At 44.0% G+C, this 133,007-nt stretch overlaps 3 protein-coding genes and 1 long non-coding RNA gene across 5 annotated transcripts; all 4 read right to left on the bottom strand.

The window, feature by feature from the left end:
- Nucleotides 1-7,114: 7,114 nt before the first annotated feature.
- LOC109874230 (interleukin-1 beta) lies at nt 7,115-11,110 on the bottom strand. The gene is made up of 6 exons (XM_020466055.2): nt 10,829-11,110; nt 10,004-10,055; nt 9,521-9,743; nt 9,058-9,243; nt 8,761-8,900; nt 7,115-8,586 (listed from the first exon to the last, which is right to left on the bottom strand). The coding sequence occupies exons 2-6, from the start codon at nt 10,040-10,042 to the stop codon at nt 8,374-8,376; spliced, it is 801 nt and encodes a 266-aa protein (XP_020321644.1). The 5' UTR covers nt 10,043-10,055; nt 10,829-11,110; the 3' UTR covers nt 7,115-8,373.
- Nucleotides 11,111-29,806: 18,696 nt separating this feature from the next.
- LOC109873948 (metal transporter CNNM3-like) lies at nt 29,807-61,692 on the bottom strand. Of its 2 annotated transcripts, XM_031809613.1 has the most exons (13): nt 60,943-61,681; nt 60,480-60,674; nt 59,787-59,926; nt 59,389-59,565; nt 58,912-59,069; nt 58,593-58,736; nt 57,808-57,966; nt 56,829-56,998; nt 54,049-54,145; nt 41,401-41,531; nt 41,192-41,321; nt 39,265-39,333; nt 29,807-33,269 (listed from the first exon to the last, which is right to left on the bottom strand). In XM_031809613.1, exons 1-12 carry the CDS (start codon nt 61,654-61,656, stop codon nt 39,284-39,286), a joined length of 2,265 nt encoding a protein of 754 aa, XP_031665473.1. In that variant the 5' UTR covers nt 61,657-61,681; the 3' UTR covers nt 29,807-33,269; nt 39,265-39,283. The 2 variants fall into 2 exon arrangements, with proteins under 2 accessions (XP_031665473.1, XP_020321238.1); XM_020465649.2 differs by lacking the exon at nt 39,265-39,333 and having other exon boundaries at nt 60,943-61,692.
- Nucleotides 61,693-62,717: 1,025 nt separating this feature from the next.
- On the bottom strand, nt 62,718-106,713 carry LOC109873538 (metal transporter CNNM4). The gene is made up of 7 exons (XM_031809612.1): nt 105,258-106,713; nt 97,645-97,788; nt 89,706-89,843; nt 89,238-89,407; nt 74,103-74,199; nt 67,519-67,694; nt 62,718-67,000 (listed from the first exon to the last, which is right to left on the bottom strand). The coding sequence occupies exons 1-7, from the start codon at nt 106,669-106,671 to the stop codon at nt 66,386-66,388; spliced, it is 2,754 nt and encodes a 917-aa protein (XP_031665472.1). The 5' UTR covers nt 106,672-106,713; the 3' UTR covers nt 62,718-66,385.
- A 9,994-nt stretch (nt 106,714-116,707) lies between these two features.
- Nucleotides 116,708-121,070, bottom strand: LOC116358319 (uncharacterized). Its single transcript, XR_004206210.1, has 3 exons — nt 120,906-121,070; nt 117,433-117,653; nt 116,708-117,210 (listed from the first exon to the last, which is right to left on the bottom strand). It is a non-coding gene; the product is annotated as an uncharacterized LOC116358319 (long non-coding RNA).
- Nucleotides 121,071-133,007: the final 11,937 nt, after the last annotated feature.

Here is a 133,007-nt window from a genome sequence, read left to right as displayed (position 1 = left end):
TATCTTCCTGTCTCTCTCTGTCTCTCTCTTCCTGTCTCTCACAGCATATCTATCTCTCTCTCTGGGTTCAGTGCATATCTCTCTGTGTGTTCAGTGTCTAATGGTAACACAGCATCTCTCTCTCTCTTTCTCTCTCTCTCTATCTCTCTCTGTGTGTTCAGTATGTAATTGTAACACAGCATCTCTCTCTGTGTGTTCAGTGTGTAATTGTAACACAGCATCTCTCTCTCTCTCTCTCTCTTCCTGTCTCTCTCTCTTCCTGTCTCTCTCTCTTCCTGTCTCTCTCTCTCTCTCTCTCTCTCTCTCTCTCTCTCTCGCTCTCTGTGTTCAGTGTCTAATAGTAACACAGCATCTCTCTCTCTTTCTCTCACTCTTTCTCTCTCTCTCTCGCTGTGTGTTCAGTGTCTAGTGCAGGGATAGGCATCCCTGGTCCTGGAATGCCGAAGAAACCACATCGGAAAAAGTGTTAAGCAATTTAGGTCCAGAAAACTGATTTTCACCAAGTCAAACGAATGTGTTGGAGGTTTCCCGATGCTTGTATCTAAACCAAAGTAGATCATTTAAAGATTGTTCTATACATCAGTTGGGGTCTCTATAAGCTTCAATATGAGGTCCTAAACCTAACATGAAGTGCATCCTTGTAGTCAAAATATTTGCCAATGGCCATGGGGTAAGTTGAGCCAATGGTTGAGCCAATGACAAGTTGAGCCAATGGTTGAGTCAATGACAAGTTGAGCCAATGGTTGAGCCAATGACAAGTTGAGCCAATGACAAGTTGAGCCAATGACAAGTTGAGCCAATGGTTGAGCCAATGACAAGTTGAGCCAATGACAAGTTGAGCCAATGGTTGAGCCAATGACAAGTTGAGCCAATGGTTGAGCCAATGACAAGTTGAGCCAATGGTTGAGCCAATGACAAGTTGAGCCAATGGTTGAGCCAATGACAAGTTGAGCCAATGGTTGAGCCAATGACAAGTTGAGCCAATGGTTGAGCCAATGACAAGTTGAGCCAATGACAAGTTGAGCCAATGGTTGAGCCAATGACAAGTTGAGCCAATGGTTGAGCCAATGGTTGAGCCAATGACAAGTTGAGCCAAGTGCTTTCTTCATAGGCAAGGCTTATCGCAGGGCCTGGCACATGTTAAAAGTGTTTAAGTACAAAGTGTTTGTTAGGTGTTTAAAGATGCTTAAAGTGATTAAATTGACAAAATAGAGATTGTGTTTAATTGTATCTGGGAACTCTCCCATCTCTCTCTGCAGATCCTCTCCAGCTCTGTCAGGTTGGATGGGGAGCGTTGCTGCACATCTATCTTCAGGTCTCTCCAGAGATGTCAAATCAAATCAAATGTATTTGTCACATACACATGGTTATCAAGTGTTAATGCAAGTGTAGCGAAATGTTTGTGCTTCTAGTTCTGACCATGCAGTAATATCTAACAAGTAATATAACCTAACAATTTCACAACAACTACCTTATACACACAAGTGTAAAGGAATAAATACGAATATGTACATAACAATATATAAATGAGTGATGGCCAAACGGCATAGGCAAGATGCAGTAGATGGTATAGAGTACAGTATATACATATGAGATGAGTAATGTAGGGTATGTAAACATTATATAATATAAAGTGGCTAGTGATAAATGATTACATCAATTTTTCCATTATTAAAGTGGCTGGAGTTGAGTCAGTATGTTGGCAGTAGCCACTCAATGTTAGTGGTGGCTGTTTCAACAGTCTGATAGCCTTGAGATAGAAGCTGTTTTTCAGTCTCTCCGTCCTAGCTTTGATGCACCTGTACTGACCTCGCCTTCTGGATGATAGCGGGGTGAACAGGCAGTGGCTGATTTTTATGGCCTTCCTGTGTCATCGGGTGGTGTAGGTGTCCTGGAGGGCAGGTAGTTTGCCCCCGGTGATGCGTTGTGCAGACCTCACTACCCTCTGGAGAGCCTTACGGTTACGGGCGGAGCAGTTGCCGTACCAGGCGGTGATACAGCCCGACATGATGCTCTCGATTGTGCATCTGTAAAAGTTTGTGAATGTTTTCGGTGACAAGCCGAATTTCTTCAGCCTCCTGAGGTTCAAGAGGCTCTGCTGCACCTTCTTCACCACACTGTCTGTGTGGATGGACCATTTCAGTTTGTCTGTGATGTTTACGCCGAGGAACTTAAAACTCTCCACTCTCTCCACTACTGTCCCGTCAATGTAGATAGGGGGCTGCTCCCTCTGCTGTTTCCTGAAGTCCACGATCATCTCCTTTGTTTTGTTGACATTGAGTGTGAGGTTATTTTCCTGACACCACACTCCGAGGGCCTTCACCTCCTCCCTGTAGGCCGTCTCGTCGTTGTTGTTAATCAAGCCTAACACTGTAGTGTCGTCTGCAAACTTGATGATTGAGTTGGAGGCGTGCATGGCCACGCAGTCGTGGGTGAACAGGGAGTACAGGAGAGGGCTGAGAACGCACCCTTGTGGGGCCCCATTGTTGAGGATCAGCGGGGTGGAGATGTTGTTACCTACCCTCACCACCTGGAGGCGGCCTGTCAGGAAGTCCAGGACCCAGCTGCACAGGGAGGGGTCGAGACCCATGGTCTCGAGCTTAATGACGAGTTTGGAGGGTACTATGGTGTTAAATGCTGAGCTGTAATCGATGAACAGTATTCTTACATAGATATTCCTCTTGTCCAGATGGGTTAGGGCAGTGTGCTGTGTGATGGCGATTGCGTCATCTGTGGACCTATTTGGGCGGTAAGCAAATTGGAGTGGGTCTAGGCTGTCAGGTAGGGTGGAGGTGATATGGTCCTTGACTAGTCTCTCAAAGCACTTCATGATGACGGAAGTGAGTGCTACGGGCGGTAGTATTTTAGCTCAGTTACCTTAGCTTTCTTGGGAACAGGGACAATGGTGGCCATCTTGAAGCATGTGGGAACAGCAGACTGGGATAGGGATTGATTGAATATGACCGTAAACACAGCAGCCAGCTGGTCTGCGCATGCTCTGAGGACGCGGCTGGGGATGCCGTCTGGGCCTGCAGCCTTGCGAGGGTTAACACGTTTAAATGTTTTACTCACGTTTGCTACAGTGAAGGAGAGCCCTCAGGTTTTGGTAGCGGGCCATGTCAGTGGCACTGTATTGCCCTCAAGTGAGCAAAAACGTTGTTTAGTCTGTCTGGGAGCAAGATATGGTGGTCTGCGACAGGGCTGGTTATTCTTTTGTAATCCGTGACTGTAGACCCTGCCACATACCTCTCGTGTCTGAGCCATTGAATTGCGACTCCACTTTGTCTCTGTACTGACGCTTAGCTTGTTTGATTGCTTTGCGGAGGGAATAGCTACACTGTTTCTATTCGGTCATGTTTCCGGTCCCCTTGCCCGTTCAGTTTCACAGGAATGCTGCCATCAATACGCGGGTTCTGGTTGGGGAATGTTTTAATAGACGCTGTGGGTACAACATCACCGATGCACTTGTGAATAAACTCGCACACCGAATCAGTGTATTCGGCAATGTTGTTGTTCGCCGCAATTAAGAACATATCCCAGTCCACGTGATCGAAGCAATCTTGAAGCATGGAATCCGATTGGTCGGACCAGCGTTGAACAGACCTGAGCGGGGGAGCTTCCTGTTTTAGTTTCTGTCTATAGGCTGGGAGCAACAAAATGGAGTCGTGGTCAGCTTTTCCGAAGTCTCGTTAATCATAAGGCATACACCCCCGCCCTTCTTCTTACGAGAGAGATGCTTGTTTCTGTCAGCGCGGTGTGATCAGGTGGCGGTACCGACTCAGAAAGAAAGAAAGTCTTGAGTGAGCCATGTTTCCGTGAAACAAAGAACGTTACAGTCTCGGATATCTCTCTGGAAGGCTACCCTTGCTCGGATCTCGTCTACCTTGTCAAGAGACAGGACATTGGCGAGTAGTATGCTCGGTAGCGGTGTGCGATGTGCCCGTCTACTGAGTCTGACCAGAAGGCCACTCCGTCTGCCCCTTCTTCTACAGCGTCGTTGTTTTGGGTCGCCGGCTGGGATCCGACCCATTGTCCTGGGTGGTGGGCCAAACAGAGGATCCGCGTCGGGAAAGTCGTATTCTTGGTTGTAATGTTGGTGAGTTGACGTTGCTCTTATATCCAATAGTTCCTCCAGACTGTATGTAATAAAACCTAAGATTACCTGGGGTAACAATGTAAGAAATAACCCAGAAAAAAGAAATACTGCATAGTTTCCTAGGAATGCGAAGCGAGGCGGCCATCTCTGTCGGTGCCGAAAGTTAATAGATGTTAGTTTGGGTTCAAGTCGAGGCTCTGGCTGGGCTACTCAAGGACATTCAGAGACTTGTCCCAAAGCCACTCCTGCATTGTCTTGGCTGTGTGCTTAGGGTCATTGTCCTGTTGGAAGGTGAACCTGAGCGCTCTGGAGCCGGTTTTCATCAAGGATCTCTCTGTACTTTGTTCTGTTCATCTTTCCCTCGATCCTGACTAGTCTCGCAGTTCCTGCCTTGAAAAACATCGCCTCAGCATGATGCTGCCACCACCATGCTTCACAGTAATGATGGTGCCAGGTTTCCTCCAGAAACTTGGCATTCAGTCCAAAGAGTTCAATATTGGTTTCATCTGACCAGAGAAGCTTGTTTTTCAGGGTCTGAAACTCCTTTAGGTGCCTTTAGACAAACTCCAAGCGGACTGTCATGTGCCTTTTACTGAGGAGTGGCTTCCGTCTGGCCACTCTACTTTAAAGGCCTAATTGGTGGAGTGCTGCAGAGATGGTTATCATTTTGGAATGTTCTCCCATCTCCACAGAGGAATTCTGGAGCTCTGTCAGAGTAACCAGTGGGTTCTTGTTCACCTCCCTGGACAAGGCCCTTCTCCCCCAATTACTCAGTCTGGCCGGGCGGCCAGATCCAGTAAAGAGTCTTGGTGGTTCCAAACTTCCTCCATTTAAGAATGTTGGAGGTCACTGTGTTCTTGGGGACCTTTAATGCCCCAGACATTTTCTGATACCCTTCCCCAGATCTGTGCCTCGACACAATCCTGTCTCGGCACTATACAGACAATTCATTCAACCTCTCACGGCTTGGGTTTTGCTCTGACATGCACTGTCAACTCTGGGACCTTATATAGACAGGTGTGTGCCTTTCCAAATCATGTCCAATCAATTGAATTTACCACAGGTGGACTCCAATCAAGTTGTAGGAACATCTCAAGGATGAAAATGGAAACAGGACACACCTGAGCTCAATTTCAAGTCTCATAGCAAAGCGTCTGAATATACACTGCTCAAAAAAATAAAGGGACCACTAAAATAATACATCCTAGATCTGAATGAATGAAATATTCTTATTAAATACTTTTTTCTTTACATAGCTGAATGTGCTGACAACAAAATCACACAAAAATTATCAATGGAAATCAAATTTATCAACCCCATGGAGGTCTGGATTTGGAGTCACACTCAAAATTAAAGTGGAAAACCACACTACAGGCTGATCCAACTTTGATGTAATGTCCTTAAAACAAGTCAAAAAGAGGCTCAGTAGTGTGTGTGGCCTCCACGTGCCTGTATGACCTCCCTACAACACCTGGGCATGCTCCTGATGAGGTGGCGGATGGTCTCCTGAGGGATCTCCTCCCAGACCTGGACTATAGCATCCGCCAACTCCTGGACAGTCTGTGGTGCAACGTGGTGTTGGTGGATGGAGCGAGACATGATGTCCCAGATGTGCTCAATTAGATTCAGGTCTGGGGAACAGGCGGGCCAGTCCATAGCATCAATGCCTTTCTCTTGCAGGAACTGCTGACACACTCATTAGGAGGAACCCAGGGCCAACCGCACCAGCATATGGTCTCACAAGGGGTCTGAGGATCTCATCTCGGTACCTAATGGCAGTCAGGCTACCTCTGGCGAGCACATGGAGGGCTGTGCGGCCCCCCAAAGAAATGCCACCCCACACCGTGACTGACCCACCGCCAAACCGGTCATGCTGGAGGATGTTGCAGGCAGCAGAATGTTCTCCACAGCGTCTCCAGACTCTGTCACGTCTGTCACATGTGCTCAGTTTGAACCTGCTTTCATCTGTGAAGAGCACAGGGCGCTAGTTGCGAATTTGCCAATCTTGGTGTACTCTGGCAAATGCCAAACGTCCTGCACGGTGTTGGGCAACCCCCACCTGTGGACGTCGGGCCCTCATACCACCCTCATGGAGTCTGTTTCTGACCATTTGAGCAGACACATGCACATTTGTGGCCTGCTGGAGGTCATTTTGCAGAGCTTTGGCAGTGCTCCTCCTTGCACAAAGGCAGAGGTAGCGGTCCTGCTGCTGGGTTTTTGCCCTCCTACGGCCTCCTCCACGTCTCCTGATGTTTTGGCCTGTCTCCTGGTAGCGCCTCCATGCTCTGGACATTACGCTGACAGACACAGCAAACCTTCTTGCCACAGCTCGCATTGATGTCCCATCCTGGATGAGCTGCACTACCTGAGCCACTTGTGTGGGTTGTAGACTCCATCTCATGCTACAACTAGAGTGAAAGCACCGCCAGCATTCAAAAGTGACCAAAACATCAGCCAGGAAGCATAGGAACTGAGAAGTGGTCTGTGGTCACCACCTGCAGAACCACTCCTTTATTGGGGGTGTCTTGCTTAATTGCCTATAATTTCCACCTGTTGTCTATTCCATTTGCACAACAGCATGTGACATTTATTGTCAATCAGTGTTACTTCCTAAGTGGACAGTTTGTTTTCACAGAAGTGTGATTGACTTGGAGTTACATTGTGTTGTTTACGTGTTACCTTTTATTTTTTTGAGCAGTGTACTTATGTAATTTCAGTTTTTTAGTTGTTTTAGCTTAGTCATGATGGGGTATGTGTAGATTGATGAGGGAAAAAAATAATTGAACCAATTTTAGAATAAGGCGGTAACATACCAAATGTGGACAAAGTCAATGGGTCCGAATACTTTCCAAATGCTGTATGTAGATATCTCTATCAGAAAGAACAGTACATTTCCCTTGACGGAGTGATGCTGAATGCAACCAAGATTCTCACCTTACCCCACTCTCCCCTGCCTTAGGTAGACCGTCCATCCGCATGTCTCTGTTCTGCTCTCACATCTCCACAACAACTTCCAAATGCATTGAATAAAGTCACTTTATTTCCAACATACAGTAAAATACATCATATAACCATTGAAATGTTAAAACATCCAAAGTTTGGACCCATCTACTAAGTCACAGGGTTTTTCTTGATTTCGACAATGTAGAATATAGTGAAGACATCAAAACTATGAAATAACATGGAACCATGTAGTAACCAAAGAAACGTGTTAAACAAATCACATCCAAACTTTTGAATGGTACTGTACATTTTGAAGAATTGAAAAACAACAATATTGGCGCTAAAAGACATTGTGTGTTACATATTAGTTGATGTTAGCAGTTTATGTATAATGTTAGCTTATGAGATAAAAATTAAGTTAATCGTAGTATTAGAAAAGTGATGATTGACTTGCATTCTTATAGAAAAAACTAAATAGCACTAAAAGGCACAGTTTCAATGTCGAGAAATACCTCAAATAAAAATGACATCTGTAATGTTAGACAATGAAAAGTAATGATTCACGTTCTAATAGGAAATACAAAAATTAAATCTCTTCACTAATTTGAAGCGGATAATTCAGTCAGATTACAGAGAGACATACAAAAATGACTTGTATCCAAGACCGTACAGGAAGTAGAAAAAATAAATAAGAACTGCTTAGAAAACTATTAACGATTCTACTCTTTTCTACTGTAATGTATGAATTGTATACTTAGCACTGTAGCCATAAGATAAAGAATTCAATATGAATTTACTTGTTTTTTTAAATGTAACACTTTGAACATTTACATCTGTGGCTAAAACATTGTCTTCTTGATACTGTTACTATCCTACAGAGCAAGCAGTTCTAACTGGGCCTTCGCTGAAAGAGTAAAAGAAAAACTCCCCCAAATAATTATAATTTGCTATTTGTTTCATTAGCCCATTTTTGATATAGTCCCCAAAACATTTTTATGTCAGCAATAAAGTTTATAACCTTCAAAATACGGAAATACTGCCAGTATCAATAATGGACACTTCTGAGGTAAAACACAATACTTCAGAAGAGAGAATAAACACAGTGCCATCTGCTGGTCAAGCTCCCTCACTGCAACCAAACCACTTTCAATAAACATTGGAAGGAGTTAGTTACCACACAATGTAACGCTGTTTAAGTTTGAGAAAAGCAGAGCTCTATCAATTCAACATTCAACTCCTCTACAATATCAGTCAGTCTATCTTCTCAGATTCACCCCGCACTCGCTCTCTGGTTGTACGTGGCACATACACTAAGGGGGACAGATTGTGTGTGTTTAGTGTTTGACCATGAAGTTGATGAGCTTTCTGGCGTCCTGTTTCTGACACATCTGTATGGGCTGGCTTGGCTCCAGTGAGGTGCTGATGAACCAGCCGGGGTACATGGCCGACTCGAAGGTGGTCAGGGAGAAGCCAGTGGTACTCTTGTAGAAGAGGAAGCGAACCGTTTTTTCCTGAGCTCCGATGGTTGTTAACTGGTCCTCACAGCGCTGAGAGAGAGAAAGAGAGAGAGCGAGAGAGAGCGAGTGAGAGAAAGAGAGAGAGCGGGGAGGAGAAAAGGATTAGGATGATGCGGTGAGGTAAGTGTGTGTGGGTTTGAGTGATAAATGTGAGTGAGTACCTGCATGTGACTGAGTAAGAGAGGGAGTAAGTGAGAGACCGACCTCCAACTGTAGGACAGGAGTTGCGCTGTCTTCCTGCTTGGAGCAGGAGAGGTTCCATTGGTCTATCCTTAAGACAACTGGCAGGGCCTGATTGGTGGTGATGGTGCTGGCATTACTATACTTGGAGAGGTTGAACCTCGCTGAGAATGAGAGAGACAGAGTTAAAGGGCATCTTCACTATTTTTTGTCATTTTTAACACTCATCTATGATGTTGCCGATTTTGGTAAAGGCTGCCAAAAACAAAGCTTACAGAATGTTTGCAATGTGCCTGCGATGTAGTTTGGCAGTTAGCCTACCTCTCCGGTTGTTGCCTCCCTGGATTGTGACGGCCTTCAGCTCCATGGTTCTGTGGCAGTACACCAGGCTCTTCTGGTGATGGTCACACAGGCTATACTGCTGGGGACTGCCAATCTGCTCGAAGGTCCCCTTTACCTTTTTGGTCACCACTCCCATTGGCTCCTGGATCGAGACCATCACACACTCTACACAGAGGAAGAAGGGGCCAGTGGAGGGGGAAAACAGAAGGGGGGGGGGGTAGGGAGAAAGGGTGGAGACACAGGAAAAGGACCGTCAATCAAATTCATTGTTTAGGGAACTGGACCTAAAATAACTGAAAAGCAGTACAGTATAATCAAAGAGTATAGAGTCCAGGATTAAGAGTCAATTTCATTCATATTTTGAGGAAAATGTGGAAATTGAATTTCAGTTTAGTTCCAGAATTAACCAAATTGAAATGAAACGGCACGGCAGCCTAGGCACCTTCCACCAGGTTATCAATGAGGATGCTGCAAAACTGCTTGTCGGTGCACTCCATGTCCAGGGGAGTGTGTGTGGAGTCGGACTTCTGGATGGGGTTTTTCATCCTATGCAGCGCAATCACCAGGTGAGCCACCTGTCTCATGCCTCCCCGATGCTGTAGGATAACCTCCAAGTCCAGGCTCAGGTCCGCTTGCAGCCCACAGCGCTCCATCTCTGGTCCACTCTACACACATACAAGTAATCAGAATGAGAGTCCATGTAGAAGAAAAAAAATAACTACATTTTTTCTTCTTCTGTTGAACAAGCCACCACCACCACAAGTGCACGCAATTTAATATCAAAGAGTACCTTATTGGTCCTCTTTATGTAAAAACACACTCAACCTATGTTGGTGATGCTCCGTCTAAAGTCTTACAACTGGTGTACCCTAATCATTGTGGCGCTTGACATTCTTCTTTATGCAAGGTTAACAAAACGTTTTACCTTCGCATCAGGCAGGCGGTATTCGGTATCAAACTCCATACTCGAACATGCGCTGCAGAGAAATTAAAACTAAAGATGTTAGCATAAAATGCCGTCTTCCTATTCAAGCTCAGATAAACACGTTTTTTTTGTCTATAGGTGGGTCTAACCATTTCTAAAAACGTTTAAAAAATAACCAGACAAGCTAGGTTTGTGAAAACTGCATGTACACCAGCAAATTGAAAACAGGCAATCTGCCGTTCAAGCAATAACACAGCTGAGGTATGTGGCTGGAGAAATGGAACCACCCTCAAATTCATAGACCGAGCTATGGATGCAAGGACTGACATGTTATCAAAATTATATATTGAACCCTGCTTTGAGGCTATACCGTGTTTGTTTACAAACAATGGAGTAAAACAAGCTATACTTTGGGTTCTGAATCTCGCGAGGCAGTTATATTCTGCAACATTTCATTTAAAAGTCAAAACATGTAGCAAACTCAAATTTCCCTTTTTAGGTAATGATTTATTTGTGTCATCTTCAATTAGGATATTTTACTGTAGGCTATATATATTTACCGGAAGGGTAATAAATAAACTCAAACAAAAAACAGTGTAAGAACGGCAATTGATACAGTATTCCTCAGAAATCAATTCAGACAACTTCGATTTAGCTGAGAGCGTCAGCTAAATCGAAGTCCATGATTCTGAGAGAAAATGAGAACAAAAATCACTGTCATTTGAGATTACCATAAAATACTTTACATGAATTGTATTGTATTGTATATTTTTTTTAAGTAAAATAAAAATAAAAAAGTAAAGTACGTTTTTCTAAATACATCACCTTTAGAGAGAGTTTATATGCTGGAAGAGTTGTCTGTCGTACTTGAAGTGTGAAACTGGTGTATAACGTGCCAAGACACACGCTTTTTAAATCGGCGGTTTACGAGAGCATCATGACAAAAAAATGTATAAATAATGACTCGTTCTAATTTGTAGATCAGTCAGTCATTCAAAATTTCCCCATGATACATTGCGGGTTTGATCCTCTCGAACACGGCCAGAAACGACCGGTGTAGAGAACAGGCGAAACTACCGCACTTCCGCTGAACGTGGTCGAAAAAGTAAACGCACTTTTAGAGTTTATCCAAGCGGGTTCCGGTTTGGAAGCACGATTTCGACTTTTCGAACAGTCTACTTCCGTACTGCAGTTTAATTGACGTTCGGCCCAGAAAGACCATTTCAACAGATTGCCACATCCTTTGTGCACTAAACATCCATTGAATTGTACCAATAATTGTCACTTACCACGTTTCCATCTACAGTTTTTATGTGAGTAAAATCATACTCCATAAAAATAAATGAATGCAGTCAGATTCTTTTGTGTGAGTAAAATTAATTCTGCGAGAAATGGTGGTGGAAACACCTTTATGCTCAAATATTGATATAATAACCATCATATCTAAGTAATCTTGGAGTCCTGTGGCGGTATTGTGTGTGGTCCTCCCACTATGACTTTGGAAACCATGCAGTTTATTAGGCTAGAGATTGACATTTACATTTTAGTCATTTAGCAAATGCTCTTATTCAGAGCAATTAGGGTGAAGTACCTTGCTTAAGAGCACATCAACATATTTTTCACCTCGTCAGCTAGGAGATTTGAACCAGTGATCTTCTGGTTACTGGCCCCATGCTTTTAACCGCTAGGCTACCTAGGCCAGTTGAGAACAAATAATCATTTACAACTGTGACCTAGCCAAGATAAAACAAAGCAGTGCGACAAAAACAGCAACACAGAGTTACACATGAACAAACACACAGTCAATAAAACAATAGAAAATCTATGTGCAGTTGAAGTCGGAAGTTTACATACACTTAGGTTGGAGTCATTAAAACTAGTTTTTCAACCACTCCACACATTTCTTGTTAACAAACTATAGTTTCGGCAAGTCAGTTAGGACATCTACTTTGTGCATGAAACAAGTCCTTTTTCCAACAATTGTTTACAGACAGATTATTTCACTTATAATTCACTGTATCACAATTTCAGTGGGTCAGAAGTTCACATACACTAAGTTGACTGTGCCTTTAAACAGCTTGGAAAATTCCAGAAAATGATGTCATGGCTTTACAAGCTTCTGATAGGCTAATTGACATCATTTGAATCAATTGGAGGTGTACCTGTGGATGTATTTCAAAGCCTACCTTCAAACTCGGCGTCTCTTTGCTTGACATCATGGGAAAATTAAATGAAATCAGCCAAGACCTCCGAATTTTTTTTGTTGTTGACCTCCACAAGTCTGGTTCATCCTTTGGAGCAATTTCCAATTGCCTGAAGGTACCACGTTCATCTGTACAAACAATAGTACGCACGTATAAACACCATGGGACCACGCAGCCGTCATACCGCTCAGGAAGGAGGCGCATTTTGTCTCCTAGAGATGAACGTACTTTGGTGCGAAAAGTGCAAATCAATCCCAGAACAACAGCAAAGGACCTTGAAAATGCTGGAGGAAACAGGTATAAAAGTATCAATATCCACAGTAAAACGAGTCCTATATCAACATAACCTGAAAGGCCACTCAGCAAGGAGGAAGCCACTGCTCCAACACTGCCATAAAAAAGCCAGACTACGGTTTGCAACTGCACGTAAGGACAAAGATCGTACATCTCAAGACATCAGTCAGGAAGTTAAAGCTTGGTCGCAAATGGGTCTTCCAAATGGACAATGACCCCAAGCATACTTCCAAAGTTGTGGTGAAATGGCTAAAGGACAACAAAGTCCTAAGGCTTTGAAGTCAAGGTATTGGAGTGGCCATCACAAAGCCGTGACCTCAATCCTATAGAACATTTGTGGGCATAACTGAAAAGGCGTGTGCGAGCAAGGAGGCCTACAAACCTGACTCAGTTACACCAGCTCTGTCAGGAGGAATGGGCCAACATTCACCCAACTTATTGTGGGAAGCTTGTGGAAGGCTACCCGAAAACGTTTGACCCAAGTTAAACAATTTAAAGGCAATGCTACCAAATATTGATCCACCATCCAAAGTAATATTAATACCTTCACCATGCTCAAATGCATGTTCAATGTCTGCTTTTTTTATTTTGACCCGTAGGTGCCCTTCTTTGTGAAGCGTTGGAAAGCCTCCCTGGTCTATATAGTTGAATCTGTGTTTGAAATGTACTGCTCGACTGAGGGACCTTACTGATAATGTGTGGGGTACATTATCAGTTACTCCTGAACTTATTTAGGCATAACCAGTGGCAGAAAAAGTATCCAATTGTGATACTTGAGTAAAAGTATAGATACCTTAATAGAAAATGACTCCAGTAAAAGTCACTCAGTAAAATACTACTTGAGTAAAAGTATAGATGTATTTGGTTCTAAATATACTTAAGTATCAAAAGTAAAAGTATAAAAGCAAGCAGATGGCACTATTTTCTTGTTTTTTAATTTACTGTTAGCCAGGAGCACACTCCAACACTCAGACATCATTTATAAATTATGCATTTGTGTTTAGTGAGTTCACCAGATCAGAGGCAGTAGGGATGACCACGTGTTCTCTTGATAAGTGAATGAATTGGACCATTTTCCTGTCAGCTAAGCATTCAAAATGTACTTTTGGGTGTCAGGGTAAATGTATGGGGTAAAAAGTACATTATTTTCTTTAGGAATGTAGTGAAGTAAAAGTAAAAGTGGTAAAGTACAGATACCCAAATAAAACTACTTAAGTTGTACTTTAAAGAATATTTACTCCAGTACTGGCGATAACAAAGGGGTTGCATACTCATTGACCCAAGACATTTCAGCTTTGCATTTTTTATTAATTTGTAAAAATGTCAAAAAACCTATTTCCACTTTGACATTATGGGGTATTATGGATAGGCCAGTGACCAAATAATTGCAATTTAAATCAATTCTAAATTCAGGTTGTAAACAACAGAATGTGGAAAAAGTCCAAGGGGGTGAGTACTTTCTGAAGGCACTGTAGATGTTCATTGTTTCTTTTGAAAAAAAAAAAAAAGATTTACAAAGGAATAGTTTCACCATATTAAAACGAGAGTTCAGTCACGTGGCAGGGTTGACCTTAAAATGAGGGATAGACGTAAAGGAATAGCTAATCAGGAAAAATTATAATTTCAGAAATCACTTTTAGTCCAGGGGATAGGTGAAATAATTGTTCCATTTTATGTTTGTAATGATTTCACCCATTTTTTTATTTTTTTATATTTTTTAACCCCAAATCCAAATGAAATTCTGTTTGACTGTAGTCTGTACTTCCCAGACTGCCTGTAATCTTTAAAATGTTCCTTAAGGTATCTTGTAATATTGTACCAAGTTCAACACTTGTACCATAAAGTGGAACGATCTCAAGCATATTTGGTTCTTATCAACTGGATTATTTGTCAAAGCAACAAAACAAGTAGGGCTTTTACAACGATGGCAAAACTTGAGGTTAAAATGCATAGTAGAGATATGAGGAAATTAAATTAGGGAAATTCAGATGGCAAAAGAAAAAGGGGAAATAGCTGTTCAGCTGCTTTCTGATTCAATACTGAGAGAGAGAGAGTAATGTTCCTGAGCGATTATGTGTGTGTGTGTGTGTGCGTGCTTCTCGCTAATGTCACTGTATGGGTTATCGTTGGCAGGATGTTGGGGGGGCGGTTTGGGGAGCTCGGGGCGAGTAAAAACATTACACAGAAGATTGTGGTGAGAAGAGGAAAACTAACTACAAGTACCCACATGTAAACAACGCAGAATGATTCTCAATCGTGTGGTTTAGGGTTATGGCTATACCATTGCAGTTTGGCCTAGGTCAGAACTTTCCAACCCTGTTGCTGTAGAGCTACCTTCCTGTAAATTTTTGCTGAAACCCTAATCTAGCGCACCTAATTCTAATAATTATCTGGTTGATAAATTGAATCAGGTTAGTTAGAACTGAGGTTGGATCAAAACCTACAGGAGGGTAGATGTCCAGGAACAGGGTAACAGCGCCCTGGCCTAAATAAACACAAGTACAGTTGAAGTCGAAAGTTTACATACACTTAGGTTGGAGTCATTAAAACTCGTTTTTCAACCACTCCACAATAAATTTAAAAAAAACTTGTTCTCCCCAATTTCGTGGTCTCCAATTGTTTTTAGTAGCTACTATCTTGTCTCATTGCTACAACTCCCATACGGGCTCGGGAGAGATGAAGGTTGAAAGTCATGCGTCCTCCGATACACAACCCAACCAAGCCGCACTGCTTCATAACACAGCGCGCATCCAACCCGGAAGCCAGCCGCACCAATGTGTCGGAGCACCTGGCAACCTTGGTTAGCGTGCACCCGCCACCGGCTGGTCATCACTGGTGCGCGATGAGAAAAGGATATCCCAACCGGCCAAGCCCTCCATAACCCAGACGACGCTAGGCCAATTGTGCGTCGCCCCACGGATCTCCCGGTCGCGGCCGGTTACGACAGAGCCAATACTGAGAGAAAGAGTACGTGTGTGTGTGTGTATGTGCGAATTATTGCAAATAAACAGTACAGGTGAAAGAATACAAGAGAAATTACACAGTAATTATAATACAAATAATAATGCATAGATTGAGTGAGGAGCATGCAAGATCATTTCAATACTCAAAAACATCTAATACTCAGTTCCCAATACATACTCTGTCCCAACCGACCCCTGGTATAACTGATGTGCAGAGTAATAGGGGATAGAAGCATAAAAGGCCACCAGTCAAAGGCATCAAAGTACATTGAAGGAAACAGAGTTACTGACAAGGGAAGAAAAAACAACCACATTTCTGTAGTGCAGTACAGCGCCCTTAACCACTGCTCCACCCGGGAGGCCCCACTCCACACATTTCCGTAGTGCAGTACAGCGCCCTTAACCACTGCGCCACCCGGGAGGCCCCACTCCACACATTTCCGTAGTGCAGTACAGCGCCCTTAACCACTGCGCCACCCGGGAGGCCCCACTCCACACATTTCCGTAGTGCAGTACAGCGCCCTTAACCACTGCGCCACCCGGGAGGCCCCACTCCACACATTTCCGTAGTGCAGTACAGCGCCCTTAACCACTGCGCCACCCGGGAGGCCCCACTCCACACATTTCCGTAGTGCAGTACAGCGCCCTTAACCACTGCTCCACCCGGGAGGCCCCACTCCACACATTTCCGTAGTGCAGTACAGCGCCCTTAACCACTGCTCCACCCGGGAGGCCCCACTCCACACATTTCCGTAGTGCAGTACAGCGCCCTTAACCACTGCGCCACCCGGGAGGCCCCACTCCACACATTTCCGTAGTGCAGTACAGCGCCCTTAACCACTGCGCCACCCGGGAGGCCCCACTCCACACATTTCCGTAGTGCAGTACAGCGCCCTTAACCACTGCGCCACCCGGGAGGCCCCACTCCACACATTTCCGTAGTGCAGTACAGCGCCCTTAACCACTGCGCCACCCGGGAGGCCCCACTCCACACATTTCCGTAGTGCAGTACAGCGCCCTTAACCACTGCGCCACCCGGGAGGCCCCACTCCACACATTTCCGTAGTGCAGTACAGCGCCCTTAACCACTGCTCCACCCGGGAGGCCCCACTCCACACATTTCCGTAGTGCAGTACAGCGCCCTTAACCACTGCTCCACCCGGGAGGCCCCACTCCACACATTTCCGTAGTGCAGTACAGCGCCCTTAACCACTGCGCCACCCGGGAGGCCCCACTCCACACATTTCCGTAGTGCAGTACAGCGCCCTTAACCACTGCGCCACCCGGGAGGCCCCACTCCACACATTTCCGTAGTGCAGTACAGCGCCCTTAACCACTGCTCCACCCGGGAGGCCCCACTCCACACAAAAAGTATGGTTACAGTGTGTTCTATCAGACCAGAGGTAAATGGAAAGTAAGGCTGGTTGTGTAACGTGTGTTTCATCACCTCTGTGGAGCGTACTCTTACCACCAAGGGAATTCCACTGACAGGAAAAGTATAGTGCACAGTGTGTGTGTACATGCAAGCCACTACGACATTGCACTCCCCCACACCTCTCTCTTATTCTTGTATTGAGGCCAAACCAATGTGGGACTTTCCTTTTCGTCACCAGAGACACGTGTTGCTCATTGTATCGTCAAAAACATGGTCTGCTTTTTCCCAGAAAAATATTGAACTTGAACTTGTTTTGGAACTAAAAAGTGAAAAAATAGAGAATTTATAGAAGTGAAAATTACACTGAAAGTACTCTACAATGTAGATGGAGTATCAGTTTCATTGTCTCAAGTCTCGAAACCATTTCAGTTGGGCCTACATGTACAGTACACTGACACACACACCAAATCAGGGACAACAACATGTCCTCTTAGGGGAAGTTAAGCACTTGATCATGACTCTCAGTTCTATCACATTACACATACAGTGCCTTTAGAAAGTATTCACACACCTTGATAGGAGAAAACTGAAGATGGATCAACAACAGCGATCTACAATACTAACAAAACATGTGACAAAGCACTTCACCTTCTATCCTGAATACAAAGTGTTATGTTTGGGGCATCTACAATAGAACACATTACTGAGAACCACTCTCCATATTTTCAAGCATAGTGGTGTCAGCATCATGTTATGGGTATGGTTGCAATCGTTAATGAGTTACGGATAAAAAATAAACAGAAGGGAGAAAATCCTAGAAGAAAACCTGGTTCAGTCTGCTTTCCACCAGACACTGGGAGATGAATTCACCTTTCAGCAGGACAATAACATAAAACACCAAATCTACACTGGAATGTCAATTTGACAATGCTTGAAGAACTTTGTATTATTTTCTATCAGCAAATGTTGCATAATCCAGGTGTGGAAAGCTCTTAGAGACTTACCCAGAAAGACTCACAGCTGTAATCGGTGCCAAAGGTGCTTCAGCACGTAAATGAGTGTTTTCATGTTTTCACTTTGTCATTATGGGAAAATTGTGTGTAGATGTGCGAGAGAAGAAAATGTATTGAATCCATTTTGAATTCCGGCTGTAACACAACAACTGTGGAATAAGTACTTTCTGTAGCCATTGGACAAAGTTTTGTTAAGAGCCCAGATAATCAGCCTGAACATGAACATGCATCGCTTGTGGTACGGTTTTGGAAGCATAAGGACCTTGTCTTTCATGTCAGCGAGAAACAATTTTTATAAGACAAAATGTTAAACGGACACACCTTTTATGGGGTTAGAGTTAGTGTTCCCACACGGTCATATCTCCATGTTACAACGCATGTTTACGGAAGATGGAGGGACCACCTGTGCTAATTAGCTGACATTTTTAACCTCTCTCTGTCGGAGTCTGTAATACCAACATGTTTCAAGCAGACCACCATAGTGCCTATGCCCAAGAACACTATGGTAACCTGCCTAAATGACTACCGACCCGTATCACTCAAGTCTGTAGCCATGAAATGCTTTGAAAGGCTCACATCGACACCACTATCCCAGAAACCATAGACCCACTCCAATTTGCATACCGCACCAACAGATCCACAGATATTGCAATCTCTATTGCACTCCACACTGCCCTTTGACACCTGGACAAAAACAACACCTATGTGAGAATGCTATTCATTGACTACAGCTCAGCGTTCAACACCATAGTGCTCTCAAAGCTCATCACTAAACTAAGGACTCTGGGAATAAACATCTCACTCTGCAACTGTATCATGGATTTTCCTGATGGGCCGCCCGCAGCTGGTAAGGGTAGGTAACAACACATCCGCCACGCTGGTCCTCAACATGGGGGCCCCTCAGGGGTGCGTGCTCAGTCCCCTCCTGCACTCCCTGTTCACTCATGACGGCACGGCCAGGCACGACTCCAACACCATCATTAAGCTTGCCGGTGACACAACAGTGGTAGGCCTGATCACTGACAACGATGAGACAGCCTATAGGGAGGAGGTCAGAGACCTGACCGTGTGGTGCCAGGACAACAACCTCTCCCTCAACGTGATCAAGACAAAGGAGATGATTGTGGACTACAGGAAAAGGAGGACCGAGCACGCCCTAATTCTCATCGACGGGGTTGTAGTGGAGCAGGTTGAGAGCTTCAAGTTCCTTGGCGTCCACATCACCAACAAACTAACATGGTCCAAGCACACCAATACAGTTGTGTGAGGGCACAGCAAAACCTATTCCCCCTCAGGAGACTGAGAAAGATTTGGCATGGGTCCTCAGACCCTCAAATGGTTTTACAGTACATCACCGTCCAAGCTTCCTGCCCTCCAGGACCTCTATACCAGGCGGTGTCAGAGGAAGGCCATAAAAATGGTCAAAGACTCCAGCCATCCTAGTCAAAGACTGTTCTCTCTGCTACCGCACGGCAAGCGATACCGGAGCGCCAAGTCTAGGTCCAAGAGGTTTCTAAACAGCTTCTACCCCCAAGCCATTAGACTCCTGAACAGCTAATCAAATGGCTACCTAGACTGTTTGCATTGCCCCCCCCCCCCCCTTCTACACTGCTGCTACTCTGTTATTATCTATGCATAGTCACTTTACTCTACCTACATGTACATATTACCTCGACATCGGTGACCCCGCACATGGACTATTTTTTTTATATAACTGATAGGTGAGAATTGTCTGTCAATTGAATGATTATAATATTCCGCCCTGAAACATATAATTAGGGTAAAACAATATGTCTTTATGGTATTTTAAACACAGACTGTCTGAGCTCGGTGCCGACCTGACTAGAGATTTGGGAGAGAACGGGGAGTATGTCTCAAGGACAAGGTCACCATCTCTGTTGGCTGGGAAGTGAGACAGACAGTGTAGCAGGACAAGGTCACTATCTCTGTCGGCTGGGAAGTGAGACAGACAGTGTAGCAGGACAAGGTCACTATCTCTGTCGGCTGGGAAGTGAGACAGACAGTGTGTGCGTAGCAGGACATGTGTGTACATATGTTTGTGTGTATGTGTGTGCGTATGTTTGTGTGTATGTGTGGGCGTATGTGTGGGCGTATGTTTGTGTGTATGTTTGTGTGTATGTGTGTGCGTATGTTTGTGTGTATGTGTGGGCGTATGTTTGTGTGTATGTGTGTGCGTATGTTTGTGTGTATGAGTGGGCGTGAGAAGTCAGTATAAATTAAATGATTTGTATTCTTGACTTCAGAACGTTCCGTGAATAAACCTTTTTGACCATTTAGCTGGGCCTCCGTCTGTTTCATTGGACCAGGATCTTACAAATTCTGATTTGCAGACTGAGTAGTATAACTAAATTGGGTGATGTATCTGGAGAACATAATTCTCCTATCAATAGCCCCGCTATTGTAATTTACTGCTGCTCTTTAATTATTTGTATACTTATCTCTTACTTTTGTTGGTATTTTCCTTAAAACTGCATAAGGGTTTGTAAGCATTTCACTCTCAGGTCTACAACTGTTGATTTGTAGCGAAATGCTTGTGCTTCTAGCTCCGACAGTGCAGTAATATCTAACAAGTAATATCTATCAAATTACACAACATATACCCAAAACACACAAATCTAAATTGGAATGAATGAACCTATATGCATATGGACGAGCGATGTCAGAGCGGAACAGACTAAGATACAGTAGAATAATATAGAAAACAGGAAATACATGTGAGATGAAAAATGCAAGATATGTAAACATTATTAAGTGAAAGAGATACAGTAGAATAGGATAGAAAGCAGTATATACATATGAGATGAGTAATGCCAGATATGTAAACATTTTTAAAGTTGCCAGTGTTCCATTCCTTAAAGTGGCCAGTGATTTCTCATCTATACCAATAGGCAGCAGCCTCTAATGTGCTAGTGATGGCTGTTTAACAGTCTGATGGCCTTGAGATAGAAGCTGTTTTTTAGTCTCTCTGTCCCAGCTTTGATGCACCTGTACTGACCTCGCTTCTGGATGGTTGATGTCCTTGATGATCTTTTTGGCCTTCCTGTGACATCTGGTGCTGTAGGTGTCCTGGAGAGCGGGTAGTTTGCCCCCGGTAATGAGTTGGGCAGACCGCACCACCCTCTGGAGAGCCTTGCGGTTGCGGGTGGTGCAGTTGCCATACCAGGCGGTGATACAGCCCGACAGGATGCGCTCAATTGTGCATCTGTAAAGGTTTGTGAGGGTTTTAGGTGACAAGCCAAATGTATTTAGCCTCCTGAGTTTGACTCTGTTGCGGATTTTTCACCACACTGTCTGTACAGGTGGTCCATTTCAGTTTATCACTGATGTGTACGCCAAGGAACTTGAAACCTTCCACCTCCTCCACTGCGGTCCCGTCGATGTAGATAAGGGGGGGGGGGGGGTTGTTTGAGTGAGGTTGTTTACCAGAGCCCTCACCTCCTCCCTGTAGGCTGTCTCGTCATCATTGGTAATCAAACCAACTGCTGTTGTGTCGTCTGCAACTTGATGATTGAGTTGGAGGCGTGCTTGGCCACGCAGTAATGGGTGAACAGGGAGTACAGGATGGGGATGAGCACGCACCCTTGTGTTAAGGATCAGCTTGTAGGGCACCTGTGTTGAGAATCGGCGAAGTGAAGGTGTTGTTTCTTACCGTCACCACCTGGGGTTGGCCCGTCAGGAAGTCCAGGGCCAAGTTGCACAGGGTGAGGTTCAGACCCAGGGCCTCAAGCGTCATGATGAGCTTGGAGGGTACTATGGTGTTGAATGCTGAGCTATAGTCAATGAACAGCATTCTTACATAGGTATTCCTCTTGTCCAGATGGGATAGGGCAGTGTGCAGAGTGATGGCGATTGCATCATCTGGGGATCTATTTGGCAGGTAAGAATATTGGAGTGGGTCTAAGGTGGAAGGTAAGGTAGAGGTGATATGATCCTTGACTAGTCTCGCAATGCACTTCATGATGACGGAGGTGAGTGCTATGGGGCAATAGTCATTTAGTTCAGTTACCTTTGCCTTCTTGGGTACAGGAACAATGGTGGCCATCTTGAAGCATGTGGGGACAGCAGACTGGGATCAGCCAGCTGATCTGCGCATGCTCTGAGGACGCGGCTAGTGATGCCGTCTGGGCCGGCAGCCTGAGGGTTAACACGTTTAAATGTTTTACTCAAGTCGGCCACGGAGAAGGAGAGCCCACAGTCCTTGATAGCAGGCCATGTCGGTGGCACTGTGTTATCCTCAAAGTGTGTGAAGAAAGTGTTTAGTCTGTCCGGAAGCAAGGCCTTGGTCTCGGCGACATGGCTGATTTTCCTTTTGTAGTCCGTGACTGTCTGTAGTCCCTGCCATATACGTCTCACGTCCGAGCCTTTGAATTGAGACTCCACTTTATCTCTATACTGACGTGTAGCTTCTTGATTGCCTTGCGGCGTGAATAACTACACTGTTTATATTCTGCCATATTACCAGTCGCTTTGCAGTGGTTAAATGGAGGTGGTTTTCACTTTCAGTTTCGCAGGTTACTTTTCCATTGTTCTTCAACTGCAGTGTATAATAGAACATGTTATATCTTTGAGTCTATACTTTCATGTAAAAAACACAATTTTAAGTTTTGCTACATAAGACCGAATGGAGGCAGTCGGTCACAGGCAGTGAAGTAATGTCACACTCCAGGTTTTTCAATCTCTACTTCCTGTTGTCCAGCAATGTTGTAACTTCTTTTTTTAGACAAGGGGGTGCTCAATCTGCACAAAAGATCAATCATGGTTTTCAGATTGATTTCCATGACATACAGTGTTTCCCATGACATAAGTATTCACACCCCTTGACTTTTTCCACATTGTGTTGTGTTACAAAGTGCGATTAAAATGGATTTAATTGTAATTTTTGGTCAACGTGAAAGTGGAAGAAAAATTCTATCATTTAGAAAAACAAATGGAAAATAAAACACCATCTTGATTTGATAGGTATTCAACCCCCTGAGACGATACATGTCAGAAACACAGTGATTACAGACAGCTGTGAGTCTTTTTGGGTAAGTCTCAAAGAGATTTGCACAGCTGGATTGTACAATATTTGCCCATTATAATTTTTTAATTCTTCAAGCTCTGTCATTACTTAACATCCATTTAATTATTGCCATAGCTTTTCAAGACGATTTAAGTCAAAACTGTAACGAAGCCACTCAGGAACATTCAATGTTGTCTTGGTAAGCAAAGCCAGTGTAGATTTGGTCTTGTGTTTTAAGTTATTTTCATGCTGAAAGGTTAATTAGTCTCTCAGTGTCTGTTGGAAAGAAGTCTGAACCAGGTTTTCCTTTAGGATTTTGCCTGTTGTCACACCCTGATCTGTTTCACCTGTCTTGTGCTTGTCTCCACCCCCCACCAGGTGTCACACCCTGATCTGTTTCACCTGTCTTGTGCTTGTCTCCACGCCCCACCAGGTGTCACACCCTGATCTGTTTCACCAGTCTTGTGCTTGTCTCCACCCCCCACCAGGTGTTCAGGAGTCTAATGGCTTGGGGGTAGAAGTTGTTTAGAAACCTCTTGGACCTAGACTTGGCGCTCCGGTACCGCTTGCCATGCGGTAGCAGAGAGAACAATCTATGACAAGTCTGTTCCCTCGTTTGGCCTCGGTTTTTCCCTCATCTCTGAAGAATCCTGGAAGTCCCTGACGCATACACTCCCGAAAGAATCCGAAGGTACAAGTTCCCTCGGGAATCGAGGACTGTCAACTCGTCTCCTCCAGCGCCCGCGCAACTGGGCAAGGCTAGATTATCCCCTGAGGAACTGTTATTGTTAAAGTGACTGTTAAACTTTGGGACATTACATATCCACCTGTCCAATAAAAATCCCAGGCCCATCAGTATGTACGAGTACACTGGTGGGCAATAGAGGGAGTCTCCCATCTCCCTTTACTCGTATTCCTCTCCCATGCTATCCTGGATGACTGGTCTAAATCTCTCCGGGTGCTCCTGGACTCTAGGGCCGATGAGAGTTTTATGGACACTGCCCTGGAGTCGGAGCTGAGTATATCCACACAACCCCACTGTATCGACTACCAGGGCCTCAATGACATCACGGTAAAGAACCGTTACCCGCTAACACTCCTCTCCTCTGCGTATTTTTCGAAGTTGGACCTTTGGAACGCCTACAATCTGGTTCGGATACAGGAAAGAGATGAATGGAAAACGGCCTTTAACACCGTTAGCACTACAAGTATCTGGGGATGCCATTCGGATTGACCAATGCTCCTGCAGTGTTCCAGGCTCTGGTCAATGATGTGCTCTGTGACATGTTGAACCGATTCGTGTTCATTTACCTGGATGACATCCTTGTCTTTTCCCGTTCTTTTCAGGAGCATGTCCTACAACGCCTCCTGGAGAACCAGTTGTTTGTCAAAGCTGAGAAGTGTCAATTCCATCGTTCCACTATCTCCTTTCTGGTATATGTCATTGCAGCGGGGAACATTCAGATGGATCCAGGTGAGAGCAGTGGTTGATTGATCAACCCATGACCAGAGTGCAGCTGCAACGTTTTCACAGACTTTTTGCACATTTCTACAGCTGCTTTATTCGGGTCTACAACACCCTGGCTTCCCCCCTCTCTGTTCTCGCCTCTCCCAAGGTTCTGTTCACATGGTCCCCAGCTGCTGCTCGGTCGTTTTCAGACCTGAAGCATCGGTTCACCGAAATTCACTACTCGATTGAGGGACCTTACAGGTAATTGTATGTGTGGGGCAGTGGTTAAAAACTTTAAAGAATCACGTTAACCACTATTATTGAACACAGAATGAGTCCATGCAAATTATTTTGTGATTTGTTAAGCACATTTTTACTCCTGAACGTATTTAGGCCATAACAAAAAGGTTGAAAACTCATTGGCTCAAGACGTTTCAGCTTTACATTGTCTTTCTTTCACACGTTCTGTTATAGTCACAGCCGTGATTTAACCAGTTTTAGAAACGTCAGAGTGTTTTCTATCCACACATACTAATCATATGCATATACTATATTCCTGGCATGAGTAGCAGGGCGCTGAAATGTTGCGCGATTTTTAACAGAATGTTCGAAAAAGTAGGGGGTAGGATCAACAGGTTAAGGTGCTCTTAAAGCTTTTCACTATCATTCTTTATATAATTGATATTTGCTTCTTCTTTTTGTTCAGTTTAGTCATATGATTTCTAAAATTTACAGTACGTTTGCCAATCGGCTGTGCAGCCAGACTGATTTGCCATTCCTTTTGCCTCATCCCTCTCAATCATACATGTTTTAAATTCCTCATCGATCCATGGGGATTTTAACCTGTTTTTACAGCCATTTCCTTAATGGGTGCATGCTTATTAGCAACTGGAGTGAGCAATTTCATAAATGTGTCAAGTGCAGCGTCTGGTTGCTCCTCATTACACACCACAGACCAGCAAATATTCTTTATATCTTCTACAAAGAATCACTACAACACTTATTGTATGACCTCTTACACAATATACGAGGCAAAGCTTTTGGAACTTTGGTTTTCCTAGATATGGCTGCTATAATATGATCACTACATCCGATGGATTTTGATAGTTCTTTATAGCAGATTTCTGCAGCATTTATAAACATGTGATCAATACATGTTGATGAGTTCATTCCTGTGCTGTTTGTAACTACCCTGGTAGGTTGACTGATAATCTGAACCAGGTTGCAGGCACTGGTTACAGTTTGAAGCTTTTCTTGAGTGGGCAGCTTGATAAAAGTCAGTCAATATTTGGAAAGGCACACACCTGTCTATATAAGGTCCAACAGTTGACAGTGTATGTCAGAGCAAAGACCAAGCCATGAGGTTGAAGGAAATGTCCCTAGAGCTCAGAGACAGGATTGTGTCGATGCACAGGTCTGGGGAAGGATACAAAAAACATTTCTGCAGCATTGAAGGTCCCCAAGAACACAGTGGCCTCCATCATTCTTAAATGGATGAAGTTTGGAACCACCAAGACTCTACCAGATCTGGTCGCCTGGCCAAACTGAGCAGTTGGGGGAGAAGGGCTTTGGTCAGAGAGGTGACCAAGAACCTGATGGTCATTCTGACAGAGCTCCAGAGTTCCTCTGTGGAGATGGGAAAACCTTTCAGAAGGACAACCATCTCCGCCGCACTCAACCAAACAGGCCTTTATGGTAGAGTGGCCAGACGGAAGCCACTCCTCATGCCAACAGTCAAGCATGGTGGTAGTAGTGTGATGGTTTGGGGATGTTTGCTGCCTCAGGACCTGGACGACCTGCCATCATTGAAGGAGCCATAAATTCTGCTCTGTATCAGAGAATGTAAGGCCATCCGTTCATGATGTGAAACGAAAGTGCAGCTGGGTCATGCAGCAAGGCAATGATCCAAAACACACAAGCTAGTCTACATCAGAATGGCTAAAAAGCAAAAAACAAATCAAGATTTGGAATGGTCCAGACCTACATCCAATTGAGATGTTGTGGCAGGACCTGAAACGAGCAGTTTAAACTCCAAAACCCCACAAATGTCTCAGTTCTGCATGGAAGAGTGGGCCAAAATTCCCCCACAGCGATGATCAACAACTACCGAAAGCGGTAGTTGCAGACAGTCTTTGCCAACTATCCAACTGTTGCAGACAGTCTTTGCAGCTAAAGGTGGCACAACCAGTTAACAAATGTAAGGGGGCAATTGGGTGTTTTTCACACAGGTGCATTGGGTTTGTTTATTAAATAAATGAAATAAGTATCAGATGTGTTATTTGCTCACTCAGGTTCCCTTGAACTAATATTGGGTTTTGGTTGAAGATCTGTTGCAAAAATAGAGAAAATCAGAAAAGGGGGCTTTCACAGCACTGTATATGTGATGTTATTAGTCTATAACGTTGATGTGTGTCTAAGGCTGCATCTTTTTTTGCACTAATTTGATGTGAAAACACCTGGTGATTGTTCAAAAGACCAATTAGTGGAAAAATAATATCAGATGTTACCTCACCAACTGCTCTCGCAGGTGCGGCATGCTTTTGGCTCCCTCTAGTGTCAACCAGATGTAGGCTACCACACCAAAGACCGCTCTCAGAATAATAATAATGCACCATAGAGTGCATTATTATCTATAACTCTCAACTCTGGACCTCAAAGCCAGTCGTATGGTTGTATTTTTTTATTTCCCTCTAATCAGGGACTGATTTAGACCTGGGACACCAGGCAGATGCAATTAATTGTATTTAAACAAGGCAAGTCAGTTAAGAACAAATTCTTATTTACAATGATGGCCCACCGGGGAACAGTGGGTTAGCTGCCTTGTTCAGGGGCAGAACAATAGATTTTGACCTTGTCAGCTCAGGGATTCGATCCAGCAACCTTTCAGTTACTGGCCCAACGCTCTAACCACTAGGCTACCTGCCGCCCCGGTAGAACAGGTAGAACATAAAACCAACAGGCTCTGGACCTCATAGGGTAAGAGTTGATGACCCCTGGATCTATAACGTCAATGTTAGTGAGTTGAACCAAACAGTATTCGGAGAATGTGGATGATGCACTATGGGCCAGGTGTTCAGAGGAATATGTCTAACATATGATCAACTCCGAAACCTGTCTACATCTGCCTTCAAAGAAATACGGGTGGAAAACTAGTGGTCTGTTCACACGGTTCACAGGAGACGCTGCAAAGACGTTACGGCAGAAAGGAAGCCATTCCATTGGATGTTGTCCGCGTATGGTTGCAATGTGCAACTAAACCAAAGGCTTCCTTCCTGGTGTAGACCCTGATAAAGGCGGCCGCTTCCCAACCGAAACAGTTCGGAACAGTTTCAGAATATGCAAGTAAGCACTACCGGTGCTGACTGGTCATCAGGCCCCCAGCCCCAAGCACTACCGGTGCTGACTGGTCATCAGGCCCCCAGCCCCAAGCACTACCGGTGCTGACTGGTCATCAGGCCCCCAGCCCCAAGCACTACCGGTGCTGACTGGTCATCAGGCCCCCAGCCCCAAGCACTACCGGTGCTGACTGGTCATCAGGCCCCCAGCCCCAAGCACTACCGGTGCTGACTGGTCATCAAGCCCCCAGCCCCAAGCACTACCGGTGCTGACTGGTCATCAGGCCCCCAGCCCCAAGCACTAAAATCAAATCAAATCAAATTTATTTATATAGCCCTTCGTACATCAGCTGATATCTCAAAGTGCTGTACAGAAACCCAGCCTAAAACCCCAAACAGCAAGCAATGCAGGTGGAGAAGCACGGTGGCTAGGAAAAACTCCCTAGAAAGGCCAATACCTAGGAAGAAACCTAGAGAGGAACCAGGCTATGTGGGGTGGCCAGTCATCTTCTGGCTGTGCCGGGTGGAGATTATAACAGAACATGGTCAAGATGTTCAATGTTCACTACCGGTGCTGACTGGTCATCAGGCCCCCAGCCCCAAGCACTACCGGTGCTGACTGGTCATCAGGCCCCCAGCCCCAAGCACTACCGGTGCTGACTGGTCATCAGGCCCCAAGCACTACCGGTGCTGACTGGTCATCAGGCCCCAAGCACTACCGGTGCTGACTGGTCATCAGGCCCCCAGCCCCAAGCACTACCGGTGCTGACTGGTCATCAGGCCCCCAGCCCCAAGCACTACCGGTGCTGACTGGTCATCAGGCCCCAAGCACTACCGGTGCTGACTGGTCATCAGGCCCCAAGCACTACCGGTGCTGACTGGTCATCAGGCCCCCAGCCCCAGGCACTACCGGTGCTGACTGGTCATCAGGCCCCCAGCCCCAAGCACTACCGGTGCTGACTGGTCATCAGGCCCCCAGCCCCAAGCACTACCGTTGCTGACTGGTCATCAGGCCCCCAGCCCCAAGCACTACCGGTGCTGACTGGTCATCAGGCCCCCAGCCCCAAGCACTACCGGTGCTGACTGGTCATCAGGCCCCCAGCCCCAAGCACTACAGGGTGCTGACTGGTCATCAGGCCCCCAGCCCCAAGCACTACCGGTGCTGACTGGTCATCAGGCCCCCAGCCCCAAGCACTACCGGTGCTGACTGGTCATCAGGCCCCCAGCCCCAAGCACTACCGGTGCTGACTGGTCATCAGGCCCCCAGCCCCAAGCACTACCGGTGCTGACTGGTCATCAGGCCCCCAGCCCCAAGCACTACCGGTGCTGACTGGTCATCAGGCCCCCAGCACTACCGGTGCTGACTGGTCATCAGGCCCCCAGCCCATCTCCCGCACTGAGCTGCAGGGAAGAAATAATCTCCATGCATGACCTGGGAAGCTCTATCCTGGGCCCACCAATATCTACTCCACTGGCTTGCTCCTACAGAGCAGCAGGGGCGGCAGGGTAGCCTAGTGGTTAGAGCGTTGGACTAGTAACCGGAAGGTTGTAAGTTCAAACCCCCGAGCTGACAAGGTACAAATCTGTCGTTCTACCCCTGTTAACCCACTGTTCCCAGGCCGTCATTGAAAATAAGAATTTGTTCTTAACTGACTTGCCTGGTTAAATAAAGGTAAAATAAATAAATAAAAAGGTGTGAGAAGAGGGGAGAAAAGAGTTGCAGACTCAGCCCTTGACACGTCACTCGCAAAGACATGCAAATGATTGAAAAAAAAGCCACCAGCTTCTACCAGAGGTAAATAAATACAAATCATTTCAGACTCTCCTTTACTCTGATCCTCTTTCCTCTCTTCTGTTGTCATTTTTCCTCCTCTCATCATGAACACTGCTCTCCAGACACTCCTAACTCCCCCCACTTCTCGCCGCCTAAACCCGAAATGAGGGAGTAAAGCTGCTTTCTAACTAAGAAACAAATCAGGTAGAGGAGGCTGGTGAGAGGAGAATGTTATCAAACATATGGAAACTACACATTTGACTCCGTTCCATTGATTCCCTTCCAGCAATTACAATGAGCCCATCCTCCTATAGCTCCTCCCACCAGCCTCTTCTGAAATCAGGGTAAAAAAAATACAAAACTAAAAGACAGATGTATACCAGGTCTGGGTTTATTACTAAGAAACAGCAGATATTGAAAGATTTCAATGCAATGTTCCCTGCAGCCACAACTCAGCATTCCAGATAAAAATTGGGAAAGAATCTATACAAACAAAACCTGGAGAGAAAGTAGACCTGGTCTGGCCTTTATCGTCATGGTAACAGTATTATACATATGTACCTGAAAACTGAGATTAAAACTACAAGCTTAAAATCTACATCCTTGATTCATATTCTTTCTATACGTATGTATATAATATACAGTTCTCTACATCATCAACAAACAAAATAATTATCCAGATCAGTATAAGTAGCACAAGTAATGATGACCTTTTTTACAATATACATTCAGTCTTTGATACAATATGAATGGACTTGATACAAAACAATTGTTAAAACAGCTCAACTTTGAATCAAACGGTGAATCACTTAATTAGCATATGTACGTAATTAGTGCCTTAGGAAAGTATTCAGACCCCTTGACCTTTTCCACATTGTTACAGCCTTATTCTAAAATGTATTAAATAGTTCCCTCCACCCTCAATCTACACACGATACTCCATAATGACAAAGCAAAAACAGACATTTTTGCTCATTTATTTCAAATAAAAAAACTTTAATATTTACACAAGTATTCAGACCCTTCACTCAGTACTTTGTTGAAGCACCTTTGGCAGTGATTACATCGAGTTTTCTTGGGTATGACACTACAAGCTTGTATTTTGGGAGTTTCTCCCATTCTTCTCTGCAGATCCTCTCAAGTTCTGTCAGGTTGGATGGGGAGCATTGCTCCTCAGCTATTTTCAGGTCTCCCCAGAGATGTTCGATGGGGTTCAAGTCCGGGTTCTGGCTGGGTCATTCAAGGACGTTGAGACTTGTCCCGAAGCCACTCCTGCATTGTCTTGGCTGTGTGCTTTGGGCCATTGTCCTGTTGGAAGGTGAACCTTCGCCCCCCCAGTCTGAGGTCCTGAGCTCTCTGGAGCATCAAGTTTCCATCAAGGAACGCTCTGTTCATCTTACCTCGATTCTGACTAGTCTCCCAGTTCCTGCCACTGAAAAATCTCCCCCCAGCATGATGCTGCCACCACTACGCTTCACCATAGGGATGGTGTCAGGTTTCCTCCAGATGTGAAGCTTGGCATTCAGGCAAAAATTTTCAATCTTGGTTTCATCAGACCAGAGAATCTTGTTTCTCATGGTCTGAGAGTCTTTAGGTGCCTTTTGGCAAACTCCAAGAGGGCTGTCATGTGCCTTTTACTGAGGAGTGGCTTCCGTCTAGCCACTCTGCCATAAAGGCCTGATTGGTGGAGTGCTGCAAAGATGGTTATCATTCTGGAAGGTTCTCCCATCTCCACAGAGGAACTCTAGAGCGCTGTCAGAGTGACCAGCAGGTTCTTGGTCACCTCCCTGACCATTGCACTTCTCTCCTGCTCAATTTGGCCGGATGGCCAGCTCTAGGAAGAGTCTTGGTGGTTCCAAACTTCTTCCATTTAAGAAGGATGGAGTTCACGGTGTTCTTGGGGGATCTTCAATGCTGCAGAAATGTGTTGGTACCCTTCCCCAGATCTGTGCCGACACAATCCTGTCTTGGAGCTCTACGGACAATTCCTTTGACCTCATGGAATGGTTTTATCTCTGACATGCACTGTCAACTCTGGGACCTTATATTGACAGGTGTGTGCCTTTCCAAATCATGTCCAATCAATTGAATTTACCACAGGTGGACTCCAATCAAGTTGTAGAAACATCTCAATGATTATCAATGGAAACAGGATGCACCTGAGCTCAATCTCGAGTCTCATAGCAAAGGGTCTGAATACTTATGTAAATAAGGTACTGTTTTGTTTGAATAAATTGATTTGTCATTGTGTGTAGATTGCTAATGATTTTTTTTATTGTTAAAGTAGATAAACAAAAACGAGACCCTCCCTCAGAAGGACTGAGGCAAACAAGATGGCCGGCCCATAACATGACCGCTGGGAAACACTGTGTCATGTTCATTAGGCACCAAACAGAAGAACACGACTGAAACAGGGTTGGACTACCCGAACTTGTCCAATAAGAAATGATTGTTTTTCATTTTCCATTGCAAAACATTTTGCTATGGTCTGCACTGTGCACTCTGATCCACTCCAAAGACTCGTACCCCCTCTTTGTTTGATATTTGCAGATCAGAATGACAAAGTCTAGGTGGAGTCGCCACCTTTTAGTTAGATCAAGAAAAGGGTAGACGGCTATAGGCCAGGGGGAGGCATTAGGGGAAGGCCCAAGGGGTTGATTCTGGACCAGGCCGTTCTCTAGGTTTCCAGTCTCGACAGTGGGTAACACAGATGTGTTCCCTGCACACATGGGTAGGTACGCTGCAACATGGGAAATTGAGTTTCCTGAAGGAGTCTGTAAGACTGAATACTGACGGACAATACACATATGGCCAGCCAAACAACAGACACACACTCCCACACCTGGACACAGAAGTGATGTGGAATGTTAATGGAACTCAACCTACTGGGCTATCAAGGATGATAAAAAATCAACAAGGTGCTTTAGATATGACACAAACACACACACAAACTACGGCAACTTCATGAATCTTGTTGGCCACACAAAAAGAATGCATGAAAGCAGAGTGGGTCAGGGTAATCTGCCTCTCTCACGTAATCTGCCTCGCTCATCACAGCTCAGACCTAAAGCTAAACGTCTGACTGTGCAAAGGAATAGGCATCGAATCAGCTCTCTTAAAGGGATAGTTCACCGAAAATGTTAAAATACGAAAATGTTCAAATAGATATTTATTAAATGTTGGGCGATCTATCACTAACTAAAGAAAAAATACAATCATTAGGCAGCAATAAGTACTGCATTGAATGGTATAAACAACAAAAACAAGCAATATTTGGCTCTACATACAAATATACGTCTGAAATGTGGGAGTGTATAAAGTGAAATGGACGTATACATCAACGACTAAAGCAAATCACCACACTTTAGTGCAAATCAACTGGTTTTTACCACCCTCTGTCTAATGCTTGGATGGACGGGTTTTGACAATCCGCGCACACCCACAGGAGGTTAAGGTGAGTCGCTTTGGCACACTGATAATAAATGAAGGAACAGGCAATGTAACATTTAGGAAAGGAGGCTGAATTACAACAGGGAGGAGACACACACACACACACACAGGTATGCATACACACGCACAATAGTCATGGCTGATTCAATGCGAAACATAATGAATGAGAAGTACAGCTGAGGATGGTGCAGCAGCGACACACACGCTCACACTAGCCAGGTTCAATCACTGCATTTCAGAGATAAACACATTAAGTCTACTCCTAAAAAACAGTCGCATGTGACTGTCGGTTGGTCGTCTGAGTAACACACGTCGTTCTGAGGGAGAAAACCGCATTACCCATGAGCCTCCTCTTCTGTGGAACTCTCCTGGGATTTACTGCCACCTGTAGAACCCAGCCAATGAGAGAGAGGAGGAGGGCATGAGTGGGGAGATGACATCACAATGGCACCGGTGAAACAAATCACAATGCATTTAGTCTTTACCTCCTGTGGGTGTACTGTATACACAGCAGATGAAGGAGAAGAGTGGGAAAAGAGCGACATACATACGCAGTAGAGAGGGATGAGATAGGGCAGGCAGAAAAGGACAGAAATATGGGACAATAGAGAGTATGAGGAAACAAATGGGCTTTCCATGCACTCTCATTCACCCGGACCTGATTGCTTTCATTTCACCTTTATTTAACCAGGGAGGCCAGTTGAGAACACCTTTATTTAACCAGGTAGGCCAGTTGAGAACACCTTTATTTAACCAGGTAGGCTAGTTGAGAACACCTTTATTTAACCAGGTAGGCTAGTTGAGAACAAGTTCTCATTTACAACTGCGACCTGGCCAAGATAAAGCAAAGCGACAAAAAAACAGAGTTTTAACACAAAAGTACAGTCTATAACACAATAGAAAAATCTATATACAGTGTGTGCAAATGGAGTAAGGAGGTAAGGCAAAAAATAGGCCATAGTAGAGAAGTAATTACAATTTAGCAAATTAACACTGGAGTGATAGATGTGCAGATGATGATGTGCAAGTAGAAATACTGGTGTGCAAAAGAGCAAAAAAAAAGTCAATAAAAACAGTATGGGGATGAGGTAGTTGGATGGGCTATTTACAGATGGGCTATGTACAGCTGCAGCGATCGGTTAGCTGCTCAGATAGCTGATGCTTGAAGTTAGTGAGGGAGAAATAAGTCTCCAACTTCAGCGATTTTTGAAATTCGTTCCAGTCATTGGCAGCAGAGAACTGGAAGGAAAGGCGGCCAAAAGGAGGAATTGGCTTTGGGGATGACCAGTGAGATATACCTGCTGGAGCGCGTGCTACGGGTGGGTGTTGCTATGGTGACCAGTGAGCTGAAATAAGGCGGCACTTTACCTAGCAAAGACTTATAGATGACCTGGAGCCAGTGGGTTTGGCGACGAATATGTAGCGCGGGCCAGCCAACGAGAGCGTACAGGTCGCAGTGGTGGGTAGTATATGTGGCTTTGGTGACAAAATGGATGGCACTGTGATAGACTGCATCCAGTTTGCTGAGTACAGTGTTGGGGGCTATTTTGTAAATGACATCATTTCGGTAGGATAGTCCGTTTTACGAGGGTATGTTTGGCAGCGTGAGTGAAGGAGGCTTTGTTGTGAAATAGGAAGCCGATTCTAGATTTCATTTTGGATTGGAGATGCTTAATATGAGTCTGGAAGGAGAGTTTACAGTCTAGCCAGACACCTAGGTATTTGTAGTTGTCCACATACTCTAAGTCAGAACCGTCCAGAGTAGTGATGCTAGTCGGGCGGGTAGCGATCGGTTGAAGAGCATGCATTTAGTTTTACTAGCATTTAAAGGCATTTGGAGGCCACGGAAGAAGTGTTGTATGGCATTGAAGCTCGTTTGGAGGTTTGTTAACACAGTGTCCAAAGAAGGGCCAGATGTATACAGTATGGTGTCGTCTGCGTAGAGGTGGATCAAGGAATCACACGCAGCAAAAGCGACATTGATATATACAGAGAAAAGAGCAGGCCTGAGAATTGAACCCTGTGGCACCCCCATAGAGACTGCCAGAGGTCCAGACAACAGGCCCTCCAATTTGACACACTGAACTCTATCTGAGAAGTAGTTGGTAAACCAGGCAGTCATTTGAAAAAACCAATGCTTGTAATCTCATGATTATATCTATCTGTGTGATACAAATAAAGGGCAAGTATTGAGAGGAAATAGTCTAAAGAAACTCTTCCATCTGAGAAGGTTCCACTCAGTAAGCGTTATTCTAGTGTCTGAGAAGGATCTGCCAAAGAGACAAACCTTTCTTAAGGTTTCAGACTTGAAATCGGCACGCTCAATCTTCCCATAAACCATTAATTGATGTCAATGGGAGACTTCCGTGAACATTCAAGTGTAGTGTGTGGATCTCAAGTCTGAATAAAGCCCTTAATGACTGACTGTAAAGAAAATGCCTAGACTGTTTAATTCTCTCTCTCAATGCCTTGGTAACCTTTCAGAGAGAGAGAGTGTGTGTGTACGATTGATGTCATGCTACTGAGAAGACCAAAGCTGTGTTCAAATACCCATACTAACATTCTGTATACTACATCATTAATGAGTATATACACTGCTCCAAAAAATAAAGGGAACACTTAAACAAAACAATGTAACTCCGAGTCAATCACACTTCTGTGAAATCAAACTGTCCACTTAGGAAGCAACACTGATTGACAATACATTTCACATGCTGCAAATGGAATAGACAACAGGTGGAAATTCTAGGCAATTAGCAAGACACCCCCAACAAAGGAGTGGTTCTGCAGGTGGCAACCACAGACCACTTCTCAGTTCCTATGCTTCCTGGCTGATGTTTTGGTCACTTTTGAATGCTGCCGGTGCTTTCACTCTAGTGGTAGCATGAGACGGAGTCTACAACCCACACAAGTGGCTCAGGTAGTGCAGCTCATCCAGGATGGCACATCAATGCGAGCTGTGGCAAGAAGGTTTGCTGTGTCTGTCAGGGTAGTGTCCAGAGCATGGAGGCGCTACCAGGAGACAGGCCAGTACATCAGGAGATGTGGAGGAGGCCGTAGGAGGGCAACAACCCAGCAGCAGGACTGCTACCTCCACCTTTGTGCAAGGAGGATCAGGAGGAGCACTGCCAGAGCCCTGCAAAATGACCTCCAGCAGGCCACAAATGTGCATGTGTCTGCTCAAACGGTCAGAAACAGACTCCATGAGGGTGGTATGAGGTCCCGACGTCCACAGGTGGGGGTTGGGCTTACAGCCCAACACCGTGCAGGACGTTTGGCATTTGCCAGAGAACACCAAGATTGGCAAATTTGCCACTGGCGCCCTGTGCTCTTCACAGATGAAAGCAGGTTCACACTGAGCACGTGACAGACGTGACAGAGTCTGGAGACGCCGTGGAGAACGTTCTGCTGCCTGCAACATCCTCCAGCATGACCGGTTTGGCGGTGGGTCAGTCATGGTGTGAGGTAACGCCAGAGGTAGCCTGACTGCCATTAGGTACCGAGATGAGATCCTCAGACCCCTTGTGAGACCATATGCTGGTGCGGTTGACCCTGGGTTCCTCCTAATGCAAGACAATGCTAGACCTCATGTGGCTGGAGTGTGTCAGCAGTTCCTGCAAAAGGAAGGCATTGATGCTATGGACTGGCCCGCCCGTTCCCCAGACCTGAATCCAATTGAGCACATCTGGCACATCATGTCTCGCTCCATCCACCAACGCCACGTTGCACCACAGACTGTCCAGGAGTTGGCGGATGCTTTAGTCCAGGTCTGGGAGGAGATCCCTCAGGAGACCATCCGCCATCTCGTCAGGAGCATGCCCAGGCGTTGTAGGGAGGTCATACAGGCACGTGGAGGCCACACACACTACTGAGCCTCATTTTGACTTGTTTTAAGGACATTACATCAAAGTTGGATCAGTCTGTAGTGGGGTTTTCCACTTTAATTTTGAGTGTGACTCCAAATCCAGACCTCCATGGGTTGATACATTTGATTTCCATTGATCATTGTTGTGTGATTTTGTTGTCAGCACATTCAACTACGTAAAGAAAAAAGTATTTAATAAGAATATTTCATTCATTCAGATCTAGGATGTGTTATTTTAGTGTTCCCTTTATTTTTTTGAGCAGTGTATTATGAGTTCATTTTAGTATACTGTAAATGAACGGTATCATTTCAGTTGAGCATACTAGCGCTTCGCCTGTCTACCGGAAGTTGATGGTGTTGCTATGCAACCTCTTGACAGCTTGTTAGCACAACAAATTAATAGCTAGTCATTTTATGATTTCGGGTGTGTTTGTCAATTCAATTTGGAGTGCCAGAGAGCGGTCAATTCGTAAAATCAGAGCATTTTGCTCTCGGAGAGTTCAGAGTCACTCTGGCCAAGGAGTAGGGTTGATCTGAGCATTCTGACCTTACAACGGCAGTCAAGCACCCAAGCTAACAATCTAACACGACCATCGGTCCCAGGCATGGTCTTCGTGATACGGCCCACCGGCCAGGAGGCTCGAGGCAGCTGAGGGTCCACCATCATTACTACTTGGCCAATTTCCAGGCTGGCCATTTCTCTCCACCATTTCCCTCTGTGCTGTAGACTTGGTAGGTAATCCTGAATGAATCGGGCCCAGAAATGGTCAGCTAAGATCTGGCTGTGTCGCCAACGAGGTTGGTATCAGCATACATGACTTGAGGAAGTGACGCATCTTGGCGTCCCATCAAGAGCATATTCGGTGTAACCGGATCGGGGTCAGCGATGTCTGCAGAGAGATATCCCAAGGGTTTGGAGTTCAGAATCCCTTCCACCTCTCTCAGGACGGTCCTCAAGACAGTTTCAGTGACAGTTTGGTCCCCCAGGACGACTCGTAAGGCCATCTTTACAGATTTGATCTCTCTCCTCCAAAATGATGAGCTCCTGGAGGGTTACATTTTAATGAGATTTGTTGGTCCATCAGCTGATCTTGGAGGCTGGGTTCCATGGCTTGGAAAGCTTCCTACAACCTGGCTTCTCCGGCCTTGAAGTTTGTACCTCTGTCAGCCAGGATCTCGTAGGGTTTCGCCGGTCGGGAGATAAACCGCCGTAGGGCCATGAGGAAGGCTTCCGTATCCAAACTCTCCAGTAGGTCCAGGTGGACACATCTGGTTGTCAAACACTTGAAGAGAATGCCCCAGCGCTTTTCCACTCGACAACTAGCTTGATCATCAAGGGGCCAAAGCAATCTACTCTAGGGTGGTTTAAGGAGGCGCAAGCGAGCAGGGGGTAAATCTGCCATTTTGGGCACTGTGGCTCCGGCCCGCCATCTCTGACATTCTACGCAGGCGTATTGGTGCTTACGAATGACTCCTCGTCCTCCAAGTATCCAGTACTTCCGCCTCATCTCCCCATAGACCCTCTCTGGCCCTGGGTGGAGAAGCCTCTCATCCTAACTCTTGATGAGGAGCCTGGTAAGAGGGTGTCTGGAGTCAAGGATAATTGGGTGGATAGCATCGGGGTCCAAAACATCTGCTTGGCCAGCCTCCCTCCGACTCCGATCACTCCAAGGATTTGATCATAGTCTGGGGCGAGAGAGAGAAGACGGCTCTCCTTAGCAACTTCCCTACCGGCTTTCAGAGCTTTTAGCTCCTCAGGGAAGAACACCTCACTCTGACCATTTTACTCACCCTAGCAGAGGTGGTTAGGCTGTTTTCACGTAATCCAGATCATTGGTAACTGTGCTGCTGGCAACAATTTAATGACTCTTTGTTTGGCAACATTTACGGACACTACCCATATTCAACAGGTGTTGAGCGTTCGTAAATTCACCAGTTATTTTGCACTCTGGCACACTCTGAAATCGGAGTCGATAGCCAGAATTAACAATGTCCATTGAGAACACACTTAGCTAAGAATGGTGTGAATAATCAAGTCAATAAACATTGGGCAGTTAGTTAGCATATAGTTATACTGCCTGGCAAGTTTGATGTATTAGCCAACTAACGTTAGGTAACTAGTTGCAGTATTGCTTTGCGCAATACAGGATAGCTAACAAATTGTCAGCCAAATGTGTAATGTAACTTATTTGAAAAGTAATTTCTTTATTAGATTGCTTGAACTAATTATGATGAATGTTAAGCAATGAATTTGTAACCACTTCGCAATTTTCTTCAAATCTGAAAATTTGAAGCCACGCCCATTTTCTGAAGAATTGCATTATGGGCCCTAAAAGCACAGAAATAGTGTCTACTGCTTGTATCCTTAGTATATTGGAAAATTTAGTACGACATCCAGTAACTTTTGGCATACTAACTATATCCATACTATGACCAACAAGCATACTACATACTCATTTTCCGCCACAAATAGTACAGTTAGTATGAGTATTCGAACACAGCTCATGACTCTTACCTCATGCACACAGAAAACACTAACAGTAGTTGTCAATGTTGTCAAAGAAAGAAAAGTTTGCAGGGAACTCTGGAGTGGCCAGAGGAAAGGGGAGTGGCCAGAGGACAGGGGAGTGGCCAGAGGACAGGGGAGTGGCCAGAGGACAGGGGAGAAAAGGAAGAGAAAAAAGAGAGAAGTCTTAGTTCACCCAAAGAGCGTACACAGTAAAGGTTATACATGAGATACGTAACAACAAATATTATCATAATTCAATCTTCAGTTATGTATGTCATCATTCTAGCCTATGGTGTTAGTATATGGGGGTCTGGGGAGGTGTGTGTGTGGTGTACAGTATGTATGTACAGTTGAAGTCGGAAGTTTACATACACTTAGGTTGGAGTGATTAAAACTCATTTTCCAACCACTCCACACATTTCTTGTTAACAAACTATAGTTTTGGCAAGTCGGTTAGGACAGCTACTTTGTGCATGACACAAGTCATTTTTCCAACAATTGTTTACAGACAGATTATTTCACTTAGAATTCACCGTATCACAATTCCAGTGGGTCAGAAGTTCACAACTACTAAGTTGACTGTGCCTTTAAACAGCTTGGAAAAGTCCAGAAAATGATGTCATGGCTTTAGAAGCTTCTGATAGGCTAATTGACATCATTTGAGTCAATCGGAGGTGTACCTGTGGATGTACTTCAACCTACAAACTCAGTGCCTCTTTGCTTGACAACATGGAAAAATCAAAAGAAATCAGCCAAGACCTCAGAAAAAAATGTAGACCTCCACAAGTCTAGTTCATCCTTGGGAGAAATTCCCAAATGCCTGAAGGTTCTATGTTCATCTGTACAAACAATAGTACGCAAGTATAACACCATGGGACCACGCTGCCGTCATACCGCTCAGGAAGGAGACACGTTCTGTCTCCTAGAGATGAACGTACTTTGGTGCGAAATGTGCAAATCAATCCCAGAACAACAGCAAAGGATTTTGTGAAGATGCTGGAGGAAACAGGTACAAAAGTATCTATATCCGCAGTAAAACGAGTCCTATATCGACATATACCTGAAAGGCCACTCAGCAAGGAAGAAGCCACTGTTCCAAAACCGCCATAAAAAAGCCAGAGTTTGCAACTGTATATGGGGACAAAGATTGTACTTTTTGGATAAATGTCCTCTGGTCTGATGAAACAAAAATAAAGCTGTTTGGACATTGTGACCATCGTTATGTTTGGAGGAAAAAGGGGGAGGCTTGCAAGCTGAAGGTCATGTTGTGGGGGTGCTTTGCTGCAGGAGGGTCTGGTGCACTTCACAAAATAGATGGCATCATGAGGCAGGAAAATGATGTGGATTTATTGAATCAACATCTCAAGACATCAGTCAGGAAGTTAAAGCTTGGTTGCAAATGGGTAATCCAAATTGACAATGACCACAAGCATACTTCAAAAGTTGTGGCAAAATGGCTTAAGGACAACAAAGTCAAGGTATTGGAGTGGTCATCACAAAGCCCTGACCTCAATCCTATAGAACATTTGTGGGCAGAACTGAAAATACATGTGTGAGCAAGGAGGCCAACAAACCTGACTCAGTTACACCAGCTCTGTCAGGAGGAATGGGCCAACATTCGCCCAACTTATTGTGGGAAGCTTGTGGAAGGCTACCTGAAACGTTTGACCCAAGTTAAACAATTTAAAGGCAATGCTACCAAATACTAGTTGAGTCTATGTAAACTTCTGACCCACTGGGAATGTGATGAAAGAAATAAAAGCTGAAATAAATCACTCTACTATTATTCTGACATTTCACATTATTAAAATAAAAGTAGTGATCCTAACAGACCTAAAACAGGGAATTTGTACGAAGATTAAATGTCAGGAATTGTGAAAAACTGAGTTTAAATGTAAACTTCCGACTTCAATTGTATGTCTATGTGACCTACCTTGCGTGGTGATGTTCCTCTCGTTGAGCAGCTTGGTCTGACTGTTAGGCAGGATCTTGATTTCAGAAGGGTCTGGGCTCTGGCCAACACGTGACGCCATCAGAGCATTCAGGTACTGCATGCGAGTCACCTGGCAGAGGGAGGGCACTGTGAGTCTGACACACACACACACGACACTCACACGTATTCTAACACAGACACACCCTCACCCGTATGAGCTGCAGGTCAGTGAGGGCACGGACGGTGTAGTCAGGACAGTAGCTGGACGAGCTGGTGGCATCTCTCAACTCAAACGGATCCCTGGGAGAACGACGCTGGGTCGACACTGGAGACTGGTGCACTGGACACACATACAAGTGCATCAAACAAACGTACACACACACACACACACACACTGACGGTGGTGTTGCACTGAAGTTCACAGGAATCTCAAGGGACACAACACCTGTGTCAGCTCATTGAAATACAGCCTCACAACACCTGTGTCAACTCACTGAAATACAGCCTCACAACACCTGTGTCAACTCACTGAAATACAGCCTCACAACACCTGTGTCAACTCACTGAAATACAGCCTCACAACACCTGTGTCAGCTCATTGAAATACAGCCTCACAACACCTGTGTCAGCTCATTGAAATACAGCCTCACAACACCTGTGTCAACTCACTGAAATACAGCCTCACAACACCTGTGTCAGCTCATTTTGTGCTTCCCTATCAAACTGTGCCACCACATTGAAATACAGCCTCATATGACACTAACTTTGCGTTATGTAATCAAATATAAAAAAACAACAGAATGCAACATGCAACACTGGTAGCCTGGAACTCGAGATAAAAGCCCTAGCTAGCGAATGTTGTGGTGTGATACATCAGAAACAATAGAATGCAACATGCAACACTGGTAGCCTGGAACTCGAGATAAAAGCCCTAGCTAGCGAATGTTGTGGTGTGATACATCAGAAACAATAGAATGCAACATGCAACACTGGTAGCCTGGAACTCGAGATAAAAGCCCTAGCTAGCGAATGTTGTGGTGTGATACATCAGAAACAATAGAATGCAACATGCAACACTGGTAGCCTGGAACTCGAGATAAAAGCCCTAGCTAGCGAATGTTGTGGTGTGATACATCAGAAACAATAGAATGCAACATGCAACACTGGTAGCCTGGAACTCGAGATAAAAGCCCTAGCTAGCGAATGTTGTGGTGTGATACATCAGAAACAATAGAATGCAACATGCAACACTGGTAGCCTGGAACTCGAGATAAAAGCCCTAGCTAGCGAATGTTGTGGTGTGATACATCAGAAACAATAGAATGCAACATGCAACACTGGTAGCCTGGAACTCAAGATAAAAGCCCTAGCTAGCGAATGTTGTGATGTGATACATCAGAAACAATAGAATGCAACATGCAACACTGGTAGCCTGGAACTCAAGATAAAAGCACCTAGCTAGCGAATGTTGTGGTGTGATACATCAGAAACAATAGAATGCAACATGCAACACTGGTAGCCTGGAACTCAAGATAAAAGCCCTAGCTAGCGTGTGGTGTGATACATCAGAGGGCTGTGTTCATTAGGCATGAAACGGAAGAAAATGTACCCCCCCCCCCCAAAAAAAACACTCATTATTGTTTTCCATTGTGAAACGTTAATTATTTTTTTATTCCGTTGAGACCCCTATGTGACGTTAAAGGATGTGGATTGTCGTTCAAGTGCCGTCTGTAAATCCAAATGTTGTAACCGCCACGCTAGACTTGCCATCATCTTGCTGCTTCTACGATCTGGAAATGTGCAATCTAAATCAGGTCCTGACATTTTTACCCCTGCCACATTAAGTAGTCAGAGTGGCCTGAAGTTTCTGCATATGAATGTAAGAGGTATTCTGCCGAAGTATGATTTTGTGAAAATATGGATTAAAACGGCCGTCCCTGACGTATTTATGCTTTCTGAAACTGGGTAAAAAATATATATTTACAGACATAAATATTGGTATAAATGGTTACAATGTTTTTTCATGTAGATGGTAAATCTAAGGGTGGTGGTGTTGCTGTATACGCAAGTTCTCAGCGGTCGATCTGACTTCTGTTATTAAAACTAAGCAATTTGAATATTTGTCTTTGAACCTAAACCTCGGCTCATCTTTAAATATTGTTGTATCTTGTTGTTATTGACCTCCATCTGCTACTGTTGGCTCTCTGGATTGTATTTTTAGAACTGTGATCACAGCATGTCAACTCTGAGTTTGTCTTGATGGGTGATCTGAATCAGGATTGGTTAACCAGCCATGACTAAGCATTTTTGGCTACGGAATGTGTGGTCGACCAGCTTCATTATTGCAACAACTAAATCGATGTTAAATGAAGATGATTGTTTGAAGAAATGACAAATTCTCTCTCAGTATACATGAATTTCCACTACATTTTTGGCAACGAGGAGAAGATCTGCAACTTCACCTGTTGACCACTCCTGAAGATCTGTGTAAACTGGGCACAGGGGTACAGGGGATCCGAAATTGGGATCTCAGGGAAACCGCACCCATGATAGAGCAGCTGGACCCGCCTAAGATCTGAGAGGAAGTGGACGCGGGTGGATGCCAGATACCAAAATTAGTACTGAGAGAGGTAGGCTTAGACAATCTATCAATAAGTGATGAAAATGTAAAAATAAGAAGCCCTGTTGAGGGTATGCTCAGAGCGAGGTCTTCCTTAAGAGGGTCACAGCTGAGGTAACTAGCAGGACTGAGTTGAGTTGATAAGAATGTTCTTAAGTGAGTTATCCTCAGACATGTGTGTTAAATTAGCCAGTTGCGGGTAACCAAAAGTCCATATTCGTGGTACTGGGTTGATCAGGACCGGTGAGGGTAATGTGTAGAGCGAGGAACTAGAGCGCGAGTGAACTTGCGAGTGAACTCGGCTTGGTGAAGCTCATTGAACGAGGGACTAGAGTGCAGGTGATGCCTTACGAGGGCATCTGGCTTGGTGAAGTTCAAATTATAACATGGAATGTTTTGATAAATGAGGTAAACAAGTATGCCCTTACTATCGTTAGATGTTATTGCGAGTGTTTTGATATTCCTGGTACTTGGATTGGATTTTTGGGACCGTGTTACATTGTTAGATAGGAGACATGGGTACTCTGTAGGTAGATTTTCAGATTTGGATAGACATAAAATAATCTATTCCACAGTAGGCAATATCCCCGGGTGGATACAACACCCCGTTTTGGGACCACTAATATTTTGATGAAGGACAGGTTTCCCTGTTCATATAGACAGGGTTTGAAATCTAAAAACAGCGCTAATCGGTTTTTCCTCGTCTGTCTCATCCCCCTGTGTGTCCTGTGTTCGTGAGTGTGATATGAGAGTGTGGAAATAAGTGTTCATTTGGAGTTTAGATAATAAGTTATAGAAAGTCTAGAGTCTTGTTGATGATATGTGTGGAGCATTATTCCCATTAACAGCCGGGCAGCGTCCAGGAAACTAAAGTTCTACCTTAATGCTTAACGTGAGGACCTAAGATTTCCTATGTTATACATGGAAATGTGTATAATAAGCTGATTTTCAAAAATCCCACAGCATTATAATTGGGTTATTTGTGGGATTTACTTGTCATTTCGATAGGCATTGGTTCTATCTTACTGACTCAAATCTGGGTTTGATTGCAATTCAACTATTGCCAAGTTTTTCTTAGATATAGCAAGTGTTCGTTATAAGATGTAAACTGAACGTTTTAGCAGCTTGTTTAGATCAAATTGAAAGGATAATTTATTCAACATGAATAGAGGGACTATTTCGAGGTAGTAATTTTGTGTGTTGCATACTGAGAATGGGGTCGTATTTGAATCACTGAATCATCACTGAATCAAATATTAATAATATGGATATGAACTGAATATATGCTTGTCAACAACAGCCAGTGTTTGTTTTATTACCTGTAGCCTAATCTGACGGACTGTTACCTAAATCTAATGCATTCAAATAATAGCTGATTGGCAATTGCGATAGAGCTGTGATCATGATAAAACAAGGCTATAACAGCAATGGATCGAAGTTGTGGGTAGTTAGAGGCTGTAGTATTGAGCCCATCGAAATGTGTCTTTTCCTGAAGAATTGTCTGACGTATTTTATACATTTGGCTCATTACAGGTTAATCTTAAAATCATAGACATTTAATAAGTGTAAAGCAGAGGTTGGTATTACAAATATAGATGAATATTGTTGGGATAGACCACAACGTAAACATTGCCTTCTAGTAAGGAGAGAATAATCGTGTTTTGGTTTATTTTATATTATAACCTTACGATGGGTGACAGTGACATTGATGTGTTGACAGGACGTGAGTGGTACATGTTATTAGTGTTTTTTTTGGGATAGCACCTAATAATGCCATATTTTAGTAATTTGAAGAAGCCGAGGTTTCAATACTAGGTTACATTAGGCTGAAGAAATTCGGCTTGTCACCAAAAGCACTCACAAACTTCTACAGATGCACAATCGAGAGCATCCTGGCGGGCTGTATCACCGCCTGGTATGGCAACTACACCGCCCTCAACCGTAAGGCTCTCCAGAGGGTAGTGAGGTCTGCACGACGCATCACCGGGGGCAAACTACCTGCCCTCCAGGACACCTACACCACCCGATGCTACAGGAAGGCCATAAAGATCATCAAGAACATCAACCACCCGAGCCACTGCCTGTTCACCCCGCTGTCATCCAGAAGGCGAGGTCAGTACAGGTGCATCAAAGCTGGGACCGAGAGACTGAAAAACAGCTTCTATCTCAAGGCCATCAGACTGTTAAACAGCCACCACTAACATTGAGTGGCTGCTGCCAACACACTGTCAATGACACTGACTCAACTCCAGCCACTTTAATAATGGGAATTGATGGGAAATGATGTAAATATATCACTAGCCACTTTAAACAATGCTACCTTATATAAATGTTACTTACCCTACATTATTCATCTCATATGCATACGTATATACTGTACTCGATATCATCTACTGTATCTTGCCTATGCTGCTCTGTACCATCACTCATTCATATTTCGCTACACTCGCATTAACATCTGCTAACCATGTGTATGTGACAAATACAATTTGATTTGATTTGACATTATTGCGATTGAAATAGATTAGCTGCGGTTGAAGGCGAGCAGGCTGTAAGGGAAGCATTGGGACATTTGGGACATTTGGAGCAGAGGTATGAGAAATGTTCTTTGACAGTTTCTGATTATTGTTGCTCGGTTTTAGAGTTTGGGTAACAGCTGTGAATTGGAGCAGGAAGGTAATGTCATTTTAAACAGTCATCTGTTTCCATTACGTGGAACAGTGGCAGGTATTTCAAGTCAATGTTTTAATATTGAACTGCTGACAGCACCAACTAATTCAACAGGTTAAAATGATAAGATTACCAGAAAGGGGCTCTCTGATTGTTTACCATAAGGTGTCTATTCCACTTAACTTCTCTAGGGTAGGGGGCAGCATTCAGAATTTTGGATGAAAAGCATGCCCAAATTAAAAGGTCTGCTACTCGGGCCCAGAATATATGATATGCATATAACTGGTAGATTTGGATAGAAAACACTCTAAAGTTTCCAAAACTGTTAAAATAGTGTCTGAGTTTAACAGAACTGATTTCAGGAAGTTTGTTGTTGTTGGTTTTGTAGTTTTCTATTCAATACCATTACAGTATCCATTGACTCAGGACTCAATTTGCAGTTCCTATGCCTTCCACTAGACGTCAACCGTCTTTAGAAATGGTTTCAGGCTTGTATTCTGATAAATGAGGGAGTAAGACCAGTCTGAATAAGTGGACCCTGACATGTCACATATCTTTTTCATGCGCAACCCTGGGAGAGTGCATTTCTTGTTTACCTTTTATATAGGACGTTATTGTCCGGTTGAAATATTATAGATCATTTAGGCTAAAAAACAACCTGAGGATTGAATATAAACATCGTTTGACATGTTTCTATGAACTTTACGGATACAATTTAGATTTTGTGTCTGCCTGTTTTGACTGCGTTTGAGCCTGAAGAAAATTCACAAGAAGTGAATCTTTAAACCTATGTAAAATATGTTTTGTTTTCTGAATTTTTATAATGAGTATTTCTGTATTTGAATTTGGCGCTCTGCAATCTCACTGGATGTTGGCCAGATGGGACGCTAGCGTCCCACATACCCTAGAGAGGTTAACGGAACACTATTATCTGATGTGTTTTGAGTAGGATTTTTTTCCTGAAGGAAGTCCACTACAGTATGTATGTTACAGGAGCTCCCACATTAAATAAGTCCTGGCAAATTGTTTGTTTTTACCTTACATTATGAATATTTGTTAGTGTTTTTAATGCTTTGTCTGATTTATTGTGAGTGGTCCATTTCATTTGGTTTAGTGGGTTTTTCACAGGTTAGAGCCAAGTTATTTTAAAAGGGGCACAAATGTAATTTTTGAAGTTTTTATTTTCTGAGTTAATTGAACGCGTTAATTATTTTATAAGAAATGTACTGTATAAACTTACTGTAATCTGGAATATGAAATGTATTACTGTTTTTAAATAATTGATCAAATAGAGAAAGAAACACTTATTTGAAGGGTTTGAATGAGATTTGACCTCTGTCCTGACTTTCTAGTGTGGTTTGATCACCCTCACTGGAAAGCCCGAGAGACGTTGGGTGATGATTTAACTTTTCATGGCTGGGGGGCAGTATTGAGCAGCTTGGATGAATAAGGTGCCTAAAGTAAACGGTCTGCTCCTCAGTCTCAGTTTCTAATATATGCATTTTATTAGTATTGGATAGAAAACACTCTAAAGTTTCTAAAACTGTTTGAATGATGTCTGTGAGTATAACAGAACTCATATGGCAGGCAAAATCCTGAGTTGAAATCAAAACAGGAAGTCAGAAATCTGAACTTTGTATGTATTCACCAGAGTCCCCAATGAAATCCCCTTGAGATATTAATGATGTTGCACTGCAAATGGCGGGACACTAATCCGGAACTGGGGTTCCACTAGATGTCAACCATCAATAGAAATTATAATGAGACTTTATTGATGTTGTGGGAGTGAATGATAGCAGAATCAGTCAGGTGTCTGGCAGTCAGCCATTTTCTGATCATGTTTATTCCTCGTGGTAGTCACTTGTGGTCCATTGCTCATGAAGATAAGAAGGAGTACTCCGGTTGGAACTTTATTTAAGCTATATGTTAAAAATATCCTAATGAATGATTCTGTCCTTAGTTTGAAATGTTTCTTCGACCGGTAATAATCACCTTTGAAGTTTTTGTCAAACGAAGGTATTTGGACATAAATAACAGATATTTTCGAACAGAACAAACATTTATTGTGGACCTGGGATTCCAGGAGGGCTTTCTGATGTAGATCATCAAAGGTAAGGGAATATTTATCATGTAATTTCTTGTTTATGTTGACGCCATCTTTGCGGCTGTGGTGTTTCTGAACGCTGTCTCAGATTATTGCATGGGTTTCTTAAAAAAAAAAAAAGACACAGCGGTTGCCTTAAGGAGAGGTATATCTATAATTCCATGTGTATAACTTGTATTATCATATTACATTTATGATGAGTATTTATGTTGAATCAACATGGCTATGCACAATCACTGGATGTTTTGGAACTAGTGAATGTAACGCGCCAATGTAAACTCAGATTCTCTGATATAAATATGAACTTTATCAAACAAAACATGCATGTATTGTGTAACATGAGGTCCTATGAGTGTCATCTGATGAAGATTATCAAAGGTTAGTGATTAATTTGATCTCTATTTGTGCTTTTTCTCTCTCTCTTTGGCTGGCAAAATTGGCTGTGTATTTTAGTGAGTTGTTGGTGACCTAACATAATCGTTTGTGGTGCTTTCCCCGTAAATCCTATTTGAAATCGGACACTGTGGTGGGATTAACAACAAGACTACCTTGAAAACGATATAAAATACATGTAACGTTTGAGGAATTTTAATTATGAGATTTCTGTTCTTTTAAATATGGCACCCTGTACTTTCACTGGACGTTGTTATATCGCTCCCAGTAACGGGATCTCAGCCATAAGAAGTTAAAGGTCATATGTAATACTGATTTGAAGGAAATGTGTAATACTGATAATTATGTAGTATAAATTAATAGTTCTGTGATTCGGACCACGAGAGAAGGATATACCTGTCTCTAGTCTATTTTACTATGAGCACATTTTTTTCTTTATGGAGTTAAAAGGTAGTAATTATAATTTGATTTGCAGTGTTGTTTTTACACATTAATCACGTTGGGAGTCATGTGTGTAAACTTCAATCCAAAAACCCTCAGAGGACTGGTAATTCCCCCATTTTGACACCTCGAGTGATATGTAAAAGTGCATTGAGGGATATGTAGCAGTGTATTGAGTGATATGTAGCAGTGTATCGAGTGATATGTAGCAGTGTATCGAGTGATGTCTGAAGGAGTGGATTGTTGTGTTGTTTGTTTCTATACAAATCTCACCAGATTGGGTCTGCTGAATGATCGAGATTACTCCCTAAATTCCTGATCCTGTGACTCGGCGATGAGGTCGACAGTGTGATAGGGGAGTATAAGCCAAGTTGAAAAATGGTTTCAACATTATTGAAACCATTTATTTTCTTTGACATTTGTCTTAGAACTTTGCATTGAGAATATTGGTAGTAGTAATAATTTGTCATACAGAAAATATTTTGTTTGGTTTCTTGAATTTGTCTGGATTTCTTGAACCGGAAATGCCTAATTTTGTTCTGATCTGTCCTCTCTCTCAATGGTATCTAGATGCATGGAAGGGACAATTTGACCAAACGGCGTGGACCTCAAAACCCCCTCTAACCGTCTGAAGAAAGTTCAATAGGGCCCTGTCCTGCACCATTTCTATCGAGAGACCTGAGTCCGAGCCAGCAACCTGTACACAGCATCCAATCCAAGATATCAACTGCTTTTCTCTCTCGGGAGTGCGACAGGAGTCCACGTGGAGTGAGCATGGAGAGAGATCAGATCCAAAACGTCTCTCATGTTGCTTGTAATACTGGTTGGCAAATGGACAAGACATAATAGGCATTAGTGGTGGGGCTCAGGTCAGACAGTCTGTCTGAGAAAATTTGATTATTCCTTAGACATTGAAATTGGGACATTATCATGGCCATCCACTTTGAACTGTGAAGCTCTCTGAAGAAGACAACGAAGAAACGGAAGAAGATTGAGTGCCGGGGAAAGGGGTGTGGTTGGTCAACTGTGCCTGTAATTGATTTAGACGGGTCTAAAATGGTTTATTTTGGGGTATCAGGTTGATTGAGGTCAACACACTGCTAAATGTATAGAAATATAGGTGAAGCATGCATTGAGATACTGATCTGTGATGAGAAAGTTAATGTGACACACATACAGACACATGCATACATTGTGATATTGTTGTATGGTGGTATTATATATTTTGTATCGTAGATATGTAGTGGTGTAATAATGTTATATGATGTATTGTTTTATCTTTTGTTTTATGTGTAATGTAAGTGCCTTAATGTGTTTGTACCCCAGGAAGAGTAGTTGCTGCCTCGGCAGCAGCTAATGGGGATCCATAATAAACCCCAGGAAGAGTAGTTGCTGCCTTGGCAGCAGCTAATGGGGATCCATAATAAACCCCAGGAAGAGTAGTTGCTGCCTCGGCAGCAGCTAATGGGGATCCATAATAAACCCCAGGAAGAGTAGTTGCTGCCTTGGCAGCAGCTAATGGGGATCCATAATAAACCCCAGGAAGAGTAGTTGCTGCCTCGGCAGCAGCTAATGGGGATCCCTAATAAATACAAAATCAAAATGCTATGCAATACCTACAATCTCACTCAAATTGTCAACACTAACTAGGTTGAATATAAAGTGAAATCCTCTTTGATTAATTTGATCTTAACCAATACTCCTCATCGTATTAATGCTTCTGGTATTTTTGCAAATGACATTAGTGATCACTGTGCTATTGCCACGTGTCATTACGATAAAAAACTGAAAGCAGTTTGATATTCAATTTTTTTTTTTACATGATATATTTAGCATTGAACGGAATTTAATTGAATGAATCCCCGATGTTGATTTATCCGTTTCTTCCACAACGCATTCCAGAATGTATGCAAATAGGCCCCTTTAAAGGATTAAGGTCAGAGAGAACCCTTGGTTTACTGATGAACTTACTAAAATCATAAGGGAACTAAATGCTATGTGGGTTAAAGCAAGAGAGTCTGGTTCAGCGGATGATTGGATGGCTTTTAAACGTCTTTGAAATCTGGGTGTGGCTATGACCTGAAAACTGAAAGCAGACCACAATAACCACTCCAAATTATTATGATTTTTAAAAATGTTTACCCCTTTTTCTCCCCAATTTCGTGGTATCCAATTGCTGTTTTTTTAGTAGCTACTATCTTGTCTCATCGCTACAACTCCTGTACGGGCTCGGGAGAGACGAAGGTTGAAAGTCATGCGTCCTCCGATACACAACCCAACCAAGCCGCACTGCTTCTTAACACAGTGCGCATCCAACCCGGAAGCCAGCCGCACCATTGTGTCGGAGGAAACACCGTGCACCTGGCAACCTTGGTTAGTGCGCACTGCGTCCGGCCCGCCACAGGAGTCGCTGGTGCGTGTTGAGACAATGATATCAGGTTGACTGAGGTCAACACACTGCTAAATGTATAGAAATGTCAGTGAAGAATGCATTGAGATACTGATACCCCAAGCCAAGCCCTCCCTAACCCGGATGACGCTAAGCCAATTGTGCGTCGCCCCACGGACCTCCCAGTCGCAGCCGGTTACGACAGAGCCTGAGCACGAACCCAGAGTCTCTGGTGGCACAGCTGGCGCTGCAGTACAGCGCCCTTAACCACTGCACCACCCAGGAGGCCTTCACTCCAAATGTTTGCATGTAGTGAAAGGTTTGGAGTGCAAAAAAGATACACAGCTTCCTAAACAATTGTTGGTAGACACAGATTGTAACTGAGAGAACCTCTATACTGAAAGCCTTAAATCAAAATGTTCTAGATGCAGGCAGTTTATTTGAAAAGGTTACAGGTCTAAATGAGCCCGCTAGGAATTTACCCGACACCCCTGTGCACTCCTTCGCCAGGTTATCCATCTCTGTTTCAGAAGTACGCCCTGAAAGATATTAATAGAAAGAAATCCCCATAGCCCTGATGATCTAGACCTCCTACACCTAGCTGCAGACATCATCACTCCCCACTTAAGATGTATTTTTAACCTCACGCTTGATGTTCAGGAAATCCTGAAGTTACTGAAATCTGCTTTTGTACTGCCTCGCCTGTAAGGTGGAGATCCTTCGCTACTAGACAACTATCGACCCATATCAAAATTGTCTGTACTTTCTAAGGTACTGGAGTCCTTAGTTTGTAGGCAGCTGAAGGCCTACCTCCATTAAAACATCTTAAATAGAATGCAATCAGGTTTTAGGTCTGGCCACAGCACTGTTTCAGCAACATTGAAGGTTTTACATGACATCCACTGTGCTCTTGATAAGAAGTTACAGTGTGTGTGTCTTTATTGAAGGCATTTTACACCGTGGACCATGCTGTGTTGGTGCAAAAGTTAAGATGTTGTGGAATTACTGGTCATGCTCTAGATTGGTTTATAAACTACCTATCAAATCGTACACAATGTGTAATGGTGGATGGTTGTAAATCTGAGGTGTTCCGCAAGGTTCTATTTTGGGCCCACTGTTGTTCATTTTGTATATCAACAACATTGGGGATCTTATTGAAACAGCGGATGTTCATTTTTATGCAGATAATACTGTTCTTTATTCAAGTTGTAGCAGTTCATCTTCAGCTTTTGAAAATGCCCAAAGAGCATTTAACGCCATACAACAGAATCTGTATGATTTGTGCCGCTGGTTATGAATTTGGGTAAAACAAAATGCACGGTATTTAATTAATCATGTCATTGCTACATTGTACGGACATACTATAGAGCAAGTCAAAGTGTACAAATATTTAGGAGTGTGGGTGGATGACAAGCTGAGCTTCACTGTTCACATGGAGAACTTGATAAGGAAGCTCAAGCTGAGAATAGGTTTTTCATTACCGGCATAAGGATAGTTTTTTTCTCTGGTGGCCAGGAAGGAGCTGGTACGATGTACGTTACGTTAGATTGTATATAGGCCTCAGCCACTACCCTGAGAGCACTTGATTCAGTATATCATGCAGCCCTCAGGTTCATTACCAATCAAAAACATCCAACACATCATTGTGATCTCTACAGCACCTTTGCGTAAGCTTAAACAATGGTCTACACTGATTTAGGAGGCCATACTGGGTAAAATGCCACTTTCGCTCTGTTAAAAGTAATAATAATGAGGTCAGTAAATAAATATCAATTACAATCCCATTCTCATTAGCTTTTAACAGTACCAAGAATTAGAACAGGTCATGGTAGAAATAGTGTTAGTTACTCAGCTCCGTGGTCCTGGAATTCTCTCCTGAACATTTAAAAAGGTCACTTTGGTGGAGTTTAAACTCGGTCGATTTAAATATCATAGAAGAGTGTAATTGTCTTTAGGACAGCTGTTTCTTCACATAATATGTCATTGTTGTACTGAACGTGTGTCTATAGTTGTGTATAGTAGTAGTCGTGTAGTTGTGTTCAATGTTGTGGTAGTAAGTTGTTTTTTCCTGAAAATTTGTTCCCCCTGCTGCTGTTGGACCAGGTCTCTCTTGAAAAAGAGATTTTCTCTCAATGAGAAAAATCTGCATTATATAAAGATGAAATGAAAATAATACTAAATGAGCTCGACCCAGGTAATGGTAGTGAGGTATGTGTGTGTCCTGCAGTACAGTGGCTTACCTGAGGTTGGCAATGTGAGTGCAGACACACCGTAGTATGTGAACGCTCCGTTCTCAAACTTCAAGCCCTCTTTACCGATCTCCACCTCCACACGGCCCTACAGAGATAGTCAGTTAAAGTAAAACACATGCATGTGCCAACACACAACACATTCGTCTGTAGTAACACACACACACACACACTGACCTGTAGTAGCAGTATGAAGTAGTCTACAGGGTGGTTGTGTGTGTAGAGGTAGTGGTCACACACACACACACACACACACACACACACTGGCCTGTAGTAGCAGTATGAAGTAGTCTACAGGGTGGTTGTGTGTGTAGAGGTAGTGGTCACACACACACTGACCTGTAGTAGCAGTATGAAGTAGTCTACAGGGTGGTTGTGTGTGTAGAGGTAGTGGTCACACACACACTGACCTGTAGTAGCAGTATGAAGTAGTCTACAGGGTGGTTGTGTGTGTAGAGGTAGTGGTCACACACACACTGACCTGTAGTAGCAGTATGAAGAAGTCTACAGGGTGGTTGTGTGTGTAGAGGTAGTGGTCACACACACACACACACACACTGACCTGTAGTAGCAGTATGAAGTAGTCTACAGGGTGGTTGTGTGTGTAGAGGTAGTGGTCACACACACACACACACACACACACACACTGACCTGTAGTAGCAGTATGAAGTAGTCTACAGGGTGGTTGTGTGTGTAGAGGTAGTGGTCACACACACACTGACCTGTAGTAGCAGTATGAAGAAGTCTACAGGGTGGTTGTGTGTGTAGAGGTAGTGGTCACACACACACACACACACACTGACCTGTAGTAGCAGTATGAAGTAGTCTACAGGGTGGTTGTGTGTGTAGAGGTAGTGGTCACACACACACACACACACACACACACACACACACACACAAACACACACACACACTGACCTGTAGTAGCAGTATGAAGTAGTCTACAGGGTGGTTGTGTGTGTAGAGGTAGTGGTCACACACACACACACACACACACTGACCTGTAGTAGCAGTATGAGGTAGTCTACAGGGTGGTTGTGTGTGTAGAGATAGTGGTCACACACACATACTGACCTGTAGTAGCAGTATGAAGTAGTCTACAGGGTGGTTGTGTGTGTAGAGGTAGTGGTCACACACACACACACACAGACCTGTAGTAGCAGTATGAAGTAGTCTACGGGGTGGTTGTGTGTGTAGAGGTAGTGGTCACACACACACTGACCTGTAGTAGCAGTATGAAGTATTCTACGGGGTGGTTGTGTGTGTAGAGGTAGTGGTCACACACACTGACCTGTAGTAGCAGTATGAAGTAGTCTACGGGGTGGTTGTGTGTGTAGAGATAGTGGTCACACACACTGACCTGTAGTAGCAGTATGAAGTAGTCTACGGGGTGGTTGTGTGTGTAGAGATAGTGGTCACACACACTGACCTGTAGTAGCAGTATGAAGAAGTCTACAGGGTGGTTGTGTATGTAGAGGTAGTGGTCACACAAACACACTGACCTGTAGTAGCAGTATGAAGTAGTCTACGGGGTGGTTGTGTGTGTAGAGATAGTGGTCACACACACTGACCTGTAGTAGCAGTATGAAGAAGTCTACAGGGTGGTTGTGTATGTAGAGGTAGTGGTCACACACACACTGACCTGTAGTAGCAGTATGAAGTAGTCTACAGGGTGGTTGTGTGTGTAGAGGTAGTGGTCACACACACACTGACCTGTAGTAGCAGTATGAAGTAGTCTACAGGGTGGTTGTGTGTGTAGAGGTAGTGGTCACACACACACACACACACACACACACTGACCTGTAGTAGCAGTATGAAGTAGTCTACAGGGTGGTTGTGTGTGTAGAGGTAGTGGTCACACACACACTGACCTGTAGTAGCAGTATGAAGAAGTCTACAGGGTGGTTGTGTGTGTAGAGGTAGTGGTCACACACACACACACACACACTGACCTGTAGTAGCAGTATGAAGTAGTCTACAGGGTGGTTGTGTGTGTAGAGGTAGTGGTCACACACACACACACACACACACACACACACACACACTGACCTGTAGTAGCAGTATGAAGTAGTCTACAGGGTGGTTGTGTGTGTAGAGGTAGTGGTCACACACACACACACACACACTGACCTGTAGTAGCAGTATGAGGTAGTCTACAGGGTGGTTGTGTGTGTAGAGATAGTGGTCACACACACATACTGACCTGTAGTAGCAGTATGAAGTAGTCTACAGGGTGGTTGTGTGTGTAGAGGTAGTGGTCACACACACACACACACAGACCTGTAGTAGCAGTATGAAGTAGTCTACGGGGTGGTTGTGTGTGTAGAGGTAGTGGTCACACACACACTGACCTGTAGTAGCAGTATGAAGTATTCTACGGGGTGGTTGTGTGTGTAGAGGTAGTGGTCACACACACTGACCTGTAGTAGCAGTATGAAGTAGTCTACGGGGTGGTTGTGTGTGTAGAGATAGTGGTCACACACACTGACCTGTAGTAGCAGTATGAAGTAGTCTACGGGGTGGTTGTGTGTGTAGAGATAGTGGTCACACACACTGACCTGTAGTAGCAGTATGAAGAAGTCTACAGGGTGGTTGTGTATGTAGAGGTAGTGGTCACACAAACACACTGACCTGTAGTAGCAGTATGAAGTAGTCTACGGGGTGGTTGTGTGTGTAGAGATAGTGGTCACACACACTGACCTGTAGTAGCAGTATGAAGAAGTCTACAGGGTGGTTGTGTATGTAGAGGTAGTGGTCACACACACACTGACCTGTAGTAGCAGTATGAAGTAGTCTACGGGGTGGTTGCGTGTGTAAAGGTAGTGGTCTGCGCTCAGGCGGTTGGAGGGGTCAAAGTGGACTTCCTGGTTGACACTGGGGTGACGCAGCAGGTGGAACAACACCTTCTCTGACACACGGGCCAGGCTGAAGTGTTCTACTTCTGTGAGGAGACACACACAGTTACAGGAGAGGACACACACACACTGGAACAGCATCTTCTTAGGACCTTTCCAAGAAACACACATTGTCATTGCTTTGCACAAGCGTGTTGCCAAATACACAGGTCTGTGTTGCTTTCGTTACCCAATACATTTGTGTAGGGCTGGGGCAAAAGCCTGTACACCTCGCAACTATCCAGGAGCAGGTTTGGCGATCCCGGGCCTATGGTTTCATCAATTGTAATGTGATTCTACATTCTGTTCTGTTTTAAGTCCAAACCTTATGGGCTTAAGATGGCGCCATGTCAAGCAACTGAAGAGGACAGAAATGTCAAACAACAGAGACCCACATCCAAAGTCTACGTCCTACAACGCACACAGATTAACTATGCCTGTTGAATATCCATTCCTGCATATTTTCCACTGTGAGTATTTAGCTTGTGTTTCCATGGACTTCCATTAGATCATTACTAGTGGTGTTAACAGGGAGCAACTTTGGTTTTAGAAGTGAGGGGACATTATTGAATCATTTTTTACCAGTCAGATAAACACTCCAAACAGCCTACCCGACCGTTTGGAGGTGTCCGCATGGTCCTAAAGCACACAGTTGCCTGGTTTTGTATCACATTCCAATTCCAATGATAAGTAGGACTAAACCCGACCCCAGTGAAAGTTACACTGTCACGGTCCTGGTAAACCACTGACTGAGTGGGAAGGCTGGATACATGAGAAGTGTGGGTGTCTCATTTCATTTACTCATTTACTCATTTTAAGGAGTCTTTCCAACGCATGGACACACATGTACTCCCACCTCTGGACAGGAAGCGGTGTGTGGCCAGCAGTAGCTGGGGAGAGGTGCGGATCTTGGGTTCACCCTCGGGAAGTTTGAACAGAGAGAATTCTTCGTGGACGCTGCGAGGCTCCAGGGAAATCTCCAGAGGGGCCAGAGGACGCTTCACCTTCATGTCGACTACAGAAAGACAGGGTGGAGGGAGAGGGGTTAGAGGACAGGAGGACAGGAAGAAGGGAGGGAGAGGGGTTAGAGGACAGGAGGGAGGGAGGGGTTAGAGGACAGGAGGGAGGGAGGCAGGTTAGGGGACAGGAGGGAGGGAGGGGGGTTAGGGGACAGGAGGGAGGGAGGGAGGGGGGTTAGGGGACAGGAGGGAGGGAGGGAGGGGGGTTAGGGGACAGGAGGGAGGGAGGGAGGGGGGTTAGGGGACAGGAGGGAGGGAGGGAGGGGGGTTAGGGGACAGGAGGGAGGGAGGGAGGGGGGTTAGGGGACAGGAGGGAGGGAGGGAGGGAGAGGGGTTAGGGGACAGGAGGGAGGGAGGGAGAGGGGTTAGGGGACAGGAGGGAGGGAGAGGGATTAGGGGACAGGAGGGAGGGAGAGGGATTAGGGGACAGGAGGACAGAGAGGGCAAGAGAGGAGGGATATAAATTGTAGGAAGATAGAAGGAAATTCTAGCAATCATACTAAATTCAAAATGCTGTCCTCTTACCCAGTAACCCATTACACAAACACATACGCTCTCTGTATCTCATTCATTCCCATACACACACTCTTACATTCTCACACACAAAATCTATTCATCTTACTGTATCCGTCAGACTCATCCAGGATCTCTGATTTGATGATCTCCTCGATGACGTCCTCCAAGGTGACCAATCCCAGAACCTCATAAAAGGGGTCTCCCTCCCCCTCATTGTTCACCTTCTGAACGATGGCCAGGGCTGAGTTTCCTGGAGAGAGGGGTAAAAGGTCAGGAGAGCTGGGCCCATCAAAGGTGAATTCATAAGCAGATCACAACTTTGGTTGTTCACAAGGCAGGCCTACGTAGGTCGCATTAAAGAAATGACTGACTTCATTGGCTATTTTTCTAAAACTATCACCACACGTGCACGTGCACAGTCTCACCTTTCTTGAACTCCTCCAGCATGGCGTCCAGTTTGGTGTCGTTGAAGACAAAGTGCAGAGGGTGGTTGTAGAACTTGGTGATAGTTGTCATGGGAGTACAGTCATCAGGGTCGACCAGAGCCAGGTCCTTCACGTACAGTATCTCTACGATGTTGGACCTGGGTAAATTACATTAGATACCTGTTAGTGTGTGACTGCATCAGGGGAGAATGACTGCCCCCCCCCCCATTGAAAACACAGAAGTTCAAGGCCGTCCGCATTTAAGCAGTAAACGGGATCCCCCATTATAGTGAATGGACAAATGGCAATCTTCATGGTCAATCTGTGTAAATATATATATATTTTTTTTATACCAATGGCAACCATTATTGCTTATGCTAGACGAGATGTGTGTCACGTGATCGATAGCTTTGTCCATTCATAGAACCAGTCATTGGTGTGTGTGTGGCCCTTTAAGTGCGTGTCAGATCTTCCCACCTCTCCTCTTCGTAGATTGGGACACGCGTGTATCCACTCTGCATGATCTCGGACATGGTGGAGAAGTCCAGCACAGCGGCAGAAGACAGCATGAAACAGTCCTTGAGCGGAGTCAGGATGTCCTCCACGGTCTTGCTGCGCAGCGCACCGCGGCTAAACTCCTCCTTCACAAACTCACTGGAATCACAACAGCAATGACAATGGATGGATTACATGGATTCATTTACAGGGCCTTCAAAATAACACCCAGAGGAAGGAGATCAGGTTAATGATAGGCTGGAACAAAAGCCTGCGCCCGTTGGCCACCCCATTCATAGAGCAGTGTGTGCCACCCATGAACACAACACACACGGCCATCTGTATGTGTGTGTGTGTGTGTGTGTGTGTGTGTGAGGTACCTGTAGGGGTCGTTGACATTGGTGCGTATCATCTCCATGGCCCTCTCCCTCACGCCGCAGGTGCTGATGTCACGCCTCAGTGCCAGATCCAGCACCAGGCCCAGTGGGCACGACAGTGGGCACGTCAGCACCATACACACCTGGTAGTTAGAGAAAGGAGGAGCCTGTTCAATGAGATTGTATTAAGAAAAAGCATGATAAAGGATCCTAGAAGCCACCCGTCCAAGCAGCAACACCTCTCCTCAGGGATCCCCGGACATGTTGTAGCCCTGAAATAGCTCACCTCAGTCACCTAGTCAAGAGACGTGTTCCCCTGCTCAGACACGCATGAACCAACGGTCCAGTGCCACATCACTGACTGTGCCGTCGGGCACTAGATTGCTATAACACATGATGTGGTTAGCTGATACGTAAAACACCTATCCAGGAGTTGTAAGATCCGGCATGTGTCGGTCTGAGCGGAGGAACACAACCAAAGGCTTGGCTGAGTTGACAAGTTGAATCTGGAACTGATAAAATACATGTAGCGGCTAGGGGTCCCCAAGGAAAGGTATGAGAACCACTGCATTAAGGGCATGCAACAGAACAGGCCTTCAATTGGAAAACAAAAAGGTAGTCCCTCCCTGTCTGTTTCCTTCTGGTTGGTGCCCAATGAACACAACCCTGGCTTTTTACAAATGTCTCCATACAGACCTGTGCCAGCCAGGTGAGGCCTGGGGCCAGCTGGAAGCCGTAGCCGGAACACACTATGTGTGGAACCAGCTCTGACACCAGGAAGATGAGGAACCCACTGGTGAAGACGGCGGGCGCTACGGAACCCACGGCCCGGTAGAGCAGCACACCTAGAACCGAATGGCCCAGAGCGCACAGGAATAGCAGGGAACACACCTAGAACCGAGAGTGGAGAGATGTCATATATCTGAATATTATTGAGGGTAGTGCAGGGGTCTCCGGTCCTGGAGAGCTACTGGGTATGCATGCAGGCTTTTGTTCCAATCTAGACACCAGCTGATCATCTGAAACAGGTGTGTTAGTGCTGGGATGGAACAAAAGCCTGCATGCATACCCAGAACCCTGGCTCTACAGGACTGGTGAAAGTTGGAGACCCCCCAAATCCTGGTGTTTAACTGTGTGTGTGTGTACACTAGGGACCCACCAGGAAGTTGCCCCTTCTCCGGATGGGCTCGAGGCGCTTGGCGGCCCGTTTGTCTTCCTCAGAGCCGCAGCTGTGCAGGACATAGAGCTCCAGAGGGTCCAGCCACAGCAGGCTGAGGTTCACAGTCCTCAGCACCCCACACACCAGGATCAGCAGCACAATCAGCACCGCCACACCCCACAGAGGGATGTAGTCCGCTGGGAGACCATTTTCGTTGTTGATCCGCAGCCTGTCCGGTCCCACTGACACCCAACTCCCGCTCTTCAGCACACACAGGTGGTAGGTCGGGTTGGCATCATCCCCTGCAGCGAGAGACATAATGCTCTTGTCCCGCACCTTTACCTCTATCAGCCCGCTGTACTCCTCGTCCGCCGTGACCTCCCCGGTGACCTGGAAGGCGGAGGTGTCACGGCGGGTCTCCTGCCCACACGGGTCGGCTGCATCCCCCACCGCCCCGGCCTCTCCCAGTCTAGCCCCAGCGAACGCCACCCACGGCCAGGTACCATTCAGATCCGAGCCGAACAGCCGGAGCTTGAAACTGGCCCCTTGCGGCGCAGAGATGATCCTCTCCTTCATATACACCCGGCCTTCTGGGTCCTCCAGTCGCAACCCCAGAACGTGCGGGGCTTGCTGGCTGCAGGCGCCGTCCCCGATCCTCCCGCAGAGCAACAATATCATCAACAAGAACCGTAGGTCTGCCAAGCTGGCCACCATATTGGAATTGGGCAGCTGGGCTCTGCGCGAATCATGTGACTGCTTCCCTCTCGCAGCTGCCCGCCCACGGAGGCTCTGCGAGCCACACAGCGCTCAGAGAACAACTGGCTCCCATTTGACGCCATTTTGGGGAGAAAGGACATTGGTTTAGTGTCATCCGCTGCTCTCGTTCAGAGCCACAATGGACGCACTTTCCTCGCAAACTAAACCCACCTTCTCAGAAATTAACCAATGAGAGTCCATGGCTGATGACATCCAATGGGTGCAGGGAAAATGAGTATCGTGCCACGCCCATCTTTGTTTGAGAGTCTTGAAAACAAGTCACAATTAAAGGGTCTTCGTCAATATTCCTTGACGCATAGAGATTACTTAGGCAGCCTAACGACTATGTAACCAACCATTTGACGGGCTTTTTTGGTTTTCCTTCGTTTGATGGACATTGTTATCATCTGCTTTGTTCTGTGCATTGAAAACACAGATCCAGGATCAGTTTACCCTCCCTCCCTAAATCCTAACCTCAACTATTCTGGGGAGGGAGCACACAATTTACACAGACCAGCACCTACTAGGGACAAAGTCATCATTCTCTGTGCACAGACAGCTCCTTCTGATACATAGCCATGTACTTTGGGATACATTCACAAGAGAATCGTAAAGAGTCTGGGTCAGTTAAAACATGGTTACTGATGAAGGAGTCCTGTGAAGCACCTGTCACTGAGCCAAACTCTGTAGTTACCATGTAACCCAGATGAACACGCAGCATGGACATAACAGTGGACGACTTCTACTGCGCCTGCATACTTTGTACCCAACAAACTGAACTAGATCACTTTGTGCTGTTGTGAAGTTATGCACCACAGAGCATTTTTTGTTTACCTTTTGTTACTTAGCCTACTTTGTCACATAGCTCCACTGTTTGCCAACAGTCACTAATCTTTGTGACCTACTGTTGACATTGCAATTGTGGGAAAACCTCATCTGTTTTTGTACATTTGACTCAACTAAAACGAGAAAAACAGTGAACAACGACAGTCAAATAAAAAGAGCACAGGAGACAGTAGTTTACGTAGAGAAATATAACTCAGGTTTATTAACCCCGTGTTGACTTCTTCACAGCTCCCTCCAAAGTCATTATAAAACAGTATGTACACTTTGCTTTAAGTTCTACAACCCCGGGGGTCAGATGAAGTGACAGGCATTTACTCTTCAATCAACATCTGGGGCCGACACTGGACTAGTGTGCTTATCACTGTCTGAGTAACCCGTATTAGACTGTAGTGTTTATAATCATTGAACTCATTCTAATTCCACGCACAAAAACATCCTTGGAGGACAGTGTTCTATTCTATTCCATTGTAGGGTTCTGGTTCCCAAGCACCCAGTCTAGCAGTATGGCACCAGCCTGAACCCAGATCTGTTTGTGCCATCTCCTATATAGTAGTTGGCGGAGAGCCCAAACAGATCTGGGACCAGGCTAGTATGGCACCCCTTTGTCTACGCAGTGGAAAAGCTGTCCCTGGTCTGAGAATACAGCACCAGAACTCTTAAACCCTCCTCGTTTAGGTCGAATAATCACACTGGGGCTGAGCTAACACAGCAGAGCAGAGCCTGGCTGCCAGTTAAGGCTTGCCCTCCCGCCAGGAACCACCCGCCAGCTAGAAGGATCTGGACATTAAAAAGAGCTTATAAGACTGTTCAGACCAGCAGGCAAGGAATGTCAATATAACATGACCGGCGGGAGAGGAGGGAAGAGAGGAGAAGGGAAGAAGTGGGGGTGTGAGGGGAGAGAAGCTGGGGAAGAGGGTAAGGAAAGTAGCAGAGTAGGGAGGAAGAGGAGAGGAAAGAAGAGTGGAAAAGGAAAAGAGGAGTGCTAGTGAAGGGCAAGGTAGTTCGGTCTAGCCAGACATAACAGAAGCTAACAGCTACATTAACACAGCGCTACCATAAATCATGGTGAGAATGCTACTCCATGCTATTTCAATGGGGGGGAAAAATGAATTTGAGAGAAAGGGTAGAAATGTTCTTTGAGGTCAAAACAGAGCAATAATTTTATTGCTAATACAATATCTTCGAAGTAAAATGACTCGGTGGAAGGAGATAAAAGTTCTTATATCCGGTAAGTATTCTCACAGAGGTTACTTTATACATGTGTTCCATATAGGCATCCCCCCCTCTCACTCCCATCACATATAATATAGTAGACAAATGCCAATGTCTTCACAATATACAGTAGTATTCACAGTAACATAGTACAAGCAGGAAATACATAAATCTCTTCCTCCGTCCCAGTAACCCGTTGACAGACAAAACGAAAGTTTCACATGAGAGAGCAGAACAAAAAGGACAGAATATTATTACTTTTCAAATAAATAAAACAACGCTTTCATAATGTGACCGTTCTCAGTAGACTAGGACCTTCGCAGCCAACCAGTGGCTAGACTGGGAACTAGACCAGTGGTGTAACGGAACCAGTAAGGCCCAATGCTATGAAGTGACCTATGTGAACCAGCAGTCAGGTCTAGGGTTTTTGTGTGTAGTAGTGTGTAAGGCTGCACCAACCATAGACTTAGAAATCCTAGAATGGACGACCCCATTCGATACCCTGTACTGAGGGTGCGTGTGTCCGTTCTATTCATTCCAATTCTAAGGAGGGGATATACTCTTAAAACTCAGGTAGGAACTCATCCCTGTGGAACAGACCTTACAGAAATTCTTTGGAATAAATACTGGGTTCTCTCTGGTTGTTCTAAAGTGATTTTCTTACCAGAGGTAAGTATTTACTTAGAAATACATTCTTTTCCTTCAGGTCGACCGTTGCTCGAGTTACTTCATAATATATTTCTAGGGATCGAGATGGGTAGATGATAGCAGCATTATGTGTCTGGTCTGCCCTCCACCCAGACAGAATGCATGGTGAGGGAAACACATGTAGTCATCTCTAAGACCGCACAGCAGTGCACAGTGCGTGTAACAGCTTCATTTATACACACAATAAATCCGACATCAGATTGAATCTGAAGGGTCAATTGTGGATCCCCTGTTTTTGGAATGTCTTTTTGGGTTACCTACAATGTAAATGGTAAGGGAACATTGTGGTGGAGATGGCGTGCCTTTTTTCATGTCATTAGAAGTGGCAACAACCCCTCACTGATTGTATCATCACACAGTAAAACTCAATTCTAAACTCCACTGTGACATCACACACAAACTCGGAACTCAACTCCATTGTGGCATCACAAAGTGGAATTTTAACTCCACAGTGACATCACCCCTGAAAACAGTGACTTCTATATTCCATTGTGACATCACTCAATAACACTCCAAAGCAACCAATCATGTTAAACCACAGCGTCTCATTATGTGAAATTATACAAGCAGGAAAATGAGTTAGTATTGTAGTTGAATTGAGCTCTGTTCACAAATAGGAAGCTGAGCTAGTATCATAGTGAAATTATACAATAATACAAAAATAAAGAGGGGCTAGTATCATAGTTGAATTGAGCTCTGTTCAGTTAGGTGTGTTTGAGAGTTTGTAGGTTCTGGGGGAGTTGGTTGCAGTACAGTAGAAAAGTCTCTGTTCAGGAGTATCAGTCACAGTACATGGAGTTTTGAAAGTCTTCAACAAAAGAAAAACAATCTATACAATATAAAACATTGACATCAAATAAATCTCAAAATACATTAAAAAGTCATCTGTAATGCAAAATAAATATATTCATATTTAAATAATTAATCATATAATATACTTCACATCTCTGGTTAGGTGGGTTCATGGTAAACAAACCCAGCTGTCAGTCAATCAGCCAGCCAACTCCTCCCCTCCAGCAGCCCCGCCCTCCACCCCAGCCTGATAGGCCTGACAGGCCTGACAGGGTCAAGTGGTCATAAACTTTCCGAAATGAGAGACAGCTCAGGAGGTACACACACAAACCGCTACACTCCTGTCAAGCCCGTGTCAACAGGCCCCAAACTCAACAATCCCGTAATACAAACGTTTTTTGGAAATTGCCATATTTGGAAGAAAGAACAGACACCACAAAAAAAACCACAAAAAAAAAACCAAGATTCTAGAAATCCCTCCTGAGAATGTTCCATTTGTATTGGAGGGGGGTGAGGGGGGGTGTTGAATGTAATTTCCATGGAAACGGAGCATGTGGGAGGGGAGTGGTACAGAAAGTGTTTTAGAGAACACAGGTGCGTCTAGATGAGAGTTCACAGTGAACACTAAGCTAAAATGCATGAATCTCTAAATATCGCTACATTTCTCTTTAAAAACATATTTGCTGTCACTACAGGTCATATTTCTATATTTATTTATACTGACAACCGAAGTGCAGAGAATCAACACATATTATAAACATGCTATACATGGTGGTCTATCTCCCCCTCCTCCCCACCAACAAAGCTGATCCCAGACTGTGCCTGCAGCCACCGTAAAACTGTCAAACACACATTGCATACACACGCACTGAACCGTATGACAGAGACAAGCTGCATCACACACAAGGACCTCTGCACAAGTGTGTAACGCACCTTTGTTGCCCATCACGCCCTCTCTTCACCCCATCTTGAGAGGTAGGTGGGCGGATAGGACAGAGACATGAGTGTTCCCACAATGCACCTTAGAATCTTCCAGTACTCCAGTCCACGGCCAACAAAACTTGTGTGTATTCATTTTTTTACAAATCTTAACAACCCCCCCCCCCCCTCCCCCCCACAGGGGTTGTTGTCAGATGGTGCTCTCTGTGTGTGCGTGGCTGATGGTGTGCACGTGTGTGTGCATGTGTTGGTGTGTGTGAGGGTGTTGTGTGTGTGTTTGTGGGTAGCTGGGCCTGCGAGTGCCGCTTACGCAGTTTTGCGGCTGCTCAGACAGCAGAGAGGTCTTCTCACCCGGACCATTCTCCCCCCCTGGCTTCACGGAAGAGGGGGATTTGGGGGGGAGAGAGGTGCAGGGAAGAGGTGGGTGGGGGAGAGAGGAGGTGGAGGGCGGAGGCGGGTGAGTGGTGCGTGCACCCGAGGAGGCAGGAGGAGGTGTTTGAGGAAGAGGGGTGCCTTTGGTGGGAGGAGGGGTGGATTGGGGCAGGGCCGGGCGGGGGTTGACTTGAGTGGGGGTGGTGGTTTGGGGTAAGGGGGTACGGCTGGTGGGAGGGGGGGTGGGATGGGGGAGAGCAAGGGGGCGCTTGAAAGGTGTGGTGGCCAGGGGGAGGGGGGTGCGGGGAGGGGCTGGTGGGGTGATGGGGAGCGCAGAGGTGCTGTCCAGACGGGGGTGGCTGCCCTCGGGGGACTGGGGGGTGCTGTCCAGCCTCGACGCCAGCAGACCATTCTGGTACTGAGAACGAGTGATCTGAGGGAGAGGAAAGAGCGTGTTAGGAAGAGAGAGGAGAGGAAAAACCAGGATATGAGAGAGACAGCAAAGCGTGCTTTGAGAGAGTATGGCGTCATGGTATAAGAGGTAATGAACAGCCAATCATCATCACAGGGACAACCTCAGAGATGTAACGCTCCCTCTACTTTAACAGTGTTTACGTGTGCTTACCCTCCACTACACTGTTGGCCATTCAGTTGGGCTGGTAAAAAGGCTTCTCAGCAGAGCTGAATAGTGGGATGAAATGTCTGGGCTAATTTCTGAAATATTTCAGGTCACCGTTTCATTACATGGGTCCGTCTTAGATGATTGTAAACAAAAATTTGGCGACTGGCAGCGTCACTCTGGCGAGAGAGTTTGTCACCTTAACGGCTTACAATTTCTGCAGCACAGGCATTTGAAAAGTCACTTTTTAACCAGCACAACTGTAGAAATATGAAGTAGTTTCCATTTCCATGGCACTGGCAGGGGTTAGAGGTTAAAGGTGAGTGTGTTACCTTGACATATTGCAGGTCAGTGAGAGCCCGTACGTAGAAGTCTGGTGTGTACTGGCAGGCGGTGAGCTGCGTGTTGCTGGCAGTTACTGAGGCGCTTTCTCCGGAAGCGCCACGCTCAGTGCAGCTTAGCGACGCAGAGCGGTTCAGACCGCTCGCGTGAGTAGGAGAACGGAACTCTGAGATACGGAGAGGGAGAGACAGGGTGAGCTGGAGATAACCCACACACATCAAGTACACAAACACGCACATTCCCACGGGCACACACAGTACATAAACACACACGTGCACATTCAGGCACACACAGAACAGTGAATTAGAGCAAACAACATGAAAAGAGAATGAGATTGTCCATTGATGGGGTAGACAGTAGGAGGATATGATTGTAGTGAGAGCAGCCAGAGCAACATAAACAGCATTTGGCACGGCTGACAGCAACGACAGAGACATTAAGTTGATGAGAAACACTACAGCATGGTTTGGATCACTAGATGGATAGTGGCGGTTAGTGAACATTGCAACACGTGCTGTCACACCTACAGTGCCAAGAAAACGTGGACAAATAACATGATGATGCTTTTATTTCAGAAGCCAAGTTATGCAACACCCAACGCCCCTGTGTGAAAAAGCAGTTGCTCCATCTTACAATCTCAGGCACTGGGTTTGAAGTGAAAGTGCAGCAAGACAACGATCAAAATCACACACGCATGTCTGCATCAGAATGGCTGAAAAGCAATATTTTGTTTTGGAATGAACTAGTCAAAAGTCCAGACCGAGCCACCGTTTGCACACTCTTGGCATTCTCTCAACCAGCTTCATGAGGTCGACACCTCGAATGCATGTGTCCAAACTTTTGACTGGTACTGGAGGCGTGAGACTGATCGGCAACTCCAGGAAGCGTTTGGTTGCAGCCATTGTAGATAAAGATGGCACAAACAGTTCACCGAGTGTAAGGGTGCAAAAACTTTTCACACAGCGGCATTGGGTGTCACATAAGTTTGTTAATTAAAGAAATTAAACAAGTATCACCATTTTGTGTTATTTGTTCACTCAGGTTCCCTTTATCTAAAATTTGGTTTTGGTTGAAGGTCTGATAGCAATCAGCGTCAAAAATGTTAAAATCGAGAATGTTTGAAAGGGGGAAAATAGCTTTTCACGGCATTGTACACACAGCGATGCAGATGTATACACACAGCATCAGAGAGCAACAGGTATATGCACAACACAACAACACAAACGTATGCACACCCAAAGATGAAGGTTGAGTATGATTGGTGATTACAGAGGAGGGTGGGGTTAAATGATGATTATATGCTGGGAGGGAGGGATTTTATCAGGTGCCAGGCTTCCCCATATCACATCAAGGATAGGGGGTGATGGGGACCAATCAACAGCCAGGATCAGGAGAAATGGCATTATGGCAACCAATCAACGATGGTTCTATGCTTAACCAAGTCACCTGTGGCCGTTTTGGTGTTCCTGAGCGTTCACCGTGGCGTTCACCGTGGCTCAGAGATTGGCTCGCCAGACATGCCATGCAAATGAGGCTCTGATTGGCATGGGGGGAGTTGTAACTGTGTATGAGTGTTTGTAGTTGGGTAAGTTGGGGTTAAGGAGTGTGTAGTGAGTGATGCATGCCCTGTTCCAATGTTGACCCCTAGCTCGTTCCTTCTAGGCACGCATCTAAAAACATTGGATAGGTATTGACAAATTGGTAATAGTATCACCGTGTCTTTTGGTAGGCTGGGTTGTCATCCTATTGCCTATACGTATATGCCCTTTTCAGATCTAGTGCCTAGGGGAAGGGGTTAGGGAACTATATGGTACAGGAAGTAGTGAGTGGGTCAGAAGTAGTTTGGTGATTTCTATGAAGTAGTGAGTGAGTAGTGACCATAGAACTCTAATTCTATGCTAGTGACAGGATCAGGTAGTCGCACAAGATACAGTAGAAGATGCCTTTAACCACAGACCCAGTATCAGATTACCCAAAACGTAACCAATGCGGTAATAAGGAAACATCTGACCCTGGACCAGTGGTTAGGGCAACTAGTAGGGGTTAGAGGTCAGATATGAGAGGTAGTGCCGTGGAGCAGTGGCTCCACCTAGAGCCCCATCCAGCAAGTTTCTTCCTTCCTCCTCTATTCCTCCTCTTCCTCAGTCGGTACTGTGGAGTCCAGCTCTGCCACAGGTCTGAAGAAATTATCTGACGATAATGTTTCCTTCCTTCCTTCTTTCTTTCCCTCCTTCCTTCCTTCCTTCCTTCCTTCCTTCCTTCCTTCCTTCCTTCCTTCCATGTCACTGGTGAAAGCAGTACTGAGGAAACCAGATCAGTGAGTATTCCAAGGAAGAGACCAAGGAAGGAAGGAAAGAAAGGAAAGACGCATAATGTGCATGTAACTTCATCTTAACCCTTACCTTATTGGAACAGGGCCTGTTGTCCCAGGCTGCTCTGCTCTGCCCTGTCCTGCTGACTGAGGACAAACCCACTGATGTGACCTGATGTGGCATACAATCTGTCAAAAGCACATAGGGCTCAGCTGCCATCATCAGCAGTCATCGGCCCAGCAAGAACTGCAAGTAGAACCTCACCACATCACTCAGTCACTAAGAGAGAGACCACTGCAGAGCACTGGCTTTTCCACCAACCTATTAATTCAATACCATCCAACTCCACCAGAGGGTATAGTGGAGCGTAAACCAGCATTAAATAGTATTAGACGCAAAAATTAGGCTAACTATACACTATTAGCTAGGATTAGCGCAGCTGACTCATCTCGAGCGGCATTCAACGTTTAACCATTACGGTCCTGTGAGTCGTCAAACCAGTGACATTAAGTGAAACAATAAGGAGTGCAGTGTTTAACCGGGCTACTGTGAGTCGGCTATCGAGTTCTGGAGGAGAGTGTTGTAGAGCAGGGTTTCCCAAGCCGATTCAAATAAATCAAAGCTTGATGATGAGTTGGTTATTTGAACCAGCTGTGCAGTGCTAGGGCATAAACCAAACCGTGCCCCCAGGGGGAGTATGGGAAACTCTGCTCTAACTAATGCTCTCGGTAGCCGACTCACAGTAAGGCCTGATTAGATCCCAGGGGGAGTATGGGAAACTCTGCTCTAACTAATGCTCTCGGTAGCCGACTCACAGTAAGGCCTGATTAGATCCCAGGGGGAGTATGGGAAACTCTGCTCTAACTAATGCTCTCGGTAGCCGACTCACAGTAAGGCCTGATTAGATCCCAGGGGGAGTATGGGAAACTCTGCTCTAACTAATGCTCTCGGTAGCCGACTCACAGTAAGGCCTGATTAGATTAGGCTTTGCACCCTTTGGTTTCGAAAGGGAATAAAACAAACACAGAATGGCATCTTGGAAGGTCAGAGTAGAACGCTTTCCTATTTTATTCTACTTCAGAGAAAAGCAGGCAAACACTTGGTGTAACTGACCCTAAATGTAAAGTATTGATATTCCATCTCTAGTCTGTCTGCCTATCAGGTTGTACTTGCTGGAGCAGGGCTCTGAAGAAGAGGATGATGGGAGGGAAACAAAAAAGGTGATCTTGACATAAAAAGGGGCCCCTCCCTCCCTCATGTTACCCCTCCCCTCGGGGCGGTTGGTTCTTTTACCTGGGAAGCGAGAGAACAGAGAGAATCTCTTTAAAGAGAGACGTCGTGGAGGAGGGGACGCCACTGATGGGGAGAGAGGGGGAGTTACGGCTGAGCGAAGGGTGGGAGAAGGGGGAGAGAGAAAGACGCTCTCGTTTAATCATCGATAGGCAGTAATAGCACTGTAGGGTGCCCTGAAGACACAAACCTTTCTCCTCCAGAGCACATTGACATTTTCACCTCAATACATCATTTAGTGAACCATTCACTGAGGCTGTGTCCAAAATGGCACTCCATTCCCTATTATAGTGCACTACTTTTGGCCAGGATTAGCCACATAAGGCTATGGCATAAAGTAGTGCACTACATAGGGGATAGGATGCAATTTCAGATTCGCCCCGGGTGACTCGTCATTTTCACAGGTCAACGAAGGCCTGCTGTCGGATTGGAGGGGGCAGATAGCCCAATGGGAGGGGCGTAACTGAGTGACATCAGACGCTGACATGAGTTGGACACAGTTTGACACATGTAGGCAGTAGTACAGTACACATCATATAGCGCATGCACACACACATTACATAGACGCTGCGCACACAAAGCACAGAGAAGACTATCACAGAGAGAGAGAAAGAGAGAGAACCAGTTTGTCATCCAACTTATGATTGAACATTTAAAAAGGCTTTTGAAAACCAGAACCTACTCTGCTCATACCTGCATGTGTAGCACCATCTACAGAGGTACCACACTACTGGCAACATTGAAAGCTCACCTCCAACCATTTAGGGCGGCATACAATTGGCCCAGCGTCGTCCGGGTTTGGCCGTCATTGTAAATAAGAATTTGTTCTTAACTGACTTGCCTAGTCAAATAATATATTTCAGAGCAGCTATGGCTGCTAGTCATACTGACCACTAGGTGTCATCAGCGTTTCTAAAGCATCTGGACTCATTTCTCTCCTATTTAAACTTCTAGAGCGAAAGTGTCCTGTCCTGGGACTAAACACTGCCTCTGTATCCAAATGTGTGTGTGTGTGTGACATCCATTACACACACACACTACAGTTCCAGCACTGTGGCATCATCCTCCAGCCAACTAAGCTCTCTCAGATATGCACACACCCCAATCATTGGCGTGCGCGCACACACACACACACACACACACACACACACACCGTATCCTTTATAGGTGACACTAGGGCTGTGGCGATCACGAAATTGAAATCTACTATCCCCCATAGTACAAAAACTGACCTATTCTATTCTGTGTGAGAAATACTCCAAACTGAGACAGTTGTGGGATACGATAGATCCCAAATTAATACAACCACTAGCGTCCCAAAAAAACTTTTTAAAGTAAGGAGGCAAACGCAACAGATCAGAACGTTTAGCTTAAAATGTTGACAGCTTAATAGTTTATTTCCTCCCATTATAAGCACAGCAATGCGCTCACACAGCAGTAGGTTATAAGCGGGAATGTTTCATTAGTGGGAAAATGTCATGCTTTTATCACAAATGTGCATTTTTATGGTGAAAACTATCTTCCCCTCGAAACTCACACGCTGCTTATGTATGCCCTTGTAAAGCGGATTAATGTGCTTCATATGGAGAAGTTATTGGCCACCTCAGTTGTGATACTAACCTTATTTAAACATACATGTCTATGGGCTAGGCTACATGAGGTGTGATACTAACCTTATTTAAACATACATGTCTATGGGCTAGGCTACATGAGGTGTGATACTAACCTTATTTAAACATACATGCCTATGGGCTAGGCTACATGAGGTGTGCGACTATGATTCGAAAAAGTCGCAATTGTCACCCATCAGATTATTCTTGATCTCGTCTTTAAATATACTAAATAATATGTGGGAAATTTGGCCTAGCCTATAGAAAGCTGATGGGATCCTCCCACCCTTTAATAAAAGACATTTACTCTGTTTCTCCGGGAATTGCATAGCCTATAGAAATGTTGCGCAACTTGAGCTCATGGGCTCTCTCAGTCTTTGATTAGATTTTTGATGACATTTGCACTGATGTCAGAGTGATTAGAGGGACAATAGAGTGCTGAGTATCAGGCAGTTAGCAAGTTTGGTAGGCCACTAATGTCCATCAGCAGCATCAGAGCTTGGAGAAGCCTAGCTACCGTGACCGAACGGTCACGTGGAATTTGGTAGGCCACTAATGTCCATCAGCAGCATCAGAGCTTGGAGAAGCCTAGCTACCGTGACCGAACGGTCACGTGGAATTTGGTAGGCCACTAATGTCCATCAGCAGCATCAGAGCTTGGAGAAGCCTAGCTACCGTGACCGAACGGTCACGTGGAATTTGGTAGGCCACTAATGTCCATCAGCAGCAGAGCTTGGAGAAGCCTAGCTACCGTGACCGAACGGTCACGTGGAGTTTGGTAGGCCACTAATGTCCATCAGCAGCATCAGAGCTTGGAGAAGCCTAGCTACCGTGACCGAACGTGGCATTTGATTCGCCGGTGTGGTGGTAATACGGTCACCGCAACAGCCCCAGGTAACAGCGGTGTACGTTTGTCTACCTGTTTATTACATCAGCTGTAGATCACATGTCTGTCTGTTGGATCTCCTAAAAGCTAAGTGATTACACACACTCACCTACTTGGGAGCTAACACACATTTCATTGTGAGCTGTGCACAGTGCTAGTTGAGCATTTCCCCCATCCCTTCTGGTGTGTGGGTGTTTGAGTTGAGCATTTCTGGATGTTGGTCAGCGAAGCTGGTGTTTCAGGAATAAAAATTGAAGGCCGAAATGCTGAAGACCAGAAACACTATCTGACTGAAACAAGTTTAGACAGGCAAGCGCACCGAAAGTTATCACATTGTTTGTGCATGTGTGTATGAGAGAGAAAGGGGGAGAAAGAGAGAGCATCTGTGTGTGTGTGTGTCTCTGTGCCAGTGTTTACGTGCATTGCTTGTGTCTGTGGTCTGATCATATATACATTACGTGTGTGTGTGTGCTCACCCAGTGATGGTGAGCTAAGAGCCATGACTCCATAGTAGGAGAAGGGTCCTGTCTCAAACTTCATGTTCTCGTTTCCAGCCTCCACCTCCACTCGCCCCTGAGGAACACAGAGTTTCAAAGCAATTTTCACAGTTTGACTTGCAGGTGCTTTGAACAAAAAGTAAACCAATGAAATAAAGATACATTAACACACACACTGATGAGCAGTTTGACATACATTAACACACACACTGATGAGCAGTTTGACATACATTAACACACACACACTGATGAGCAGTTTGACATACATTAACACACACACTGATGAGCAGTTTGACATACATTAACACACACACTGATGAGCAGTTTGACATACATTAACACACACACTGATGAGCAGTTTGACATACATTAACACACACACTGATGAGCAGTTTGACATACATTAACACACACACTGATGAGCAGTTTGACATACATTAACACACACACTGATGAGCAGTTTGACATACATTAACACACACACACTGATGAGCAGTTTGACATACATTAACACACACACTGATGAGCAGTTTGACATACATTAACACACACACTGATGAGCAGTTTTGACATACATTAACACACACACTGATGAGCAGTTTGACATACATTAACACACACACTGATGAGCAGTTTGACATACATTAACACACACACACTGATGAGCAGTTTGACATACATTAACACACACACTGATGAGCAGTTTGACATACATTAACACACACACTGATGAGCAGTTTGACATACATTAACACACACACTGATGAGCAGTTTGACATACATTAACACACACACACTGATGAGCAGTTTGACATACATTAACACACACACTGATGAGCAGTTTGACATACATTAACACACACACTGATGAGCAGTTTGACATACATTAACACACACACTGATGAGCAGTTTGACATACATTAACACACACACTGATGAGCAGTTTGACATACATTAACACACACACACTGATGAGCAGTTTGACATACATTAACACACACACTGATGAGCAGTTTGACATACATTAACACACACACTGATGAGCAGTTTGACATACATTAACACACACACTGATGAGCAGTTTGACATACATTAACACACACACTGATGAGCAGTTTGACATACATTAACACACACACTGATGAGCAGTTTGACATACATTAACACACACACTGATGAGCAGTTTGACATACATTAACACACACACTGATGAGCAGTTTGACATACATTAACACACACACTGATGAGCAGTTTGACATACATTAACACACACACTGATGAGCAGTTTGACATACATTAACACACACACACTGATGAGCAGTTTGACATACATTAACACACACACACTGATGAGCAGTTTGACATACATTAACACACACACTGATGAGCAGTTTGACATACATTAACACACACACTGATGAGCAGTTTGACATACATTAACACACACACTGATGAGCAGTTTGACATACATTACACACACACACTGATGAGCAGTTTGACATACATTAACACACACACTGATGAGCAGTTTGACATACATTAACACACACACTGATCTGATGAGCAGTTTGACATACATTAACACACACACTGATGAGCAGTTTGACATACATTAACACACACACTGATGAGCAGTTTGACATACATTAACACACACACTGATGAGCAGTTTGACATACATTAACACACACACTGATGAGCAGTTTGACATACATTAACACACACACTGATGAGCAGTTTGACATACATTAACACACACACTGATGAGCAGTTTGACATACATTAACACACACACTGATGAGCAGTTTGACATACATTAACACACACACTGATGAGCAGTTTGACATACATTAACACACACACTGATGAGCAGTTTGACATACATTAACACACACACACTGATGAGCAGTTTGACATACATTAACACACACACACTGATGAGCAGTTTGACATACATTAACACACACACACTGATGAGCAGTTTGACATACATTAACACACCACTGATGAGCAGTTTGACATACATTAACACACACACTGATGAGTAGTTTGACATACATTAACACACACACTGATGAGCAGTTTGACATACATTAACACACACACTGATGAGCAGTTTGACATACATTAACACACACACTGATGAGCAGTTTGACATACATTAACACACACACTGATGAGCAGTTTGACATACATTAACACACACACTGATGAGCAGTTTGACATACATTAACACACACACTGATGAGCAGTTTGACATACATTAACACACACACTGATGAGCAGTTTGACATACATTAACACACACACTGATGAGCAGTTTGACATACATTAACACACACACTGATGAGCAGTTTGACATACATTAACACACACACTGATGAGCAGTTTGACATACATTAACACACACACTGATGAGCAGTTTGACATACATTAACACACACACCGATGAACAGTTTGACATACATTAACACACACACTGATGAACAGTTTGACATACATTAACACACACACACACACTGATGAGTAGTTTGACATACATTAACACACACACATACACACTGATGAGCAGTTTGCACAATAAAACTGCAAGAGTATTCATCAGTGTGCGGGTATTTACCTTTATTTCACATACATTAACATACACACAGATCTGTCGGACAAAGTGAACACACAGAGATGCAGCGTTTCTACTGCTTCAGTGGTGTTGTCTCTTCTATCTACTATGTTTCCACATTCTACTTTTTACAGTATGCTGTGTTAGCACTGATATAGCCACAAAGGCCCGAATCCTAACTCCATTGACATCAATGCACGATTTTATGCAGTCGTCAAGTTAAGCCTGATCATCTGACCAGGAATATTATGATTCTATATTTCTACTGCTAATGTTGTCTGATCTATCTGCTATGTTTCTATGACTGAGCCTTCCTACCAAAGTAAAAGAGAACCCTGGCGGTCTCATCAATATTATATCACAGTGCAGGTGTGCATGCTGAGGTTCCAGTGTCTCTCTCACACACACACACACACACACACAGTCTAATGTCAATGTGCCCTGGCAAAACCATGATTATTACACTCAAGGTACTTCAAAGGGGGAGACACCCTGGACCCAAACTGTTCCAGACCTATATCCATCCTGCCTTGCCTATCTAAGGTCTTCGAAGGCCAAGTCAACAAACAGGTCACTGACCATCTCGAATCCCACCGTACCTTCTCCGCTGTGCAATCTGGTTTCCGAGCCGGTCACGGGTGCACCTCAGCCACGCTCAAGGTACTAAACGATATCATAACCGCCATCGATAAAAGACAGTACTGTGCAGCCGTCTTCATCAACCTTGCCAAGGCTTTCGACTCTGTCAATCACCATATTCTTATCGGCAGACTCAGTAGCCTCGGTTTTTCGGATGACTGCCTTGCCTGGTTCACCAATTACTTTGCAGACAGAGTTCAGTGTGTCAAATCGGAGGGCATGCTGTCCGGTTCTCTGGCAGTCTCTATGGGGGTGCCACAGGGTTCAATTCTCGGGCCGACTCTTTTCTCTGTGTATATCAATGATGTTGCTCTTGCTGCGGGCGATTCCCTGATCCACCTCTACGCAGACGATACCATTCTATATACTTTCGGCCCGTCATTGGACACTGTGCTATCTAACCTCCAAACGAGCTTCAATGCCATACAACACTCCTTCCGTGGCCTCCAACTGCTCTTAAACGCTAGTAAAACCAAATGCATGTTTTTCAACCGTTCGCTGCCTGCACCCGCATGCCCGAATAGCATCACCACCCTGGATGGTTCCGACCTTGAATATGTGGACATCTATAAGTACCTAGGTGTCTGGCTAGACTGCAAACTCTCCTTCCAGACTCATATCAAACATCTCCAATCGAAAATCAAATCAAGAGCCAGCTTTCTATTCCGCAACAAAGCCTCCTTCACTCACACCGCCAAACTTACCCTAGTAAAACTGACTATCCTACCGATCCTCGACTTCGGCGATGTCATCTACAAAATGGCTTCCAACACTCTACTCAGCAAACTGGATGCAGTCTATCACAGTGCCATCCGTTTTGTCACTAAAGCACCTTATACCACCCACCACTGCGACTTGTATGCTCTAGTCGGCTGGCCCTCGCTACATATTCGTCGCCAGACCCACTGGCTCCAGGTCATCTACAAGTCCATGCTAGGTAAAGCTCCGCCTTATCTCAGTTCACTGGTCACGATGGCAACACCCATCCGTAGCACGCGCTCCAGCAGGTGTATCTCACTGATCATCCCTAAAGCCAACACCTCATTTGGCCGCCTTTCGTTCCAGTACTCTGCTGCCTGTGACTGGAACGAATTGCAAAAATCGCTGAAGTTGGAGACTTTTATCTCCCTCACCAACTTCAAACATCAGCTATCTGAGCAGCTAACCGATCGCTGCAGCTGTACATAGTCTATTGGTAAATAGCCCACCCATTTTCACCTACCTCATCCCCATACTGTTTTTATTTATTTACTTTTCTGCTCTTTTGCACACCAATATCTCTACCTGTACATCACCATCTGATCATTTATCACTCCAGTGTTAATCTGCAAAATTTTTATTATTCGCCTACCTCCTCATGCCTTTTGAACACATTGTATATAGACTCCCCCTTTTTTTCTACTGTGTTATTGACTTGTTAATTTGTTTACTCCATGTGTAACTCTGTGTTGTCTGTTCACACTGCTATGCTTTATCTTGGCCAGGTCGCAATTGTAAATGAGAACTTGTTCTCAACTAGCCTACCTGGTTAAATAAAGGTGTTCTCAACTAGCCTACCTGGTTAAATAAAGGTGTTCTCAACTAGCCTACCTGGTTAAATAAAGGTGTTCTCAACTAGCCTACCTGGTTAAATAAAGGTGTTCTCAACTAGCCTACCTGGTTAAATAAAGGTGTTCTCAACTAGCCTACCTGGTTAAATAAAGGTGTTCTCAACTGGCCTACCTGGTTAAATAAAGGTGTTCTCAACTAGCCTACCTGGTTAAATAAAGGTGTTCTCAACTTGCCTACCTGGTTAAATAAAGGTGTTCTCAACTGGCCTACCTGGTTAAATAAAGGTATTCTCAACTGGCCTACCTGGTTAAATAAAGGTGTTCTCAACTAGCCTACCTGGTTAAATAAAGGTGTTTTCAACTGGCCTACCTGGTTAAATAAAGGTGTTCTCAACTGGCCTACCTGGTTAAATAAAGGTGTTCTCAACTGGCCTACCTGGTTAAATAAAGGTGTTCTCAACTAGCCTACCTGGTTAAATAAAGGTGTTCTCAACTGGCCTACCTGGTTAAATAAAGGTATTCTCAACTGGCCTACCTGGTTAAATAAAGGTGTTCTCAACTAGCCTACCTGGTTAAATAAAGGTGTTTTCAACTGGCCTACCTGGTTAAATAAAGGTGTTCTCAACTGGCCTACCTGGTTAAATAAAGGTGTTCTCAACTGGCCTACCTGGTTAAATAAAGGTGTTCTCAACTAGCCTACCTGGTTAAATAAAGGTGTTCTCAACTAGCCTACCTGGTTAAATAAAGGTGTTCTCAACTAGCCTACCTGGTTAAATAAAGGTGTTCTCAACTAGCCTACCTGGTTAAATAAAGGTGTTCTCAACTAGCCTACCTGGTTAAATAAAGGTGTTCTCAACTAGCCTACCTGGTTAAATAAAGGTGTTCTCAACTGGCTTACCTGGTTAAATAAAGGTGTTCTCAACTGGCCTACCTGGTTAAATAAAGGTGTTCTCAACTGGCCTACCTGGTTAAATAAATGTGTTCTCAACTAGCCTACCTGGTTAAATAAATGTGTTCTCAACTAGCCTACCTGGTTAAATAAAGGTGTTCTCAACTAGCCTACCTGGTTAAATAAAGGTGTTCTCAACTGGCCTACCTGGTTAAATAAAGGTGTTCTCAACTGGCCTACCTGGTTAAATAAAGGTGTTCTCAACTGGCCTACCTGGTTAAATAAAGGTGTTCTCAACTAGCCCACCTGGTTAAATAAAGGTGTTCTCAACTAGCCCACCTGGTTAAATAAAGGTGTTCTCAACTAGCCCACCTGGTTAAATAAAGGTGTTCTCAACTAGCCCACCTGGTTAAATAAAGGTGTTCTCAACTAGCCTACCTGGTTAAATAAAGGTGTTCTCAACTAGCCTACCTGGTTAAATAAAGGTGTTCTCAACTAGCCTACCTGGTTAAATAAAGGTGTTCTCAACTAGCCTACCTGGTTAAATAAAGGTGTTCTCAACTAGCCCACCTGGTTAAATAAAGGTGTTCTCAACTAGCCCACCTGGTTAAATAAAGGTGTTCTCAACTAGCCCACCTGGTTAAATAAAGGTGTTCTCAACTAGCCCACCTGGTTAAATAAAGGTGTTCTCAACTGGCCCACCTGGTTAAATAAAGGTGTTCTCAACTGGCCCACCTGGTTAAATAAAGGTGTTCTCAACTGGCCCACCTGGTTAAATAAAGGTGTTCTCAACTGGCCTACCTGGTTAAATAAAGGTGTTCTCAACTGGCCTACCTGGTTAAATAAAGGTGTTCTCAACTGGCCTACCTGGTTAAATAAAGGTGTTCTCAACTAGCCTACCTGGTTAAATAAAGGTGTTCTCAACTAGCCTACCTGGTTAAATAAAGGTGTTCTCAACTAGCCTACCTGGTTAAATAAAGGTGTTCTCAACTAGCCTACCTGGTTAAATAAAGGTGTTCTCAACTAGCCTACCTGGTTAAATAAAGGTGTTCTCAACTAGCCTACCTGGTTAAATAAAGGTGTTCTCAACTGGCCTACCTGGTTAAATAAAGGTGTTCTCAACTGGCCTACCTGGTTAAATAAAGGTGTTCTCAACTGGCCTACCTGGTTAAATAAAGGTGTTCTCAACTAGCCTACCTGGTTAAATAAAGGTGTTCTCAACTAGCCTACCTGGTTAAATAAAGGTGTTCTCAACTAGCCTACCTGGTTAAATAAAGGTGTTCTCAACTAGCCTACCTGGTTAAATAAAGGTGTTCTCAACTAGCCTACCTGGTTAAATAAAGGTGTTCTCAACTAGCCTACCTGGTTAAATAAAGGTGTTCTCAACTAGCCTACCTGGTTAAATAAAGGTGTTCTCAACTTGCCTACCTGGTTAAATAAAGGTGTTCTCAACTTGCCTACCTGGTTAAATAAAGGTGTTCTCAACTTGCCTACCTGGTTAAATAAAGGTGTTCTCAACTAGCCTACCTGGTTAAATAAAGGTGTTCTCAACTAGCCTACCTGGTTAAATAAAGGTGTTCTCAACTAGCCTACCTGGTTAAATAAAGGTGTTCTCAACTAGCCTACCTGGTTAAATAAAGGTGTTCTCAACTAGCCTACCTGGTTAAATAAAGGTGTTCTCAACTAGCCCACCTGGTTAAATAAAGGTGTTCTCAACTAGCCCACCTGGTTAAATAAAGGTGTTCTCAACTAGCCCACCTGGTTAAATAAAGGTGTTCTCAACTAGCCTACCTGGTTAAATAAAGGTGTTCTCAACTAGCCTACCTGGTTAAATAAAGGTGTTCTCAACTAGCCTACCTGGTTAAATAAAGGTGTTCTCAACTAGCCCACCTGGTTAAATAAAGGTGTTCTCAACTAGCCCACCTGGTTAAATAAAGGTGTTCTCAACTAGCCCACCTGGTTAAATAAAGGTGTTCTCAACTAGCCTACCTGGTTAAATAAAGGTGTTCTCAACTAGCCTACCTGGTTAAATAAAGGTGTTCTCAACTAGCCTACCTGGTTAAATAAAGGTGTTCTCAACTAGCCTACCTGGTTAAATAAAGGTGTTCTCAACTAGCCTACCTGGTTAAATAAAGGTGTTCTCAACTAGCCTACCTGGTTAAATAAAGGTGTTCTCAACTGGCCTACCTGGTTAAATAAAGGTGTTCTCAACTGGCCTACCTGGTTAAATAAAGGTGTTCTCAACTAGCCTACCTGGTTAAATAAAGGTGTTCTCAACTAGCCTACCTGGTTAAATAAAGGTGTTCTCAACTAGCCTACCTGGTTAAATAAAGGTGTTCTCAACTAGCCTACCTGGTTAAATAAAGGTGTTCTCAACTAGCCTACCTGGTTAAATAAAGGTGTTCTCAACTAGCCTACCTGGTTAAATAAAGGTGTTCTCAACTAGCCTACCTGGTTAAATAAAGGTGTTCTCAACTAGCCTACCTGGTTAAATAAAGGTGTTCTCAACTAGCCTCCCTGGTTAAATAAAGGTGTTCTCAACTAGCCTACCTGGTTAAATAAAGGTGTTCTCAACTAGCCTACCTGGTTAAATAAAGGTGTTCTCAACTAGCCTACCTGGTTAAATAAAGGTGTTCTCAACTAGCCTACCTGGTTAAATAAAGGTGTTCTCAACTAGCCTAACTGGTTAAATAAAGGTGTTCTCAACTAGCCTACCTGGTTAAATAAAGGTGTTCTCAACTAGCCTACCTGGTTAAATAAAGGTGTTCTCAACTAGCCTCCCTGGTTAAATAAAGGTGTTCTCAACTAGCCTACCTGGTGAAATAAAGGTGTTCTCAACTAGCCTACCTGGTGAAATAAAGGTGTTCTCAACTAGCCTACCTGGTGAAATAAAGGTGTTCTCAACTAGCCTACCTGGTTAAATAAAGGTGTTCTCAACTAGCCTACCTGGTTAAATAAAGGTGTTCTCAACTAGCCTACCTGGTTAAATAAAGGTGTTCTCAACTAGCCTCCCTGGTTAAATAAAGGTGTTCTCAACTGGCCTACCTGGTTAAATAAAGGTGTTCTCAACTGGCCTACCTGGTTAAATAAAGGTGTTCTCAACTGGCCTACCTGGTTAAATAAAGGTGTTCTCAACTGGCCTACCTGGTTAAATAAAGGTGTTCTCAACTAGCCTACCTGGTTAAATAAAGGTGTTCTCAACTAGCCTACCTGGTTAAATAAAGGTGTTCTCAACTAGCCTACCTGGTTAAATAAAGGTGTTCTCAACTAGCCTACCTGGTTAAATAAAGGTGTTCTCAACTAGCCTACCTGGTTAAATAAAGGTGTTCTCAACTAGCCTACCTGGTTAAATAAAGGTGTTCTCAACTAGCCTCCCTGGTTAAATAAAGGTGTTCTCAACTAGCCTACCTGGTTAAATAAAGGTGTTCTCAACTAGCCTACCTGGTTAAATAAAGGTGTTCTCAACTAGCCTACCTGGTTAAATAAAGGTGTTCTCAACTAGCCTACCTGGTTAAATAAAGGTGTTCTCAACTAGCCTACCTGGTTAAATAAAGGTGTTCTCAACTAGCCTACCTGGTTAAATAAAGGTGTTCTCAACTAGCCTACCTGGTTAAATAAAGGTGAAATAAAAAAACTAAAAAAACACATCCCAATAACCCCCAACAGATGACACATACACACACACCTTCCTGAATGGTGAAACCAGAGCAACTGTGCTCATGTTGCTGTACCTGTACCTGCACAGTGTCACCTTGGGTGTCGTCAACAAAACAACACACAGAATTGTATTTTATTTATTTCCACACGGTCGGGCTTCGTCCCCTGGTATCATAAACACACATAAGACATGGAAGAATGTGTAGAATTGCAGAAAATTAGCTTTAAAACTACACAATGTTCACACCCCTCTTGTTGGCTGTGAGAACAGTTTGGGGTCACATGGGATGCGAGGTGGAGGTTTGTCACAACACCGATAAATGACATTATCCATACGGACCTTTGCCACCAAGGAAGTGTGTGACTGGACAGTACATAAAACATGAAAACACAGGAAACACACAACAGAATTCATTAAAAGTGCCATAGCTACACATTTAAAAGTGAGAGTGCAATATGCTGTATACTGGAGGGATCAACAGACTATTACACAGCCTAATGGCTGTGGGAAAATAAAGTCCCCATATCTATCGGTTTTGATTTTCTTTTTAAGGAAGCCTTGTCCGGCTGCTGCTGTGACTGAGTTTTCAGTGAAGGGGACCTGTCCTGTAAAATGCTTTCCAAGTTTTAGGAGGTTTGTGTACAGGTTGATGGCTGATTCTTGATCGATACCAATTATCCTTCCCGCTGTCTTAATCAAGCGCTGAAGCTAGACTTGGTCTTGTTTCCAAACATGCATATCAGACCAAAAGGACAGCACACTCTGGAGGACAGATTTACAGGACATTTGTAAGATATGGCGGTTCGACATTAAAACGGTTCAGTTTGCTTAGAAAAACTTTGTTGCAATTTCTTTATCTTTGCAAAGGCACAGTCCTTGCATTTCAGCTTGTCTATTTGGATTCCCAGGTACTTTTATGTGGTCACTCTAAAATCAGCTGATTTCCCATTGATCTTCGTAGCAGGTGGTGGAGTTTTGTTCCTTCTGAAATCAATTTCCATCTCTTTCATTTTCTTAACGAATATTTCAAGGAAACTATTCAAGGAAAATTGTAATCCACTTGATCAGTAGAGAGCTGACTCCCAAAATCACCAGCTTATCCACCAGTAGGTGGTGTTGGATGGTGTTAAACGCGCTACTGAAGTCAATGAACACAATTTCTCTAGGCTATTTGCCTTTTCTAAATGTTGGTAGATATTGTTCAGCTTGACCAGTAGCTCATCGTCAACACCCATAGAGGCACGGTAGGCCAATTGGTTTGGTTCTAATTGGGATGGGAGACCAGAGACCATGTGTTTTTAACTCCTTTCACAAAACATTTCATTAGGAACAGATCTTTTCGGGTATTGGGACAATCAGTAGACTTTTTCCAGAAGACTGGAATTCTCCCACAGAACGGTAATGCGAGCTGGTCTGCGCATGCCTGAACTGCCTTGCTGCTGACGCCGTCTGGAACATATGACTTTCGTTTGCTTTTGACACGTTGAAAGTGTTGCTTGACGTCATTCAGAGAGATCTGTACATCACCAGCTGTCTATACTGTCCAAGGCCACTTCCTGCTGACGCCGTCTGGAACATATGACTTTCGTTTGCTTTTGACACGTTGAAAGTGTTGCTTGACGTCATTCAGAGAGATCTGTACATCAACAGCTGGTATGTTGTCTATACATTTCAATGGTCACACAATATCTCTTTGGTTTGTGGCCTGTGATGGTTTGTGGCCTGTGATGGTTTGTGGCCTGTGATGGTTTGTGGCCTGTGATGGTTTGTGGCCTGTGATGGTTTGTGGCCTGTGATGGTTTGTGGCCTGTGATGGTTTGTGGCCTGTGATGGTTTGTGGCCTGTGATGGTTTGTGGCCTGTGATGGTTTGTGGCCTGTGATGGTTTGTGGCCTGTGATGGTTTGTGGCCTGTGATGGTTTGTGGCCTGTGATGGTTTGTGGCCTGTGATGGTTTGTGGCCCTTGCCAGCCTTTCCTACTGTCCTTGAAAAGGTTTTCTAAATGTGTCTTTGTATGCTGCCTTGCACTGATTTTAATTCCTGAGTTACTACCCACTGTTTATTATTGGGGAAGATGTTGACTCTCTTTTTCAGAAATAACGAGATCCTCACAGAAACGGATATCCCCTGAGACCATATGCGCTGCCTCGTCCAGGTCATTGGTGCTGTCCATCAGGACCGCCCAGTCAGTGGACTCAAAACAGTCCTGGGGGGCTTCAGTAGCTGGGATGAGCTGAACCATGTTATGATCTGAACCCCCAAGATTGGGTAGCGCCTTGAAAAAATACGCACCTGGGATGTTACCATAACAGAGGTCCAGGCAGGCTTAATTTCAGGTAGGACATGTAACATATTGCTGATATGTTGGTTAAAGTTCTCCGTGGTTAGCTTTACTGCTTCAGGTGACTCTGTCTCAGCCTGGGATACAAGGTCATGAATAACATCGTCAGCTATTTGAGTGTCAGCGGAGAGGGCTATGTAAACAATAAATAGCACTTGAGTACCCCTGGTCTATGTGTTGATGTATCGTCTGTGTGTATTGTGGTAGACTGTGGTATGTACACTTGTAGTGCCTTGCCCTTTCTCAGAAGAGATTCAAACCTGGCACAATTACACACACTGACAGCCATGCTGAAATGACTGATTACCCATGGCCGTTTAAGACTCATCGCCCCGATCTCTTCCCCAGGGTGATCTGGGTAATCCCCCCGGTGAATCAGCATGGGGTAGTGTGTGTGTGTGTGTGTGTGAGGGGAGGGTTAACCTTTGCCCACCCGCCATTAAGGGAGCGGAACTCCAGGCTATGATTTAATGATGTGCTCTGTGAGGCAGTGTGTCTGTGGGCTGGGCAAACATACTAGTCTAAACACTGCAGGCTTTTACAGTCTGCAGTCAGAGTGGACTGATGCGTGTGTGTGCCTGATGCAGCATAGCGCTGACTTAAACAGGGATGTGATTCTTGTCTGAATGAGAATGATTGTTCTACAGTTGAAGTCGGAAGTTTACATCCACCTTAGCAAATTACATTTAAACTCAGTTTTTCACTATTCCTGACATTTAATCCAAGTAAAAATTAAATTTTAGCCAGTTAGGATTACCACTTTATTGTAAGAATGTGAAATGTCAGAATAATAGTAGAGAGAATGATTTATTTCAGCTTTTATTTCATTCATCACATTCCCAGTGGGTCAGAAGTTTACACACTCAATTAGTATTTGGTAGCATTGCCTTCAAATTGTTTAACTTGGGTCAAACGTTTTAGCCTTCCACGAGCTTCCCACAATAAGTTGGGTGAATTTTGACCCATTCCTCCTGACAGAGCTGGTGTAACTGAGTCAGGTTTGTAGGCCTCCTTGATCGCACACACTTTTTCAGTTCTGCCCACATATTTTCTATAGGATTGAGGTCAGGGCTTTGTGATGGCCACTCCAATACTTTGACTTTGTTGTCCTTAAGCCATTTTGCCACAACTTTGGAAGTATGCTTGGACTCATTGTCCATTTGGAAGACCCATTTGTGACCAAGCTTTAAATGATGTCTAGAGATGTTGCTTCAATATATCCACATAATTTTCCACCTCATGATGCCATCTATTTTGTGAAGTGCACCAGTCCCTCCTGCAGCAAAACACCTCCACAACATGATGCTGCCACCCCCGTGCTTCACGGTTGGGATGGTGTTCTTCGGCTTGCAAGCCTCCCCCTTTTTCCTCCAAACATAACAATGGTCTTTATGGCCAAACCATTCTATTTTTTGTTTTCATCAGACCAGAGGACATTTATCCAAAAAGTACGATCTTTGTCCCCATGTGCAGTTGCAAACCATAGTCTGGCTTTTTTATGGCGGTTTTTGAGCAGTGGCTTCTTCCTTGCTGAGCAGCCTTTCAGGTTATGTCGATATAGGACTCGTTTTACTGTGGATATAGATACTTTTGTACCGGTTTCCTCCAACATCTTCACAAGGTCCTTTGCTGTTGTTCTGGGATTGATTTGCACTTTTCACACCAAAGTACGTTCATCTCTAGGAGACAAAATGCGCCTCCTTCCTGAGCGGTATGATGGCTGCGTGGTCCCATGGTGTTTATACTTGCGTACTATTGTTTGTACAGATGAACGTGGTACCTTTAGGCCTTTGGAAATTGCTCCCAAGGATTAACCAGACTTGTGGAGGTCTACAATTTATTTTTCTGGGGTCTCTTTTGATTTTCCCATGATGTCAAGCAAAGAAGCACTGAGTTTGAAGGTTGGCCTTGAAATACATCCACAGGTACACCTCCAATTGACTCAAATGATGTCATTTAGCCTATCAGAAGATTCTAAAGCCATGACATCATTTTCTGGAATTTTCCAAGCTGTTTAAAGGCACAGTCAACTTAGTGTATGTGAACTTCTGACCCACTGGAATTGTGATACAGTGAATTATAAGTGAAATAATCTGTCTGTAAACAATTGTTTGAAAAATGACTTGTGTCATGCACAAAGTAGATGTCCTAACAGACTTGCCAAAACTATAGTTTGTTAACAAGAAATGTGTGGAGTGGTTGGAAAACGAGTTAATGACTCCAACCTAAGTGTATATAAAGTTCCGACATCAACTGTATTTTCCAATCCTCCCTCTCTCTCTCCACTCCTCTTCCGGTTTCTCCTTACATAAAAGGGATCAATTAGTGAAGAGCAGGTCTGCCCCACAGCTAAGCGTCACACAAGGTCACTTGACACACACACACACACACGTAAGCACTTAAATCTGCTTTAAAAAAACTGACTGACCTTGGGCAATTCTGTCAGTAACTAATGACATAGGTTGCCCTAAGAGTTATTAGGCAGCTAAAGGTGCTTCTACCAAATATTAACTCTGGGGTGTGAAGACATACACAATCAAGACATCTTTGTCATCTTATTTTTAATTCATTAATTTCTCTAACTTTCTTTCTCTTTGTAATGTGTGAAGTAGATCTGTACAAAAAAAAAAACATCAACAAATGAATCCCTTTCAGAAAAATCTGAACACTGTACAACAAAGGGGTGTGTAGACTTTCACTAGGCTCTGTACATTGTGTTGTACACTTAAACAGCTGAAGCCAGTAGGCTGAGTCACACCAAAGGAACCACACAGCTGAGCCTAATTCACAGTCAAGAAGTCTGTGCCTGAATACCCGTACTTGCGTTCTAAATAGTAGAGATGCGAAAATAGAACATACTTTAGAGTACGTACAAGGATTTCATACATTTTGGCTTGTCATCTAGTAGAATTCTCTGCACACTATTGAGGAAGAGAATCGTCTTGAGACCCGCTGATAATCAGATATGGTGACGAGCTTTACCAGAAGGAACGAATGGCAGGAATCAATGCAATGACGCATTAGATGATAAATTCTCAGTATGGCTGAGTAGTATGTTGATATTTGTTACTTACTGCATTTAGAACGTACTGAACAGTACGTAGTACGATTAGTCAAGAGTATGCAGTTTTATTAAGTAGTAGGGAAATCAGATTTCAGATTGTGTGTGTTTAAAGCTGTCGGTGAGCAGTCTACGTCTCTACCATGCCTAGTTAAATACAGGTTTAATTAAAAAATAAACCCTGTAAGAATAGGATAGATGCCACAATGTGGTATTTCAGTTTAAGTGCGTGTGCTTTTGCACACGTGTGAGTGTACCTGCAGTATGAGTACAAAGTCGTCGATATACATCTGCCTCTATGCTAGATGTAGAGGTGTGTGAGAGAGAGGGAGAGCAAGAGATAGCGAGAGTAATGGGTACCTGCAGTATGAGTATGAAGTAGTCGACAGGTTTGCCTCTCTGGTAGATGTAGTGTAGAGCGGAACGCTTGTCGCCGTCATTGAATTTGATCTCCTGGATGACATCAGGGTGCCTCAGGATCCTCAGTAACACCTTCTCAGTGACCTGACAGGGACTGAACAGACTCACCTCTGTTGGAAAGGAGAGAGGGGGTGAGGGTTGAACGGGGAGAGAGAGACACCCGGAAATCAGACTTACAGATAGCGCCTTCAATTCAGACATATCGGTAACACTTAAAGGGTGTATAATGCATTAAGATGCATCATAAAACTGATGAGAATTCTGTCTAATCCCATTATCATCCAGACTAAATACCAGCTGTTCTGTTGATACAAATAGATACTTTCATTGATTTAGAGAGACCATTGATTCTAAAATGTATTATAAGACATTAGGAACGCTCATACGTGCTTATGACAGTCCACTCACCTGTAGCCAGGAAGCGATGCGCAGCCAGCATCAACTGGGGAGAGATCTTCACCTTGCACTCGTTCTCCGTGTGTTTAAAAGCAGAGAAGTCACGCGTTCTCTTGTTAGGGTCCACCTTCTTTCTGTTCCTATTGTCAGCTGGAGAGAGGAGAGGGAAAACAGCAACTAACATGTTTAGCACTGACCCGTGTTGTGACGGCCCTGAATTTGTCTGAACCGCCTCAGTGCTTCTCCTCCCAAATGGGGAGCTTACCTTTTCATTTCCTATTAAATAGCCAGCATCAGCTGCACAAAAGATGGTTGACAGTGGTGGGAATGAGGAAGTGTTCAACCCTCAGTTCCTTTACTCCGTTTGTTTGTTGTATTTAAACGTTTGTTGTATTTAAAAAAAGTTTGTATTGTAATCGTGTCGCAATAACAACAAGGCTCAGATCTACTAATGTACATTGTTGGACTACCCATCTCTCTGCTGTTCTCCGTGGTACATTGTTGGACTACCCATCTCCGGTGGTCTCTGCTGTTCTCCGTGGTACATTGTTGGACTACCCATCTCTCTGCTGTTCTCCGTGGTACATTGTTGGACTACCCATCTCCGGTGGTCTCTGCTGTTCTCCGTGGTACATTGTTGGACTACCCATCTCTCTGCTGTTCTCCGTGGCACATTGTTGGACTACCCATCTCTCTGCTGTTCTCCGTGGCACATTGTTGGACTACCCATCTCTCTGCTGTTCTCCGTGGTACATTGTTGGACTACCCATCTCTCTGTTGTTCTCCGTGGTACATTGTTGGACTACCCATCTCTCTGCTGTTCTCCGTGGTACATTGTTGGACTACCCATCTCTCTGCTGTTCTCCGTGGTACATTGTTGGACTACCCATCTCTCTGCTGTTCTCCGTGGTACATTGTTGGACTACCCATCTCTCTGCTGTTCTCCGTGGCCTCTCTGTTCTTGGCGGATTCCATTGACTGATTCCAACCGTTATTTAGTTTGTTTTATTGTCATTTACACTGTGTTTGTTTATCTGTTCAGTTGTCTATGAAGACTACTGGTAGTTCTGATAACCTTTATTGTTGTGTGGTAAGAGATTGAGAAGATTCTGATTGTATGATTCAAAACAAATCGTATGTCACATGTGCCCGAATACAACAGGTTGACCTGAGCGCCAAACCTTACCGACAACAGGTTGACCTGAGCGCCAAACCTTACCTACAACAGGTTGACCTGAGCGCCAAACCTTACCTACAACAGGTTGACCTGAGCGCCAAACCTTACCTACAACAGGTTGACCTGAGCGCCAAACCTTACCTACAACAGGTTGACCTGAGCGCCAAACCTTACCTACAACAGGTTGACCTGAGCGCCAAACCTTACCTACAACAGGTTGACCTGAGCGCCAAACCTTACCTACAACAGGTTGACCTGAGCGCCAAACCTTACCTACAACAGGTTGACCTGAGCGCCAAACCTTACCTACAACAGGTTGACCTGAGCACCAAACCTTACCTACAACAGGTTGACCTGAGCGCCAAACCTTACCTACAACAGGTTGACCTGAGCGCCAAACCTTACCTACAACAGGTTGACCTGAGCGCCAAACCTTACCTACAACAGGTTGACCTGAGCGCCAAACCTTACCTACAACAGGTTGACCTGAGCGCCAAACCTTACCTACAACAGGTTGACCTGAGCGCGAAATCTTACCTACAACAGGTTGACCTGAGCGCGAAACCTTACCTACAACAGGTTGACCTGAGCGCGAAACCTTACCTACAACAGGTTGACCTGAGCTCGAAACCTTACCTACAACATGTTGACCTTACCGCGAACCTTACCTACAACAGGTTGACCTGAGCGCGAAATGCGCACAAGCACTTAACCAACAATTCAGTTAAGAAAAAAAGTTACCAAAATATTTACAAAATAAACTAAAGTAAAAATGAACAATAATGAGGCTATATACAGGGGGTAACCGGTACCGAGTGAATGTACGGGGGTACAGGTTAGTCTAGGTAATTTGTACATAGGGGTGAAGTAACTATGAATAGATAATAAACAGCGAGTAGTAGTAGTGTAAAAACAAAGGGAGGGGGGGGGGGGGGGGGGGTGTCAATGCAATAGTCTGGGTGCCCATTTTATGAATTGTTTAGCAGGCTTATGGCTAGGGAGTAGAAGCTGTTTAGGAGCCTTTTGGACCTAGACTTGGCACACTGGTACAGCTTGCCGTGTGGTAGCAGAGAGAACAGTCTATGACTTGGGTGACTGAAGTCTGACAATTTTTTGGGCCTTCCTGACACCACCTAGTATAGAAGCCCTGGATGGCAGGAAGTGGCCCCAGTGATGTACTAGGCTGTACACAAACTTGAAACTCTCAACCTGCTCCACTACAGCCCATCGACGTGAGTGGGGGCGTGTTCGGCCCTCCTTTTCCTGTAGTCCACGATCATCTCCTTTGTCTTGTTCACGTTGAGGGAGAGGTTGTTGTCTTGGCACCACACTGCCAGGTCTCTGACCTCCTTCTCTATAGGCTGTCTCATCGTTGTTGGTGATCAGGCCTACCACTGTTGTGTCGTCAGCAAACTTGACAGTGTTGGAGTCGTGCTTGGCCACGCAGTCATGGGTGAACAGGGAGTACAGGAGGGGACTAAGCACGCACCCCTGAGGGGCCCCCATGTTGAGGATCAGCGTGGCAGATGTGTTGTTGCCTACCCTTACCATACTGGGGGCGGCCGGTCAGGAAGTCCAAGATCCAGTTGCAGAGGGAGGTGTTTAGCCCTAGGGTCCTTAGCTTAATGATGAGCTTTGTGGACACTATGGTGTTGAATGCTGAGCTGTAGTTAATGAACAGCATTCTCACATAGGTGTTCCTTTTGTCCAGGTGGGAAAGGGCTGTATGGAGTTTGATTGAGATTGCGTCATCTGTGGATCTGTTGGGCGGTATGCGAATTGAAGTGGGTCTAGGGTTTCCGGGATGATGGTGTTGATGTGAGCCATGACCAGCCTTTCAAAGCACTTCATAGCTACCGACATGAGCTCTACGGGGCGGTAAGAGACTACACTTTGTGAACGGATTGATTTACCGGGCTGGAATTTCTTTAGGTCTGAGTAGGGCTGTGGCGGTCACGAAATTTCATCAGCCGGTGACTGTCAAGCAAATAACTGTCGGCCTCACGGTAGATAACAAAGACATGTAGCATCTCCTGGCTTCCACACACCTACAAGCCACTGATGCAGACCTTTGGAACATCTACATTTTAAAAAGTCGAATAAATCCATGTAATAGAGCCTACACCTTCACAATAAATCCATGATTTATTTTAGACAGGTCTAAAGAAACATGCTATGAAGAAAATGTATATATTTTCATAAGAACAGAATAGCATACTCTGAGTTGTCCTTAAGTTAGGACCTGATCTGGCGATGCCATATGACTATGGCTTACACTAGTTAATTTAGCAGACAAGAGGTTAGAATTTTATAGTAAGAACAATTGAACAAAGCTGAATAAAATAGAAAGGATATTTTCTCCAAACGATGAGGGAGTGCACACATGCGGATTTTCTGCAGTTAACAACGAAATATGTACTCCTATATGCTTAATTTAGAGGTATTAATGTTCTACAAACGATGGACAACGTGTTTAGATTGTTAATACATTGTAAGGCTCCATAATGCCACTCTGATGATTTGAACAAAGTCACTTGAAACGCGTGAGCTGTTTATTGCGCAGGCTGTACACACTTCATCAGTCTCTCATTCACAATTTGACAAGCACTTGATAACGCCTCTAATTTTTCTGCGGTAACCCCTATGTGTGGCCGTAAAGCACCCTAAAAGAGTCCATGCCTTTTGCGGCCAGTGGCCGTTGTTCCCTTCTCCCAGAGTGCTGCATGCGCCGAAGCACCTCTCACTCACATGGCTCTGCATCACGAGATCCGGTCTTTTTCACAGGCTACAAGTGAAGACAGACACATTGGGGAGGCAACTGTGCGCGTCCTTATCCAATTCTGAGGCGCATATTGAAGATATTGGAAGAACTGTCCACATTAACTTTTGTCAGCCAATAAGATGTGTAGGCCGAACGAACAGCAAACGCACTAGCAATCGCCGATGTCAATCTACTATCCACCATAGTACAAAAACCGACCTATTCTATTCTGTGCGAGAAATACATATTCCAAACGGTCTGGGACAGTTGTGGGATCCCCAAAAAATACAACCACTAGCGTCAAAAAACCTTTTTTACTCAATAAGGCTGACGCTACAGATCAGAACATTTAGCTTAAAATGTGATAAACTATTAGGCTATTTTTCCACATTATAAGCACAACAATGCACACACGGAAAACACCATCATCAAAAGTGACCGCAAATACGTTTATTCATGTAATGCTCTTATTATAAATGTGCTTTTTTTATAGTGAAAATCATCTTCCCCAAACTTGGAATTCACAGGCAACATGAGGTGTGATACTAACCTTAACAAAACATACATGTCTATGGGCTAGGCTACATGAGGTGTGATACTAACCTTATCAAAACATATAGGCCTATGGACTAGGCTACATGAGGTGTGATACTAACCTTATCAAAACATATAGGCCTATGGACTAGGCTACATGAGGTGTGATACTAACCTTATAGGCCTATGGACTAGGCTACATGAGGTGTGATACTAACCTTAACAAAACATACATGTCTATGGGCTAGGCTACATGAGGTGTGATACTAACCTTATAGGCCTATGGACTAGGCTACATGAGGTGTGATACTAACCTTATTTAAACATACATGTCTATGGGCTAGGCTACATGAGGTGTGATACTAACCTTATTTAAACATACATGTCTATGGGCTAGGCTACATGAGGTGTGATACTAACCTTATTTAAACATACATGTCTATGGGCTAGGCTACATGAGGTGTGATGCTAACCTTATTTAAACATACATGTCTATGGGCTAGGCTACATGAGGTGTGATGCTAACCTTATTTAAACATACATGTCTATGGGCTAGGCTACATGAGGTGTGATACTAACCTTATTTAAACATACATGTCTATGGGCTAGGCTACATGAGGTGTGATACTAACCTTATTAAAACATACATGTCTATGGGCTAGGCTACATGAGGTGTGATACTAACCTTATTAAAACATACAGGTCTATGGGCTAGGCTACATGAGGTGTGATACTAACCTTATTAAAACATACATGTCTATGGGCTAGGCTACATGAGGTGTGATACTAACCTTATTAAAACATACAGGTCTATGGGCTAGGCTACATGAGGTGTGATACTAACCTTATTAAAACATACATGTCTATGGGCTAGGCTACATGAGGTGTGATACTAACCTTATTAAAACATACAGGTCTATGGGCTAGGCTACATGAGGTGTGCGACTATGAAAAAGTCACACAATAAAGGTATTGTTTCTTATGCTGGGCATTATTCACAGGTGATAATATAAACTCAGCAAAGAAAGAAACGTCCCCTTTTCAAGACCCTGTGTTTCAAAGATAATTGGTAAAAATCCAAATAACTTCACAGATCTTCATTGTAAAGGGTTTAAACAGGGTTTCCCATGCTTGTTCAAGAACCATAAACAATTAATGAACATGCACCTGTGGAACGGTCGTTAACACACTGACACTTTAGGCAATTAAGGTCACAGTTATGAAAACTTAGGACACTAGTAGTAGTGATCAGATCCTTTCTACTGACTCTGAAAAACACAAAAAGAAAGATGCCCAGGGTCCCTGCTCATCTGCGTGAACGTGCCTTAGGCATCCTGCAAGGAGGCATGAGGACTGTAGATGTGGCCAGGGCAAAAAATTGCAATGTCCGTACTGTGAGACGCCTAAGACAGTGCTACAGGGAGACAGGACGGACAGCCGATTGTCCTCGCAGTGGCAGACCACGTGTAACAACACCTGCATAGGATCGGTACATCCTAACATCACACCTGCGGGACAGGTACAGGATGGCAACAACAACTGCCTGAGTTACACAAGGAACGCACAATCCCTCCATCAGTGCTCAGATTGTCCGCAATAGGCTGAGAGAGGCTGGACTGAGAGCTTGTAGGCCTCTTGTAAGGCAGGTCCTCACTAGACATCACCGGCAACAACATCGCTTATGGGCACAAACCCATCGTCGCTGGACAAGACAGGACTGGCAAAAAGTGGGAGGAGGGTCCGTCATGGTCTGGGGCGGTGTGTCACAGCATCATCGGACTGAGCTTGTTGTCATTGCAGGCAATCTCAATGCTGTGTGTTATGGCGAAGACATCCTCCTCCCTCATGTGGTACCCTTCCTGCAAGCTCATCCTGACATGACCCTACAGCATGACAATGCCACTCCAGCATGACAATGCCACCAGCCATACTGCTCGTTCTGTGCGTGATTTCCTGCAAGATAGGAATGTCAATGTTCTGCCATGGCCAGCGAAGAGCCCAGATCTCAATCCCATTGAGCACGTCTGGGACCTGATAGATCGGAGGGTGAGGGCTAGGGCCATTCCCCACAGAAATATCTGGGAACTTGCAGGTGCCTTGGTGGAAGAGTGAGGTAACATCTCACAGCAAGAACTGGCAAATCTGGTGCAGTCCATGAGGAGATGCATTGCAGTACTTAATGCAGCTGGTGGCCACACCAGTTATTTTTATTTTGACCCCCCCTTTGTTCAGGGACACATTACTGCATTTCGGTTAGTCACATGTCTGTGGAACTTGTTCAGTTTATGCCTCAGTTGTTGAATCTTGTTATATTCATACAAATATTTACACATGTTAAGTTTTCTGCTGAGTTTATAATTCACAAGTGATATGCTAATATCGTCACCCATCAGACACTTGTTGATTTAATCTAGTCTTTACACATGCTAAATATTATATGTATGATTTAGAATGGACCATTATCATGCGCCAGTCTCAAAACAGGGGCAGAGGGGAAAATACATGTCATCTAGGCCCTTTCCTGTGGTTCATGTCAGTCAGGTAGTCTATACTCCTGTAGTAAAGATAAGCAATGTGCTTAATATTAGGAAAGTTTAGAAATAAATATATTAGGCCTAGCCTTTAGAAAGCTGATGGGGATCCTCTTTTTAATAGAGGCCATCACTCTGTTTTCTCAGGCAATTGCATAGCCGATGGAAATGCTGTGCAACATGAGCTCTCATGAAGTCTTTGATTAGATTTTCGATGACATTTGCATTAATGTCAGAGTGATTAGAGGGACAATACAGTGCTGAGTACCAGGCAGTTATCAAGTTTGGTAGGCCACTAATGACCACCAGCAGCATCAGAGCTTGGAGAAGCCCAGCAGCATCAGAGCTTGGAGAAGCCCAGCAGCATCAGAGCTTGGAGAAGCCCAGCAGCATCAGAGCTTGGAGAAGCCCAGCAGCATCAGAGCTTGGAGAAGCCTAATTAGAAGCCTAATTGGAAGCCTAATTGCAACATGTGCACACGAGGGAATTCACTATCATAAAACATTTTCAATAAAACAACTCATCTTTAGCAGGAGAGGACAACGCTCCCCTGGGAAGCTAATAGGTAGACTTTTGCTCTAGCCCTACACATATGATTTATTTTTTACATTTATTTAACTATTTAGTTCATATTGAATGGGAATATGAACCCAAAATACATTTAAATTAAAACAAATACCAAATGCCACCAAGTACAACCCTGCAGTTACACGTTTCATTAGTAGAATCAGATGTGTTAGAATAGGAACCAAACCCTGCAGTTACACGTTTCATTAGTAGAATCAGATGTGTTAGAATAGGAACCAAACCCTGCAGGAGGGTAGTTCTGCAAGAGTAGGGTTTACTAATGGCCATGCCCAATGGAACTCATTACACTACACAAAGGTCACTACAGTTTAAATAAACGGACTCCGGATTGATCCATTGTCGACGTGTAGTTTGACTCACTATAAAGGTCGGACTCATCCAGGATCTCTGATTTGATGATCTCCTCGATTACGTCCTCCAAGGTGACCAATCCCAGCACCTCGTAGAAGGGATCCCCTTCCCCCTCATTGTTCACCTTCTGAACGATGGCCAGGTGGGATTTACCTAGAAGAGTAGCACACCAGAGTTAGAGTCAAGACTTAAAACCCACAAGACCGAGACAACAACCTAGTGTATACCAATGAGACAGTGACAAGACCAAGATCCGTCAGTACTGGAGTCAGTCCTGTGGTCAGTCAGTCAGTACTGTGGTCAGTCAGTCAGTACTGTGGTCAGTCAGTCAGTTCTGTCGGGGGGATTTCTGAAGGTTGAGAGGAGAGACTGTGCCTGGTCCCTGGGGGTACTTTAGTGCCCTGTATAGTAAGTCATCTCATCCCCCTCTGGCAGTTCCCCCAGTTCTCCCAGTCAGTCAGTAGGTCAGTACTGCAGTCAGTCAGCCAGTCAGTCAGTACTGCAGCCAGTCAGTCAGTCAGTCAGTCAGTCAGTCAGTCAGTCAGTCAGTCAGTACTGCGGTCTGAAGGTTGAGAGGAGAGACTGTGCCTGGTCCCTGGGGGTACTTTAGTGCCCTGTATAGTAAGTCATCTCATCCCCCTCTGGCAGTTCCCCCAGTTCTCCCAGTCAGTCAGTCAGTCAGTATTGCGGTCTGAAGGTTGAGAGGAGAGACTGTGCCTGGTCCCTGGGGGTACTTTAGTGCCATGTATAGTAAGTCATCTCATCCCCCTCTGGCAGTTCCCCCAGTTCTCCCAGTCAGTCAGTCAGTCAGTACTGCGGTCTGAAGGTTGAGAGGAGATACTGTGCCTGGTCCCTGGGGGTACTTTAGTGCCCTGTATAGTAAGTCATCTCATCCCCCTCTGGCAGTTCCCCCAGTTCTCCCAGTCAGTCAGTCAGTCAGTATTGCGGTCTGAAGGTTGAGAGGAGAGACTGTGCCTGGTCCCTGGGGGTACTTTAGTGCCATGTATAGTAAGTCATCTCATCCCCCTCTGGCAGTTCCCCCAGTTCTCCCAGTCAGTCAGTCAGTCAGTACTGCGGTCTGAAGGTTGAGAGGAGATACTGTGCCTGGTCCCTGGGGGTACTTTAGTGCCCTGTATAGTAAGTCATCTCATCCCCCTCTGGCAGTTCCCCCAGTTCTCCCAGTCAGTCAGTCAGTCAGTATTGCGGTCTGAAGGTTGAGAGGAGAGACTGTGCCTGGTCCCTGGGGGTACTTTAGTGCCCTGTATAGTAAGTCATCTCATCCCCCTCTGGCAGTTCCCCCAGTTCTCCCAGTCAGTCAGTACTGCGGTCTGAAGGTTGAGAGGAGAGACTGTGCCTGGTCCCTGGGGGTACTTTAGTGCCCTGTATAGTAAGTCATCTCATCCCCCTCTGGCAGTTCCCCCAGTTCTCCCAGTCAGTCAGTCAGTCAGTACTGCGGTCTGAAGGTTGAGAGGAGAGACTGAGCCTGGTCCCTGGGGGTACTTTAGTGCCCTGTATAGTAAGTCATCTCATCCCCCTCTGGCAGTTCCCCCAGTTCTCCTCTCTTTAAGCTCTAAGTCTGGAACAAGAAAGGGGGATGGGAATAAAAAGACAGAAGGGGTAATCCACTCACTCTCTTAACTTCCCTCTTCTCCTCTCCAAGTGTTAGACACTGTGCCGTGTATTTCAACATTCCTGTCACATAATGTATAATATTCAGACAATTGTATTGTCAGTCTCCACTTAAAGTGGGGGTGAACAGGAAGTGGGAAGTGATTGGCTGTCAAGTCAACCTAACAAACAAACATTACAGAGTTAAGAAAACAAATGCCCATTCCACTGACAACACTGCTGACATCTCAAATTCTGCAGCCAATAAAGAGTAGAGACACCACTGGGTCAGAAGAATGAGGTCACAGTGATTATATAGCCGTGACGGTCAGTGTCGGGCCATCTTTGATCTGTTTGTGTGATGTCAGGATCAGGACTGTAACTATCAATATCCCTCCACTATCTCACCATGCTGTCTAACAACAAAAACTAGGCTGCTTCAATCACTAACTCTACCCGTAACCCTCACCAATACTTTATCCCCAACCTTCCAGCACCAGGGTGAGGTACTTCGCTGTCTTGGTACTTGGTTACCAGCAGCTTGCTTTATAGCGCTACATTGCCTGACTGACAGTACAGCTGATTTCTGTTTCTCGCATGTTCCTAACTGATCCATTCAGTTCTCTGATCGCCCAGAGAGTACACACACCCGGTTTCCCAAGTCTGAATCCATCTCTGATTAAACTTTGAGGATGGAAACCAGCAGACGCTGCAACAAGCAGACAATGTGGCTCTCCAGGACCAGAGCTGTCCATCCCTTGCCTGAAATACAAATTGATATGCTCAGTTTGCAGTACACAACAGTTTGTATTCCAGGCAACCCTGCTCTAAGCACAGTGAAGAGACTGTCTGTGGTGCGTTCTGGTATTGCTGGATAACAACAGCAGTGACACTTTACTAAGAATCTCTTTGCCATAAGGCCTAGGCTATATATAACTCTGTCACAAACATTTATGACCGCTGGTGACAACTGTCTTTCTTTACCCACTCATGGTGACACAAACTGTTGTTTCGGTCAGCTAACCGGCAAGGCATAGGACTAGTTAGCCACACTACGTTTCGTGTTCTATGACCGTACAATGCCAAATGACTTGATGTTGATCACACGTTACATCAGTAGCCCTTTACACTTGTACCTGTATATGGGTTACAAATGGCAGATTTGGGCACTAATAAGAGCCTAAATTGGAACGGACAGGCTATACAGTAACATGCTATAAATTGTGTCACAGCTCAGGCTGTGGGATTTGACTGACAACCATTCTGAACTTGAGCACTGCACGTGACAAGAAGCTTCCCCCATCCCTGCCGCTAATTGGGCAACGTTTAATATGCAGTTACAAGATGACACGGCATCATACCCAGGGCTGTCCTGAACACAATGAGCCTGTTTGTCTGTTAAGAAGAACATCAGAAATGATGGGATGGCGGGGGGATGCGGGGCTGTGTTCCAAACAAAACTACGACAAGTCTGCCTGCTCTAGTTCCTTAACGACATAGCTAGGAGAGTTCTAAAAAGCACCTTATAGTTCAAGACTCTTCTTTGAGTCATAAAAGTGCATTGCAATTACTACGGTGCACACTTTGGAGAGGTGTGTGGCCACTTGGGAGACAGCAGTTAGTCCTCTCACTCAAACCCTTGTCATTGTTTTGTCTTATCATGCACCTACAGTTGAAGTCAGAAGTTTATATACACTTAGGTTGGAGTCATTAATACTCGTTTTTCAACCACTCCACAAATGTCTTGTTAACAATCTATAGTTTTGGCAAGTCGGTTAGGACAGCTACTTTGTGCATGACAAGTCATTTTTCCAACAATTTGTTACAGACAGATTATTTCACTTATAATTCACTGTATCACAATTGGGTCAGTTGGGTCACAAAGTGGGTCAGAAGTTTACATACACTAAGTTGACTGTGCCTTTAAACAGCTTGGAAAATTCCAGAAATTGATGTCATGGCTTTAGAAGCTTCTGATAGGCTAATTGACATAATTTGAGTCAATTGGAGGTGTACCTGTGGATGTATTTCAAGGCCTACCTTCAAACTCAGTGCCTCTGCTTGACATCATGGGAAAAATCAAAAGAAATCAGCCAAGACCTCAGAAAAACAATTGTAGACCTACACAAGTCTGGTTCATCCTTGGGAGCAATTTCCAAACGCCTGAAGGTACCACGTTCATCTGTACAAACAATAGTACGCAAGTATAAACACCATGGGACCACGCAGCCGTCATACAGCTCAGGAAGGAGATACGTTCTGTCTCCTAGAGATTAACGTACTTTGGTGTGAAAAGTGCAGATCAATCCCAGAACAACAGCAAAGGACCTTGTGAAGATGCTGGAGGAAACAGGTACAAAAGTATCTATAGCCACAGTAAAACAAGTCCTACATCGACATAACCTGAACGGCCACTCAGCGAGGAAAAAGCCACTGCTCAAAAACCACCATAAAAAAGTCAGACTACAGTTTGTAACTGCACATGGGGACAAAGATCGTACTTTTTGGAGAAATGTCCTCTGGTCTGATGAAACAAAATAGAACTGTTTGGCCATAATGACCATCATTATGTTTGGAGGAAAAAGGGGGATGCTTGCAAGCCGAAGAACACCATCCCAACCGTGAAGCAAGGGGGTGGCAGCATCATGTTGTGGGGGTGATTTGCTGCAGGAGGGACTGGTGCACTTCACAATATAGTGGCATCATGAAGCAGGAAAATGATGTGGATGCATTGAAGCAACATCTCAAGACATCAGTCAGGAAGTTAAAGCTTGGTCGCAAATGGGTCTTCCAAATGGAAAATGACCCCAAGCATACTTCCAAAGTTGTGGCAAAATGGCTTATGGACAACAAAGTCAAGGTATTGGAGTGGCCATCACAAAGCTCTGACCTCAATCCAATGGAAAATCTGTGGGCAGCACTGAAAAAGAGTGTGCGAGCAAGGAGGCCCACAAACCTGACTCAGTTACACCAGCTCTGTCAGGAGGAATGGGCCAAAATTCACCCAACTTATTGTGAGAAACTTGTGGAAGGCTACCCGAAACATTTCACCCAAGTTAAACAATTTAAAGGCAATACTACCAAATACTAATTGAGTGTATGTAAACGTCTGACCCACTGGGAATGTGATGAAAGAAAGAAATGCTGAAATATATAATTCTCTACTATTATTCTGACATTTCACATTCTTAAAATAAAGTGGTGATCCTAACTGACCTAAGGACAGGGATTTGTTACTAGGATTAAATGTCAGGAATTGTGAAAAACTGAGTTGAAATGTTTAGCTAAGGTTGATGTAAACTTCCGACTTCAACTTCCACGTTTTCCAGGAATATTCTTATGTTACTGAATGTATCCAGAGTTCCAACAAATAAGGTTGTTATTAACAAATGAGGCGAAGTACAGTAAATATCTGTAAGAAACATTTCAATTTAGTCCTGTCCATATAGGCCAATTCCCAAGAGTGTAAAGGGTTAATATACACTGACTATACAAAACATTAAGAACACCTGCTCTTTCCATGACATAGACTGACCAGGTGAATGCTATGATCCCTTATTGATGTCACTTAGTAAATACACTTCTAATCAGTGTAGATGAAGGAGAGGAGACAGGTTAAAGAAGGATTTTAAAGCCTTACGACAATTGAGGCTTGATTTGTGTATGTGTGCCATTCAGTGGGTGAATGGGCAAGACTAGATTTAAGTGCCTTTGAACGAGGTATGGTAGTAGGTGCTAGGCACACCAGTTTGTGTGAAGAACTGCAACGCTGCTGGGTTTTTCACGCTCAACAGTTTCCTGTGTGTATCAAGAATGGTCTACCACCCAAAGGACATCCAGCCAACTTGACACAACTGTGGGAAGCCCAATGAATGCTCTCTCCTGCGTGGCCCTTCTACTCTTAAGAGCTAAACGACAACAGAATGGACTTCTTTTTTTTACATCACCCCTTTTGGTTTGAATGAAACCTTCCATACATATTTGCCCATAAATATTTGCATATGTTGTAGCTTAGACCCTATTTTGCTACATCACCCGAGTTGTGTTGTGCCCGTCATCTGTTGAGACACAGCATGCTCTTGAATACAGGGAGGATGTCATGTTTTGGCTGACAAATGTACTAAAACTTTAGATTTTCAAATGGTACTGCAAAGATGGTTGGAGATCCACACATCAGAGAATGTTGATTTGAATGGGAATATCTGTTGTTTTAAATGACTGTCACTACTCCATAGGAAAACTAAAGAAACCATATAAATATAGGTAATAGAATAGTCATGACCATTTAAGTTGACATTTAACGGCGCGTGGACCGGCAGCCATCTTTGTGACAGTAATTCAATTGGTTAACAAGCTAAATTGCAGTGGTCTAAAGGGATCGGTACAATCTATGAATTCTATTTCTATGATGAAAATGACTTCCACCCTGTATTCAATCGCAAGTTGTGTCTCAACTTATGGCGGCGGGCACAACATAAACACTTCAGATGGATGTACGGTAGGGTCTAACCTACAACACTTCAGATGGATGTACGGTAGGGTCTAACCTACAACACTTCAGATGGATGTACGGTAGGGTCTAACCTACAACACTTCAGATGGATGTACGGTAGGGTCTAACCTACAACACTTCAGATGGATGTACGGTAGGGTCTAACCTACAACACTTCAGATGGATGTACGGTAGGGTCTAACCTACAACACTTCAGATGGATGTACGGTAGGGTCTAACCTACAACACTTCAGATGGATGTACGGTAGGGTCTAATCTACAACACTTCAGATGGATGTACGGTAGGGTCTAACCTACAACACTTCAGATGGATGTACGGTAGGGTCTAACCTACAACACTTCAGATGGATGTACGGTAGGGTCTAACCTACAACACTTCAGATGGATGTACGGTAGGGTCTAACCTACAACACTTCAGATGGATGTACGGTAGGGTCTAACCTACAACACTTCAGATGGATGTACGGTAGGGTCTAATCTACAACACTTCAGATGGATGTACGGTAGGGTCTAACCTACAACACTTCAGATGGATGTACGGTAGGGTCTAACCTACAACACTTCAGATGGATGTACGGTAGGGTCTAACCTACAACACTTCAGATGGATGTACGGTAGGGTCTAACCTACAACACTTCAGATGGATGTACGGTAGGGTCTAATCTACAACACTTCAGATGGATGTACGATAGGGTCTAACCTACAACACTTCAGATGGATGTACGGTAGGGTCTAACCTACAACACTTCAGATGGATGTACGGTAGGGTCTAACCTACAACATATGGGAATATGAAGAAATTAGTTTGACAACCATGTTTGTAAGCTTTTAAATGATAGCAAATGGTGGGGTATGCAAAAAAAAATGGTTCACTTCGAGCACTTTTATCTCTTGAGTGTTTTGGCATTCAGGTCCCAAAAGTCCAAGTTCAGGTCCTTTTCTGACTACTTCTCCCCATGGGTAAACATGTATGGAAAGTGTTGTTTAAATCAAAAGGGATTGAATTGAAATGGATTTACTCTGAACTAATTATGGGAGGGGTAACTGGAGAACTAGGCTACCTATACAGGCTTTCATTCCAGCCCATCACGAACACACCTGATTCAACTAAATGTGTGATTAGTGCAAGTCTGGGACTAAAATCTGCACCCCGTGTCTATGTATCTCTCCAGGGTCAGAGTTGCTGACCCCTAGATTGTGGTGTGCATCACATTTGTTCCCTGCCGTGACAACTGCGTCGAGATATTCCACTCGTCGATACCCACGTCAATACAGCCACGGGGTGTGTCCACACCATATGGCAGGCACATCGCTGTGTGTGTGTGTGTACCGTGTAGCCTATTGATTATGTGGAGAGATGAATGCATTTGAAATACATCAACCATGTATGTAAGCATGGCACGTGCACACACACACACACAGACACAACCATCCTCCAGACGCACACACCTTTCAAACACACATACACACACAGACACAACCATCCTCCAGACGCACACACCTTTCTTGAACTCCTCCAGCATGGAGTCCAGTCGTGTGTCGTGGAACACAAAGTGGACTGGGTGGTTGTAGAACTTAGTGATGGTCTTCAGGGTGGTGCAGTCGTCTGGGTCCACGAACGCCAGGTCCTTCACGTACAGGATGTCCACGATGTTGGAGCGCTCGTCGTCAAACACGGGGATACGCGTGTAGCCACTCTCCATGATCTCCGACATGGTGTTGAAGTCGAGGACCGCGTCATTCTGGATCATGAAACAGTGTGCCAACGGAGTCATCACGCTCTCAACCGTCTTACTCCGGAGTTCCAGAGCTCCTTGGATCATGTTGAGCTCCTCTTTGACCAGGTCGTTGTAGGGTTCTGTCACCCTGAGCATCTCCACCAGCTTCTCGCGGTTATACACAGTGCCGATCTCCTGGCCCAGGAGCACGTCTAGGAGCTTGCTGACGGGGAAGGAGAGGGGGAAGGTGAGCAACATGAAGAGCTTGGTCACCTGGATGGTGTTGGCGCCCACCGCCAGCCCGTGGCGAGAGCACAGCGCCTGAGGGACGATCTCGCCGAAAATCACGATACCCACTGTGGAGGCGACCACGGCGCCCAGCCCAGAGCCTATTAAGTCATCCAGGAGGATGGTGAGTGTGGTGTTGACCAGGACATTGCCAAGCAGCAGCGAGCAGAGAAGGTAGTTCCCCTTACTGCGGATGGGCTCAATTTTGCGGGCATATTTTTTTTCCTTCTCTGAACCACAACTCTGGACTATACGGAGCTCCATGGGGTCCAGAGCCATGAGCCCCAGGTTCAGCCCACTGAACATGCCAGACAGCACCAACAGACAGCAGATAAGGATGATCTGGAACCACAGGGGGAGGAGAGTTTTCTCCCCCTCTACCACCCGGAGTCTCCCGTCGCTATCCCCGAGCAGAGCCCACCTGCCATTGGTCAAACTCTTGATGCACAACCCATATTCCTTGTGCGGCTCGCTCTTTCGAAGGGGTTTAATGTTTATGCTGAGTATCCCTGTGGTCCCCCGGCTACTGATGTTCATGTAGGTCGCGATGCTGAAGTCTTTGGTGAAATCAACACAAGTCCTGTTAGGTGTGTCGTCAATAATGTTATTGTCCCCCCCCTCATCACTCCCATCCCCTCGTTCCGTGAAGCGGATCTGCGCCCAGGTGCCCGAGTTGAGCTGCACACCGTAGAACCGGAGCTGCACTGTGCTCTCCTCCGTTACCTGTATGACCCCGTCGTCAGTGGTCGTAGCCGGTTTGTCGCTCCTCTCCAGCCGCATACCGAGCACCTGGGTCCCGCTGTTGCTGACACTCGACGTGGCCGTTTCGGTGCGTCCCTCGACTGCACTCCAAAGGAAAACGATTAGAGTTAGAACGTAGCCTTGCTGCCCGCTCCATTCTGTCGCCATGTTTGTTTCACTCTGTCGCTGGCGAACTGGGAGCTGACGTCACTTACTGATGTCCCTCCGGCCCCGCCCCTCTAGTACCGTAATAACCCTAAAGCACCGCCTATCGGACACGGCAAGTACAGCCCCACACACAAACACACGCCATCCTGAACACGTTACTATGCAGGATTTGTTTTTTTGGCTACTGTTTGGGTTTGATATTGGGCTACTGTCGGGCAATATTCGAAGCTGCACGTTCACGAGGGACCGCGCTGCAGTTTTTCTCATGTCGCATGGTCGTGCGCGTGCATGGGAGACTAAGGCAAGCGTAATGCTATGTAGAACGAACCATAGAAATGTAATAAATCATTCTATTTATATGTAACTAACCTACTGTATCTTGCACACAAACTTTATTTTGAGCAATTTGAGTGTTTGCTAATTGCATTCTGTAGTTTATCTGTCATTTATTAGACTCACCATTATGATTGTGTTTATAGCCCATAAACTTTATAGCCACATAATATTGTGCATTATAAAGCCTATCAATGAACATAATCAATTATTAATCTGTTGCATCTTGATATCAGCCCGAGGTATATTATCCACAATTAACTGGCATCCTCACATTTTGCCATATAGGCCCAAGGCAATGCAGCAAAGTGGTGGTGGTGCCCATCGGTTTGTATTCAGTCAGAGACATAGCTGTTATATAAAGTGCCGCACACTGCATCTGTACGTCTCAACCAGCATCTCTCTGGCTCTGTACCCGCTCCTAATGTATGATGCAGAGGAGGCTGATGAGAGGAGCTATAGGAGGACGGGCTCATTGTAATGGCTTGAATTGAATTAATGGAACGGAGTCAAACGTGGTTTCCCTTCTTTTCATTCAAATGTTTTCTTTGAGAAAAGTGTCTCTTTTTAAAGGGAGCCCTGCTTATAGAATTTCAGAGAACAAAAACATTAAATACAATATAAAACAAGTCAAATACAACACGACACAAATTGCACAGACAAACATAAATATACACAGAACACGATCAACTAAACACATTCTTCATTATAAAATTCCTCTGTCCACTCTCTAATCTCCACTAGGGACACTAAGGCTGTACTGTGTACTGTTTTTGGGAAATTATTCCAAATATATGGAGCAGAACAACTAAAGGCCGGTTTACGCCAAAAGGAGTCTCCAGAGTTAACTACCTGTGAACGGATTTGATAACTTGTCATTTTAAATCTTTATAGTGAAAAATCCCACTTTAAATCTTAGTTTCTTAACAAGCTAATTTGTATAATTTTTAAACAATAAATCATTGTCAATCCAAATACCAATGTATTTGTATGCAGAGACTCGCTGGATTCAAGTCAGTTAAGAATAACTTCTTATTTACAATGACGGCCTAGGAACAGTGGGTTAACTGCCTTGTCCAGGGGCAGAACGACAGATTTTTACCTTGTCAGCTCGGGGATTCGATCCAGCAACCTTTCGGTCACTGGCCCAATGCTCTAACCACGAAAGGGGACATTTGGAGGGGGCATGATTATCTCCAATAGTATTGAATACATTTGCAAAAAAGCTTAAAGCTAAATCAGGTTCAGGGAGAGCTGAGATACAATCAAGGTCAATAAAATAAAGATCATGTAAAAAAACCTTGTTCACTAAAGTTTTTAAAGTTCCTCTTAGTGATGACACGAGGCTTAGGTTAATGCATTGTCACATCTCTGACACAGACAGTTGGGCAATGGTCACTAAAATCCAGGGGAAAACCCAACTAGCAACATATTTATCTAAGACCAATCAAAGTAGATTTCCATATAGTATCCAGTTATCAGCTGAGACAGGTTTTTAGCTCAGAGCAAACACCTTTCAGTGTATTTCACACTGACATCCTCCAATCAATATTGAAATTGCCCATAATTAATAGTTCAGATTTACCATAGAAATTCAGATAAATTGTTAAGAGCGAACGAGGGAGCCGAGGGAGTACGATTACACTCCTCCTATTAGTGTCAGCTGGTTATTATGACCAAGGCCCACATTAAGAATGAGACAATCAAACTGTATAGGGACAGAGGTAGCAAACATTTAAATGGTAAATATGGCAATATGCCAATTCTGTCTGATCTGTAAACATTATAACCAGACAGAGACACATCACAGGCCAGCACAGAATTATTCAACCAAGTTTCAGAATTGACCAGAATGTCCACGTTGGACTGAGGAGTCCGAATCTTAATCAAATCCATAATTAGATCTAAACAAATCTAAAACCGCAGCAGCAGTTCTCAGGTCAGGTGGAGGCTCTAATACAAGCATGCTATGATCAGTAGGTAAGCCCTTATTAGAATATACCATAGGATTGATTTGAATTGGTATAGGATTGTCTAGATCTGAACCACCGGGCCTATGCCTCAAGCTAGGACGTGGGTTAAAACAAGAGTCAGTGAGGTTTACCTGTTGCGGGCCTGCAGTATGATGACAATGCTGATTTATGGATGTGATTACCTTAGCTGGACTTTGGCAACATTTTCACACTGAAGAATCTTGAGTTCGTGGGTAACACCTGAGCGGGGCTAGGTCTGTCTCTGTGTCAATATCTTAAAGTGGCCTTGAAATGTAAAGAGAGGCTCCAGGCTCCGAGATGGTTTCGATGGAGTCCATCATCTCTGTAGAGCATTTTTTCTTTCCAAAAAGTGTTCGAAATTGTCAATAAAAGTTATGCCAACAGAGTGGCTGTAGTCTTTAAGCCGGATGTGAAGTGCTTAAGAGCCTGCTGAACCTTGGGGCCAGAGATAATCAGCTGCGTTTCAGAGCCTTTCAGGGTGTTGATCAGCTCAATAAAATCCTGTTTCATTAGCTCTGATTTACCCTTTTGATATAATTTGATCCCACATTCACTACGACAGCAGCAGCCCTTGGCTGTTGATGTAGGACGGATGGAAAATATCCTGTGATATTCTTCACCTAGCACAGGGTTTTTGCTCCAACAACCGAGATGTGACTCACCATGGAGCTACCAATGATGAAGGCTGGAGGAAGGTGAGTGGCCTTCATTGTTCTGTTCATTCTATTCCAGCCATTACAATGAGCCTGTCCTCCTAGAGCTCCTCCCACCAGCCTCCTCTGGTGGGATGCAAAGGGAAGGAAGCCACTTGAGAAACCAGAGGCTCTTGATTAAAAAAAGGGCTGAATCAACGTATTGTTTGTTAATTGTTATTTCAGTTTAGGCTTACTTAATTAGTTAACATAAATGCCTCAACGTGACTATTTGGTTGAATTTAGAAAAGGTCATCAATGTCAATGTGGGAAACACAGTTTTGGTCTCAGTTCAATATGTTTCAACAATACAGTAGCTAAAAGTTGTTTTCAGATTCAAGCAAACCCGAGGGCAGATCTGGATAATGCTGTGACGTCTGTGCCAAGTGGGGGTGCAGATGGATAGTCGATGGTCATTCCTGTCACTGAGACAGCTGCGGTCACTGTCAGTGATGTAACCAATGACTTATAGATACACTAAATGACTGACAGGGGGCGCTGTTTTGAAGCCACCGGCGCCTCCATCTTGGTACGCCCCCACTATTGTAAAAACCATTTAGGGAACTATAGAAAGGCATTTATTAATGTCGACATTTGTTTTTGCCACATTTATTATATTACAGACACTTTAATGCATACTTTTAAATTATATTATGTGAGCTAAACCTAATATATGTATATACACACACACATATATATATATAATATATAATATGACTCGGTACCGGTGCCCCCTGTATATAGCCTCGTTATTGTTTTTCTTATTGTGTTACTTTTTAGTACTTTTTATTTTAACCTACTTGGTAAATATTTTCTTCTTGAACTGCACTGTTGGTTAAGGGCTTGTAAGTAAAGCATTTCACGGTAAAGTCTACACCTGTTGGTTAAGGGCTTGTAAGTAAGCATTTCACGGTAAAGTCTACACCTGTTGGTTAAGGGCTTGTAAGTAAGCATTTCACGGTAAAGTCTACACCTGTTGGTTAAGGGCTTGTAAGTCAGCATTTCACGGTAAAGTCTACACCTGTTGGTTAAGGGCTTGTAAGTAAGCATTTCACGGTAAAGTCTACAGCTGTTGGTTAAGGGCTTGTAAGTAAGCATTTCACGGTAAAGTCTACAGCTGTTGGTTAAGGGCTTGTAAGTAAGCATTTCACGGTAAAGTCTACACCTGTTGGTTAAGGGCTTGTAAGTAAGCATTTCACTGTAAAGTCTACACCTGTTGGTTAAGGGCTTGTAAGTCAGCATTTCACGGTAAAGTCTACACCTGTTGGTTAAGGGCTTGTAAGTAAGCATTTCACGGTAAAGTCTACACCTGTTGGTTAAGGGCTTGTAAGTAAGCATTTCACGGTAAAGTCTACACCTGTTGGTTAAGGGCTTGTAAGTAAGCATTTCACGGTAAAGTCTACACCTGTTGGTTAAGGGCTTGTAAGTAAGCATTTCACGGTAAAGTCTACACCTGTTGGTTAAGGGCTTGTAAGTAAGCATTTCACGGTAAAGTCTACACCTGTTGGTTAAGGGCTTGTAAGTAAGCATTTCACGGTAAAGTCTACACCTGTTGGTTAAGGGCTTGTAAGTCAGCATTTCACGGTAAAGTCTACACCTGTTGGTTAAGGGCTTGTAAGTAAGCATTTCACGGTAAAGTCTACACCTGTTGGTTAAGGGCTTGTAAGTAAGCATTTCACGGTAAAGTCTACACCTGTTGGTTAAGGGCTTGTAAGTAAGCATTTCACGGTAAAGTCTACACCTGTTGGTTAAGGGCTTGTAAGTAAGCATTTCACGGTAAAGTCTACACTTGTTGGTTAAGGGCTTGTAAGTAAGCATTTCACGGTAAAGTCTACACCTGTTGGTTAAGGGCTTGTAAGTAAGCATTTCACGGTAAAGTCTACACCTGTTGGTTAAGGGCTTGTAAGTAAGCATTTCACGGTAAAGTCTACACCTGTTGGTTAAGGGCTTGTAAGTCAGCATTTCACTGTAAAGTCTACACCTGTTGGTTAAGGGCTTGTAAGTAAGCATTTCACGGTAAAGTCTACACCTGTTGGTTAAGGGCTTGTAAGTAAGCATTTCACGGTAAAGTCTACACCTGTTGGTTAAGGGCTTGTAAGTAAGCATTTCACGGTAAAGTCTACACCTGTTGGTTAAGGGCTTGTAAGTCAGCATTTCACTGTAAAGTCTACACCTGTTGGTTAAGGGCTTGTAAGTAAGCATTTCACGGTAAAGTCTACACCTGTTGGTTAAGGGCTTGTAAGTCAGCATTTCACTGTAAAGTCTACACCTGTTGGTTAAGGGCTTGTAAGTAAGCATTTCACGGTAAAGTCTACACCTGTTGGTTAAGGGCTTGTAAGTAAGCATTTCACGGTAAAGTCTACACCTGTTGGTTAAGGGCTTGTAAGTAAGCATTTCACGGTAAAGTCTACACCTGTTGGTTAAGGGCTTGTAAGTAAGCATTTCACGGTAAAGTCTACACCTGTTGGTTAAGGGCTTGTAAGTCAGCATTTCACTGTAAAGTCTACACCTGTTGGTTAAGGGCTTGTAAGTAAGCATTTCACGGTAAAGTCTACACCTGTTGGTTAAGGGCTTGTAAGTAAGCATTTCACGGTAAAGTCTACACCTGTTGGTTAAGGGCTTGTAAGTCAGCATTTCACGGTAAAGTCTACACCTGTTGGTTAAGGGCTTGTAAGTAAGCATTTCACGGTAAAGTCTACACCTGTTGGTTAAGGGCTTGTAAGTAAGCATTTCACTGTAAAGTCTACACCTGTTGGTTAAGGGCTTGTAAGTAAGCATTTCACGGTAAAGTCTACACCTGTTGGTTAAGGGCTTGTAAGTAAGCATTTCACTGTAAGGTCTACACCTGTTGGTTAAGGGCTTGTAAGTAAGCATTTCACTGTAAAGTCTACACCTGTTGGTTAAGGGCTTGTAAGTAAGCATTTCACGGTAAAGTCTACACCTGTTGGTTAAGGGCTTGTAAGTAAGCATTTCACTGTAAAGTCTACACCTGTTGGTTAAGGGCTTGTAAGTAAGCATTTCACGGTAAAGTCTACACCTGTTGGTTAAGGGCTTGTAAGTCAGCATTTCACTGTAAAGTCTACACCTGTTGGTTAAGGGCTTGTAAGTAAGCATTTCACGGTAAAGTCTACACCTGTTGGTTAAGGGCTTGTAAGTAAGCATTTCACGGTAAAGTCTACACCTGTTGGTTAAGGGCTTGTAAGTCAGCATTTCACGGTAAAGTCTACACCTGTTGGTTAAGGGCTTGTAAGTAAGCATTTCACGGTAAAGTCTACACCTGTTGGTTAAGGGCTTGTAAGTAAGCATTTCACTGTAAAGTCTACACCTGTTGGTTAAGGGCTTGTAAGTAAGCATTTCACTGTAAGGTCTACACCTGTTGGTTAAGGGCTTGTAAGTAAGCATTTCACTGTAAAGTCTACACCTGTTGGTTAAGGGCTTGTAAGTAAGCATTTCACTGTAAGGTCTACACCTGTTGGTTAAGGGCTTGTAAGTAAGCATTTCACGGTAAAGTCTACACCTGTTGGTTAAGGGCTTGTAAGTAAGCATTTCACGGTAAAGTCTACACCTGTTGGTTAAGGGCTTGTAAGTAAGCATTTCACGGTAAAGTCTACACCTGTTGGTTAAGGGCTTGTAAGTAAGCATTTCACGGTAAAGTCTACACCTGTTGGTTAAGGGCCTGTAAGTAAGCATTTCACGGTAAAGTCTACACCTGTTGGTTAAGGGCTTGTAAGTAAGCATTTCACTGTAAAGTCTACACCTGTTGGTTAAGGGCTTGTAAGTAAGCATTTCACGGTAAAGTCTACACCTGTTGGTTAAGGGCTTGTAAGTAAGCATTTCACTGTAAAGTCTACACCTGTTGGTTAAGGGCTTGTAAGTAAGCATTTCACGGTAAAGTCTACACCTGTTGGTTAAGGGCTTGTAAGTAAGCATTTCACTGTAAAGTCTACACCTGTTGGTTAAGGGCTTGTAAGTAAGCATTTCACTGTAAAGTCTACACCTGTTGGTTAAGGGCTTGTAAGTAAGCATTTCACGGTAAAGTCTACACCTGTTGGTTAAGGGCTTGTAAGTAAGCATTTCACGGTAAAGTCTACACCTGTTGGTTAAGGGCTTGTAAGTAAGCATTTCACTGTAAAGTCTACACCTGTTGGTTAAGGGCTTGTAAGTAAGCATTTCACTGTAAAGTCTACAGCTGTTGGTTAAGGGCTTGTAAGTCAGCATTTCACAGTAAGGTCTACACCTGTTGGTTAAGGGCTTGTAAGTAAGCATTTCACTGTAAAGTCTACAGCTGTTGGTTAAGGGCTTGTAAGTCAGCATTTCACAGTAAGGTCTACACCTGTTGGTTAAGGGCTGGTAAGTAAGCATTTCACTGTAAGGTCTACACCTGTTGGTTAAGGGCTGGTAAGTAAGCATTTCACTGTAAAGTCTACACCTGTTGGTTAAGGGCTTGTAAGTAAGCATTTCACGGTAAAGTCTACACCTGTTGGTTAAGGGCTTGTAAGTAAGCATTTCACGGTAAAGTCTACACCTGTTGGTTAAGGGCTTGTAAGTAAGCATTTCACTGTAAAGTCTACACCTGTTGGTTAAGGGCTTGTAAGTAAGCATTTCACTGTAAAGTCTACAGCTGTTGGTTAAGGGCTTGTAAGTCAGCATTTCACAGTAAGGTCTACACCTGTTGGTTAAGGGCTGGTAAGTAAGCATTTCACTGTAAGGTCTACACCTGTTGGTTAAGGGCTGGTAAGTAAGCATTTCACTGTAAAGTCTACACCTGTTGGTTAAGGGCTTGTAAGTAAGCATTTCACTGTAAAGTCTACACCTGTTGGTTAAGGGCTTGTAAGTAAGCATTTCACAGTAAGGTCTACAGCTGTTGGTTAAGGGCTTGTAAGTAAGCATTTCACGGTAAAGTCTACACCTGTTGGTTAAGGGCTTGTAAGTAAGCATTTCACTGTAAGGTCTACAGCTGTTGGTTAAGGGCTTGTAAGTAAGCATTTCACTGTAAGGTCTACAGCTGTTGGTTAAGGGCTTGTAAGTAAGCATTTCACTGTAAGGTCTACAGCTGTTGGTTAAGGGCTTGTAAGTAAGCATTTCACGGTAAAGTCTACACCTGTTGGTTAAGGGCTTGTAAGTAAGCATTTCACTGTAAGGTCTACAGCTGTTGGTTAAGGGCTTGTAAGTCAGCATTTCACTGTAAGGTCTACACCTGTTGGTTAAGGGCTTGTAAGTAAGCATTTCACTGTAAGGTCTACACCTGTTGGTTAAGGGCTTGTAAGTAAGCATTTCACTGTAAGGTCTACACCTGTTGGTTAAGGGCTTGTAAGTAAGCATTTCACTGTAAAGTCTACACCTGTTGGTTAAGGGCTTGTAAGTAAGCATTTCACGGTAAAGTCTACACCTGTTGGTTAAGGGCTTGTAAGTAAGCATTTCACTGTAAGGTCTACACCTGTTGGTTAAGGGCTTGTAAGTAAGCATTTCACTGTAAGGTCTACACCTGTTGGTTAAGGGCTTGTAAGTAAGCATTTCACTGTAAAGTCTACACCTGTTGGTTAAGGGCTTGTAAGTCAGCATTTCACTATATTATATGTATAATATAAATCAATGTCTAAAGTGTAATTATTATTTTTTGCTCTTACTGTCCCCACTACAACAAACACATTCTTAATTAATGTAATTTGGTACTTGAAGTTTTTTATTTAAATACTGTAGAATTCCACTCATTCCTATGGAAGACTGCTCCTTTTGGGGAGTGGCAATGTGTCCGACCGCGCAATAAGGGATTATGCTGTATTCAAAACTCGGGCCGCTTTCCAGAACTCCGACTTTCCGACCTTAAGATCTCTGAGGTCATGATTTGACCTCGTGTTTTTCTGAGTTCGCAGTTGTTTGAACGTGGCATTATATCTCAAAGCCTCGAGGTCACTGGATGTTACTTTTGGTGCTTTCAAGAAAACTGGGAACTCGGAAAAACACTAGATCAAATCATGACGTCAGTGATCTTCAGTTTCTAATGTCGAGTTCTAGAAAGATGCCGGAGTTTCCGACTTGGAATTCTGTGTTGGGTGACTGTTCAAAGCCATTTTTCCAGTCTGAGATATTTTTTCCCTGAGTTGCAAATTGTCTTGAATGCACTGAATTTGGATATTTCTGAGCTCGGAATTCCCAGGTGTTTTGTACATGGCATTTGAGCTGAGGGATCCAACAGAGGGTGGACAACAACAAAACTTGTTTCAGTCTTCGCTCCATATGTATTTTAAACAGTCTTTAATATATTCTAAAATAGGCTGTATCATGTCGAAATGTAGGCTAATAGACTAGTGTAGTGATTGAAATAATCAAATCTCTTATTAAATGCTTTAGGTCATTCAATTTGTGTGCATACGTTTTAAATATGTCACCGTTTAATATTGAGGGAGGCCTAGATGTGATTTAATTATCTTTAGATCTGTGATTTTTTTTAAATCCTCTTTGCGGTGACCTAGAGTTACGTAATAATAGCGCTTCACCTCGTCATACTGCAGAAATCCAATCCATGACTGTGGTTTTTTATCTCACATCGCCATCTAGTGAACAAAAACGGAATATCCCTGATTGTGCAGCGTTCCTGGAATTGTTGGGTGGATTCGAGAATGAGCTTCATTGTAGAGACTCGAATGCCATTTCAAATTACGATTTATTCTTTAAAAAATAACATGATACAAGAACATTTAAAAGTCGAGATAATACACATTTAGTATATGTACAAAATTCAGATGTCGGACCATCTGAAATTTCTGATTTTCAGGACTCAACTCGCATTTTGCGAATAAATACTTGACTATTATGACATGTAGCTATATTAAAACTCTTCAATTTGTTTTTATCCATTGACAATAAGTGCATCTTAACATTGGATAAGAATAATCTTTATTTATGCGTAAACAACCTATAAAGATATCTAGCCGGTCCATCAGCTGCCATTAATTAAAATGTTAAACAGTTAATGAGAGATATCATCAGTGAAAACACAAAACGATAACGAGGATATTCATCTCCCACTTTATAATCATTCCTTTATTATATCCCTATTTGCACAATTTGTATATTTACATTGGTCTAATGAAGCCTAAAATACACAGAAGTCACTACAGACGCGGGAAAGTACTTTTCTGTGAAAATACATTATATTACATTCACACAATATAGGCTCCAATAAGACACAGCCATATAGTCCTACCTCAAATAAATTCTGACTCTTGTATGAAATGCTTATACGAATTATTATTAAAGTTATAACTGTGGGTTACTAGTCATATCAATGCCCATAACTGAGAACACTGGTGTTTAAACAGCACTGTATACTGTACATTGCTATCTTCACTATCCAGATCTCATATTTGTGTGTGTGTGTTTACTCCAGCCATCCATCCGCTCTGTTACTCCTAGGACTCTTGACATGTCCGTCTGGCAGTAGAACATCCACAGTATAGCTGATGTTTTTCAACAGCAGTAAGCTGTAGGTGTTGTCAAAATGCAGCACGTCTACACGTCTACACACAGGACACAATACAGAATTAGTCCTGTGTATCTGTTCAGCGGTATCTTGTATGTATGAGAGTATGTGTTATTTGTATGTGCTGGTGTGTATGTGTGTTTGTATGTACGTGTGTATCTGTGAATCATGTGTGTGTGTATCTTTGTGTGTATGTATCTTAACGTGTATCTGTGTGTATCTATGTATGTGTGTGTATGTGTGTGTGCGTGTACTCAACAGGTTCCAGGCTCGGGGCAGGTGAGGGAGCGGTCTTCTGGGACCATGGGTGCGTTGTAACGTTCACTAGGCAACACCTGCAGCATATCCCCCACCTTCTGATGCCCGCCCCCCTCCTGGGTCCGCATGAACACCCCAAAGCAAATGACTGCCCCATCACTGGCAAACCTAGAGAGGAGAGGGAGGAGGAAAGGGAGGGAGAGGGGAGAAATTGGGAAGAAGCTGGGGAGATAAAGGGAGGGAGGAAGATGGAGAAGAACAGAGGGGGGTGTTTGTACATCATACATCATCACTTGGACATCATTGCATGTACGACAGCAGAAAATGTACCACAGATTTCTTTTAACATGCTGCCGGATGCTCCTCCGTTTCATCAACAAAACAAAAGCAATAACAAAGGCGTGGTGGTGAACAGTGGTGTTGTTTCACCTTATTTCAGCTTTAAGGTCAAAGATTACAGCCAGGGTTGGGAAGTACAGTTGAAGTCAGAAGCAATAACAAAGGCGCTGTGGTGAACAGTGGTGTTGTTTCACCTTATTTCAGCTTTAAGGTCAAAGATTACAGCCAGGGTTGGGAAGTACAGTTGAAGTCAGAAGCAATAACAAAGGCGCTGTGGTGAACAGTGGTGTTGTTTCACCTTATTTCAGCTTTAAGGTCAAAGATTAGGGTTGGGAAGTACAGTTGAAGTCAGAAGTTTACATACACCTTATCCAAATGCATTAAAACTCAGCTTTTCACAATTACTGACATTTAATCCTAACAAAATTTCCCTGTCTTAGGTCAGTTAGGATCACCACTTTAAGAATGTCAAATGTCAGAATAATAGTCTCTGCCTGGCCAGTTCCCCTCTCTCCACTGGGATTCTCTGCCTCTAACCCTATTACAGGGGCTGAGTCACTGGCTTACTGGTACTCTTCCATGCCGTCCCTATGAGGGGTACATCAATGTAGTGGGTTGAGTCACTGAAGTGACCTTCCTGTCCAGGTTGGCGCCTCCCCTTTGGGTTGATCCGTGGCGGAGATCTTCGTGGGCTATTCTCGCCATTTTCTCAGGATGGTAAGTTGGTGGTTGAAGATATCCCTCTAGTGGTGTGGGGGCTGTGCTTTGGCAAAGTGGGTGGGGTTATATCCAGCCTGTTTGACCCTGTCCGGGGGTATCGTCGGACAGGACCAGTGTCTCCTGACCCCTCCTCCAGTATTTCTCTCTCTCTCTCATAATCTCCACCTGGCACAGCCAGAAGAGGACTAGCCAACCCTCATAGCCTGGTTCCTCTCTAGGTTTCTTCCTAGGTTCTGGCCTTTCTAGGGAGTTTTTCCTAGCCACCGTGCTTCTACACCTGCATTGCTTGCTGTTTGGGGTTTTAGGCTGGGTTTCTGTACAGCCCTTTGTGACATCAGCTGATGTAAGAAGGGCTTTATAAATACTGATTGATGGATTGATAGTAGAGGGAATGATTTATTTCAGTTTTTATTTATTTCATTCATTACATTACCAATGGGTCAGAAGTTTACATACACTCCTTAACTATTTGGTAGCATTGCCTTTGAATTGCTTAACTTGGGTCAAACGTTTCGGGTAGCCTTCCACAAGCTTCCCACAATAAGGGGTGCATTTTGGCCCATTCCTCCTGACAGAGCTCGTAACTGAGTCAGGTTTGTAGGCCTCCTTGCTTGCACACAGGTTTTCAGTTCTGCCCACATATTTTCAGTGGGATTGAGGTCAGAGCTTTGTGATGGCCACTCCAACACCTTGACTTTGTTGTCCTTAAGCCATTTTGCCTCAACTTTGGAAGTATTCTTGTGGTCATTGTCCGTTTGGAAGACCCATTTGCGACTAAGCTTTAACTTCCTGACTGATGTCTTGAGATGTTGCTTTAATATAACCACATAATTTTCCTCCTCATGATGCCATCTATTTTGTGAAGTGCACCAGTCCCTCCTGCAGCAAAGCACCCCCCTCAACATGATGCTACCACCCCTGTGCTTCACGGTTGGGATGGTGTTCTTTGGCTTGCAAGCCTCCCCCTTTTTCCTCCAAACATAATGATGGTCATAATGGCCAAACAGTTCTATTTTTGTTTCATCAGACCAGAAGACATTTCTCCAAAAAGTACGATCTTTGTCCCCATGTGCAGTTGCAAACCGTAGTCTGGCTTTTTTATGGTGGTTTTGAGCAGTGGCTTCTTCCTTGCTGAGCGGCCTTTCAGGTTATGTCGATATAGGACTCGTTTTACTGTGGATATAGATACTTTTGTACCTGTTTCCTCCAGCATCTTCACAAGGTCCTTTGCTGTTGTTCTGGGATTGATTTGCACTTTTCGCACCAGAGTACATTAATCTCTAGGAGACAGAAAGCATCTCCTTCCTTCCTTCCAGCGGTATGATGGCTGCGTGGTCCCATGATGTTTATACTTGCATACTATTGTTTGTACAGATGAACGTGGTACCTTCAGGCGTTTGAAAATTGCTCCCAAGGATGAACAATTTATGGGGGCTGATTTATTTGGATTTTCCCATGATGTCAAGCAAAGAGGACCGAGTTTGAAGGTAGGCCTTGAAGTACATCCACAGGTAGACCTCCAATTGACTGAAATGATGTCAATTAGCCTATCAGAAGCTTTTAAAGCCATGATATCATTTTCTGGACTTTTCCAAGCTGTTTAAAGGCAGTCAACTTAGTGTATGTAAACTTCTGACCCACTGGAATTGTGATACCGTGAATTATAAGCGAAATAATCTGTCTGTAAACAATTGTTGGAAAAATTACTTGTGTCATGCACGAAGTAGATATCCTAACCGACTTGCCTAAACTATAGTTTGTTAACAAGAAGTGGAGTGGTTGAAAAACAAGTTTTAATGATTCCAACCTAAGTGTATGTAAACTTCCGACTTCAACTGTATGTACAAATCAAGGTCCCGTTTTAAAACGTTATCCTCTTCTCCTTCATTTTGGCAAACCTGCCAACCACTTTGTCAACGTCTATGTCCCGCTCAATACAAAGCAAAGTGAGTTTGGATAGTCATGCGTCATTCATGAATGCACGCAAGTAGCTCTTGATGAGCTTCAGGAGGCTGGAATTTCGCTCGGCACTGCTGATGTAAATGGTTTTGTAGATTCTATGTAGAATGGTCAGATTTGGCTCGGTGCCTATCGTTGGCAATTAGTAGAAATAGAAGTAGAAATATGCGAGCTCAATCATATTATTTTCTGCACCAGGGCGCTTTCGGTTGAGCACAGGGAATACTCTGCCATTTCTCTAAAGTCGGTAAATCGATTCTCAAACTGTCCCATAAAAACATGAAGTATGTAATCGTATACATCAACTTTAACCTAGGCACCAAGGTAATACTAGGCCTAACTACTAACACATTTCCAATACACATCCAAACCACACAGTATTGACAATCCCGGACACTGCAAGAGCTTTGGAGTGATCGTTGAATAATTGATAGGCTCAATTAGCGCATTACTCACAGTTAAAAGGACACAGACTGGTGTGTAGATGCACAGTGAAAAGTATTAGTACACCAGAAGAGGAATATCACCTCCCCAGATCTGTGCCTTGACACAATCCTGTCTCAAGAGCTCCATAGACAATTCCTTCGACTAAACTGTGGGACCTTGTATAGACAGGTGTGTGCCTTTCCAAATCATGTCCAATCAATTGAATGTACCACAGGGGGGCTCCAATCAAGTTGTCGAAACAGCTAAAGGATGATCAATGGAAACAGCACACACCTGAGCTCAAATTCGAGTCTTATAGCAAAGGGTCTGAATGCTTATGTAAATAAGGTACTTCTGTTTTTATTTTTTGTTGATGTTTGTAATTGTTGATCTTGGGGTCTCCAGAGTGGCACAACGGTCTAGGGCACTGCATCGCGGTGCTTGAGGCGTCACTACAGACCCGGGTTCGATCCCAGGCTGTGTCACAACCAGCCGTGACCAGGAGTCTCATAGGCCGGTGCACAATAGGCCCAGCGTCGTCCTAGTTTGTGGAGGACTTGGCCAGGGGGCTTCACTTGGCTTATCGTGCTCTAGTGGCTGGCCAGGTAACTGCAGCGGCTGGCTTCCTTCTGCTTTCCTGAATTGGCTCGTCCTCTGCTCCCTCGTCATGAAACCTTTCCCTCTTGCGCGCCCTCTCCTCTGCAAACTCAGTTGTTGCATTGTTTTGTTGGGCCATCGATTTTGCACTGTTGTCCATCTGACGAAGACCCTTTCTAACTACCTTCAAAATAATTTGAAAGATGCCGTGGATCTGACGGATGATCTCAATTAAAATCAGTCAGATCCACGGCATCTTTCACATTATTTTGAAGGTAGTTAGAAAGGGTGTTCGTCTTCTTTAAACTTCTTTAAATCATTTAAAACTCAAATGTGCTCATTTTTCAGAGCAGGCCATTGGTTTCAGATGCCGCTTTTGGTGTTGTATGGTGATGGTGCTTTATTCCGTGCAGGGCTTGCACGGACAGGCTCTGTATTACCGCTTCTGTGGCCTGTTTCCTGGAGGACCACCTTGTGGCTGATAGGCTTTTCAGCCTGAGAACGGTTCTCTCCAGCTGCATGGTTTCCTGTTCCTCCTCAAATATTTTAATCCTTGGGAGGCTAGAAGTCAAAAAGCAGTGTACCCCCAAAATCTTTTGCGCTATTCAAGGAACATGCAGCATCCATCAGAACGAATTTGATGTCGTGTGCACAGAAATGCACGTCGAACTCATCATCAAGCTTTGATTATTTGAAACAGCTGTGTAGTACTAAGGAAAACAACGAAACGTGCACTGCTTGTGTTTCCCAGGACCGGAGGGAAATGCTGCCATAACGGAAATTAGTGATTTTTCATTTTGAAAGTTTTAAAATAACGATCATCCAATATTTTGCTGTCAATAACGCTTTTATCAATTCATTGTCTCTGTTTCTAAATGGGTATAGTGTGATGACAGGAAAAAACGAATCATCTTGTGATATCTAGCTATGCAATATACAGTGGGGCAAAAAAGTATTTAGTCAGCCACCAATTGTGCAAGTTCTCCCACTTAAAAAGATGAGAGAGGCCTGTAATTTTCATCATAGGTACACTTCAACTATGACAGACAAAATGAGAAAAAAAATCCAGAAAATCACATTGTAGGGATTTTTAATGAATTTGTTTGCAAATTATGGTAGAAAATAAGTATTTGGTCAATAACAAAAGTTTATCTCAATACTTTGTTATATACCCTTTGTTGGCAACGTTTTCTGTAAGTCTTCACAAGGTTTCACACACGGTTGCTGGTATTTTGGCCCATTCCTCCATGCAGATCTCCTCTAGAGCAGTGATGTTTTGGGGCTGTTTCTGGGCAACACTGACTTTCAACTCCCTCCAAAGATTTTCTATGGGGTTGAGATCTGGAGACTGGCTAGGTCACTCCAGGACCTTGAAATGCTTCTTACGAAGCCACTCCTTCGTTGCCCGGGCGGTGTGTTTGGGATCATTGTCATGTTGAACGACCCAGCCACGTTTCATCTTCAATGCTCTTGCTGATGGAAGGAGGCTTTCACTCAAAATCTCACGATACATGTCCCCATTCATTCTTTCCTTTACACAGATCAGTCGTCCTGGTCCCTTTGCAGAAAAACAGCCCCAAAGCATGATGTTTCCACCCCCATGCTTCACAGTAGGTATGGTGTTCTTTGGATGCAACTCAGCATTCTTTGTCCTCCAAACACGACGAGTTGAGTTTTTACCAAAAAGTTATATTTTGGTTTCATCTGACCATATGACATTCTCCCAATCTTCTTCTGGATCATCCAAATGCTCTCTAGCAAACTTCAGACGGGCCTGGACATGTACTGGTTTAAGCAGGGGGACACGTTTGGCACTGCAGGATTTGAGTCCCTGGCGGCGTAGTGTGTTACTGATGGTAGGCTTTGTTACTTTGGTCCCAGCTCTCTGCAGGTCATTCACTAGGTCCCCCCGTGTGGTTCTGGGATTTTTGCTCACCGTTCTTGTGATCATTTTGACCCCACGGGGTGAGATCTTGCGTGGAGCCCCAGATCGAGGGAGATTATCAGTGGTCTTGTATGTCTTCCATTTCCTAATAATTGCTCCCACAGTTGATTTCTTCAAACCAAGCTGCTTACCTACTGCAGATTCAGTCTTCCCAGCCTCGTGCAGGTCTACAATTTTGTTTCTGGTGTCCTTTGACAGCTCTTTGGTCTTGGCCATAGTGGAGTTTGGAGTGTGATTGTTTGAGGTTGTGGACAGGTGTCTTTTATACTATTAACAAGTTCAAACAGGTGCCATTAATACAGGTAACAAGTAGAGGACAGAGGAGCCTCTTAAAGAACAAGTTACAGGTCTGTGAGAGCCAGAAATCTTGCTTGTTTGTAGGTGACCAAATTCCACCATAATTTGCAAATAAATTCATAAAAAATCCTACAATGTGATTTTCTGGATTTTCTTTCACAGTTTGTCTGTCATAGATGAAGTGTACCTATGATGAAAATTACAGGTCTCTCTCATCTTTTTAAGTGGGAGAACTTGCACAATTGGTGGCTGACTAAATACTTTTTTGCCCCACTGTATATATGTATGGCTAATTAGTGGAGAGGCAGGTAAAACTGCATACAGGCTCCTCTATAAAACAAAGTGGGATATCACAAGCCCAGATTCAACACTGAAGGCAGGGGTGAAGGCATGGGTGGGCATGGGTGGGCCTGGGTGGACACAGGGTCAAACAGGATAAAAAAACAACAACAAAAAGACATAATTATTTGAAAAATACTCCTCAGAAGGCCGACCCACTAACGAATTACTGTCTACACCCCTGCAAAAATGTTGATCAAAGTGTAATGAAGGAAGGATCTGCATTGAATAGCAATGGAGAGTGGGCATTCATATCCTGATTCCGCTTTGTTCAAGTTTATTTGCTGCTAGTCTGTGAATCCGGTTATGCAGTAGACTGTTAGTTTAAGAATGCGCAGATTGAGAATGGGCCAGCCGGAAATACACAGGATACGCTGGTCCAAAGTGTCTATTGAGGGTTACAGTCATGAAAATCCTGGAAAAGTCATGGAATTTTAGTTTTGTGTTTTCCTTTTTAAATATATTATCAATCACTTAAAAAACGACATATCAGCCATGATCAGAATTAGGCCTTCAGCGCGTCTCTGTGTGTGTGCTGTGCATCATCTGCTTGTGTTCCAGTGCGAGTGGGCTGTTGCCCGAGGAGAGAGGGACATTTCTGCAGCTGGAAGCCTATAAAATAATAATAGACTAACTATATAGCCAATTCAAAACCTAACTAGCCATGCTACAAGCTAACTATATAGCCAATTCAAAACATAACTAGCCATGCTACAAGCTAACTATTTAGCCAATTCAAAACATAACTAGCCATGCTACAAGCTAACTATTTAGCCAATTCAAAACATAACTAGCCATGCTACAAGCGAACTATTTAGCCAATTCAAAACATAACTAGCCATGCTACAAGCTAACTATTTAGCCAATTCAAAGCATAACTAGCCATGCTACAAGCTAACTATTTAGCCAATTCAAAACATAACTAGCCATGCTACAAGCTAACTATTTAGCCAATTCAAAACATAACTAGCCATGCTACAAGCTAACTATTTAGCCAATTCAAAACATAACTAGCCATGCTACAAGCTAACTATTTAGCCAATTCAAAGCATAACTAGCCATGCTACAAGCTAACTATTTAGCCAATTCAAAACATAACTAGCCATGCTACAAGCTAACTATTTAGCCAATTCAAAACATAACTAGCCATGCTACAAGCTAACTATTTAGCCAATTCAAAACATAACTAGCCATGCTACAAGCCAATTCAAAACATAACTAGCCATGCTACAAGCTAACTATATAGCCAATTCAAAACATAACTAGCCATGCTACAAGCTAACTATTTAGCCAATTCAAAACATAACTAGCCGGGCTACAAGCTAACTATATAGCCAATTCAAAACATAACTAGCCATGCTACAAGCTAACTATTTAGCCATAAGCATTAATGTCGTTGACTGTTGAGAAATACATCTGACACCATTATTTGAAAGCTGGGATTTCCCTTTATAAACCAGTAGGCTAGACATGTAGTTCTGACACCATTATTTGAAAGCTGGGATTTCCCTTCATAAACCAGTAGGCTAGACATGTAGTTCTGACACCATTATTTGAAAGCTGGGATTTCCCTTCATAAACCAGTAGGCTAGACAAGTAGTTCTGACACCATTATTTGAAAGCTGGGATTTCCCTTCATAAACCAGTAGGCTAGACATGTAGTTCTGACACCATTATTTGAAAGCTGGGATTTCCCTTCATAAACCAGTAGGCTAGACATGTAGGACTGACACCAAAGCTATACATGTTAGAGGAATAGCCTAATTGACAAATAACTTCCATGCTGTGCATAGATATCCCCTGAATCATGACTATTGTAGCCTCATAAGGTTATAGATAAACATGTCTTAGTTAGCTACCTTGCTTTGAAGTGACCTACCTGATCCATTTTATCCGTGATTCATTGAATGAGTGAATAAGTGTCTAAAGACATAAAAATATTTGTTTGCATGGTTGATTTAACTTATTTTTATTTTACTAAATCAAATCAAATCAAATCAAATTTATTTGTCACATACACATGGTTAGCAGATGTTAATGCGAGTGTAGCGAAATGCTTGTGCTTCTAGTTCCGACAATGCAGTAATAACGAACAAGTAATCTAACTAACAATTCCAAAAAAAACTACTGTCTTATACACAGTGTAAGGGGATAAAGAATATGTACATAAGGATATATGAATGAGTGATGGTACAGAGCAGCATAGGCAAGATACAGTAGATGATATCGAGTACAGTATATACATATGAGATGAGTATGTAAACCAAGTGGCATAGTTAAAGTGGCTAGTGATACATGTATTACATAAGGATGCAGTCGATGATATAGAGTACAGTATCTACGTATGCATATGAGATTAATAATGTAGGGTAAGTAACATTATATAAGGTAGCATTGTTTAAAGTGGCTAGTGATATATTTACATCATTTCCCATCAATTCCCATGATTAAAGTGGCTGGAGTAGAGTCAGTGGCATTGACAGTGTGTTGGCAGTAGCCACTCAATGTTAGTGGTGGCTGTTTAACAGTCTGATGGCCTTGAGATAGAAGCTGTTTTTCAGTCTCTCGGTCCCAGCTTTGATGCACCTGTACTGACCTCGCCTTCTGGATGACAGCGGGGTGAACAGGCAGTGGCTCGGGTGGTTGATGTCCTTGATGATCTTTATGGCCTTCCTGTAGCATCGGGTGGTGTAGGTGTCCTGGAGGGCAGGTAGTTTGCCCCCGGTGATGCGTTGTGCAGACCTCACTACCCTCTGGAGAGCCTTACGGTTGAGGGCGGTGCAGTTGCCATACCAGGCGGTGATACAGCCCGCCAGGATGCTCTCGATTGTGCATCTGTAGAAGTTTGTGAGTGCTTTTGGTGACAAGCCGAATTTCTTCAGCCTCCTGAAGTTGAAGAGGCGCTGCTGCGCCTTCTTCACGATGCTGTCTGTGTGAGTGGACCAATTCAGTTTGTCTGTGATGTGTATGCCGAGGAACTTAAAACTTGCTACCCTCTCCACTACTGTTCCATCGATGTGGATGGGGGGGTGTTCCCTCTGCTGTTTCCTGAAGTCCACAATCATCTCCTTAGTTTTGTTGACGTTGAGTGTGAGGTTATTTTCCTGACACCACACTCCGAGGGCCCTCACCTCCTCTAGGCAAGTCAGTTAAGAACAAATTCTTATTTTCAATGAGGGCCTAGGAACAGTGGGTTAACTGCCTTGTTCAGGGGCAGAACAACAGATTTGTACCTTATCAGCTCAGGGATTTGAACTTGCAACCTTTCAGTTACTAGTCCAACGCTCTAACCACTATAGGCTACCCTGCCGCACCAGGGAATAAGCACTCAGTGTGTTTCAGGGCCTGCACACCCAGTATCTCTCCAGATGGGGAGTTGACCACATGTCTTTTATACAGTGTAGTTATTCTACTTTGTAGGGGGGAGATAGTAGGCCTACATGGAATCAGAGACCCGCAGCCTTCTAGTGTCTATACTACATTTACTGTATGTTGACTTTTTCATGTCGGCTACATAGAAACGCCACCAATTATTGGTAATGGACATTTGGTTAAAAGTAATGGAGAAGTCATGGAAAAGCCATGAAATTCCATCTGTCAAAATGTGTATGAACCCTTCACAGTGAATAACCAGAGGTCTCTATAGCATAATGTCATTTGGGAATTTCTGTGAACATGGACCAACTTGAAAAAAGACAGATCCTCCACCTCTTTCATCCCAAGTCAAGCGCTGTTTTGATCCTTTCCTGTTGTTTATTATGTCACTGGACGTGGCTGGCCTCCACGCAGGGAGCAATTACGTCATCTTCTGCCGTCTCACACACTAACCTCACATGGTAACTGAGGTACTCACTACCATCTGCTGGATCACTAGAGGATTGCATCATATATTACGCTATTCTACAATTTAAGGTGTTTCACCAAGGCTTCATACAGCAGAACTTTGTCGCCTTTAGAACGTGATCCATTAACATGCCCACATTTTTTTTAAATTACGTGCACTGCCCCGCGTATGTCCCGCAAAATCGTTGCCTTGTCCCGTATTTAATTATAATTTTTTAATTATGTGTAGAGACATTAATCAAAAGAAGAGACATTTACATTTCTTAAAACAAGTCAACTTTATTATTTAATTACTGCAGTAATGGAGCTTGTCAACGAGCCTCCCGCAGATGATTAATTGAGAGCCCAACCAGCAGGATTAAACCACAGAATTGTATAGCAAAGTCCATCCTCCTGGATGTTCATGACACATCACAGATGAGAGAATTTATACTAAGGCACATTTTGCTCTCATGCAGCAGACATCAAGATTTATATGGCGCCAAATATCTGTCTCTAGTTCATTAACTGCTTGCTTGTAGAAAAATACTAATGCAACATAGAATTGTAAATCCTTTCTTAAAAGAAACTGGAAATTGGTTCTCCCTGTTACCAACAGACAGGCACACAGACACTAATCATGGAGCGGAATATTGTCTTATCACCAATCCATCGTAAATCTACTGTCAGTGTTACATCTCTCAGAGGCCCACTTTCAGTCCACACACACAGATTAGTGTTGGTCACTAATCTGGTCAAAACTACCATTTGATGCAATAACAGTATTCCCCCCAAAATTTGGCCAGCAACCCCATTTTTTTTATGACCACACCATGTAAAAAAAAAAAGTTATGTAATCAACAGGCGATGTTTACTTTCTTAATTTGGTCTACAAAGGTCTATTACAAATCAGTCTGGCAATATATATATTACCCCCTTTTCTCCCCAATTTCATGATATCTAAATTATAGGTACAGTCTTGTCCCATTGCTGCAACTCCCGTATGGACTTGGCAGAGGCGATGGTTGTGAATCATGCCTCCTCCGAAACACGTCTGGCTGTATTTATGACAGTATTTCATTTTGAAGACAGTTTGGTTTGATGTGACTGAAATCTATTGGAAAGGTATTGGGAGTTCAGAAGATCATCAGGCAATAATGTACGTTTTCTTTCACCCCCAGTCTAATTTAGTGCCTGTCCAGTTGTTTCTAACGGCTTGTGGGCATAGTAAAGGGAAAGGAAAGGGGATCTACCCTTACGAAAAAAGATTGCAGTCAGAGTGCAGTATAACTGCAGTACAACTGCAGTTAGGTTGCAGTATAACTGCAGTGCGCTACAAATCCTTTGTCAATAATAACACACATTTTTTACTGCAGTACTTTTGCAGTGTAACTGCAGTTACAGTGCCGTATAAATGCAGTTATTCTGCAATTACTGCCTCCAAAATACCATAGACGACTGCAGTTACTGCACGATTATTGCAGTATCAAAAGTGCAATCTTTTTTTGTAAGGGTAGTCAGTTGCATAACTGAATGCATTCAACCGAAATGTGTCTTCCACATTTAACCCAACCCCTCTGAATCAGAGAGGGGGGCTGCCTTAAGGCGCCCGGGGAGCAGTTGCTGTTGGGGGTTAACTGCCTTGCTCAAGGGCAGAACGTAGAGGGAAACAGTAGGTAAGGTCCTCCTTGGTTGGGGACAGAAGCACCAGATCATTTGACTTCCAGTAGGGTGAGACCGGTTGCTGCAGACTGTTCAAGTGCCCTCGCCAATTCATTGATGAACACTGCCATGCAATCTCCATAGACAAACATTGGCAGTAGAATGGCCCGTATTGAAGAGCTCAGTGACATTCAACGTGGCACCATAATAGGATGCCACCTTTCCAACAAGTCAGTTTGTCAAATTTCTGCCCTGCTAAAGCTGCCTCGGTCAACTGTAAGTGCTCTTATTGTGAAGTGGAAACGTCTAGGAGCAACAACGGCTCAGCATTGAAGTGGTAGGCCACACAAGCTCACAGAACGGGACTGCAGAGTGCTGAAGCGAATGGCACATAAAAATCTTTCCTCGGCTGCAATACTTGCTTCCGAGTTCCAAAACTACCTCTGGAAGCAACGTCAGCACAAGAACTGTTCGTCGTGAGCTTCATGAAATGGGTTTCCATGTCTGAGCAGCCGCACACAATCCTAAGATTACCATGTGCAATGCCAAAGGTTGGCTGGAGTCATGTAAAGCTCACCGTCATTGGACTCTGGAGCAGTGGAAATGCGTCTGGAGTGATGAATCACGCTTCACCATCTGGTAGTCCGACAGACAAATCTGGGTTTGGCAGATGCCAGGAGAATGCTTCCTGCCCCCAGTGACAACTGTAAAGTTTGGTGGAGGAGGAATAATGATCTGGGGTTGTTTTCCATGGTTCGGGCTAGGCCCCTTAGTTCCAGTGAAGGGAAATCTTAACGTTACAGCATTCTAGACGATTTTGTGCTTCCAGTTTTGTGGCAACAGTTTGGGGAAGGTCCTTTCCTGTTTCAGCAGGACAATGCCCCCGTGCACAAAGCGAGGTCCATACAGAAATGGTTTGTCAAGATTGGTGTGGAAGAACTTGACTGGCCTGCACAGAGCCGTGACCTCAACCCCATCGAACACCTTTGGGATGAATTGGAACGACTGGGAGCCAGGCCTAATCGCCCCAACATCAGTGCCCTAGCTCACAAATACCCATGGCTGAATGAAAGCAAGTCCCTGCAGCAATGTTCCAATATCTAGTGGAAAGCCTTCCCAGAAGAGTGGAGGCTGTTATAGCAGCAAAGGGGGGGACTAACCTCAAATTAATGCCCATGATTTTGGAATGAGAGGTTCGACGAGCAGGTGTCCACATATTTTTGGCCATTTAGTGTATCACTGTGCACCTTGATATGGCCTATAATGGAACATATTGACTGTACTGTCAAACAAAGCTGCCAGGTCTGATTACAGGGTGTTAAACTTCCTGTGGAATGGTTGAGGCTCCCAGGTGCTGATGGCAGAGGTCTGCTGCTTCCAAAGATTCTGGCAGTAGCTCTTCAGAAATTATCTTCTTGCTCGCAACTTTGGCCAGCAGATTTGGAATTCCTTTGCCTTTTAAATAAGTGGCATGAATGAGTAATATGTACCAAAACATAAAACATCAAAACAATTACAAATGAACCAATATAAGTTACATCCCAGATGATACAGATCCTCTGACGTTCTTGTGAAGTCATACTTAACTGCAACAATCCACATGGTTTTATTAGTGAGTTAACTAAGTGAATGAACAAAGCTTTCAGTCAGGTTTTAATCCAGAAAGTCTTTAATGATTCAAGTTTGGAGTTCAATACAGACATTGACCCTAATTCTTTGCTGCTCAGGATGTGTGATAAAAATATTTGTAATTTATTTTTAGACCAAGGTTTAAATTCAGGAGGAGTTCGAAAGGGAAACATTTGTCTGGATCAATAATGTAATTGGTCTCTAAGGTCTATAGTGTAGTTGGTCTACAATCTGGTTGGTCTAGAAAGGTTGGAGGGGTGGGTGGAAGTAGGAATAGTAGGAGATCTGCATGGTAGTATGGTTGAAAAGCTTTTAGTGGATAGAATGTGTGATGTCGTTGATCTGACACTGGGAGGTTTAGAATATTGAAGAAATACCCTGAGCTCTGACAGGTGGGCAGATGTTGAATTTGAGAACTTTAATGTCAAGCCTCATTTTCATGGGGAGTCAGTGTAAATTGCAGAGTACAGGGATGATGGGGTAACAGGTGGGTGTTGATGAGAACCAGCTTTTTGCACATGTTGGAGTCAGTTGATGATGTGAGGGGAGACCACTGAGTAGGGCATTGCAGTAATATATGTGGGAGAACATGAATTTATGCATCTTTAGTTGATTCAAGTATTAAAACCAATTAAACAAATGTTAATAGACATTTTCTAATAGGGCGTAGTGCTGATCAACACGCTTGGGAATATATGTTTTCAGAAATAATCCAGGAGCCCACACTCTCCACCTGATGCCAGAGCCTCCTGGGGTGCCAGGCCTGTGTGAGTGGGCACCGAACTCATCACAGTGCCTAAAGCGCCGGGTAGAGGGTCCACCAGAAAACCAGTGGGTGAAATGTAGAAATCTGACTTTTCTGCAGCTCTGGCCAGACAGCTTCATCTTGGAGCAGTTTGAGGGGTTAATTTACTTCCACTAGCTACTACTAGCTCGCTTGACTGCAACCAGTAACCAGGTAGTACTAGCTAGTCATAGTGCAAGCCAACTTTATTCAGTTGAGTTTGTTCTTTTGGCATGATAACTTTATAATAAGTTCTGCATCTTAGCTAACATTTGTATTTTTATTTCCGGTCATACTCACACAGTCTAATCCCTTCTTTGTGCTGCCAATCTAGTCTGTTAACGTACCACCTAAACCAGGTGAATATGCTACGAGGGGGCGTGTACTTCCTTACAATTTTCTGTTATTTCCATGTCCAATTGACAAAATAAATGAAAGTGCATTTCTGATTTTCAAATTCAGAAATGAAAACTAGCCCTTTTCCACTCTTCGTTTTGACATGGACCTACACATAAAATGAATGCAGTATCTAATATATTAAAACGTAGAGTATCAAACATTAGGTAGACCTGCTCTTCTCATGACATAGCTTTCATCTGGTCAGTCTATGATCCCTTATTGATGTCACTTGTTAAATCCACTTCAATCTGAAGGTGAAGAGGAGGAGACAGGTTAAATAAGGATTTTTTGGAGCAATTGAGACATGGATTGTGTATGTGGCCATTCAGAGGGTGAATGCGCAAGACAACAGATTGAAGTGCCTTTGAACAGAACTACAACGCTGCTGGGTTTTTCACACTCAACAGTTTCCCGTGTGTATCAAGAATGGTTCACCACCCAAAGGACATCCAGTCAATTTGACACAACTGCGGGAAGCATTGAAGTCAACATGGGCCAGCATCCCTGTGGAATGCTTTCGAGACCTTGTAGAGTCCATGCCCTGACGAATTGGGGCTGTTATGAAGGTGTTCCTAATGTTTTGTACACTGTATAAATATTGAATTTGCAATTACATTTCAATTGAATTTTAAAACAATGCAGTATTCATTCAATTCCG

Source organism: Oncorhynchus kisutch, linkage group LG29, assembly GCF_002021735.2.
Source record: "Oncorhynchus kisutch isolate 150728-3 linkage group LG29, Okis_V2, whole genome shotgun sequence".
Classification (NCBI taxonomy): domain Eukaryota; kingdom Metazoa; phylum Chordata; class Actinopteri; order Salmoniformes; family Salmonidae; genus Oncorhynchus; species Oncorhynchus kisutch.
Note: the sequence above shows the minus strand (reverse complement) of the source record. Positions and strands in the feature narration are given on the sequence as shown.

Excerpts from the sequence above, each read along its gene's own strand:
- LOC109873948 (XM_020465649.2), bottom strand. The coding sequence starts at position 61,656 with ATGGTGGCCAGCTTGGCAGACCTACGGTTCTTGTTGATGATATTGTTG. Across the intron at positions 60,675-60,942 it reads GGAGAAGGGGCAACTTCCTG|GTGTGTTCCCTGCTATTCCT; the intron begins GTGGGTCCCTAG and ends TCTCGGTTCTAG. Across the intron at positions 41,322-41,400 it reads CTGACCTGCAGCTCATACGG|GTGACTCGCATGCAGTACCT; the intron begins GTGAGGGTGTGT and ends TCCCTCTGCCAG.
- LOC109874230 (XM_020466055.2), bottom strand. The coding sequence starts at position 10,042 with ATGGAGTTTGATACCGAATACCGCCTGCCTGATGCGAAG. Across the intron at positions 9,744-10,003 it reads ACCGCCTGCCTGATGCGAAG|AGTGGACCAGAGATGGAGCG; the intron begins GTAAAACGTTTT and ends GTATGTGTGTAG. Across the intron at positions 8,901-9,057 it reads GGGAGGCAACAACCGGAGAG|CGAGGTTCAACCTCTCCAAG; the intron begins GTAGGCTAACTG and ends TCTCATTCTCAG.
- LOC109873538 (XM_031809612.1), bottom strand. The coding sequence starts at position 106,671 with ATGGCGACAGAATGGAGCGGGCAGCAAGGCTACGTTCTAACTCTAATC. Across the intron at positions 97,789-105,257 it reads GCTGGAGGAGTTCAAGAAAG|GTAAATCCCACCTGGCCATC; the intron begins GTGTGTGCGTCT and ends CTACTCTTCTAG. Across the intron at positions 67,001-67,518 it reads CTGACCTGCAATATGTCAAG|ATCACTCGTTCTCAGTACCA; the intron begins GTAACACACTCA and ends CCTCTCCCTCAG.